The 121436-nt window shown below is 52.1% G+C and overlaps 2 protein-coding genes across 4 annotated transcripts; both read right to left on the reverse strand.

The window, feature by feature from the left end:
* Positions 1–778: 778 nt before the first annotated feature.
* On the reverse strand, positions 779–63075 carry CAMK2A (calcium/calmodulin dependent protein kinase II alpha). Of its 3 annotated transcripts, XM_006174638.3 has the most exons (19): positions 62854–63071; positions 47841–47935; positions 41047–41106; positions 35076–35130; positions 34272–34337; positions 34087–34159; positions 30946–31048; positions 29539–29622; positions 29306–29400; positions 28178–28300; positions 27713–27796; positions 26167–26209; positions 23622–23662; positions 18964–18996; positions 17917–17965; positions 10888–10963; positions 8191–8285; positions 4259–4487; positions 779–3966 (listed from the first exon to the last, which is right to left on the reverse strand). In XM_006174638.3, the coding sequence occupies exons 1-19, from the start codon at positions 62913–62915 to the stop codon at positions 3963–3965; spliced, it is 1470 nt and encodes a 489-aa protein (XP_006174700.2). In that variant the 5' UTR covers positions 62916–63071; the 3' UTR covers positions 779–3962. The 3 variants fall into 3 exon arrangements, with proteins under 3 accessions (XP_006174700.2, XP_006174701.1, XP_032332991.1); XM_006174639.3 differs by lacking the exon at positions 18964–18996 and having other exon boundaries at positions 62854–63075; XM_032477100.1 differs by lacking the exons at positions 34087–34159; positions 34272–34337; positions 35076–35130; ... (1 more) ...; positions 47841–47935; positions 62854–63071 and having other exon boundaries at positions 29539–29696.
* A 6407-nt stretch (positions 63076–69482) lies between these two features.
* On the reverse strand, positions 69483–76050 carry ARSI (arylsulfatase family member I). Its single transcript, XM_006174637.3, has 2 exons — positions 75148–76050; positions 69483–71731 (listed from the first exon to the last, which is right to left on the reverse strand). Exons 1-2 carry the CDS (start codon positions 75462–75464, stop codon positions 70330–70332), a joined length of 1719 nt encoding a protein of 572 aa, XP_006174699.2. The 5' UTR covers positions 75465–76050; the 3' UTR covers positions 69483–70329.
* Positions 76051–121436: the final 45386 nt, after the last annotated feature.

Here is a 121436-nt window from a genome sequence, read left to right on the forward strand (position 1 = left end):
CAGCCCCCAGCGCTGTGAAATCAGTCCTCTTTGGTGAAGGAATGGCTTACAATGAGCAACTCATCTGGTTAGCCTGGGACTGCTGGTTTCACACTGGAAATTACTTGTCAGCAAACAGGATGGGTGGCCAGTCACCCTGTCATGGCCTGAGGGGGCAGAAGCCTCTGCATTACCACCCTGGCTCAGCCTGAGCAGCTTGGGCTCAGGGAACCAAAGCAGCCTCTAATGCGGCAGTGGCCTCCCTTCCCCCCATGGAGCCTCTCACGCCATCCCTCTCTCCAGCCCCAAGGCCCCCACCCCAGGCACTCTGTCTGCAGACAGTCTGTGGGAAGAAGCCCTTCCCCCAACCCCTCTACCGGGGCTCTGAATCCTGGGGGCTTGTCTGTGAGACTGGGTGGAGGAAAGAGAACAGGTGGGGAGGGACTTTTGGAAAAACCGCCTCACTATACAAGGAAACCGAGGCCTGGAGGAGAAGAGCCTTGTCCCTGGCCACTGAGGGAGACTGCTGTTGGCTGTTGGCGGCAACCCACGTCCACCCCTTGCTCTAGTAAGGGCACCTCGTGCGCCTGAGAGGTAGCCAGCCCCATCCCTGGCTCTAAGGCTGGGGCACATGGTCCGAGCATAATCCCACAGTGATTGGCTCAGCCTTGAGCATGTGACCAAGTGGGTCCAATCAGAATGAAGACCTGGGCTTGTATTTCACAACCGGAGAGATCTAGAACAGGAAATACTCTCCCAGGGCCCTGCTTGACGGAGACAGGGAGACAGCGAGGGCACAGAAGTTTGTAGCTATTTATTGCACTGAAAACACCAAGAATAAAACAGACACCCCTTCTTCCCACCCCCAAGCCCAAAATAGCAGAAAGTTTGAGCAGTGGTCATTCAAGTTCACAGCCACGTATTTTTTAAAAAAAGAAAAGAGAGAATTGAAACAAACCCCCAAACAAATAGTAACAAAGAAACCAGCACGGGGAGTCTGGCAAATATATCCCCTAAGGGGTCTCCCCTTGAAGGGAGACAGGAGGCCAGGGGTCAGGATCAGCGCTCGCTGAGCGCACGTCCGGGAGAATGCTTTCCCGTTAACGTGTTTGCATGCTGGAGCCGAGGACTTGTCTTAGGGCTGGATTTTTTGCATCTACAGGATGTCTGACTGTCTGGTGAGGGGGTCGGCTCTGGGCTACTTTGTCTGCCAGTCTCCCCTGCCGGCTGCCTCAGGATCACGCTGGTGCCCTGGCGTCTACACCAGCTGACTGCCCACCCACAGGTGTGGCCTTTACAGTGGGGCCATCTTGGCCTGGGGTAGGGACTGGCCTCTACTTCTCTGGTACCCAGAGAGGGGCACAGTGGACAGGAAGTGTGTCAGCAGGTAAAAGGCAGGACTTTGGTGTCCTCTAGCTCAGCGTCCTCTGGTGGGGAACCGAGGGCCAGAGCAAGGAAAGGACCTGCCCAAGGTCACAGAGTGAGTCTGATCAGAGATGTGAATGGAATCCTAACAACCCCCAAACCATGGCTCTTTCCCCCACAGTCCACTGCGAATCAGCAGCAGACAGGCACCAAAGCGGGGGATGAGGGATGGGCGGGGGAGGGCAGGGGGACTGGCCAGGCCCAGAGAGGAATGGAAGACCAGCCAGTGACTCACCCTGTTGGTTCTCATGGGCGTACTGGGCTTCACCTCACCATCTTATTTGATCCCCACCCCAGCAGCCCTGCAACATAGGCTGGGTGGGAACATTTAACCCTTTGAACGGAGGGGAGGGGAAACTGAGGCTGAAGAAGGACCAGACTTTGCCTTGGTAATAGCAGCAACCCCTCACCTTTGGCTTGGGGATGGCTGTGGGAGCTGGCAGCTCACAAGGGAGGCAGGTGGTTTTGCTGCTGGGATGCTGGGATCACTGGGCCTTACTGGGAAGCCCTCTGGACCTGGGGCAGGTCAAGTGCCCACCCTGGGCCTCGGCAGTAGGGTCTCTGCCAAGGGTGGAGGTCCAGTGATCGACCAGTTTGGAGACCAGGAGGGCTGGGCAGCCTCTCTCCTGGCCTGCAGCCCCCCGCCCAGCCTGCCTCACCTGTCCCGGGGGCAGCAGCCCTTGCCGACAGAATGAGCCTAGCAGACAGCTTGTGATTGGGGAAAACTCAGAAAGTCCTGGGTCAAACACCCACATCAGTCCTGCTCCACTCAACACCCAGGATTCCCCAGGGGTTTGGGGGAACCAGAGCCTCCTACAAATCCCTGGGGATGTGGCTCTTCCTCCCCTAAAATCCTCCAAGAGGGGACAGTATCTCATGCTGGCAAAACACGGCCACACAGAGGCCAAAAGCACAGAGAGGCAGCAACATAATTCCGAGTCGGACACTGAGAATACAACCTCTTTTTTTTTTTTTGTCCAAAACATGTAGATTGATTTTGCTGAGTGTTTTTTCCTCTTTTCTTTTTTTTTTCAACATACTTACTGCATATAAAGTCATGCAAAGAAAACAGTGCAGACAGTAGATCCTAGTGGACGTGCCAAGGCATTCCACATCAGAGTCAATTCCCAAGGGAAGAGGGAAAGAGAAAGGAAAAGAAAGATATGAACCCATGACTGCAGGAGGAGGTGTGAAGAGTAGAAATTCCAGCGCTGCTTTTGGACCCACATGAAGACACATGCTCATGAACCCCTCAGAGGTGGGGGGGGGGCGCCAGGGGTGGTACACAGATGTGGTGGGAGGAAATCCTGGGAAGCACGGTAGTAAGGACCCCGGTTTGGGAGGCAAGCAAGGAAAAGCCTAGACACTGCCATCCTGACAACCTCCCCTACTCTCTCTGCCCTGATTTGCTGTTTCTTCGTCAGCACCACCATGTGATGCTTCTCCAGTCCTGAAGGGAAACTTGGGTCTGAAATGTCAGAGAGATCCTTTCCCCGGGGCTGAGTCCACCTCCGCCCCAGATAACCACAAGTGACAAAGTCCATCTCAGAGATGACCAAAAAAAAAAAAAAAAAAAGGAAAGAAAGAAAAAAACAAAAAGACCTTGAACAGAAAAAACTACCCTTCAACCTCTTCCCACTTTCCTTCCCTACCCAACTGTTCTCACAATAATCTGAGAGGTCTAGTTATTACATAAATATCCATTAACGTGAAATCCATTTACGAAACACACAGAAGTTTGGCTATAAAAAGGCATGCGGTCCAAGTAGAAGTGATACCTAAACGTTGTTTTCTTTTGCCCCCAAAAAGCAATCAGATTCTCTCCTCGGATGTGACGAAGCTGGAATTCCCCGGGCCTGATGGAAGGGTGGAAGGGGCGGTTAGTGCTGGAGGGGACATCAGCAGAAGGAGGAAAGAAATGGGGGCACCCTGAGAGGATCGCGCCCCCCCACACTGAGGGAGGAGGGTCAGCTGCAGACCAGGAGGGCAGGACAGGACGGGAGAAGATCTAGGAAGGCAGTTTGAGGCAGGAGGCTCCTGGCGTCTGCTCCTCTCTTGCCCTCTCCCGCAGGGGAGGTTGGCTCGGGGAGTTGGGGCTTCATCTGCCCTTCCCCGGGAGGCCCAGGAAGAGGAGAGATCAGGGAGAGGGCCAGGCAGATGCCACATTCCTCCTGACTGCGCCCCTCCTCCCCAGCCCCTGAGGGAACACACAGCTGGGCGCTCGGGCCTACAGCCAAGGCAAGACCAGGCCAACGGCAGCTGGGAGGGGGGTCCAGGGGCTGGCACCCTGGGCACCCAGGCCTGAGGAAGCCCCTCCCTGGCCGGGGACAGAGAACGAGAGTGACAGGTGGGGATGGGGTGATGTGGCCATTTGCTCTGAAGTCGTGATAGCTTTTGCAAACAGGCAGGTTTTCTTGACACAGGTATGAAGGTGATAGTGATGGCAGCGGGATGGTGTGATTGAGGGAATTCCAGCAAAATCCAAGTGGGAGAACCAGCAGCCACATTCCACGGACAAAGAGTGGATCTCTGCGGTACGGTGCCCCCAGCCTGATCCTTCAGCTGTAAGACATGGTATGTGCAGTGGTGATGTGGTGCTTCCTTGAGCAACCACCCTCCCGCACCTCCTTAGAGGGAGTACACGCTGCCTCCTGTGGGTCCCACCCACCTCATGCACCGCCCCCCGCCCCTGCTCCCAGACCTGCAGGCCTGATCTCCCCACTGTGGTCCTCCTACCCCCACCTCACAGCCATCCAGCAGCCAGGTTCCCCAAGGTGTACCACCTCCAGACTGACACCACCCCATTCCTTTAGATGGTCCTAAATGACAGGTGGCAGGAAGGAGAGGCTCTTACTGGGGCAGGACGGAGGGTGCCCCAGATCTGTGGAAGTGGACGATCTGCCATTTGCCATCTCGGCGGTGCCACACGCGGGTCTCCTCTGACTGCGCAGTGCGAGGGATGCCGCCTGCGTCCAGGTACTGCGTGATGCGGATGTAGGCGATGCAGGCTGACTCGTCGCCCATCAGGTGGATGTGGGGGTTCAGGATGGTGGTGTGCACAGGTTTGCTGTTCCGGGACCACACTGGAGGCGGGGATGGGAGGGGGCAGAGGAGTTGCACCCGGGGGGCCTCCTGACTCTCATTTCCTTCACTTCCCCAGCTTTCAGCAACCCCCTCAGCACAGGCACCTCTGCCTGCCTCATTTCCAGAGGAGGGGGGTCTCTGTGACAGGGCTCAGCTACCTGGGAGTCAAGGCAGAACCTGTAGTTGACTAGAGCATATCCCAGCTTAGCTACAGTGGACTGCAAGACAAGCTGAATTCTTCAAACACAGGGAAATGGAATTTTAGAATCACAGTATCTCACCACACACACAGATGAATGTAGAATCAGATGAACTTAGACGAGAGTCTCAACCCAGATCCCTACAGAGGCCAGGTGAGTACATAAGCAAGGGGGCTGAGCTGGGTCTAAGATGCTAAATGATAACTGACCTTTTGTCTCTGGGTCAGGGAGCAATAGGGAGTGGTGGAGACAGGGCACTACGTCCCTTCTACAGAGGTGCCCTGTACGCAGCTTCCCTGGTATTTGCTATGTGAATAAGTGGGACCCTATGTTGCCACACTTTCTGATTTTTCAAGAGAATCCAGAAATCCGGATTTTTACATGTAAGTGCCTCATTTTAAATTATTAGCATCTAATTCAAATTTAAAGCATCATGTAGACCACACGAAACATACATGTAGTCCCGATGTGGCTTGTGGGCCCCTCATTTGCCACCTCTGTTCTCAACATATAGCATTATGGAAATTTGGAGAATATTAAAATGATAGAATCTTAGAAGCTTGGAATTATAAGGATGGTGCTGGCGGTCATGGGGTGAGTTCATGGAGCTTTCCAGAGGGGAAATGCTTGGCTCTTATAATCACGAGAGAACCGACAAAAGGACTGGAAGCCAGCTCTCTCTACGTGAAACAGGAGCTGTTATTACTATTATCATCATCATCATCTTGGTTCTAGGAACTCTCAATTTCTTTAGCAAGATAAAAACCAAAAGCATAGAAAGACAACAGCCTAGGGAGGGGCTGGACAGGGGTCACCAGGGTCTTGGGCTTCAGAGGAACCCTCGTGCCTCCCTTTAGTGTAGCCCAAATGTAGGTCTGAACCCCATGGAGAGCTGACATTAAATATAGACTGCCCAGCCCCACCCTTGGTGATGCCAGTTCAAGAATCTATAATATTAAAAAGCTCCCTCCCCTTTCTCATCCTCTGGTTCTGATGCCCAGCCAAGTCTGTAAGCCAATGATTTCCTGAAAAACGTAAAATTGTTATTTTTTTTTCAAGGACTACAGAAAGCATCCAATAATATCCACTCCTAAATATTACAGTCAACTATACATAGACTTTGGATAAATGACTCAAAATCACTAAGCCTTAAATACGTTGACTAACAGACTTTTACAATTCTGGTCTCATGGACAGAGAGAGCGCAGAGCTTTTGCTTTATAGGCTTGGGAGTGACCTCAGAGGTCACCCAGGGGCCCTCCCACAAAGCGCAAGGAGGCCTCCATAAGCATCCTTGACAGCATCCAGGGCTGGAGGCACTCAACACCGTCTGGTTCACTGTATCCCTGAGCAGACCTGGAAACTGAGGTCCAGAGAAGCAATCAGACTTATCCAAAGCTGGGCCAGTTTCTGAAAGAAATACAGTAGAACCTAAAAGAAGTCAGTCTCCAGGTGGGACTGAATGAGGACTATCCAGAACAATCCCAAAAGGGACAAACAGAACTTAGCGCTGTTGAGGGCACTGGGCCTTGCTACTGTCGGCAAGAGCTGGGGTCCTGAGAGAGGGCCACCCTAATGTGGTAACTTTTGAACAGACTGTAGGCTTCCCACATCCACCTTCGTGGCTAGGGTAGGAGAAGGGGCCAGGTCCTCCAGCTGGTAAAAGCAGACAGGAGGGTGGGACTTGGCTGAGGGCATGCAGTTACCCTGGGTCTTGCTCTCGTGGGTCCTTTGATGTGACTAGACGTCCAAGCCCAGAGTGCAGGGGGCCGGTGCTATGATGGGCTCGCTGCCTGAATACAGGCCACGGGCTGGCACGGCCTCCCCTGGTTTTTCCCCTTTTGCCATCCCAGAGTCTTTAGAGCCAGCTCCGTTTGGTCTCTGCTCTGTGGGGATTGCGTTCACTCTGGGGAACCAGCGCCCCCTAGAGGACAGGCCAGTATAGAGATGGCCGCCATGATCAGCTAGGGAGCTCCAGGGTGATGGGGACAGTGGGGCCAGCCACCTCTTTTCACATTCAACCTGCATTGCTAGCCTTAGAAAATCAGAGTCTGATTTGTCAAAGGAAAAATGCAGCTTCCTTCTTCACAGCTATTTTGGGGGTGCTCTTGAGCCCTTATACTAACATGCAGTCAGACCGCGTGTAGGCAGGAGAGGGGTATCCAGTTAGGGGGCATTAATGCCCAGGTGAGAGGGGAGCACGGGAAAGAAGGGGGCGCTGGAGGGAGTCAGGATGGGGTTCTACCACCCGCTTTCTGGGTTCCTTTGGACAAGTCACTTCCCCTCTCTGGACCTCAGTTTCCCCTTCTGTATGATGAAGAGTTGGACTAGGTCCAAATTCAGTCGCTTAAGTACCACCTGTATTTTTACCATCTATGAGTGCCACCTGTGCTTACTTCCTGAACCTATTTCCTTAAATCAATTCACTTCATTAATTTATAAAAATTTATTTTAAAAGAAAAATTCCTACCACAACCATTAATGAACAACCAGTCCCACAGAATACAATTTTAATAGTAAGTCCAGTGAAAATGAAATCAAGTTATGTAATCCGAGCTCCATGCTTTTGCCTGCATGGGATCTGAGCCTGAGACTGCTCTCTTTTTGGTAACAAGGTGAATTATAAAGCACTGGATGTTTAAGACAGACTAGCACCAAACTGAGCCTTTCCTCTTGAAGGAGCCAGATGTATTGAGGAGAATTTAGAAAGGGACCAACTTTCTCGCTGTGTGAACCAGTGCTTTTTCCATTGGTGCCCCAAAGCACCAGAAATCACCTAATGTAGCCTCAGCGATACGTGCCTTCCCTCTGGAGGACCCTGGACCACCTCCAGGGCCTTCCTCTGGGTCCTGAGCTGCATGAGTCTAACCTGCACATGCTATGGTTTGTCCTTATCTGACCCCTGGCCAAGGTGAGATGCGGACACAGGCAGAAAGTGCCCTAGGTCAGGCCCAGCCTCAGCCCCCTGACAGCCCCTGGTTGCAAAGCTGCCAAGGTCTCTCCTGCAAAGGAGAAACCTGGGAAGGACAGACATGCGGACAGAGACCTAGACAAACAGGCAGGGCACAGCAGTGTGAGCTTGGTCCTCTCTTCCCCAGACTGCCCACCCACACGCCAGTTTGTAACCAGCTGGGCAGCTGGGGTGGCCACAGGCATTAAGGTGACTGTAACTTGGGGGTGCACCATGGTGGGAAGGCTCCCTGATGTGTGGAGTGTGAGTAAAGGCCTTCCCCAGGCCCTCCCAGGGTCATCGGCAGGAGAGGGCTGGGAGAGCTTGTCACACTTATCCGAGGTCCCCATCCTCAGCCACAGCAGGGACAGGCGGATGGGCCAGAGTTAGGAGAGGGAACCAAGATGGTACCAACCCCTGTCCACACGGGCTCTTCCTCTTCGCTGGTTCCTGAGATGCCCTGGGGGGCCCTGCCTGTCACCCTGCTGTGCCATCCGGCAGGACACGAACAAGAGCAGACAACAGGCAGCCCAGAGGGAAGGGATTGCTCACGGTTTTCAAAATAGAATCGATGGAAGTCCAGGCCCTCGACCAGGTTCCCCAGGGCCTCGGGTTCGAAGGCTGTCATCCCGGGGTCACACATCTTCCTGGAGGGAGGAAGTCAGAGGAGAGAGGGGCTGGGATGGCCTCTCGGAGCCCCCCTCCTCCAATTCCAGGGGCCTGGACCCCAGGAGGCTGAGCCTGTGAAATTAGAGTGACTGCACCCACCTCACAGGGTCACTGAGGTTGGCGGATGGGAAAGGGCTTGTACAGTGACCTTGAGGGGCACTGTGGACTGGCCAGTGCCATTCAGAACTGGGAAGCCTGGGGCCAGGTCGTGGCCCTGCCACTTATAGGTTATGAGACCCTCAACAAGTGGCTTAACCTCTCTAAGCGACAGCAACGTGAATGTCGTGCAGTTGTGCGCTGCACTAAGGCACCAACGGGGATAATTCAGCCTGTACACCACTCCCGAAATTGCATCCCCTGCTCAGGACAGCAGATCCATCCAGAGGGTGCGGTTCCTAATTTGTCTTCCTACGGCAGAGACACATTTTCCTTCACTTTAAAGTAACTTCTGTTCACCAAGCAGGTGTGTCCCTGGAAGGAACAGCATTTTGCTATGTTAAACAAAGGTGCCCTATTGTTGGCAGCAGCCTTCCCATAGTTCCTTCTTCCGTAAGTTGAGGAAAACATCACTCCAAGAAGTAGTGCCTGGGAGGAAGGAGCCCAGGGCCTGGCCGAGGAGGCCCTCTGCCGTGTATTTTCAGCTCAGTGCTCCCTCCCAGGTCTGTTTTCTGGGAGGCCCTGACAGCCAGACTGAGGCAGGAAAAAACTGTCTCCTCCACCCCCAGGGCTCTGGGATTGTTGTGGCCCAACATGGATCCCTGTGATGACGACAGTGAAGCCAGGGACAGGATGTCCCCCAGGACAAGCAAAGATCCGGACTTGGGGAGGGACTGAAGATACTGGAGGAGAGTGCCAGGCCCAGCATCATCTGAGCCGGACTCCGTGGTGAGTGCAGGGTGCTCCGTCCTTGCTCTGTGCTGACTGCCTGGTCTTTGTGACTCCAAACAACTTGCTTCTCTACTCAGGACCTCAGTTTCTCCAGATGGATTAGCTAGGGGCCAGGGGGTTGTGCTCAGACCACATGGGATGCTTGGGGCTCTTCCAGCTCCAGAATCATCCAAAGCTGGGGGTCTTAGTCCTGATCGTCTGGGAGACTGAGCACCCCCAACCACTTCCCCAGAGGAACCCCTCTCCAGGAAGTCTCTGGGCTTCCCAGCCTCTGAAGGGACTCAGAGACCGTCTGCTCCAACTCCATACCACATGCTGGGAAGCAGAGGCTTAGCAGGGCCAGACTCAGGGTACCACAGGCCCCAGAGGTCAGGGCAAGAGGTCAGAACCTAGAGTAGGCTGCAGGTGCCAGAGGAAGTGACATCACAGAGGCGGGAGGCTTGGGGTCCAGAGGAGCCACCTCTCACCCCTCCCGCCTTGGCTGTGTCCTCCAGACCCACTTTCCGGGTCTCCCATGGCTGACTTAACTCTTTCTAGGGCTGAATGCAAGACCCGTTCAACAACGCATTTCCATGTTTTTATGCAACCCCCAGGAGCACACGTGCACACACACCCACGCACACCCCTTGTGCACATAGTCACAAACGTGCACGTGTGGCCAAGTGCATCACACTTACATGTACATGCGGCCTCGGTCTCACACCTGCACCTTCCAAGGTCCTTGTTCCTCCAGAGATAATCAGTAGCTTGCTGGGGCTTTGCCACCCACTGCTGCTGAGACCCTCCCACAGTTAGAATGCACCTGGCCTGCCAAGCCTCTGGGAGACAAATTTTAGCTCCTGGGCATAATGGAAACCAGGAACAGGAAGCCCAAAGAGCAAAGCCTGGCCAGGTTAGTCCCACTTTACCTGATCCCAATAGGCCCTTAGTTGGCAGCTTTTGTCCGCCAGAAAGTACATGTTGGGTCTCCAGGCCCAGGCCTTGCCAGCTCTGGCCAAGACGTTGAGGCCTCAGCCCAGAATCCTAGCGAGATCACCCTGGGGCCAGCTGAGGGCCTGTTTGGGGCCAGACCAGCAAGGGTGATGGTGACCACCAGGGGGCGCTCCAGCCAAGCCTTTGCATACAGCTGCCCCTCCAAGGCTGGTCCAGGTGTGTAGGGATGTCTCATGCCACCTGTTTCATTTTATGTTATTTTTGTGCGCTCTGCCTTATCCTCCAGAGGATGTAAGGTTACTTTTAGGGGTTCTTTTGCTCACCCCTGCTCACTGGAGATCACACCCTATGGATTCCTGCCCACTCCTGCCCATGTGAGGTCAGAGAACTGAAGAGGTCCAGGGTGAGGACTCAGGCCCATGAAGCAGGACTGAGGAGGGGCCTGCCTCCCTCCTGCCCAGCTCATCTCCTGAGGAGGTTCATGCTTGGGGAAGCAAAAGAGTTTTGTCGGCATTCCTCCTGGGGAACAAGATAGGAGAAGGAGGAGGAGCAGGACTGAGATATAAACAAGTGGTGTGAGCTGAAAGCTTAATAAAAGCATAAAGTCTGAATGCAAACCGGAAATATGAGTTCAGCCTGATTCACAGCACATGCAGAGTGAGTGAATGAGGGTCAGAGATGAGGACCCCCAAATTAGCCATCAGTGACCCCTGATCAACAATCCAGGCAGGACATGCAGAATGGGCCCAGCCGACTCACGTGTAGGACTCAAAATCTCCATTGCTTATGGCTTCAATCAGCTGCTCTGTCACTTTTATAATTTCCTGTTTCCGCACTGTAAGGCAGGAGGGGACACAGAGAAATAACAGTGACAGTGATGGAGCACCAACCACCATTTCCTGAGTCCTCATCATGCACCAGTCCCTGTCCTGGGACCTGAGGGCTGCATACAGTTTGTCTCTATCCTCACACACACTGTTCCTGGGCATCATTACTCCCATTTCATGGAAGAAGAAATGAGGCATGAAACGGTGCGCAAGTGCCCTCAACCACAAAGGGCAGAGCCAGTGCCTCAGTTGGCAGCCTCTGCCTCCCAACAGCATGCATGCTGGACATTCTGACTCTAGGCTGATTTGAACTCAGGTCTTGACTCCAAAACATGCTTCCCCATCACCTTGCTTGGCCATCTGAATCCCAGCAAGGTCACCTGTGGTCATTGTCACCAACAGCCACAAACCAGGGACTCCCCCACTGCCCAAACTGGGGCCACTAAGGAAGGGCTTGGGACTTACTCATCCCTTAGGTCTGGGTGAGTTTTTGCGCTATTTGGGTGCCTGTAGGAATCAGGCACTGAGCTTTCCAGAACTTCCTAGGCATAATGAATCCCAGTTGCTAAGCCCTGGCCTCCCCCGTCTGCCACTGCCACACCACAAACAGCTGCTGTCTTTCTGGCACAGGATTAGACATATTTTCTTTTTCTTTGAACCCTTATAATTTAGGGGGGTGAGGGGAGGTAATCAGGTTTATTTATTTTAATGGAGGTACCGGGGATTGAACCCAGGACCTCATGCATGCCAAGCATGCACTGTACCCTCCCCTGTCAGCTTTCATATTAGATGAATGATGGTCTGAGCCCGTTTTCCCATCTGTATAATGGGGACACCATCACCTCTCATACATTCAATGCCAAACATGTTGGGAATAGAACCCAGACTTCAGTACCAGACAGAGTTTTATTTAAACCCCAGCCCAGGTCCTCATGAGCTGTGCAACTGTGGGCCACAAGGTTGTCTCCTAGTCCATCAGATGGAGGTAACAGTGCCCTTCTCCCAGGTTTGTCATTAGCGTGGGATGAGATGTGCCCGTGGGATGAGATGTGCCTAGCATGTAGTAGGTCCACATTGTAAGTGCCATTTCCTGCATCCTCCCACACGCGTTACTGCATCTGCTCCCCACAGACACCCTGGGAGTGGGGAGCAGGCAAGGCCAGTTTCCCCTGCTCTGACACATGAGGAGATTCAGCCTCAGCGATGAGGGAATTTGAAGCCAAGTGTCCCGACCCCAGCGGGACCGTCCTATCAGAAGCCTCACGTGGTTTCCCAGGGGCAGGCCCTCCTCCCCTGCTCCCCCAGGCTCAAGCTTATCCTCAAACCTGGTCAGCTAGCTGGTGTGCTGGAGCAGCCTCAGGTGAGGTAGGTGGACATAGGTGACACATTGTCCATCTCAGGCTGGGAGCGTGGGAGGGCGACCACCCCTGGTGGAGGCCCAGTCCCCACCCTTTCCTCACCAATGACCAGTGCCCCCCTCCCCGTCTCACCTCACACCAGGGAGCTCACCCCAGGCCCAGAGGACACAGAATCACAGGACACTCAGGCTGCAAGAACCCTTGGAGACCAGGGACTCAGACTCCTCATCAAAATACTGGAGAAACAGAAGCCTGGTAAGGGCTATGACTTGCCCAAGGACACAGAACATTTTGAGTGCAGTGTTTGGCTCCAGCCCAAGGCCTTTTCGACAGGACCCAGGAGATCCAACACGCTCCCTGTCATGTTGGGCCCCTGTCCTTGTCTTTTTCCCAGCTCAAATACGAGCTCCGTGGAGGCTCACTGATCCCTGGAGCCTGCAGCAGGCCTGGCCCCACAGGCATTTGTTATTGAGTGTGTGCGCTTGGTGCTGGGTGCTCAACCTGCAAATCTTATGGCCTCTCGGCACAATCTCATGTGATTTTCACCTCGGAGTCAGAGGTGAACTCCAGTCACACTGGAGGCAACAGGTTAAAGAGTCTGCTCCAGTGGACCACCCCTCCCCAGCAGACTATGCAGCTCCCAAGCCCATCCCCCTCTCCCCCACACCACCTGCCCCTCAGGGCAGGGCCCCGTGCCCTGCATAGCTCTTGGCACACAGCTCTTGGCACACGGTGGGTGCTCAGTAGACGTAACGTCATCGAAGTTACCATTTTCAAAGCCAGTCACTGCAGTGAGCCACCAATTCTTTATCTCCTGGCTCTGCTAAGAATCACCAGGGCTGGGAATGAGTCTGTCTTAGACCACGAGCTCTGCCGGGTCACTCTGGGGCCTTGACTGGGGCAGGGACAGAGGCGGCATGAATGAATGAACAAGAGATGGACCAGATCAGGGTCTGGCGCTGCTGCTTTGCCGGTTCCCTGGAACTGCCCAAGTTGCCCGGTGGCCTCTGTCCCTAGGAGCCCAATAGCCTGACCTCCTGGTCACCTCTGCCCTCCTTCATAGATGCTAGAGACTGAGGATGGGGAGAAACCCACCTCCACCAGGAGACACCTCATTTCAGCCTCTCCAACACAGAATCAGGGTGACGACCCAGTGCGAATCCCCGTGCTCCTGGCAGGCTATGGGGCCTGTGCCCCTCCCTTGCCTGCTCTGCACAATGTTAGGAGCCCTTCCAGCTTGACATTCCACGAGCCTGTGCTTAATGTCCTGTCTCCTATGGGCTGCTTCTCACTGCCACCTCAGAGGGGCTGGCAAAGTGGTGAAGGGCATGGATTCTAGAGCCAGATCCCAAGTTTGGATCCGGGTTCTGCTATTTAATAACTGCGTGCTCTGGGGCAAGGTACGGCCCAGGACCTCAGTTTCCCATATGTATAATGGAGCTACTAATAGTACTTACCTCATAGAGTGGTTCTGAGGATGGAGTTAAGAATAAATCAATAAAAATAACTAACACACATATGGTCCTTACTCAGAAAGAGCTACTGTTCCAAGCCCTTTATATCAACTCATTTCTGTAAATAATGATGCATTATGTAAAGCTTGAGAGCAGCGCCTGGTACCCCCGAAGTGAGAGCTCTGCTTGTTATCACTGGAAGGCTCTGAATTGGAAGTTTCCCCTGAGGACATCCTCTAGCCTCTAGCCCAGGCAGGGACATTTCCCAGCAGCCTGATACGTGACGGTTCAGTCTTGGTTGGAACCTTGGGGCTTGCAGCCTGCTGGACAGCTTACGCCATTTGCATTCACCTCCTTTTGAGTCGAAATCTCCCCCTAAAAGCCCTGGTGATAGTTCTGGTCCCCTTTCTGCCTTCTAGGGCCCTGCAGCATGCACCTGCTCCCCCAGACTCTATGCTGTCCCTGCTACCAGTCTTTTCTTCTCAGGGCTGAAGGCCTCCAGGATGTGGTTTGCAGGATCTGACTCAGGCTGGCCATCTACTCTTCAGGGGTACTTGAGCTGTTTAGCTGCTTCTGTGAGTGTGAGTACACAATCCCTGGTGAGACTTGAATATTGCAGAATATCAGATCTAGGGTAGCACTTTATGCCCTCCCCAGTTCTGGGCACAATACTACTATTAATGCAGCCTGAGACAGTGCCTAACTTGGCCTCCAGCCACTCAGGACACCAAGTTTGCCAATAGTCAAAGCCTAGTGGCCAGGAATCTCCCTAGCTTCATTCCCTGGGACCAAAGATCTGGGGTTGTGGTGCTCCTTAGAGCTGGAGAAATTCATTCTGGTTCTGATCCCCTCCCCTGCCCTCAGCAGTCCCATTGCTATATGAAAGATTCATTCAGCAGCTGCTCAGTAACAACTTCTGGCATTTCTTACGTACCAAGTGTTCACCCAACCAAGAGTGCTCCCCTATCGATGGGAAAGCTGGAGCCCCAGAGAGGTTAAGACACTCTCTCTAGGTCACACAGCATGCCAAAGCTGAAATGGGATCAGCATTCCTAACTAATATTTCTCAGAATGTCTCTGCCCAGCTTCTGAGACAGCACTTTGGGTAGGAGAGGCAATTAAACTTTCAAGGGGCTGACCAGGCGGAGGTAGGGCAGTGGGGAGGAGGCCTGGGAGAGCCCTGTGCCATTCAGAAGGTGAGAGGCCTGTGTATTAAGCCTAAGGTGTTCTGAAATATTAATGTCCCTTTCTTTGCTCAGGGGAAAATGTTCCCTGGAGGATGACATTTCTAATTAACTTTAATGTTAGGTCAGAATCCACCGGCCAGCTGCTATTCTCACTTAGTAAGAAGACTTAACGAATTAACACCAGAAAATAGTTCTCTGGAAACTCTCTCTGAGGCCTGGAGAAGCTGGGGGAGGCACAGGGCTCTCTCTCCTGCCAAAAAGGGGTAGAAGCTCCTGGCTGAGCCAGCATCTTTCATCAGACATGACATTTTACATGTGGGGAAACTGAGGCAGGAAACGGGGACCCAGTTCTGCCATTAATAACTTGGATCTGCCCTTTCTCTTTTCCGGGCCTCAGATTCACCTCTTTTAAAAGGGGCACATGTGAATTAAAATTCAGCACTTCACAAATGTTCCCATTCTGATGTCTCTAAAGCAGAGGGTAATGTCAGACCTCAGGGATGCAACCCAGAGCCATTACCCCAGGGGCAAAATGTCTTTAATGGGTCACATTCTACGTTAATAGTGCATACAAATTTTACATTCTATTACAAATATTTCTCTGTTTAACATATAAATATTTGTCTTAAAATCATTCTGAGTAAAACTGATGCTCCAAGAAAATGTCATATGGCTTCCTATCATTCAACCATAAGATCTAGTTTGGGGGAAAAAAAAAGAAATTAAGATTCATTCAGCAATGACCATGTGCCAAACACTGTGTAAGCACTTTATATGCAGCCTCTCATTCGATCTGCACAACAGTCCTCTGAGATTGATACTATTATCATCACGTCTTTACTGTCAATGAAACTGAGGCTCAGAGAAGTTGAGTGAGTTGTCTAAGGTCGCCCAGCAAATGGACTCCAGGGAAGAAGCACAGAGCCAGTTTGCCTCCACAGTCCCTGTCTGTTCTTTTTTTTTTTTTTTTTTAACAAACCCTTGTGTCGAGGGCTGACTTTCAATAGATCGCAGCAAGGGAGCTGCTCTGCTATTTACGAAACCCTGACTCAGAAGCAGGTCATCTACGAATGGTTTAGCACCAGGTTCCCCACAAACGTGCGTTGCGCGACGGGCGAGAGGGCGGCCGCCTTCCCGGCCGCGCCCCGTGTCCCAGGACGAAGGCCTCTCCGCACCGGACCCTGGTCCCCACACACGGCCGGGCATGCTGCGTGGCGCGGGCACGCGGGCGAGGGCCCTACGGCGGGGACGGCGGGGGACCGGCTCTCTGAGGCCAACCGAGGCTCTCGTGGCGCTGCCGTATCGTTCAGCCTGGGCGGGATTCTGACTTAGAGGCGTTCAGTCATAATCCCACAGATGGTAGCTAGTCCCTGTCTGTTCTGAGACTAGAATGATGGGGTCACAACGAGTCTCCTCAAAATTCCAGCACCTAACTCTTACCATTGGGACAGCATGCCTCAAATATGGGGAATGTTTCAACCCACTTGAAACCTGTGGAATCGGAATCCACAGGGGCAGGCCAAGAATGCAGTTAGAAAGTCATACTCAAAATGCTGACCTGATCCCATGGGAAGTCTTCACGATAATGAGTTTTTAAAGGTTGTCCCTAGTGCCAGTATAGAAGCTTGATTTGCTCTAGCATCAGGCTGTGGTGATGAAGTGACTGTCTCCAGCCACCCTCGTCCCCCTCCATCCGGGAGTGACCAGAGAGGGACACCCACAGGGTGGGGCTGGGCTTCCAAACATCCCGACAGAGTCAGGAGGCAGTCATGGCGTTTGGTGTGTTAAAACTGCCTTAAATAAGCCTAAATGGCAATTGTGCAAAAATATTACATAATAAAATGCTCTTTCCCACGTCATTGAAAGCCTTTAGAGGCAAATCATCTAAACACCTGGACATCTCTAAACTGGCACAGCTGTGATCTCTCCAGGTCAACGCTATTTTTCTACACTTCAGAGGCTCCCCAGGTGTCTCTGACACACACCCCAGTGTGAAACTCCCACCCTCGCCGGTCCCTGTCCCGGGGGAACAAGGAGAGCTGGGTATAGAAAGAGCAGCAGGACGTCACTAACACATCCAAGGACTTGGTGTCCCATGGGCAGAAGTCGACGCTCCCTCCTCCCTCCTCCAAGCTCCAAGCATACTTTCCACATACCCCAGCCACCCTAGTCAAGGTTGTGAGCCTGGCCCTGGAGCCATGCTGCCTGGGTTCATATCCTAACCCTACCCTACAGGAGCTCTGGGACGTTGGGCCAGTTTACCCAACCCTCAGTTTCTGGGCTATAGAATGGGGTTGATCACAGTCCCTACCTCCTAGGTTTGTTGTGAAGCTCAGGTGAATATAAAGCACTTGAAAACAGGTCTAGCACACAGCGAGGGCCCCACGAAAGGCAGCCATTACTCCTAGTACCGTCCTGGTATTTCCTCTCCTACTATCAGACCATGGTTATCTGGGGTTTTGCTCCCTTTCATCTGAGGGCTTGTGAAAACTGTTAGCCGCTGGCTACAGAAACCCCAGCATTTGGAGTTGGTCTTGGGCAGTATTTCCCATGTTCCAGTTGGCTGAACTTTCTGAATTTTTGCTTTCCCTTCCTTTACTATGATTCCTTCAAGTTTTTTAAATCAATTCATTTTTTAAAAATTCACAAACACTTCAAAAGGAAAATTTATACTGCTCTGATACATCTACGACTTGACTGTGTTACATTAACGTTTTCTGATACATGTTAAATTAAACACATAACCCCTACAAGAAAAAAAGTCCACCTGGGGACCGCTGGTGGGCCAGGTCCCTCGTGTGGGCAAAGGCCCCGCAGTGCACCCGGTCTATAAGGAGCCAAAGCGTGGCTCTTTGTAGAGAAACAGGACACAAGGTCAGCCTTGGGGCCCTTTCAAGCCAGGGGCTGTCCATGAAGGGGGCCTGCCAAGAGGCCCAGGGGCTGAAGGCCAGGCCCCTCCTACCTTTGGTGTCTTCATCCTCAATGGTGGTGTTGGTGCTCTCGGAAGATTCCTGCCAAAGAGAACATGGGAGGTGGTGAGGCCCGCTTGGCCAGCAGGAAGAGGTGTGGCCAGTTGGGGGCTGCCCCGGCGGCCTGATGCTGCGGCCCAGTGTCTGTAAACCTCATCGGCTCTGCCATCCAGATGCTGTACTGAAAACCCTATCAGACTTCAAGCCTAAAGAAGGGCCCCTGCTAAGCCAGTGGCTGGTGGGGGTGGGAGGAGTGGGGCGGGGGCAGGGGCGTGGCTGAAGGGATGGATGCATGGAGAGCCCTGGCCTTTCTGAAAGGGCTGGGAGAGGGTCCTGGGCCCTATCTGCTTGAGGGAGCAGAGAGGGGGCCTGGAGGAGCAGAGAGGCACATGGTGGCCGCAGAATGGGGAAGGAATGCACACACTGGCAGGAGAAGAAGAGAGGGGAGTGGTGAGGCCCAGCGTGAGAGAAGCTGGGCTTTTCAAGGGGAGAAAAATCACACAGTTGTGGAGACAGCAATGGAGTCAGAAGAAGAGGGATGTGGGCCACCATGCCACCGCAGGAACCCCTAGACAGAGGCAGGGGCTGGTGGCTCCTCTGCCACCGGCGGGCCCTGGGTAGCCTCGCAGAAGCTCAAGAAGGGCCTCTATGGCGCCCACTCCTTTGGCCAAATCAAGCCCCCTAGAGGCCACAACTGGCACAAACCAAGCCCCGAGATGAGTTCCAGAGCAGAGGGCGGGGAGAAGCGAGAAGCCAAGGACTGGATGTGGGATGGGCTTCAAATCAACCTTTGCATCCCAGGGAGTTTTCAGGTCTACCATCAGGCTGCTGGTCTGGGCCATGGAGTTGGAGGTGTCAACAGAAACACGCCAACAACACACACACACAACACACATATTGTCACACGAGGCACACGTACCAAGCACGCCCTGAGCACCCTCTCCCCGCCCCGGGTTCCCAGTGCAGCCTGCAGGAGGGAGGCAGGAGCGAGGGTTCGAGGCCCAGGATTTACCGGCGTTTGGGAGACGGCAGACACTCACCATTAACTGAACGCTGGAACTGGACTTTCTTTTCTGGAAAAACAAGGAGAAGAGATGGGACAGGAAAAGACACAGCATGAAAACGGCAGGGAGCAGAGGAACAAACGACAAAGAGGGGTTGGAAGGAGGATTGGCCTCGGGGTCATCCTCGGTGGTCCCTTGCCGGCAACGGCATTGGGACAAGGAGTCAGGGCCACTAGCAGCAGCTCACCTGGCAGGGCCAGTCCTCTCTCAGCCTGGAGTTCTAGGGCCTCACGCACAGCTGCCTGGGCCTCAACCATCCAACCTCCAAGCTCCAGGCCAAGCCTTTCTTGGACCAGGGCTGCCCCTACGCCGAGCTCTGATGCGGGAAGCAAATCTTGGGTCTGGGGTGCCAGATGCCTAAGGCCTCCAGAATCCAAAACTCTTGGACAAAAAGGCCCTCAGTGCTGGAGATGAGGCCCAATGTCTCCTCCTAGACTCCCCAAGCATCTCTGAGGAAAGGATGAATGTCCTGGTTTGGTTGAGTGTCATAGTCACTTAAGAAACTTGTCAAAAATATGCATAACCAGGCCTCTTGAGGAGTCTGATAACTAGGTCTGTGCTGGGGCCTGAGCATCTTTATTTTAAACAATATCCCCAGGTGATTCCAAGGCAGGGACAGGTGTGGGAACCAGTCCTCTAAGAGGCCTCAGAAATCCTGGCAGACACAGAGCTGAGCCCAGAATTCGAGTCTTTGGGCCCTGCCATCCACCTATTCTAGCTTCAGGGGGATTTGTAGCTTCCCCTGTATTATTGGCTATGGACCCAAGGGAAGAAGAGAAGGAGAGAGGAAAGTGTAGATTATCTTCTCCTTTCAGCTCTAAGCCAGGAGTCTTAAACACTTGCACTCATAGAAGGTTGCAGGTCAAGACTGACACTTGCATTGCACATGTGGAAAACTGGGGCCCAGAGATGGGCAGTGATCTGCCCAAGGCTGCTCAGCCAGCACTAGCAAAGCAGAGTCTGGAACCCCTGATGTAGGCCGCTCCTCTGTCCAGGTGTCCAGGTCCCTGCAGCCTGACGGCTCTTCAAAGGCTCACCCTCCCTGGAAGCACTCACATGTGAGAGGCCAGGAGGCTGCTCCTCTTGCTGCTCCATGTGGGAGCAGAGGAAGCACTTGAGATGACCTCACGGTAAGCCTTTGCTGGGGGAGGCACTGGATATACCCTGAGGGTCCTCAGGGTCTAATTCTAGGCTTTCTGACTCCAAGATCCAGGGGCCTCTGAGTGCCAGGAGCCTTAGAGCCTGTCCTCTCCATCCAGGGCCTCCACAGTCGTGGCTGTGGTGGCTCACTGGGCACTTCCAGCATCAATGCCCCTGCCTCTGCCCCAGCCAGCCTGGACAGTGTGACTTTCATAGCTGGAAGTCTGCAGCCATCCCCTCCTCCCCTCCCCTCTCCCCTCCTCTTCTTCCCTGTCCTCCCAGTGTCAGCCTCACTCCTGGCTGGAGCTGGGCCAGGCACAGCATGTGTCAGAGGGGACAGGCCCACACAGCCTGGCTGTCAGCAGAAACCTGAGGAGTGGCGCGGGGGCCAGGAGGTTCCAGGCGGGACACGAGGAGGGAACACAGAGCAGAGACTGCATCAGATTCGGACGTACAGTGACAGGATGGGACATGGGGGAGAGGAGTCATGACGGACGGATGGGACACCAACAGGGGGCAGTGAGTGGTGTTGAGGGTCAGTTGGCCCCTCTTGGTTGAAGTAGAGGCCTAGGAGTGGTGGTGGTGGGGACAGGGGCATTGCTTCTTGGTGCTAGAAAGACTCAATTTTCCTGAATCACAGAATGATGATGATACTAATAATATTCCCACACTAACCAGCACGTTAGTTTAATTTGCAAGTGGCCACCACAAGTATTCACATCTCTTAGAACCATGTGTAGAAACATGGTCCTAAGGTTGGCAAGAATGATAAAAATGAATTACGGTCAAAATTCGCCTTGAAAAGTCCTTAAAAGCCCATAAATACAGGATCATGTCATATCTCTAACTCCATCAGGACAGTTTTTCCTCCAGCACTGGGACCAGTCACTGCTTCTTCAGCTAAGCTCCAGATGGAAACAGTGGTTTGTTTCTGGAAACCAAGTTGTAGGAAGAATGTGTATTTCCCACTCTGGCTGAACGTGTGTGGGTGACAGGAGTGACCCCACCAGGCCCACCCTGGTGGGAGTCTCTCACCAGCCCCCACAAACAGCTCTTTCTACCTCTGCACAGATGACAGAACCAATGGCCCAGGCCACCAAGGGAGGGAGCAGTGGGGCCCGGGCTCAAACGCCTGGCTTCTTGACTTGAGGTCCCATTTTAATCATTGTGAAAATGTGATTGGACCCCCAGAATGACATCTTGCAGGCCAGGCTCCCCAAATCCTGGGCAAGGCCCCCAGGGTTACTCCCATCTTCCTGCTGGATGTCCCCGCTCCTCCATCTCAAGGAAGAGGAGGAGGCTGAACTGCAGAGAGAGGGTCAGATCAGGAATAGCCTTTGAGCATCTCTTTCTCCACAGCCCGGCCACTCTGAGAAGTCACTCTGGGTCTGTCCTGCACCACTGGAGGCTACGGCACTTTATTCAGCGGTGCAGTGACCAGCCAGAGCCCCGCCGCGCTGACATGTCCTTGCCCTCAGACTGCCTCTGCCTCCTGGCCTTGCCTGGAGAGGAGCCATACTGGAGCTTCGACCCAAGACCTGGCCTGAGGGAGGCCCTGACCTCACAGCCAGCAGCCCGGCCACAGCATACCAGAGTGCCAAACAGACGACAACCACCCCACCTCTGCCCCTCCTTCTCCACCAGCGTGGACCACAGCCCACCAGTGCCTATGGCTTCTGCCCCATATCCCTCCAAATATGACTTTCCCCAGGGAACCCAGTACCTCCAGTGTGTACACACTAGGGCCAGAAGAGACCCCCAACCTTGCACATCCCTCCATCACTCTTTCAAATTGGGAGGGGAGGGGGACTGACTCATGAGTAACCTAAAACAGCAGGTAAGCCAAAACTCAATGCTGGATTCTCTTACAGCATTTGGAAAGGATGCATTTTAACTTTATAAATTGGGCTGGCTTCAGATCTCTGGTTTCCAAACATTTTCTTTAGCAAACTTTGTTTTCAAGAGAAATCTTTACTCGCAAGTCCAGCACATAAAGCAGGAAAGGTACCACTACTGATGAGCATCCAATGAGCACGAGTTACACGCCAGTCCCATGCTAAGTCCCCAGTGTGCAGCATCTTGCTTCATCTTCACAAACAGCCCTGGGAGGTGGGAGATCCTCTCCCTCCATTGCTTGAATGAGGAAATAGGCTCGGGGGATTCAAATAACGACTGTACACCCACCCAGGCTCTCTCAGCCATGGCACTGGCTGGTCCACAGCTATTCTGGCTGAAGTGGGCGTGAGCAGCCTAAACCGCTCCCTGCTCAGCCTCTCCCTTTCCAATCCCTCGTCACCTGCTGCCAGAGGTGCCTCCCCAGAACTTCTGGACTCCAAGGAGTTCTGTTTGAAAACCACTGGCTTTGGCTGATAACCGAATAATGACATATTCCTCAAGCACCCAAGATAAGAAGGGTGCTTCTTTTGATTGCTTTTTTTTCTTCTTTGTTTTTAAAGCTGAAATCTTGGAAATCATCGAGTTCACACCCTTCCTGCCTCACCCAGTGCACCTATGGGGTAACTCAAGCCACCAGGGCACTGAAAGCAGAGGGGAGGCCCGTATCCTGGCCGCAAGCAGACACCCAGATCCTCTCCCATGCAACCCCTGACAGACTGAAGCCAGGGGCCTGAGACTCTAAATGCCACTACAAATCAAGCCAGAAGCCATCAGCCCACCTGGGTGGCTGTGTTTGGACAGCATCTCATATCTTCTAGTCTCCTGGGCACAGCCCAGCCCTGGGGCCCTGACCAGGCAGGACTCTGAGCCCAGAAAAAGGCAGGGTCTCAAAAGAGGAGAACCCACAAGGCGAGCCAGTGGCAGGGGAGGAAGGGGCTGCAGAGAGCAGGGGACCAGGCCCCAGAGAGCAGAGGGAGAAGAGAGAAGAGGGAGAGAGGGGTCAGCAGGGTGTAGAGGGAAGTAGCTCGGGCATCAGGGATGGGGACAGGGTAGGCCTGGGTCGGGGGAGGAGGGGATTTTTGGCACTGAACCAGCAGGCCTTGATGGGGGTGGGTACATCTGGATCCCAAAGCTGAGAGGAATGGCTGTCCATCCCCCACAGGCTTTGTAGGTTGGACTGGGGCATGCATTGGGTCAGGGGCCCACGTTCCAGCCAGCCCACGTTCAGGAAGGAGGTCACCCCTCATAACATCTCTTTCCCTTCTTTGCACCCTTTCGCTCACCAGTCCCCCAGTCCGGGAAAACCACAGAAATCTCCTTTGATCTGCCCTAACGCCCATCCTAACCCAGGCCACCTGCCTCTCCCACCCTCTTTTAAGCAACCCTCCCTTCCCCCACCTGCCCCCCCCCCCAATTGTGGCAGGTCAGTGGGCAACGAAGCCCAGATCTCTGGGCCTGGGGACGCCAGGCTGCCCGGGTGAGCACATCCGCCCAGAACACCGTTAGCAAGGCCTGGCTCTCACCCCAGCCCTGCAAGCCGGGCCGTGCTGGCTGGGACGCTGCCGGAGGCAGGCCGTGCCAGGCTCTCAGGGGCTTACCTTCACACCATCGTTCTTCTTGTTTCCTCCACTCTTCCCCCCTGCGGAGGAGAAAAAGTAGAGGGTTACCAACACCAGGCAGGGCACCAGGGCCCACAGGGCGAGGAAGAGCAGCATCCACAGGCAGCCGGCGGGCACAGAGCAGAGCAGCGATCTGGGGGAGACCTCCTCCCCGTGCTCCTCTTCCTTCCTGGGCAGCCCTGGGGCTGCCGGTGGCCCACTGGCTGGGCCTGGGCTCCCCCCAGTTCTCAGCAATCTCAACTGTGACCCTCTGGCCCCATGGGTTGAGAGAGGTGCCCAATGTGTCCCAGGACCGTGTGGTTGCTGTTTTAGTCCGGGGATTCCCTCTAGATCCCGGTCACCACCCGTGTTGGTGGTGGCCAACCCAGAGGCCTGGCTGCCCAGCCTGGGGCTGGACACTCCCTCCCCACCCCAGCCTGCTCTAATTTTAGCCCCATGCTGCTGCGGAGGTCATGTGTCAGCCCTGCCTACTCTGGACAGCTGCAAGCTGTGTTTTGCCTGTGACAAGAAGCAGATGCCCACTCCTCTGGGCCCATCCCTGCCAGAGCACCCATCCCTGGCAGAGGCCTCCCCACCCTCAAACCCCAGAGCACCATGCTGGGGCTGGCTGTGTCCTGGGTGTCTGGGAAAAGCAAAGCAATGACTCTCAGGGAGGCCCCAGCTGTCATTCCCCTTTCCCTCCCTTCTCACCTCCTGGCCAGAGCCCTTGGAGAGGGCACCACCCAGGAAATGGCATAAATGCCCAGCTCTGTGCAGTCTGACATCTGACTGCTTCAAACCTCAAGCAAACGGCCTTAAGTTAAAGGAGACAGTATCTAGAAGGTGCTCAGCACAGCACTTGACGTGTATGTAGTAGGTGTTCGGTAAATGGCAGCCACTCAAAGTCCTTCTCCTGGTGGCCCAGAGAGGGCGAGCTGGGAGGGAGGGGAGGAGAGGTACAGGACACCAACAACCCAGAGGCTTGGAGGGATGGGGCTCATGGGTGGTCCAGCTCCCCAGTCATCCTCACATTGGTACCTATGACCCTCTCAGGCTCTGATGGAAAATTTCCCTCTTGCAAAGTAAGGGGGGTGGGTTGAGTACCCCTGGATCCCAAAGCTGAAAGAAAGAAACAGATGCCCATCCTCCATGGGCTTTGTGGTCTCCCCTCAAGCCTCAAAGGGGGACCCTCTCAGCTCCGGCCCACTACTCCAGGACTCTGGGTCAAGTGAGGTCACATATCGTGATCTTTGAGAGAAGTCAGAAATCTGGGATTTTCTATGAAATCTCCTGGGTTTTAAGTGCTGGAAACTCTAAGAAAAAAAAATTTTTTTAAACATCATTGGCTCCCCCCACCAAGAACATCAAGAGAGGAGAACTAAGCCATGCCCTCCCCCATTTTGTGAGCTCTGGAATAGAGTTCCCTAAGGGCACTTCAGTTGTTAAAAAAAGACTCTGACTGCCTGGGTGGCTCATCTTTCAGTTTAAGGAACTACAGGATCCTTGTCTGGGCTGGAAGAGAGTTGGAAAGCAGTTCAGTGTGCTGGGGAAAGCCCACATCTGAAGTTCCAGGGTCTTACCCCATCCCACCGCCGGGTCTCAACCTCCTGGCTGGTTAAATGGGCAGGTGGACCCTCCTTCAGCAAAGCCAGGGGTGTAGCTTCCCAGAGCCAACCGCTTGTGGTGGGAGCAGCCATGTGTGCACAGCAGCCCTCTCTGGCTGGCCCCAGCCCCAGCGCTAGCCTGAGGGCCCCTCAGGTGAGCTTTGCTATATCTGCTCAGTTGCCCCGTCAGCCATCCTGGGCTCCCCAGAGAGAAGCCTCTGGCGGGTGCTGGCCGCAGCCCTCCCCAGCGTGCCAAGGGGAGCTTCTTGCTAAGCCCTGACACTAATCCCTTCCCCTTCTGTCTTCGGGTCCACATGCCGCCAGTCATTGGGCACTCCCCGCCTTAACCAGCCTGGCTTTGGCCAAGGCCAAAGGCTTCTACCCTGGACTCCTTGGTGACCCAGCCTGGTAAGGGCACTTGCTCTGGGGCAGGTCAGACCTGCACTGAAAGCCTGCCTCTAGCAGTGTGACCCGAGGCAAGTCTACCTCCCTAAGCCTCTGTTTCCCCACTCAGTAAACAGGGATGGCAACTGTCTTGTCACAAAGGCCACCTGAGTGAAAGCATGGGGATGGCTTAGTAACTGTGGGGAACAGGAATACTGGTACTTCCTGGGCCTGGCTCAGTCCCTCTTGGGCCTGTCCACCAGCATTCAGGAGGCCTTCTCCTCTGGCTGGCCCAGTCTGAGAAACCCAGCACTGCTGTGAGCTGGGGAAGCCACACTTAACCTCTAACCCTTCCTGGTGGGCCCTTGGCTTGCTGACCTTTGACCTTTACCCACTTCCACAGGTTTGCATCAGGTGAGTTAAGCCTCTAGTCACGGGGTCCTCTGTAGCTCCTACTCTCCTCAGGCCCTCTGGCCTGAGGGCACCCAGATAGCCCATTTGGCAACTTGTCCAACTCCTGCAGGATATATTTGGGACTCTGAGGTCCTACCACCTACCAGAGAAGTTCCTGGTGGCCAGCATAGTGGTGAGGATGGCTCCCTGAAACAGACAAGAGGAGGGGATGTGGGGGAGAGGAGGTGGGAGATCAGGAGGGAGAGGAGAGACAGAAATGGGAGGGGAGTGGGGAAGGGAAGGCAGGGGCTCCATTCAGACACAAGGCCAAAGCCTTCTGCCTCGGGCCTCCATTTCTCCCACCCACAGCCCAGAGACCATCCCTGCCTCCCTGGAGAAATCAGGATGATCTAGGTTTTAGCTGGCACAGTTCCGGGGGCAGGGTCATCCTAGAAGCAGATATTAATAGGTTCCATCAGCCTGGCCATACCTGGTGGATGAACTTGGGGATACCTGTCAGTGGTGGCTCCTAAGCACCAAGGAAATCTCCTGCCAGGGCAAAGACAGTAGACCCTGTACCCCTCGGCCCCTCCCTGCCTCCATCTTCTGCCTGGGACACCCAGCTCCTCACTCCAGTACTAGTTCATTCTTCTGTGGCTCCTGGGCTCAGAACCCTGGAGGGTTCATGAGGAATAAGCCTCCTCTGTCCATGGGGGCAAGGACCAACGCTGGTTCTGACGCTGTCTGATCTGGACACTATCAGGGCCCACCAGTCTGTGATTTTAAGAATCACTGGTTCTGACATTTTGAGACTTCTGGGAAAGCTCCCACTGGGGGTTAAGGGTTAGACTCAGTTCTGGCATCATGCTGGCTACCACCCCCTTGGCCCATGTCCTTATCCCGAGCCACCATGCCAGACCTGGGAGCAGTTGGTTCTGAAGGAGCCGGAGGCCTCAGCAGCTGTCACTTAGCATGCTGATGGCCTCTCTGTTTCAACCAGCTGGGGATCCCTCAGTTGCTCTTCCTACCTGCTTATGGGGTCCCCTGGCAAGGTCTAGGCCAGGAGCTGCTACGGCCCTGAGAATACACAGAGCTGCCAAGAGGCCAGAGGCTCAGGGTCCATCAGGGTCACTTCCTTGAGGCCACAAGTCCTGTCCAAGTCCCTCAGCCATTCCTCTCCAGAACTTGGCATCTGGGACCTCTCACCCTTACCATGGCCTCCTGTCCAGTCACACATCACCCTCTGCAACCTCTCCCAGCCATGTTGAAACACTTGCCGTCCCCCTAAGGGGTCAAGCTCCTGCTTCCAGACTTCTGCAGAGGCTTTTCTCTGTGTCTGGAACACCTGCCCGATCTGTCTCCATACTGCTAACACCTGCTTATCCTTTGGGATCTTAGCTCAAAGGCCACTTGCCCAGGAAGCCTTCTGGGATCCTCCCCTGGTGCTTCGAGACCTGCTTCGTGGCCCTGCTATACACTCTCACAGCCTCAGGGTGTGCGGTCACAGCACTCACCACTGCCCCGTAATGTCCCGGTCACTTGTCTGTCCTCGCCACCGCTCACTGCCCAGCCCAGACAGCTGGTGTTCAATAAATGCTTGTTGACTCAATGAAGGAAAGAGCTAGTAAGCAGACCTCTAGGCCACTGTGGAGACCCAGGCCAAGTTACTCCTGCGTCCGGGGCGCATGGAGGGTGAGGACCTGTTGTTACCTTCAGTTTTCTCCTGGCGTTGAACTTCTTCAGGCAGTCCACGGTCTCCTGTCTGTGCATGCAGGAGGCCACGGTGGACCGGTGCTGGAGGAAGTTGGGAGAGGGCTTGTCAGTACAAGGCGGGACCTACCCAAGGGCCCCCCTGCAGAGCATCCTATGAATGTGGCTGGCATCTTTGGGGAATGAGTCTTTGTTCTAGGGGATGTTATAAACATTACAGGGGCTTAGCATTCCCGGCACTGGACGTTGGGTGCCAGTAGCACCCCAAGTCATGGTGCCAACCCAGAATACCTCCCACTGACACTTTCCCTATGAGAATCACAGCAGGATCAGTGTCCATTGGATTAATCCCCCTTGGCCCCATGGTGGGCCTGAGGGGCCAGGGGCAGGGCCGGGACTCCTTGAGGGCCTTAATCCTGAAGTCTGGAGGGGCTCCTGCGAAGGGTCTTACTGAGGAAGGCTCACCGAGATCCAGGGGTGCTTGAGGGCCTCAGCGGCCGTGATACGTTTGGACGGGTTGATGGTCAGCATCTTGTTGATCAGATCTTTTGCTTCTGGGGTGACGGTGTCCCATTCTGGTGATGGAAACTGGAAGGGGCAGAGGGGCCAGGTTTGCCCAGCCTACCCCAGGCCACCCCTGCGATCCCCCAGCCCCTGACTGGCAGGGGAGCAGGCAGGGGTCCTGCTACCCGTCCACTCGGGCGTCCACAACCAGGAGGACCAGGGATAGGATTTCCTGACCCCAAGACAAATCAGAACAATGGTCGGGGGAAAGGAGGCCTCCCTCTGCTCTTCTGAGCTGTGCCTTATCTGGGGAGCAGCAGGCCAGTGGTTATAGCCCAGACTTCAGAATTGGAAGATTGGGTTCAAGTCCCAAATCCGCCTCCTGGGCTGTGAGACCTTGGGCAAGTCATGTGACCCCTGAGCTGTCCCTAGATGTTGTGAGAATTAAATATGATATAAAACATATGACATAGCTCCAGAGATATCTGCTGTGCAGAAAAGCAGTATAGCTTGGTAGTTAGAAGCAAAGACACTAGAGCCAGACTGCCTGGGTGCAAATCCTAGCTCTACCATTTCTTAGCTAAGTGGTCTCGGCAGTTATTTAACCTCTCTGTGCCTCAGCCTCCCTATCTGTACAATGGGGTTAATAACAGTACCTATGTCAGGATTGGTGTGAGGATTAACTGCAAAAATATGTGGTAGTTATTATTACTATTTGTACATACAATATATAATATGTGTGTATGTACATATCTATAGAGAGAGAACCTGGCTCCCGGGGCCTGCCCATCACCCAAACTCTTGCCCCATTTTAGTGCTGCTTCTACCATCTAGGACCCCATGGACCAAATCCCATCACTTAGAGGCCCCAGTCTTTAGGCATAGCCAGCTCACTGCCTGGCCCCGGTCAGCCCTCAAGCTTCACCTGATGTTTACCCCCACCCCATACCTAGAGAGTGGCAGGAGGCCTGAATGGGTGGGGAGGGCAGGAGGGAAATACCCTCGGGTCTCTGATGTCACTGGGCCTTGGCTTTCACTGGAGGGGGCCCCTAGGATGACAGGAAGGCTGGAGAGAGGAGCAACACTCACATCATAGGCGCCGGCTTTGATCTGCTGGTACAGGCGGTGCTGGTCCTCATCCCAAAATGGGGGATAGCCAACCAGTAGGATGTAGAGAATGACCCCTGGGAAGGGACCAGGAGAAACTTCAACCTTCTGTGAGGAGTGATGGGGGCACAGGGAGGAGAGTGATGGGCAAGGAGAGAAAGGGCACCAGAGATGCAGGCGGCCAGGGGGGCTAAGGGGCCTTCGGATGGACTCACCGCAGGCCCACAGGTCCACAGGCTTCCCGTATGGGTCCTTCCGCAGCACTTCTGGGGAGAGGTATCCAGGAGTCCCTGCAAACCCTGCTCCCCAGACACACAGACAGGCAGACACACACACAGAGGTTGGCACGTAAGTAACCCGGAACGAGATCCTGCTGGAAGAGGGATGAGGTTGCCCTGGTGATGGGGAAAACACCCCTTGCCCCCCAGAGCCGGCCAAGGGCCAGAAGCCCTGGCCTGACAAGCCAGCGACACCGCTAGACCTGGGTGAACAAGACAGAGTGTATCTGCCACCACCCCACTCCAGACCCTCATGGCAGAAGTCATGGGTCCACCCAAGGTCCTTCCCCCAGGGTCCTGACTCAGCCACAAACTTCTGGCACAGCCTTCCCAGCAGCCAATACCCATTAATTGCTCAGGGCCCTTGAGATGAACTGTCCTTGCCTGTCAGCTCCAGGCTGAGCTGAACCCTTGCCCACTCCCCACCCTTCCAGGAGCTGGTCCTGGTATGGCGGGAGGCCCGGCCCTAACTCTGGCTTTGCCCTAAGTCCCTTAGAGGTAGGTCTCTTTTCTTTCTGGGCCTCAGTTTCCTCCTCCATCAAATAAAGGGTTTGGGATTCCTACCCTAAACACCTCCCAGCACTATTGGGAGAATCAGTTGAAATAACAGACACCCAAAGTGTTTTAACAAGTAATCATGAGAACAGTTCCTGTGTATTGAGTGTGTGTGCTAAGCAGGGCCAAGAATTTTCTGTGCTCGATCTCATTTAATTCTCACACACCTCGAGGAACATAATATTATTATTACCCTTTTTTACAGATGATGAAATGAAGGCTCAGGGGTGAAACGACTCACCCAAAGTCACAGACCTCCTAAGTAGCAGAGTTGGGATTCGAACCCAGAACTCCGGCTCTCAACCACTGATCAGTATTGCTCTCTAAAGAGTATTCCCAGACAGCTGAAAGGACTCAGTTATGTCAGAATCTCAGAGCAGGCTGGGTCAGCTAAGCTTAAATCTTGGCTCTACCTCTTCTAACCTCGCCGGATCTTCTCTTAGTTGCTTAGCCTCTCTTCCTCATTTGTCAAATCAGGATAATAATCTCTAGCACCCAGATTGTTGGGGAACCCATGGAAGCTGCTAGCCGACAGTGCCGGGTGTGCACCTGTGAGGAAGCCACGTTCTGTTTTAATGACAACCATGTCCCTGCACCTGGCCCCCAGGGAGCTAGCATGGGTGACACCCACAGACCTAGAGGCTGGGGGGTAGGACCTCTGCTCCCTGATCCCTGGCTGGTGCAACAGCCACCTCCAACCGGCCCTTACTTGGGCAGAGGGTTCCTAGAGGCCAATGTGTCGATATGAGGCTGGCCCCCAACACCCCTGCCACCCCTGTCCCCACTCACCAAACCATGCCTGCTGTTCCCCCTCCACCTCTATGGCCAGGCCAAAGTCCGCCAGCTTCACCGCAGCGCCCTTGAGCTTGGAGGCCAGCAACAGATTCTCCGGCTTCACAGAACCAGAGGGAAGAGGGGAAGGGGGAGAGGAAAGGGCCAGAAGACAGTGAGCGGACTTAGAACGTCACCTCTGGGGGCCTGGGCTTACATTACAAGAGGAGCAGCTGAACAATCTAGAGGCATCCTGCCTGCCCTGCCACACCAGCCCCAACCATGGGGCTCTGAGCTGCCCAAAGAGAGGACTGCCTCATTGTAGTTCTCTGTCTCCTGCAAAAGGAAGACCCTTCCACCCGCTCCTCCCTCTTCCCTCGGGGTCTGGGACTGGGGCTGAGATGGTGGGAGAATAGCCACCACCACAGTGAGGAAAAGGAAACAACATTTATTGTGCTTCTATTATGTGCCAGCCATTTGCATACATCATCCTATTTATCATCTCAACAACCCTTTGGGGTAAGCATTATTATTCCCATTCTGCACAGTGGCCTTCTTACATGCCTTCAAACAGTCATGCCTGTTCCTACCTCAGGGCCTTTGCACTTCCTGCTCCCCCTGCCTGACTTGTTCTCCCTCTGAGCTTCACAGATCTGGCGCCTTCTCATCATCTGGCTCTCACTTTCATGTCACCCCCTCCAAGAAGCTCTCCATGACTACTCTAGCTAAACAAGGAGCCCCAAGGTATCTTCTGTCTTAGGTCCTTGTTGTTACTGTCATAGATCTCATCACAATTTATAGTGCATTTTTTCCACCTATCTATGTGCTTGTTCATCATCTGTCACCCCTGTAGAATGTTTCTTCTTCTTCTTTTTTTAAGAATGTGAGTTTCTTATGTGTCCTGTCCACCACTGTATCACCAGCTCCTAAGACAGTGGGCAACACATAGCAGGGACTTGAGTATTTGTCTTATGTATAAAGATGAAGAAAATGAAGCTCAGAGAGGTTAAGTGATTTGACCGAGACCACAGAGCTGGTAAGTGAGAGAGCCAGAATCGAGGCATATTTTGGCTCCAGAGCTATGCTCTGAACCACTCTGAGCTGAGAGATGGGGGACTTGCTATGTGCCACCTGCTCTGTGGGGCATCGAGGCTGCTGTCTTCTCCTGGGTCTAGAGGACAGGAAATCCCCCTCTTCAGGACAGAGAGTACCAAGAGTGGAAACTTTTCAGTTAGAAATCTTCAGCTTCTGAACACTGGAATTTCACACAACATTGTAAAATGATTATAAATCAATAAAAAATGTTAAAAAAAAAAAAAAAAAGAAATCTTCAGCTTCTGATTCTAGTGCTGCGACTTCTATGCTAGGGAACTTGGGCAAATTATCGCACCTCTCTGAGCTTTGGTTTCCTCTCCAAAAGATGAGATAATGCCTGCCTCATGGAGTGACATACGGATTAATTATGATAATCCACATAAAGTGCTTTGCAGTGGCCTAAAAGTGCTTGAAAAGCATCAGTACACATATTTTGTTTTTTGCTTGGGGAGGGAGAGTGTGGGCTCCAAGTCTCTGGGGACTGCTGGTTTCCTCTGACCCCCTTCCTTACTGGGACTTCCAAGGGCTCCTACATCTGACCTTTCCACTGCCCAAAGCTAGGCAGGATGCAAACAAATATAGCTCCAACTGCCCCTTGTTAAGGCCTCTTTTGGCCTCTGGGGACTGTGTTCCCAACATGTCCTGGGTCTTAGTAGCTGTCCTGCCCTGATTTGATGAATGTGCCACTAATTAATCTATCCAGAGTGGCCTAAATTTGTGCTGCCTCTTCCTGTTCCTCTCCCGAGCAGGGGATGTGGTTTTAATGGGGACGGTTCCTCAGGGAGAGCCGCCCTGATGTCTGGCCAGAGACCCTCTTTGAGTGCACACTTGTGTGAGGGTCTGGACTGAACCACAGGGAGCTCATCTGGGCTCAGGTGTGAAGCCACAAATGGCTCATGACAGTCAGAGGTGCGCAGGGGTTCTGGTCAGAGCACTGTACCCCCAAAAGGGACCTGGACTGACCAGAGGATGCACAGGGAGGGCACCCAGGATGAGGAGGGCTTGGAAATCCCTTCCCGGGGGTGGGGGTGGGGGATGGAGAACAGCCTGCAGATGTCTTAGGAGCTGCTGCAAAGCCACCCAAGTGACTCCAGGGTAGAACTGGGGTTCACAGACAAGCCCCAACAGTGGGAAAGACTGAAGGAGTATTTCCTAATAATTCAAGGAGTTACCCCATAAAAAGTGAGTTCATAGTCATTGAAGGCCAAAAAGAAGAGGTTTGACAAATACCCAGCAGGGTCACCTAGAAGGGGTGGCTAGAGAAGCAGGAAGCCGACTGGGTGGCTTTTGGCCCCAGCCCACCAAGGGCATGTGATCCGGGGTCAGAAGGCCAGGTCCCCAGTCCTAGTTCAGGCACAACTGAACTGCATTGCATGCTCTTGGGTAAATCCCTTGGACTCTTTAGGGCCCAGTTTCCTACTCTGCAAAATGGGGGTGATGTTCCACAGTTACCAGGCACCGACGTCTCAAGGCCCAGCAGAGGAGAACCATGACGTGTGTGCTGACCAGGCAAGGCTGTGCAGCTGGTGCCAAGCTCAGACTCCACGTCTGCTTAGTCTGGTCCGTCTCCTTCAGGTGAGGACTCTGAGGGCTTGGAGGCCTGCTTTCCTACCCCACCACTCTGCTCCAGAGACCCGGAAACAAGATTAGCAATGCATCTGTGTATCAGGCATTGTGCCGTCTCCTTTGACATCCTCACCGACCCTGTTCTGAGGTTGCTATGGCAACTACCACTGCAACGAAGCTGAGGCCGTGCAGATGGAAAGTGGCCTAGCTGGGATCTGGATTCCACCAGAGCCAGCCTTGGCAGTCTACCGGCGTCTCACCTGGCCTGGCACAAAGCACATGGGCCTGGGATTCGGCAAACCTGGGTCTTGAGCCCAGATGCTCAACTTCCTGAACCCAGTTTCCTCATCTGAACAGTAGGGGGAATATTCCCCATCCAGCCCCACTCAGAGAAGCTAATAATGCCTCTGATAATACTCTGGCTCTGCAGGTGGAGGGAAGGGCAGGGGGCAGAGGAACAGGCTTCCAGGGAGCAGTGCCCTCAGGTGGGCCACTCACCTTCAGGTCCCGGTGCACCACCCCCATCTGGTGGCAGTGCAGCACGGCCTCCAGGATCTGCTGGATACAGTGACTGGGGAGACAGAGGCAGGGGTCAGGGTGGGAGTGCGGGCCTCCCCTGGGAAGCCAGCAGGAGGGAGTGCCCTGCCCCCAGGCACCACTGCCAGGCTGCACCTGGCACTCACCTGGCATCAGCCTCACTGTAATACTCCCGGGCCACGATGTCTTCAAACAGCTCACCTCCTGTGACCCTACGAAGACAGGCACAGAGTCACCCTCCCACAAAGGCCCCAGGTGCCACCTCTTCTGGAACAGTCTCCAGGGAGCTAAGGATGGGGTCAGTGACCTCAGAATCTCAGCCCCAAAGCAAGGAGACACAGGGGGTGGTGCCTCCAGCTACAACTCCCTTCCTGACTTCCAGTCCACCCTCTCACTGACCTCCTCCCCTCCACCCTCAGCCCTTCTCCCCAGCCAGGGGCAGGCTGGAGTTAAGACCGGGGATGGGGTACTCAGAATACATCACTAAGATTCATTAGGCGCCTAGGAACCCAAGGGCTGGAGCTTGTCTTTTTAATAGACTATTTTTTAGAGTAGCTTTAGGTTCACATCAAAATTAAGCAGAAGGTACAGAGATTTCCTGTATCCCTGCTGCCCCCACCCCTCCTCATAGTCTCACTCATCATCTCAAATAACTGTTTTATTTACAAGTGAGACCAGGAACCACCAAGGTCTATCAGTTCATGATTGTTTTTCATTCCATCGACTTGGCTCTAAAAACTTTAAATTTATCCCAAAAGGCAACTTTATATCCCCACCAGAAATGGAAAACCAGCACCACTGGCCACAAATAGAAACAAAACTAAATATATGATGATGAAAGTTAAAAGTGTTTGTTGGTGTGTCAGGAAAACCAGCCTGCACTGCTCAGGTGGCAGGCCTACCATGTTGTGGGAAACTTTGTATACATCCCAGGGTGGGGCCAGACTCACAGGTCGAAGATCAGGTAGTGGTGTCCCTCCTCAGAGATGCTGTCATGGAGCCGGACTGCAGGAGGGGCCGAGGCAGTCGGTTACACAGGACACACCGCTCTGCACCCCTGGCCTCCCTCTTACCCCTTGAATAGCCAACATCCCAATTTCTCAGACAGTCACTGAGTACAAGACAGTTATCAGGTGCTTTGACAAACAGATGTACAGGGCTCACTGACCTCAGGCATTCCTGAAAGACTCCTCGGGTTCAAGACTAAGACCGCTGCTTTGGTCAAAGTTTGATCCCCTTCCCCATCCAACCCTCAGTTTCCCTGCTGGGCTGGTCAGCATCATGGAAAGAGACCATGGCTCAGATCTCTGCCACTTGCTAGCTGTGTGACTTTGGGCAAGTTGCTACACTTTTCTGAGCCTCTCTTTCCTTGCCTTGACAACCAGAATGAAACTCCTGGAATGGCAGGCTTGCTGGGAAAATTCCGCGAGGCACACATCGGTGCTTACTTGGTGCTGGCCCAGAGCTAATGCCCCTGCTCTGCGTCCACGTCTGAGGAAGTAATGGAGCTGGTGGATGAAGGAGTGACAGCAGTCCCTGAGTTTCTGGCGTGCTGAGAAACTGTCATCTCTTCATACTTCATTTACCAAGAACAGAGGCAAGCTCCTAGGAGCCCAGAGCTTCCAAAATTACCCCCTGAGCTTCTGGAAAAAAGGGCCCAAGGCCTGGGGCTGACTTTGGGGGGGACCCTCACCCTGCCAGCCAAGGGCAAATCTTCCCAGGACAAATTCATGTCCTTCCCTGCACCACAACCTAAAAATGTCCACGGAGGGGAGGGGGCAGGCATGTGGGCCCGAAGAATTATGGTGCATCGCACAATGGAAAATTACACAGCTGTTAAAATAACGCAGCAGTTACGTATCCACTGGTTTGGAATCATCTCTAAATTATGCTGTTTGGTGAAAAAGCAAAGTGCAAAACAGTATGCAGAGTCATTTTTTAAAAGGATGTATTTAAGCTTGTGTATGGCATAAATCTCTCTGCAAGGATACAGAGATGTGAGCATTGAGGGTGCCTTGGGGAGGGGAATTGGGACAGCTGGGGTCATGGGCTGGTGAGACTTTTCACTGTAAACCCTAGTGCCATCTGAATTCTTGCCATATGCATTATTTCTGACTCAATATCAAGTCCCCTAAATAGCTTATGGCTCTCGTATCTGCACAGAACATTTGGAGAAGCAGGCATCAAATATCCCAGTGGGTGCCTACAAGGCAGGGGAAATGGGGACCAGAGATGGAGGATGAAGGGGATGCAAATTTAAATAAAAATGTTTTTAAAATAGTAAATGATCTATATAAGTAGTAACTGAAATACATTTTTCAACTATTTCAAAGCAACACTAAAAAGCAGGTAGCCTAAGAGTAAGCACATATAACATAATCCTGCTTTGATTTTTTTATCAACGTTTTATTATAAAAAATTCAAACATACAGTCAAGTGAACACCCACACGTCCACCACCTCGAGTCTATCATTAATGTTTTCTTATACTTGCTCTGCTACGATTCTATCTACTCCTCTATCCTTTCATCTATTTCAATTTTTTAATTCATTTAAAAGCAAAGGTAGGCTTGCTTTTTTTAAAAAAATATCTATGTGTTTTTAAATAGGCAGCCTGTATTTTCTGTGTGCAGAATCTGGTGTCCTGCCCAGACCCCCGTTAGTAAGATGGTGCAGCCATCCTGCAGCTGTTAGGGGGCTGGCTATTTGCCCCCCTTCTTTGGAGAACTGTCCACGGCTGATGGAGCCACCTGGCCCGCAAGGTTACCGGCAGCTTCTCAGCGGATGACTGACTAACGTGGGGAGGCAGAGTCTGCGCAAAAGGCCCGTCTCGTTGCCTTAAGGGGGAGGCAAGATGGGATTTATGTTCCAGAGGCCTCGCCACTGCACCCTCCACCTGGGATCAGGTCAGAGTTAGATTTGACCTGAGGTCTCATCTCTGCTCCGTTCCTGCTCTTCCTCCATCCTGCTCCACCCCACCCCTGACAGGCCTCCCCTGAGAGCACACCTTCAGTAAATCACAAGCACCTGATTCCCTGCCTCGGGCTCTGCTTCTAGGAAACCTGACCTGAGATAACATACTTGAGAAGGCACAGACATCAAATATCACACAGAAGCATACAGCATCAGTGTCAGCTCTGGATGCTCAGGTCACAGGAGATACTTTTAAGAGTACCTGTCTTCTCATCTATCTACCATAAGCTTGCATTAATAGTGCACCAACGTCAAGTTTTGAAAAAGACCCTTTCCTCCAAGAGGATTCTCGGGGAGCAGACTCCGGCCCGTCTACCCTGCTCAGGTGTGTGTTTTCAACGTCTCTTTCCTGAGTGTGAGAAGCTGTGAGAAGCCAGGCTGCATCCAGAACCATCTCAGAGAGGGCTTTTAGAACTGAGTCAACAGCCTCTAGGGAGAAGCTCCAAGAAGACTGGGGACCCAGAGCCACCCTCTGTCCAGGAGCCTCAGCACCTTTTAGACAAGGTCCTCAGGGCTCAAAGAAATGGACAGAATTGGCGTGGGGCATGAGGACGGGGGGGCCATCTCCAAAGCTCACTCTAGCTCAGATGGTACCTTTGTGCTGATTGTAAAAGGCTGGCCCTCTAAGCAGCCAGTTGAGGGGGATATGGGCTGGATTCCAGCCCCCACCTGCTGACTGGAGTTGGCTTCAATCCCTGAGAGGTGGTCGAATCACAGCTCTGAGCCCCAGAGACAGGAGTCCTCCTTTGGGTGCACAAATCATCCCCTCCCATGGATGGAGGCTGCCCTGAAGAAACACTCAACCCTGAATCCAAGAGGTGCAAGGGCCACGGTCTATGTAACAGTCCCCTCTCATGGTGGGGAGATTGGTGTGCCTGTGCTCATTGACTCACACTGTCACTTTTTGACGTTTTAAAATATTGTCACAGAACAAACCAATCTGTAATCTACTTTTCATTTATGTAGTGGGATTCATGAATTTCTGACATTTCCAACAGTTACCATTTTTCTCTCGGCAACTGAAGGGTCATCCTTGTTCCCCTGGCTGCCGCCCTGCTGACAACACACTCCTGATGTCCACAGGATGGCTCAGAACACGGGCTCAACAGTCAGACTCGCTGGCTTTGCCTTCCAGAGCTTCCACCTCGTAAAAGCTATGTAACTTTGGGCAAATTATGTAACCTCTCTGAGCCTCGTCTCCTAGTGGCAGTGCTAATACCACTGGAGTGCTGTGGGGGATTAACGCAGTGATGCTCGTAAAGCCCCCAGCACGGGGCCTGGCACTAGGAGGAACTTAATACACGAAGACATCATCATCTTCATCAACCACCCTCACTTCTCCTGCCCAACCTAAATCACCTGCTAAACCAGCAGGTTGTCTCCTGCTCCCCAGGTTGGCCTTTGGGGAGTCTACCTCAGCAACAGGTGCTGAAGGTGCAGAGAGCAGGGTACTATCCTCCCCCAAGCAGGATCCAGGAGGTAAATGCTCGTGCATCGCACAGTTGGACCCACCTGCACTAAGCCAGGGACCTCCCTGACCTGGTCGCTTTGGGGCTGGGAAGTGACCACACAAAGGCAGCAGCCAGTACCCTTGGCTGGACTTGCCAAGCAGGCTGAACAGGACTCAGTCTGGTTTCTCTAGGCACAGTCTCAGCCCCTAGGTTCTGCATCCACATCTGTACCTCTCTGAACTTGGGGCAGATTGCAATCTACTTTGAAGTGAGATGCTTGGAGGCTCAGGAAGCAGTATCCTCTGAGGACCCTTTCAGCCCTGACAATAGCTTCAGGATCTTCTAAGCAACTTCCTGTTCTGTATCTCAGCTCTGCTCCCCAGTTCCCTGCGCATCAGCCACTCTGCCCCAAGCCCCTCCTCATTTCTTCTGCACATCCTCAGTGACTAGCAGAGGCCTTGGCACATGGTGGGGCCTCAGATGCCCTTGACCTAAAGTGGATGAATGAATGGAGCAAATGACTCAGTGATGATGAAGATGATGGCTGCTGCTTCTGAGGTTTGGCTACTTGCCAGGCTTGTGTCAAGTGCTTTACTTGCAATATCTCATTTAACCCTCCCAAAAGTTCTAGAAAATGGGTACCATGATATTCTTCATTGCAGAGAGGAGGATACTGAGTCTGAGAGCATCACAGCCTGTCAAAGCTCAAACACCTAATAAAAGGCAGAGCTGGTGTGTCTGACTGCAAACTCCATTCTCTTAACCGCCATAATATATATAATGCTCCAAACTGATGACCCAAAATCCAGATGGCTCAAAGGAAGGAGAATCATATGAAGATTCAGGAAAGAGGATAAGTCTTCAGGTAAGGTTGTTCTGTGGGAGGGTGTAGACTGAGAGAAAAGGGGGCAGCTTAATGATAATGAAGCCCTTACTTTGGGACGTCATGGTGCTATGCTTTATTTAATCATCACAATCCTACAAGGTATATATCATTTCCATTTTTCCAATGAGAAAATTGAGCTTCAGAGTGGTTAAGCAATATGTCCCAGGTCACACAGCAAGTAAGCAGCAAACCTAGGATTTGAGCTGAAGTCTCCCAGCCCCAGATCCCATAACTTACTGCTCCCCATTATAACTGGAGAAGGAGGCACAAATGGGAGGTGGCAGCATTGACCTGAGACAGTTGCAATTGTGGAGCAACACACACACACACACACACACACACACACACACACACACAGTCCCCACCTCCTTCCTCCAGGAATGATGGCATTTGTAAAAACCATGGGATTTTATAGTCAGAGACCACTCACAAACCCTCCATTTGTGCTGACCATTTGCACTGGTCAAGGGGAGGTGGAGGCCCAGGGAGGGTAGAAGCCACCCATGGCCATAAGCAGATCAGGGGCCAGGGTCCAACCAGGGTTGCTCCCCGTCAGCCACCTTGCTGCCCCTTCTCTGATTCTGGCTCTGGAGCCTCTGGCTGCTGTGTGTGCAGCTCTGCTCCCCTTCCCAGGCACAGGGAAGGGGAGGTGCCTTCTGGGTATAAATAGCAGATGAAGATGCTTTTCTTCAGCAGGAGAGTTAACCCTTGGGGCCCTGGACACGGAGAGATGCTTCTCTCCCAAAGGAAAAGACTTGGTGGCTGTCAGAGTAGGAATATTCCTTACAGAGCACCTAGACCTTGCTCCTCAAGTGTGGGTGGTGAGTCAGCAGCCTTGGCATCAGCTTGGAGCGTGTTAGGAATGTAAAACCTCAGGTCCCATCCAGACCAACCCACTCAACTAGAATCTACTGTTTAACAAGATGCCCAGCTGGTCCAGACAGCCCTCTCCTTATAAGGATAGGGCAAAGTGGCTCAGAGAGGGTAGTGCTCCTACGCAAGGTCACATAGCCATTCCCTGACATAACTATATCTGGAATCTGCACTCCTTCCCCCCCATGACTCAGAACCCCGACAGGCGGGGATGCAGCCCTCCAGTTGTGCAGGGATGGGGGAGGGGAGGTCAGGCAGTGAGGTGCTGTTTCAGTGCCATCCCCGCCGGCCCTGGGCTCAGCCTCTCCACGCAGCCTGGCCTAGTCCACCCGGGGGCAGGGGCCGCCCTGGGGCTTGCCTAGCACTAGGCAGGGGGCAGGGCGGCGGCGCCGTGCTGACTCAGCATGGGGGTGGGTTTGGGGAGTGGGCTGCGCTGGTCAAGGCCAAGCTGGGCCTATTTTCGTCTCTCGCAGAGCTTCGGGACTTTTCCTGAAACAGCTTTTCTGAAGGAGGCTGCCGGCAGTGTGGGCTGAGAGGAAGGGCCCCTTCTTCACCTTCCCCCCAACCAAGCTGCTCGCTGAGGAGAATGGAAACCATTAACGACACCCCCCTTTCCCACCACTATTGCCGCCGTCCCTGGAAAAGAGAGCAGCTGCCCCAACACCCACCCACCGGGGGGTTGGGCAGGAGAGGCGGCCGCCCCCCCCCCCCCGCAGCCCCGCCCCTCCCCCACACTCACCGATGTTGGGGTGCTTCAGGAGCCGGCAGATGCGCGCTTCACGCTCCAGCTTCTGGTGGTCTGAAACACAGGTGCCCAGTGAGCCCAGGTGAGGGAGGCACCTGCACCCACCCCACCTCTCCCCCCTCACGGCCTCGGATGACCTCCACCTCCCAGGGCAGCCCCGCCCCTGGAAAAGCTCGCCTTTGGGGCGGAGCCTCTGGGTCCTCCAGGAAGGCAGCGGGAAGCAGCCCAAGAGAGAGAGGCCCGGGGCTGCAGTGATTCACAGGTCCCTTCCCCTCTCTGGGCCTCAGTTTCCTGGGCTCTCAAGTAAGGGGCATCCCCTGCCTGTGTAAGAGCCAAGCGCCATGCAGCCTGGAACGCCCCCACAGCCGGTAAGGCTTCTGCTCCCCTCCTCCAGCCCTGCCCCTCAGACTACACTCCAGCGGGACTGAACTGCTGAATTTCACCTCTCCCGGCACCCCCTGCTCAGCCCTCTCACTCTGGGGCTTCTCACGTGTGGTTCTCTGGGCTTGCAATACTCCTTCTTAGCCAACCATCTGTCCTTCACCAGCCATCACTCTCTCCAACCCATCCTTCAATGGCGCCTTCTCCCGGCAGCCTGCCCTGACTGCCAGGCTAGCAGGGGCTCCTCCCTGCTCTCAGGGTCCCTGGACAGCACGTCCCACTGTGTCTCACGGATATTGCTATTCTTGAGGGCAAGGACTTGGTCTCCAATGTACCCCTGGCATCTACCCAAAGGCCTGGCCTATAGGAGGTGCTCAAGAGATAACTGAATGGTAGGGAGGGTGCAGCTCAGTGGTAGAGTGTGTGTTTAACATGCACAAGATCCTGGGTTCAATTCCAAATAACTCCATTTAAAAAAAGATATATACTTATCATTTCTTCTGTGTAATGTAGCACGAATATAACTAGGACATTTAAATGACCCGTTCAACCCATACTGATTCTTTAAACGTAAGAATAAAGTTAATAAAAAGCAAAGGAATGAATGAATGAACCTTTCTAAAGGAGTGGGTATTCTCTATGGGAGAAGGGCTGTATTGATTTGCTGAAGCCGCCTCCCTTGAGAGGACTCAGAACACCTACTTTCCAGGACTTCCCCTCCCATCTGGGAGAAAGGCCTAGTTCAGGATCTGCACCTGTGGTCTCTGACTCTGAGGCTGTTGACCGCAATCACCTCCACACCTCCCTGGGCTGTGGGCATCACTGTTTTTATGCATTTCTCAATTCCCTTTTTGGTGCTTTTCTCACAACTTGGTAGTTAATACCTTAATTTAAAACAACAAAATGGAAAAAAAATGGGGGGGGGAGGTCAGGAGCAAATGTAGAGTATTTACTATGTGCCAGGTGTTATGCAGAGCACTCTAAACACATCTCAAGTCCTCCCACCAGTCCTCTGAAAGCAGTACTATCACCATGCTGGCTTTACAGAGGAGGCAACAGAGGTTAAGTACCTGGCCCAAAGTCACACTGTGGTGAACAGTAGAGCCACACTGTGTACCCAGGCAGTCAGAAACCAAGGGTGAGCTTTAAAACCCCGTGCTATCCTGTTCTCCACACCTTGACTCATCACCACCACTTCCACCTATCCCCATGCCCCAATTCCCGACTGGGAAAATTGAGGCCCACAGGAGGCAGAGCCAGGACTAGAACCCCGGTCTCTGGCCCCTCCAGAGCAGGTGGGCCCCAGGGAGGGCGATGAGGATAGAGAAAGTTCCAGCCCTGTCCCCAGGCAGCTGGCTCCCCTCTCCCCTTCCCTCTCCATTACAGCAATCACTGGGCATCCTCCAAGGGCTGCAGAAGCTGAGATCAATACTGAAATGTGGCTTTTCCATCAGCAAAGCAATTAAGTCCAATCCTCTTTCTGTAGAGTGTAAGCTCCACTCCCCAGCTGAAGGCGGCTGCGGGGGGACAGGGGAGGGGGAGCTGGCGCAGGCTGGGGACATCCCTCTGATTCCCCTCTCTCTCTGCCTCCTTTCGTATCCTCCAGGGTGGTTCCCTGGGGAAAGGAGGGGGAATCCCCATCCAGGGCTGGCCAAGGGTCCTCAATGACCTGAAGAAGGCTGGATCTTCCCTGCCTCCACACCCTGTCCCCCACCCCACCCATCCCAAGCAGAACCAGAAACCAGGCAGGTCAAAGTGGGGCCTATCAGAGGGGGCTGGGCTCCTCCTTGCCCAGGCTACACATTCAGGGGACAAAGGACCTAAATCCAGAATTCTGATGTTTTCTCCAGGTGAGGTCACCCAGGAGCAGTTACAACTGACAGGATTGATGGAAGAAATGTTGGTCACACAGCTTCAAACATGGGCCTGGTTACCAGACCTCATAGCTGGAAATGCTGGGAACTAATTGTTTTTATAAATGTTGTAATCATCTGATGCATAGTACAATTACATTGCATTGCAACTTTCAGTGCTAAAAACATTAATTTGTTGAATGTAAACACACACTTTATACAATAATTTTTTAACTCTGTTTTGAAAGGTTTTCACTTTCTTGTATACGGGGAACCTCAAGAAATGTAGGGACAGTTTCTCTTGACCTCTGAGGCCTTGCTCCATTATGTAGATGGGGAAAATGAGGACCTAATGATACAGGAGCAGTCTCTTTATCAAAATCAAGGTGGTCGTCAAGGTGGTCAAGCTTTATTACAACTCAGAGCTCTGAGGAACTACTCCTGAACAGTTCCCACAACCCCTGGACAGCCAAGGACTTCTAGTTAAAATATAAATTAAATCTTGTAACTCCCTGACTTCCAACTTTCTAACAGCTTCCTAATGTACTTATAATACAATCCAAACTCATCACCACATCCAGCAAGATCCTGCTGGGTCCTGTCTCATTTTCACCTGAAGCTCCAGCCACACTAGGCTCCTTTGTGGCCTCAGGCACTGCAGTCCCCTTCCTACTACAAGGCCTTTGCACTGGCTGTGCCCTCTGCCTGGGAGAGTCTTCTCATGGCAGCCTTCTTCACCTCAGGCAGATCCCAGCACAATGTCACCTCCTCAGACAGCTTCCCCAGCTGCCTTTTCTGAGTATCCCTCCTGCCCTATAATTTCCCCATTTTCCTGGTTTATTTTCTTTATAACACTCATCACTACCTGAAATCACCCAGCTTATTTGTGTGTTTAATGTTCTTTTCAGTTCCCCTCCCTAGAAAACAGGTGCAATGAGATCAAGACCTCGTCTGTCAGTATCTGCCATGTTCCCAGGGCCTAAAGCCACTAAGCAGCTTGTTCAAGTTCCCAGAGCCAAGAAATGGCAGAGCTGGGATCTCAGCCCATGTTCATAATTACTGTACTGTATTGCATTCTCATAACTGATACATATATCCATCCGGCTCAGCAGAGTCCCGTGACAGTGAGATGTCTGAGAGAAGCTAGTCTTTACCCTCCTGCCCGAGCCCATGGAAGGGTTGCTCCCAATGCCCATTATGATGGGTGCTTCTCCCTCCCTCCCTGGGGGCAGGCCTCCAGGGTGTTGGGGTTAAGGAGGCTGGCCCTGCCCAGAGCTTAGCAGGTGGGGGATGGGTGGAAACTCTGGGGAGAGATTCCTGGGCCGGTGCCAGTAGGGCAGGGTCGGGCAGAGCACGGCCCAGGGAAGGGACGTCAGGCAGACAGGCAGTGGGATTCTGACTGGAAGTACAGGAACCAAAGGAGAAAACAGATCTCCAAGTCTTAGAACGGGAAATGCCCCCTCCTTCCACAGGGCCTCAACAGCCCTCCAGATCCTGGGAGGTGGGCGAAATAATCCCACGGACCAAGAACACCAGGCAGGGGTGGGGAGCGAATGAGGCAGACCGGAAAGACGTGTCTTACTGCTTCCTCACATGCTCCCTTGCTTGGCCCTGAAGCTCAGGGGCAGCCCGAATGAGCTCACACCATGCTTCCCACCTGGTGTCCTGGGACTGGTCACCAGGGAGCCAAGGAAGAGACCCGTCAGCACTCAGGTGGACAGCGGGGCCTGTAGAGGATGCTGTACCTGAGGGCCAGTCACATATGGCTGCACCAGCCACATTCGAGCACCCAGCCTGCCCTAAAATGTTGATGAATTCTTCCTGGTGAGACTGTGGCTAGGGAAGCATCCAGAGCCCCTGGCAGGGAGTTAGCTCTGAGCATGGACTGGCTATTGTCACGGCCAGCAGGATTTTTTAAATTCAGGGGCTTGGGTCTCACCTACTGAATCCCCCACCCTCAGGGGAGGAACTGGGGCAGCTGCATTTTTCAAAAGCCTCCCAAGGGGATTAGGCAGGGATTGGGACAGGAAATTTTTTTTTTTACCTCTCATTTCATGTCTTTATGGCTTCTTGGAATTTATACTATGATCATTTTATACAAAAGACTAGTTTAAAAATACACACAAAACCTGTCTCCTGGGTTTGGGAACCACTCGATAGAAAAGGCTGGCCCCGTGGGGAAGGAAGGGGGGTGGTCGGATGCCCCGGGTGGGCACGACCCCTGCTGGGAGCTGCCAAAGTCACCAGGGTGTGCTCTCAGGAGAAGCTTAGAGTGTGTTTCCAAATATTCAACATCAAACCGCTCCCACCCCGGGCCCCGTGAGTGGCAAACAAAGAAACCTGCTAAAAGAAGCTCTGCCCCTCCTCTCCTGCTGGGGAGAAAAGCGTTGGCAGTTTGCAGACTTCTTTGGGAAGGTTCCCCTGATAGCATCCCCACTCCCACCCTCACACTCACCAAGGCCTGGACATCTTCCTCCCAAGAGGTCAAAGGCTCCACAAATTGCCAGAGACTGGGCTGGGTGGTTACTGCACAGCCCAGAGTCTACACTGCCCCAGTAATGTTTAGTCACCAGCCGACAAATAGGCAATGCCCCTTCCATTCTGCCCATACACATCTGTCTCTTTCTGTCCTATGTGTGTGTGTGTGTGTGTGTGTGTGTGTGTGTGTGTGGATGTGGCTCTGAGAGTGCCAGCTTCCAAGGAGGACTTTGGTTCCTGATCCTCATTCATTTTGGGGCAACACAACATGTCACCCCAAGACATCCTGTGCCACCCCACAGGACTGTGGCTCTCGTCCTGCCCCTACTGTATCTCAGGGGTGGGGACATCTCTCCATTCCTCACTAGAAACAAAGCAGAGAGGGCATTAGATCGCCACTAGTCCCACAGCAATGGCAAGGCGAGCCCCAGCATCTGGCCATGAGGCAGCACTCCTGTTAGCCTGCCTGCCCTCCCTGACTCCCTGCCCCGGCTCCGGCTCCAGCCCTTCCACACCAGCGTTCATGCTGACTGTGTGCCACTGCGGGCCCTGCTCATCAGAGAACCACTCTTACCCCCACCCCAGCCTCCTCTCCCTGCAGGACGCTATCCTCCCTGCCAGGGAGTTCGGTAACTGGGAGAAAGTATTGGGCTCCCAGCAACTCTGAGCCAGAGAGATGAAAGGCAGCAACACACGGTCTGACACGGAGCCTGCTGGGAGGCCCGTGGGGGACAATGTGAACATCCTGTACCAGCCACCGTGAAACCCACACCTGCTGGGCGCCAGCACAGACACAGCTGCCACTATGCCAGGCAAACACCTGGACGCTGCGCAAGCTGCTCACACGATGTCTTCCACACTGCACAGTTCGCACCAGTACCTGCCTCACCCAACAGAATTCCCATCACCCCTAGGGGTCCCCAAGGCAGCTCAGACCCACCGTTGAGAGTGGGGAATAATAGATCTTTGAAGATAATCTTCTCTAACATGCTGACCATGGTCACCACCATTACCAGCCTAACCACATCACATGCTAAGGGCACGAAGAAAAGCTTCTGAGCATGCGTCCCAAGTTTTAATGTCCACACGAATCACTGGTGTCTTGTTAAAAATGCAGATTCTGATTCATTACATCTGGAATCATGAATTTGCATTTCTAACAACCTCCTGGTGATGCCGATGTTGCTGGTCTAGGACCACTTCCAAATTAGAATCACCTGGGAATCATTTCCAACACTCAAGTCACAGCCCAGACTAATTAAATCACAACACTTGGGGGTGGGATCCAGGCATCAGGGGTGTTTGAAGTGCTCCAGGGATTCCAGGCTTGGGAACTACTGTCCTAGGGAGTATTTAGGGACCAGAAGGTGGACTGGTGTGGCTGAAGCAGGGTACACATGGTGTTCACTGGACACTGGTTCAGCCCTGGATGTGTCAGGTGCTGTCCTAGGTGCTGGGCATTTATAGGGAGTGAGACCCATCCCTACCTTCTTGGTGCTTATTATGGTCAAGAGGGAATATGGATATTAAACAAGGACCCAAGCCAGTAAGTGGGTTAAATCCAGGTTGGGAGAAAGCCACAAAGAAAGTAAACAGTAATGAAAGAGAAAAAATGGGGAAGATCCCCTCAGATTTGGAGGTCAGGGAAACCTCTTAAAGGATGTGGCATTGAGCTGAGACTCAAAGGTTGAGAAAGAGCCAGCCTTGTAAGGAGCCAGGTAAGGGCATCCAGGCAGAAGGAACGCTAGGGGCAGAGGTCTGGCAGTGAGAGTGGAGGCAAGTGGCAGAAGAACAAGGAAAGGAGGGCCCACCTGGCACCTTAACCTTCATCTGGCTGGGTGGGTGGAGGGCAGGGAGCCTGGCCTGTCAGAGAGGCTGTGGCCTCCAGCCTAGACCCCTAAGGAAGGAATATGGAGGGGTCTGTTCTCATAACACCCGTAGGATGAAGAGCCCCACCTCTGACAGCAGCATACCCTGGGGGGCAGACCCACGTCCTGGTTCCAACCCAAACGTTAGAGGGAGGGGTGAAGGGAGGAGATCCCCGGAGGGCGGGTCAGGCATGGATCAGCCACCTACCTCTGGCAGAGAGCTTCTTAGTGTTGATAATCTTGGCAGCATATTCCTGGCCGGCCAGCACCTTCACACACCTGCGTACCACCGAGAAGGCTCCCCTAGGGCAGAGGAGGCAAAGACGGTGAGGGAGGGCGCAAGGGCTGCATCCCCAGGAGACACCAGAGTTTGTGCAGCAGCACTGTGCTGGGAGGGGTCCCTCCTCCAGGGCTGCTCGAGCTCACAGCGGCTGCCGTGATCCGACTCGGGGACAGAGTAGCCCGGAGACCCAGAAGAACCACTAGTAGTAAATCATTAGGAGCTTGGCCTCATGAGAGATGAGCCTTCTAGAGTCATAAGTTAGGTTCACCAAGTTCTAAAATATTAGCATCATACAGTGTTAGAATCACAGAATCTAGGTCCCTGGAAGCTTTCAGTTTTTTATTCTTTGAGTATGTAACACACGACATGGTTCAAAGTTCAAAAGACACAAAGATGGAGATAGTTAAAAGACTCCTTCCCATCCCTGTACCCCAGTCTCCAAAGTCCCTTCCCCAGAGATGGCCAGTGCGGCCAGAGCAGCTTTCCACAGATGCTCTCCCCCTCGCAAATGGTCCTGGCCTTTGCGTGCTGTTCTGTACCCTCCTTTTATTCAGAAATTTGTTTACAGATCCTCCTTCCATATTATAACACAGAGTTCCCCATTATTTAATTGTATGGCTGCCCTGTAATTTACCTAGCCCGTCCCCTATTGATGGGCAATTAGGTTAGTTCCAATTCATAACTATTACAAACAGTGCTGCAATGACTAACCTTATATGTGTGCATTAGAATTACATTTCCCCTGCGTGCAGGTGTCTGTGGATAAACTTCCAGAGTTGGTATTATTTGGTCAAAGGGTAGGTGTTATTTGATAATATTGACAGATAACGAGAGACTATCCATCCATCTTAGAGATGAACCTACCAGTATATGAGGGGACCATTTCCTCTGCCCTTAGCACAATGTGTTATCAAACGTTCATATTTTTGCTAGTGAGACAAGTGGAACATGCGACTCGGTGTGGATTTGATTTGGAATTCTCACATTCAGAGTGAAGTTGAGCATCTTTTCATATGTTTTAAGACACTCCTGAGATTTCACCGTCAAAGTATTTGTGGCTGAAGAACTTGGAGCAAGGGCTGTGAACTTCACTGCTCCCAGGAGACATTGTTGCTGTGTGGAATGTGGCCCATTACCCAGATTGCTTGATTTTTTTCAAGAAGAGCCAGAAGTCTGGATATTTATGTGACATTTCCCAATTTTTAAGTACTAGCACTTCATTCCAAAAAAAAATTAAGCATAATATCTTGCCAAACAAAACTAGTTTGAGGGCTAGATCTGGCATTTAGGTGCCATATTGTCCCAAAGCTCATCGGGTCCAACCCCTGAATATCACAGAGGAGGCCCCTAAAGGGCCCGACACTAACTGTGGTCGCCACCATTACCACCCTAAGCACAGGCGAATGGCAAGAAGCAAGTCTCCTGGACAGCCTTCTCCAATTTTAATGTGCATACGAATCACCCAGCATCTTGTTAAAATGTGATTCTGATTCCTTAAGTTTGAAGTGGAGCCCAAGACTTTGAGCTCAGCATAGCTCAGAGTAGACTGCTCAAGGTCACACAGCAGGTAACAGGCCGTGCTGCGTCTGGAACTCAGATATCCATACTCCCAGGTTTTTGGCTTCTTCCCCACCCAGTGTGCCTGCCACTTCCTGGCCTGCAGGCCCAGGTTCCTGGCACAGCCGCATCCCACCATATCCTCCAAACTTTGGTCCCCTCTCGTAAGCATGCAGGCAGCTCCAGCCACAAAGATGAGGCTGATGGGAGTAGGGGCAGACACTGGCGGGCGCTGAGGAGCCTGCAGGCTGGCGGAGATGCCCGCTGCGCACATAGCCCTGGGCATAATGTCACTGGCTTCATGTCTGGGCTTCATCAAGGGAGCGGGTGGGAAGTTGCGGAGCAGGATGCGGAACAAAGATCTGGAAGGGGGGCTAGAGACCAGGAAATATGCCTTCATAGGAAAGCCGGAGAAGGCCAGAATTCACGGGCATGGCAACAGACCGTCCTGGGGTGGGCAGCCCTGTCTGCTGTTCACCTGGAGGAGAGCAGCAGACCCGGGTCTCCTTCCCTGAGAAGTCTCGCCATGACAGGGCCCCTTGTTTGTGCTCCCAGAGCCCCTCACCCCTCCCCATCTAGCACGGGACTGTGGTTGCTCATCCAGCTTGTCTGTCCACCCAACAGAGAGTTCCTGAGGGCCAGGACTTGAACTTTCCTCTTCACACCCCATGCACAGGTACCCCATCTTTGCTACCAACAGGGCCTCCATAAATGTTACTGTAGGAACAGGAGGGAGATTTCACTGAGAGGGATGGAAATGAGACAGGGAAGAGGACTTCATTCAGGGGTGTTAGGAACAAGAATAGGTATCTGAGAAAGGTGGGCACACTGGTTTCTGAAAGGCAGGGAAGGAGGGAGGTGATAAGTTTCTGAGTGCAGGGGCAGGGCTCAGCTCGCTCCCTGGCATCCACCTCATGCTTGGGTCAGAGCTGGACTTTAATTAACATGATATTGATGACAGAGAGATGGAGGGAGAGAGGGAGGATGTGAGGGACGGAGGGAGAGAGAAAATTTCTCCTTGAGAGAAACAAAACTCCAACCTAGATAAAGACCTTAGACCAATGGTTGTTGAGCTGGCTGTTTCAGAATCTCTTGGGGATCTTTTAAAAGTACATATTCCAAGTCTACACCCCGACCCACCAAATCAGAGTCTCTGAGTGTGGGCCCAGGAATCTGTATTCTCAGTTAACAGGCTGCCCGGGTGATTGTTTCACAGCCAGCTTGGCACTGTCCTGCCGGCCTTCTGGGGAAGTCCTGTTAGGTGCCCGGCCCCCTGGAACTCAGCACCGATGGGCCATCACATGGGGCTCTATGAGAAGGGGCTTGACAGGCCCCACGAACCGGGGCTCTGCCCCAGGAGCTGAGGACCTAGGAGCCATGTCAGTAAGACAAGAAGACACAGTTGCTGAACTTCTTCCTCACAACACAGAGCCAAGCTTTTGTGTGAATCCCAGATTCTAACTAGGGGCCCAGGCCATGGGCAGAGAGGCTGCAGGAACCCTCCACCCCCTGAAGGAGATCCTGTGCCTCTGAGTGGAGGTATATGCTTTTTGTTTTTTTAATTTTTTTCTGGGGCAAGGATGCATAGCTTTTAGCAGATGCTCAGAGGGAGGAGTTGATCAAAACTAGTTCAGAGCTGCTGATCCAGAGGACATCAGCCTCTCACATACCCAGAATGTGTCCTCCCTTTAAATGCACTTTCACCGCTAAGCTCCCTGTTCCTTCCAGCAACCCTGCAAAGTGGGGATTATGATTCTCCCATTTAACAGATCAGGAACCTGAAGCCTCAAGTGAGCAGGCGTTCTCCTCATGAGGCTGTGAAGAGAACCAGGTCACCTGCCCTTGGTCTTCTGTCTCCACCAAAGGCAAGAGTGCGGCCCTCAAAGGCAGGGGCTCTGGGCTCACAAACGCCTGTGGTCTGATCATGACTCAACTTGGCTCTTCCCCTCTCTGTTTCCTCCTGTAAAATGGGGGCAATAATAGTATCTAGCTCCTGGGTTTGTTGGGGAAATTAAGTGAGGTAACACATGTAAAACATTGGGCATGTGCCAACGCACACAATCATCGAATGGGGCGAGGAGAGGGCCTGGGCCGAGGAGCCCCTCTCTCTACCTATGCTGCCTCAGGTCTCTGTCCACAAGTGGAAAGGCTCCTCCCTGCCTGCCACGGTGCTGGGGATCGGGGAGCTGAGGGGCAGAGGAGAATCTGTGGCAAAAATAAGAGTGCGGGCAGTAAGCTTGCAGCCTTAACTTCCTCTCTTTTTAATCTTTTGTTTAAAAAAGTCATGTTTCTGCATTCTTGTCCTGCGTGAGCGAGTGGCCACAGCCCAGCAGCCTTGGCAAGAGGAAGGGCCAGCCCACTCCTCCCACGGCCCCGAGCTGAGCAGGTGGCCAGCGGGTGGGTGGGCAGGAGTATGGAAACTGGACAGGGTGGAAGAGAGGAGGAGGCCCAGGTGTGGAGGGCAGGGTGGGCGAGAGTGACCGGAAGGAAGGGGTGAGACCTGCAGTGAGGGCCCTGAGTGAGTGGGGGGCGTCCGTGGGCAGGTCCTGGGAGCACCTGTGATAGTGTTCCTGGGTGCAAAGAGTTCAGGGGGTGTGTCTGCCCGCAGGTGTGTGTTGGCAGCCCATCTGCGCCCTTGTGGATGTGACGCCATGAGGCTCTGGGTGTGTCAAAGTACACGTGCATCACCCTGGGTATGAAGTGTGTACCCGTGTTAGCGAGAGGGTCACAGAATGTGGGCAAGGAGGGGTGTGTGCATGAGACAGACACTGGCGATCTCAGCCCTGCTGGGAGGTCTGCCCCAACGTGGGCCTCAGTTTCTTCATCTGCAACGTGGGGGTTGGGGTTAGCGTGAAGCTAAACAGTACGGAGGCCTTTCCACCTTCAATATTCTATATCAGGGCTGGCCAACAGAACTCTCTGCGATGGTGGAAATAGTCTATGTTGTCCAGTGTGGCAGCCAGTAGCCTCATATGGTTAGAGAGCACTTGAAATATGGCTAAAAGAACTGAGGAAACGAATTTTTAACTTTATTTCATTTAAATCATTAGAAGTGACTAGTGACCACCATATCGGCTAGCGAAGTTCTGTGTGAATCTGAACAGGCGCTCCTGAACGAGCCCAACCAGAGTTCAAATCGTGGTTCAGTCTCTTTCGAACAAGTTACTTCACCTCGGTAAGCCTGTCTCCTCCTCTGTAAAATGTAGGTAAGAAAAATACCCACTGTGAGCAGCTGTTTCAAGGATTCAATGAGAGAATATGGTATATGGTGGGCTTAGCCCAGTCTCTGGAATACAGTAAAGGCTCAAGAAACACCACCTTTTACTGAGATCATTATCTCCAAGATGACGAGAACAGCTGGCATTATGAGAAGCAAAATGGATCTTGTTTGCCAAGCTCAGGGAAGAAGCAAGCCAGGAGAGGTGCTGGGGGGGGGGCCCACGTGAGGGGGACGGGGTGCTCCCTGGGGCGAGCAGCCTGCCCCTGGGTGTGAGCCGGCAGGGAGGCCGCACCTGCCTCTGACAGACGGATGGGGAGGGCAGAGTGATAGTGGGTCCAGCGTGGCTGAGAATGTGGGAATGTGCTAATGGGCCATGAAAAGCAAGAGTCACGCTTGGAAATTGCTTTCCGGCTGCCTGGCAGGCACGGTGTCCTGGGAGTTGCTGACTGCCAGCCCATAGGGGGCTTATCACCCTCTCTGGTCTCAAACACCCCAAAATGCTGACTTGGCAGCACCAGGAGCATTAGGTCGGGACGCGAAAGACCAGGGTCCTCACTCAGCTTGGCCGCCAGTTTGCTTATCCTTCCATTTGAAAGACGGAGATGAGAAGCCCCAGCCCGGCTTCCTCCTGGGCCATCGGTGAGGAGTCTCCACTACGTAGGGATGGGAAGAGGTTCCTGGTACCCAAGGCTAGTTATTGTCAACTTCCTCTAAAGGGAACCTCCCCACCTTCCCCCCGGGCCATCCAGAGCCCAGAGTGTGCCTGTGGGTGTCAGCAGACAAGAGCACTGTGGATGGGGGCACAATCACCAGACCCCCCCTCCACTCTGCCCTCCTTGAGGGTCAGATTGTTGGTCCTGACAACCTTTCAGGCCTTCCCTTCAGTGGCTGCCTCTTCAAACACACCCTGGTCTCCCTCATTCTGGAAAATGAAACAACTATCATTCCCCTAAACTTAAAAATATTTTAAAGCCAAGAGCCTTTCTCTCGACCCAGCAGCCTGAGCCACTTCCCCTCTTCTTTGCTGCCAAACTTCCAGAACAAGTGTCCGACATCCGCCGCCTCCTCTTCCCACCTCCCACACGCCCTGAACCCACCACAATCTGGTTCCCACCCCCGGCTCCCTGGAAGAAAAGTTGTGCCAGGCCCGCCAACCCGATGCCCGTCCCCCCTAGCCCCTGCAGTCCCCACTGGACCTGGTCTGCCTCGCCTGCCCCACACCAGGTGGCATTTGGCTCCACTGGCCACCCAGCTTTGAGACCCACCTTCCCTCTTGTTTCTGGGTCGCCGCCCTCTCCCTGGTACCCGCCCCCCCAGCAACGACAGCGCTTTCATATCTTCATCCCCCCTCAACTGGGCTGCTCCCTGTTCTCCCTCCCCCTATTCTCACCACTCCCCACTCCATTTCTTCCCCCCAGGGCCGTTAGCCAGGGTCTCTGGGGAGGCTCTGGGGGTTCATGAACACACCTAAAATTTTAACAAAATTAGTCTGTGTCTCTGCATTGTTCTGGGCAGAGGATGCGTATTTTTCATTAGCTTCACAAAGGAATCTGTGACCCCGTCCCCAAAATGATGAAAGCCACTGACCATCACCTAAGATTGAAATCTGCTTCTAATGAGCCCCTCCTCTTTTCAGATTCTAGTCCCAAATTTCCAGCTACTCACCATCTTGCCTGGATGCTCGGTGATAGGCCCCTCCTAATCAGAGTCCAGACTCCTCCCCCAAATCTCCCCACACTCAGTTAGTACCCATAAGCCTGCTACCTCTCAGAGACAAGCTGGGTGGTTTCAGAAAGTTATCTGTGAGAGTATTAGCATCCAATACCTCTTGATGGTCAGTAATCACAGCCCAGGTTAGCTAATCTGGTCACTTGGCACGGAGCAAGGCCTGGGAGCATGGAACCCAGAGCAGACGGGGTTTGAATGTCTGTGGGGAGGGACAGAGTTGGAGTTGGCCACTGAAACCACTCCACCCGAGAGGCCAGAGTGTGGGCCATAAGTGGCTGCATCAGAGGCTGGTATGCCCAGTAATTTTGCCATTGAGGTCCACCCTCTCCCCATTTTACAGATAAAGAAACTGAGGCCAAGACCTTGAACCCAGGACTCCTGATTCATCATCTTTGGTTTTTCCAGTACCCCGTACTCTTGGATCAAAGGGCCCTACCGTGGAGTTGAGATGGGCTTTAGGGTCGGGGGGTCTGTGGGAAATAATACACAACATTCTGTGAGTTGGAGTGAGAGTGTTTCGTGAGGGAGAGTGATCGTGGCTCGTATGAAATTCTCTGAGGGCTCCTAGATTCCTCAAACACTTACCAACCTGAGATCAAATTTGTTCAGAAACAAAATGAATAACCTGTTTCCGTGATATCCACCTCTATATACTTTAAGCAAATCCCTTCACTTTTGGGGGCCTCAGTTTACCCATCTGTGAAGTAAACTGTTGCTCATTTTTAAGACCTCTCTCTCTTTTTACTTACTTCTTTTTAAGCAAAATGTCCTTTCGTAAGGGGGGAGGGTATAGCTCAAGTGGTAGAGGGCCTGCTTAGCATGCACGAGGTCCTGGGTTCAGTCCCCAGTGCCTCCACTGAAAAACCAAATAATACATAAATAAACCTAATTACCTCCCCCTGCAAAAAAAAAAAAAAAAATATATATATATATATATATATATATATATATATATATATATATATATATATATATATATATATATATATATAGTGTCCTTTCTTAATAACAAATAAAACACAGCAACGCAGGTCCTCAGGTGGCAAACAGGGCAGAGGAGATAGGGACTGGGAGCTCAGGATCCTCTTTGCTTGGTTTTCTCTCTCCTCCCCCCAGCTCAGCATAGCAGTGCTGCCCCAAACTCCTCAAACTGCAGCACTGTAGAGCCAGAAAATCCTAGGACCTTTTACTGAAACCACACATCTTCCCTCCTCCCCGCCTGGGCTGTACCGCCTACTCCCAGACTCCAGAAGATGCTGCGGGGACACTGTGTCTTCTAGCTGTCCCGCATCCCCCAGGCCTGCCCCACGCCAACCCAGCAGAAGTCTCATGGGGGACACAGAAGGCCTGAGAACCGGAAGATTCTGTTTGCTGCAGGGAACATTGAACCAACAGAAGTTCCAACATATTCCTTGTTTTGGCTGTGCCTGGGTTTTCTTGAATAGGTTACAAAAAGGAAAATTTAAAAATATATATATCCACAGAGCTCGGTGACAGGATCAGAGCAGGCAAAGCAGGGAAATGCTGAGGGGCTGTTTTCTCCCCTGGCTCAGCTGGCCTTCTGGCCTGGCTCTGTCCACACACACCCCAAAGACCTTCAGAGGTTGAGCGAGAGAGGCGCCAAGGGTTAAGAAGCCAAGCATTGGGCTGGAAAGTGGCCAGAGTGCCCAATTCGCATGTGTCACTAGCTTGTGTGACCTCAGACAAGGCTCCGTCCGCAAGACAAGAAAGTACTCTTCATCCTCAGTGTGGGACTGAGGATGTTCTGGCCCCTAAACCATCTCCTGCCTCATGCACTAAGCAAAGCATCTCACCGGATGAGAACAAGGATGCAGGGCAGGAGGGAAATTGAGGCACAGGGGCAAGAGGAGGGCTGTGGAGTGCATATCTATCTCTGCTAGCAGAGTGCTGTCTCCCGAGGCCGCGTCCATCAAGCGGGTAGAGGAGCGGTTCTGGCCATTAGAAAGCTCTCCCTTACGCCGAGCTGAAATCCACCTCCCTGTTCCTCTACACATGGGGCCCTGCTCTGCCCTCCAGGGCCGCACACAGCAGTCTTCTCTCATCATCTGGGACCCCAAGATGACCCTGCAGAGATGAGAGGAGAGGACACCTCCCCTGCCCGAGGGTCTCTTCTCCCTGCTGAAGTCCTCCAGCTTCTCAGCCCTGTCTCACTTGATTTGGCTTCCAGACCTTGGCCACCCTGCCTGGCCCCCTCTTCTAGACAATCTACAGCTTTTTAATGCCCTTCTAGCCCCCAGGCATCCAAAAGTTGGAGGCAGGCTGAGCAGGCCTAAGAAGAATGGAACCCCCCAACCCCCCCAGGGCTGATGTGCTCCATCAAAATGCACACCTCAGAGCCTTTGCCTATGCTGTTCCCACTCTGAAGAACACTGTTCCACCCTCTTCCCTCTGACTGACTCTTATTAGGCTTCCAGCTCCCCAATGCCACCTCCTCAGGGGAGACTTCCCTGATACGTCCCTCACCCTAACTAGTTGAAGTCTCTTTACAGCTCATAGCCCCATGTCTGTGCCCATAATCCTTATCCAGTTGCACTTAAATAATAATATCTGAAGTGATTTAATTAACCTCAGCTTCCCACTAGACCATGAGCCCCAGGGGGGCAAAGATGACATAAGTCTGGCATGTGGTACTGCTGGGCACAGCCCAGGGCTGGAAACAGAGTATGTGCTCAGGAAACACTCGTTGAGTGGATGCAAGAGTCACAGACATGTTCCTCCTTTGATGTGATCCCAGGACACCAAGGACCTCAGCCTTCCCCAGCACAGAAAGTCCCTCTGGCCTTATAGCCCCACCTGACGCCTTGGTTGGTAGCCAAGCCCTATGAGGACCTAGATCTAGTGCCTTGGCTGGGCCTCAGCAGACTGGGACATGCGCTGGGGCCTGTGCCAGGCTGGCCTGGGGTGGGAGGCTGCCTAACGCGCCACAGAGAGGCTCAGAAGGGACTGTGCCATGGACAGTATGCTTGCAGGAGGGGGGGTACTTTGGCCAAGGGACCTGCACAAGAGAGAGGGGAGCGGAGAGAGAGGAACAGAGACAGAGACCAGAGAGATACAGGCAAGGAAGAGAGAGAAGGGCCGAGACAGAGAGAGAGACAGAGAGACAGAGATGAGAGGAAAGGGAGGGGAGAGACAGAGACAGAGAGACAGCCCAGAAGCCCAGCCAGCATCATCTTGCTCTCCTTGCACTGGGAGGTAGACTCTTGCTCGATGCCCTGTTGGAGCCAGTGCGTGTATGCGTGTCCAGATGCACCCGTGTGTGTGTGTGTGTGTGTGTGTGTGTGCGTGTGTGTGCGCACGCGCGCAATAGCAGCAGGACACGGGCGCTGCATTCCAAGGCTCTGCCCTCACCCCACTGCGAGGGCCGGGGCCCAGACTGCAGGGGTGCTGGCAGCAGTCACCGTGTGCTTGAGCAGGGAGGCGGGCAGGCGGGAGGGAGGCTCGGCAGTGTCAGTGTGTCTCAGCCTGTGTGGGGGCGGCTGCGTGGGGGCGGAGGGCTGCGGCATGCACCAGAACATGTGCGTGCCTTCCGCTCTGGTAGCTTGGAGTGGGAGGGAGGAAAGGCTGTCCCCTTCCCTTGTCCTACCTGTCCCCCAACATCCCATCCTTGGCCTCTGGCCCCTGCACATCATCTGGTCCCCTACCCTGACTTTGCCACTGCCTCTCCCTGTGGCCTTGGGTAAAACATTTCTCCCTGGGTATTGGCTCCACCATCGAGGCTGTGAGGAGACAGTATCTATGGTGCTTCCCGTTCTGATGTTCTGGGAGCCTAAAATTTCCCACAGGTGCCTTCCCCAGAAGGAAGCTAAAGAAGGTAGCAACTGTAGTGGCGCATGTCAGCATCCGCAGAAGTATTCTGATCCCCATTTCACAGATGGTAAATTTGAGGTACACAAAGGCCAAGGGATCCACCCAGGGTGACGCAGTAAATTATAGAGGCAAAACCATAATTGGAAAATAAGTGACAGCTCAAAGTTCCATCATCCACAAGGCCAGTGCCCCAATTCCCTGGAAGTTTTCCCCAGACACCGCACCAGGAGTGGTACCTCTCATCAACCCTCCTCCCACATGCAGAGTTCTGGAGACCCACAGGCAAGCCGCACTGCCACCAGTCCTCTGAGCTGGTCATTTCACCTTCTCAAGCCTCAGTCTGCCTATCTGTAAGATGGGTAAGTCAGTCCCCTGCCTCCCTGAGAGATGAGCTAATGAGTGGAGAAGTGCCTCACTGGCCCCAAAGTGCTGCGAATGTGAGAGGTTATTAGAATCAAAATACAAGCACAACACCCATCTTTGGTGCATCAATGCCCAGGTGTTCTCTCCTCCAATATCACACCATCGATCCTTCTCACAGCAAGGGAAGGATGGGATTACTAAACACATTTTACAGACATTAGAGCTTGTGTCTCAAGAGGGAGACTAAGCACCCAAGACCTAGGATCCCCCCACCCAGGGCAAGGAGCTGTCTCTGGGCCCCACTGTCCCCTACTAATCAGCCCAGCCCAAGCCCCATTCCTGATACAAAAAGGTGGAGGGAAGAGGGGACAGGGGCTCCAGAACCAGCTCTCTCCCCTCCCTCTGGCAACCTTGCTGGCCCCTGCAGCCCCTCCCCCAGCCCCAGGACTGCCCATGAGTCAACTTCAGATCCGTTTCTAGAGAGAAAAGAGTGGGTTGCACGCTCTCTCCAGCCTCCCTCCCTTCCCCCCTCCCCCTCTCTCAAGTAAAATCTCCTTTGGAGGCTCTTTCTGCACAGCCCAGTGATTACACAGGCTGCAGGGTAATTCTGCTTTCCTAACCTCTCTTGGGAGTGGGATCCAAAGCCCAGAGAATGTCAAACGCTGGAGGAAGCGTCCTCCTTCTCCACCTCCTGGAACCTGACTCTTTCCTGATTCTGGTCTTCGAGAAGGTCGGGTCTGCCTGGAGCTCTGCCCACCAACCCAGGCCCACCCTGACCCTGGAGCTGGCATCACTGCAGCCTGCTTCTGAACTAGCTTCTGTGCTGCGAAGGTCTGGGCTTCTGTTCCTCTCACCCCTGGGAGGAAGGAGGATTGGGGTCAAGAGAGGAGGGAGTAAGCTTGTCTCTGGGTCCCAAGAGACAGCCCCACTTTAACCCTCTAGGGGACCAGGAATCAACTTCCCAGCTTATCCTGAATCATACGCTGCAGTGGGACCTGCATCCAGTAGTATTAAGAGGCCACCGGGCCCTGATTCCAGCCCACACCCGCTTGGCTGGCTGTCCACCGGGTGGGGGAGGAACAGCTCCTCTGACATCCATCGCCAGCCCCACCCGAGCTCCTCGAAGGCCTGCAGTCATGAGCCAGTCCTCACTGGGCAGGGCGCCAGGAAGCCTTCGAGAGGCACGTGCCCTCCTCTCCAGCTGGGCAGCCAGGGCCCTGCAGAAGGAGGTCCAAAGACCCCCATGTCCCCTTGTAGAGCCAGCCCAGCTGCCTCCGCCGGCCACCATGCCAGTGATCTGAAGTGGGCTCCCGGAGCGGGGGCTCAGCTTCTGGGAGATAACTGCAGGGTCCCAGCTGGCAGAGACCTTGGGTCACCAAGTGAAGTATGGGCTCTGCAGGCATCTTCAGTGCCTCTCTCAACAGGAGTTGTTGAATCGCTGCCATCCCGGAGGCAGGGGGTGGATGGGCAGAGATGTGGGGGTTAGTCAGCCCCCTCATCTAAGCTGGGCAAACTCTAGACAAAAGGTAAACACATGGCAGGTCCTAGCCCTCGGCTTCACCCTGCCCAGCCTCTGAGGGCAACGATGATCCCAGTGTGCCGGGCTTGTCCCTATGTCTTCTAGAGAACCATCTCATTTCATCCTCACAGCCCTTTTATTTTTTTCATCTCCAGGTTACATGTTGGGGAAAAGAGGTGCCCAAACCTCCCCGGTATTACAGTGCTGTGGGTGGGGAGGTGCGGGGCCTGTGGCCTGTGCCGGGCACTGCTGCTGCGTCCCTCACTGGGCGCTTGGACTGAAGCTGCACGCAGAGCAGGAGAGCCCTGCTTCCTCGGTGATGCACCCCAGGCTTTCAAGCCCGGGCATCAGAGGTATATGGCCTCATCTCCTTTTTTCCAATACAAGCACCCTGAACCGCAGGCCCATCCTCAGCCCCCATGATGTCCTGCAAGCTCCTGACATTGCCTGCAACATTTCATAGGTTTGCACATTTTTCTAGGGAAGGTAGACTTAGACTTTAATCAGATATCTGGAAGAATATGTGACCTAAAAAAGGTTAAGAGCAGTGACAGCTGTGGAAGGAAGAGGTCTGAAAGTGATGAGATTAGACCTGGCCATGCCTGCCACCCTTGGTTTTCCTGCCATGGCCACAAAAGAGCTCCGCGTCCCCTGAAATTCTGCCTGCACCCAGTCCCTCCAAGCGCCCCGGCAGACAGTGGGGCTGAGAAGGCTCATGAAGGCGCTCTCCGCCAAGTCCCGCCCACAGCACCCAGTCTGCATGATATCCATCTCCTCTTGGGGCAAAACATCACTTTTATTTTCACTTTGAGTGCCTGAGTCACATCTCAACTCCATTTCACTGCACTCTGTGACGCAGTCCTTCCAGAACCAAGCCTTAGTCGCACCCTGAGAGGCAGCTCCCTGCTGATTAGGGAATCCTTGCCTCCAGCGGGCACCGGAACCCAGAGAAGAAGCAGCACACAGCACACACCCAGAGCGGCCCTAAACATTTTGTTCCTGCTGTCCCCCAACCCAACCCCCAGCATAAAAATATACTCAGAAAGACAGGAAGTCTGCAGACAAGAGTGAGCACACGTCTGCACATGGGAGTGTGTCTATACAAGGGAGCCAGTGTGTGCCTGTAGGTGTCAGGATAGCCCAGTGCGCAAGTGTGTGAGTGTGTGTGTGTGCGCGCGGGCAGCCTGCTTGTACACAGGCCCACCTCCCACACATATGTAGACACCAGCCCGAGCTCACACATGCCTTCAGCACCCACACTCCCACTCGAGCCCGTGGGGCCAATCTTCACACGCACACACATAAACCTTTCCATGGGCATGCCCCCTATCCTCACAAATGTGCATGTCCAGACCTCCCAGGAACACCAATGAGCCGAAGTCCCACCTGTACATCCTTACGCAGACATATATTTACACACAGCTGACGTGCACACAGCTCTGACCTGCCATAATGTGTATGCATAGTGACGCACGTGCACACCTTCACTCCCGTGCAAGCCAGCCAGCGTACCCCTTTGTGCCACTTGCATCCACCCACCCCTGCAGGGCACACTTGCATTTTCAGGCCTCACATGAAGCACTCCTCAGCACCTTCCCCTATGCACACACTCGTGAACACTTGCACACCTTTTCAGTGCACACAAGTGTCCTCCAGAGTCAGTCCTCACACAACTCATGTCAAAATGCACTCCTGTGTGTGCCCATCCAGACCTCACACCAGCACATACATGCTTACAGGGCCCCTGTCCCCTGCATTCCTGCTGCTCCAGCAGGGACCACTCAGGGCATTGGAGCCGATTTGCCCACAGGGCAAACTCTGCCTCCAAACTGTACCCCTGCCCTGAATCCATCCCCAGATCCACCAGGGGACATCCTAGCCCAGGGTATCCAGGAATGCTTCCCTGACAATCCTCAACCTATGAAGCTACCCCAAGGTGCTCTCCTCTCCCCCCATCCTCCCATCCTCCCATCCTTATCTCTACACCAGTCATCAGAAACAGGAAATGAGCTCTGGGGCTGGACAACTTTGCCAGGGGACCAGAGCTGGTGCACCCTCACTCACATCACTAGCCCCTGCAACAGCAGTGTCCCCCCTCACAGCTCACCTGCTTGCCCTTCCCCTCCTCCTAAAACCCAGGATGCCTCACCAATGGCTCAGTTATTAACCTCTGCTCTACCAATGCGCTCACCCCTAGCAGGAGCTGGCAGGGGGAGGGTGGCGAGAGGATGTGCTTACAGGGAGGGAGCAGTTGGCCACGCTACACAGCCTCTGGAGGTGTCTAAAGTCAGGAGGGACTACCTGGGAGATGGTGAGCTCTCTGTCACCAAAAGTAACCAAGTTGAGGCCAGATGGCCATCTCAAGAGAAACTCTACAGGGGATTCCAGCCTTGGACTCAGCTGACTGGGAAGATCCCTTTTTAATCCTGAGTTTCTAAGAATCTCTGTGTGCCCAGGTCATGTGCACTTGTGTGTGCGTGTGCACACACATGCTGCCGTCCACTGTCAACCCTTCACCTCTACACACACACTCCCCCAGCTGACCTCAGCACATCTTGGCAAACATGCCCGTGCCCGGCTCTGGGCACTCTGCACATACAAGTGCCCCCAAACACATGCAGCCTTCCTCCCTGTGTTTGCACTGAAATTACTGCAGGTGCACACCCCCAACCCATGACACTGACCCCCCTGAGCCCTCCAGGACTCTCTGAGGTGCAACTCACTTTCCCAGTTCCTCGAAGAGCTGGTACTCTTCCGTGAAGCGGGTGCAGGTGATGGTGGCCATCCTGGCACTCGGAGGGCAGGCGAGGCTTAGGGCTGGAGGACCAGGACTGAGGCACTGCTGCTCTGCTCCTGGAATCAGGAGCCACTCGCCTGCCCGTGCTGCCAAGTGCGAACTGAGAACCGGCTTGACTGACGAGCCCGGGGCTTCTGAGCAGAGCACTGTGGCTGCTCACAGCCTCGCGAGCCTTCGTCAGCATCCAGGTCCCCATGGCAACCACCTCCGAAACGCCCTGTTCCCGTTGCCCCGGTAACTGCCTCCCCAACACCTGCCTGCCTTCCACTGCAAAACCTGCTCCTGGACGCCCTAGCCCTACTGCACACAATACTGTAGGCTTGTGTGGGACCTGGGGGCGGGTGGACCCAGCACCCCCAAGGTGATGGACCAAGGGAGGGGCTGGAGGAGGAGGAGAAGAACAAACTTAGTCCGCAAGTGATCTTCAATATTCCCACCTCCCCCACTTCCAACTATGGGGCCCTTATAGCAGATAGGATGGGATTAAGTGGGGCAAAAAGGCAGTTGCCATGGTAACGGCCAGTGGGTGCCACTTTCCGGGATGGTCCCCAGGAAAGACAGGACGCAGTTACCCTGGCAACTTCATCTCCTATGGAGAGACAGGTATTGCCCCGTTGCCCTGGCAACATCCAGGTTCTAAGCTTTACAGGGAAACGATGGCTAATTCATTGGGATCTCTCTCTCTCAGTGGGTGACTATAGTCTCTGTAACTATCTCTCTGCTCCTGTTTTGGGGTTTTTTTTTTTTTGAGTTTTGTTTTTTTTTTTTTTTTTGCCTCTGTATCTCTCTTTCTTATTCTGCTCTCCCTCTCTCTGTTCCCTGCCACCCTGTCCATCATACTGGCACTCTAGCTTGGGGGAGAAGTGCAGAGGACTACCAGAATTCTGGAAGGAACACCCTTAGCTGCCTGCTCAGCCCCACCCCCTCAACTATGACAACTGGTCCCCTCCTGAGGTCTCTTCCATAACCGCTTCCCCACCCCAGGCCCCCAGAGGGGCCATGGAGATCTGGTCTCCTGGGGCTCATGTCCCAGTTTCTGCTTATGTTTCAAGTCAAGGTGAAAGACGAGGAGGCGGCAGCGGGGAGGGGAGCATGGCCTGGCTTGGAGGGGAGTGGCCAGAGACTGCCTTGAAATCCTCATTCCCAAATTTTTGCAGGCACTTTCCCTGCCAGCTTCAACTCTTCAGGGCTGTAATCACATCTATAGCCCAAAGGTGAGCCCCTAGGCCTAGGGAGTTAAGAAGAAAAGGGACTGGCATATAAAGATCTGAGTTCAATTCCAATCCCAACATATATTATCTGTGTCTCCCTGGAAGTCACAGCCCCTCTCTGAGCCTTCAGCCCCTTTTCTACAAAACAGAACTAAGGTGCCACTGCAGAGGAAGGCTGCGAAGATGGAGCAGGCTGAGGGCTGTGGAGGCCTTTGGGAAGTATGTAAACATGAGGCTTCTTTTTAGTTTCTAGAAGAGGAAAAGGAAGGTCTAAAGTATGACCATGACCACCCCCATCACTCTAGCTTGAACTTAGAATCTCAGACCCTCACACCCCACCCTTCCTCCATTCAGGCTCACTTCACAGCCCACCAGGCTGTCTCACACCAGCACTGGCCGGCAAAGAGCACAGGATAAATGCATCCAGGATCCAAACCCTCTGGGTTTCCAGCCCACCCCTTTGAAACTTTCAGACTGCCTTAGTGGTCATCTCACTTGCTGGACATGTTGTCTGTTGTCAGCAGATCCCTGACTCACTATTTTAGGTCCAGGGACCCCTGGAGACATCTGGGTACCCCCCACCAATTCTGCCCCTCTTCCTGGGAGCTGGAAGTGGGAGAAGATGATGGGGTTTGGCTCTCTGATGCAGCCATTTCTTCCCAGGAGAGAAACAGGAGGGAGGCAGAGGGGAAGGAGAGGAGGAGAGCCAGGGAGGAGGGGGTAATGGCTTAGCCACTAATTGCACCATTACCACCTTCAGAAAAAGGAAAAACCACTCAGTTTTGTTTCTGCGCACAATATGCTTCCCGCTTCTGCCGCCAACGTTGCAATTCAGAGGCAGAGAAGAGAGGCCCTTGCTTGGGGGCTGCACAGCCGGTGGGCAGCAGGCAGGGCACGAAACGCTGCTAGAGGCTAGAGGTAGATTCAGGCAAGCGGGAGAAGGCTGCACTGCCACCTTCCTGCCCCAGACCCTCTAGCCTGCCCCCGGGAGGGGATGGCTTCCATGCATGAAAGCACGGGAACAGCCCTTAGTGACCACTGAGGCCACCTCGGTCATTGCCCAGGGGAGAGGAGAGGCAGTGTCATGCAGTGGTTAGTGAGACTCCATGACCCATAGGCTGTGTGATTTGGGATGAATATCCTAACTTTTCTGTGCCTCAATTTCTTAGTCTGCAAAACAGGGTTAAACATTGCCTAGCTCCAGGGCTGTTGTAAGGATTAAATGAGGTGAGCACAGTGGCTGATACACTGTAAATGCTCAGCAGGTGGAAAAATTATTCTTATTAAGGGACTCAAGCCCCTCCCTCATCACACCGCTGTCTCTGAATCCTGGAAGTATCATCAGTATCATCAAGTGCCAGCACTTTGGGTGCTGTTCTCTGAGTCCCCACTGGAGTTGAGCTCATGGTTTGAACATCACCTTGCCCAGGCCAGGTTTGCAGCATTCCTGTAGAACAAAGGACTGGGGCTAGAGGGCAGGGGTCACAAGGCCTCCAGCACATCAGGTGCCAACAAGCAAACGAACAAATTTGAAATTAACAAAGAAAACAAAAGGCAAAGGTGCCCTGAGGCTGTATTAATGGAAGTCTAATGTTCTGAATAAAGGAGGTGATAATCCTGCTTGGTTTAGAGCTGGCCTGATCTGCTCCCCCTCCCCACCTCTTTCTTCCCTCCCTTGAATCCTTCCTTCTCAGGTGTCCCCATCCTTCCTATTCCTTTCACCCCCTTTCTTGTTTCTATTGCCTTCCTCCCTTTCTCTCAGTCTCAGTCACTCTCCTCTCCCTCCCCATGCTGGCCCGGACCCTGTGTACATGGTAATGGAGGATGGGCAGGCTGCAGGATGCTGGTGGTGCAGAGATGGCTGGAGACCACAGAGCGGGAGGTAGATGTGGAAAAGGAAAAGATCTCCTTGGCAACTCTCATTTACACACACACACACATACATACTCTCCGAACCCTCGAGAGCCTAGCACAGGGGTGTAGGCACTGCCTCAGAGGGGCACTTCCATCCTGACTGTAACTGCCACCCTGCCAAGGAGGCACAACCGCTAATTCACTGCCTCCCCTGTGCCCAAGAGGCTGGCAGCTGTGCCCGGTGGTGGCAGGCAGCGAGGAGCCAGCCCTGCCTCCATGGCGCTGAGAGAATGAGCTGATGATTGCATCAGGGGACCGTTCTCGCCAGACTCCCTGCTCCCCAGGGCCGCAGCACGCAGGAGAGCCAGCACACGTGCCCCCATCTGCAACTTGCAGTGCGGTACTCAAGAGCAGGCCTTCCTGCCACAGGCTGGCGGCCAGGGGTGGGCGCCCTGGAGGGCGCTGAGCACAGCTCTGACACACTCAGAGAGGGAACGGGAACGTGAACACAGGCTGTACCCCATATAGCTCCGGAGGGGCGAGCGGGGGCCAGGACCAAGTTCCTGGGCCATAGCGGGGGGGCTGACAGCCGACTCAAATCCCACCTTCTTCCACAGCCTCCGCACGTGCTCACATGCACATGCCTGAGTGCCTTGGGGTCCTGCAGGGCCTGGGCAGGCACCATGGAAAACGTGCCATCCGCACGTTTCCCACGAGGCCTGTCCCATTAAGGGCAGTGAGCATGGGGGCAGAATCCGTGGAAAGTGGGCCAAGAGAGAAATGATCCTGCAGAGGGTCTAGGTGGAGGGTGATTTGGTTCATTAACAGCAGTAAGTAATGCCAGACTGGAATTCAGAAGGGAGAGAAATCAAAGGTCAGAGAGCAGCTCTGTCCCCTGAGATGTCCCACATAGGAGGCATTCCTTGCAGAGAAGAGGGAAGCAGGGAGTCAAGGGACTACTGAGGACTCCAGCTGCCGGGCCCACGTCCGCACAGCATGACCTGCAGCTAGAGGGAGGACCCAAGTTCAAGTCCTGCCATTGGCTGTGAGTGCTTATGGCAGGTCTCTTTCCCACTGGGGCCTCCATTTCTTCCTGAGAATGTAAAGACAAGATGTTCCTTCACTGACTCCAAGGACGTGAAAAATAGTTCTTTCCACTTCTGAGCCAAGCCCTGTGCTAAGCACTTTGCATACTGCACTATTTATACCTCACAACAAACGTCCGTGAGATGGGTGCAATCACCGCCTGTTTGCAGAGACACGGTGGGACGTACCCACCTAGGGTCTGTGTGACTCCAGCACTCCTGCCCTGGGCTCTTCAGCCTCCACTAGGTCTGGAAGGGCCCTGAGGGGGCCCACGCCCTTTACAGACATGGGACTCAGGCCCAAAGAGAGGAAGCTGCCCTCCCGCAGTCACACAATTCAGGGGTGGAGTCTGGATGACAATCCAGAACTCCTGGCTCCCACAACATGCTCCTTCCCTAACCCTCCTCCGCTCCCCTTTCCTATGCTCAGGGCTACTTGCCAGTAGGCATCAAGCAAGAAAAGGAAATGGTGCCAAGGCCCAGGGCAGAGATCAGAGCCCTGCCTCTCCAGCCAGGTCTGGGATTCTCTCCTGGCTCCTAGGGAACATGTCATCCCTGCCACGGACTCCATAGGCAGGGCCCAGTTTGGACAGGGCTGCCCCTGGCTCTGACCCATCTGGCTGGCAGTTCTGCTGACATCTGGCCCAGCCAAGGGGGAAAGAGGGGTCCTGTCTAGCATCTCTGGGCTCCATTCCCCCTTGCAGGCCCAGCTGGCACAGTACCCAAGGGGCCAGAGCTGCTTCTGGTCTGCTCTCCCTTCCATCCCTCCCCACATAGGTGGTACAAGCATCTGCCTGGTGATGCCACTCAGGGGCCTGACAGAGTCCAGCCCCAGGTGCCCTGGCTGGGGGGAATGCAGGAGCCACAGGAGGCAGGAGAGGTGGATGGGAGCCACGTGGATTGCTAGGCAGAGCAGAAGCCACAGCAAGCAGGCCGAGCTGCTCAGCACAATGTCCTGAGCCCTGAGTTGCTCCTCACCCTGAGAACCTCCACCAATGCCAGGCACTGGCCAGCTGATGGTGCCCGGATTTGGTAGGCCTGGGGACAGCCAGGTGATGGACAGGTTTGCAGGCTAAAGCTTGAGTGGGGCTCCTGGGCTGTTTGCTGGGTTCTGGGTTAGGCAGGACTCTGAAGCAGATGAGCTCTAGGCTGGGTTTAAGATTAGATGAAGCCTCCTTCTCAGGGCACCAGGAGCAGGCACCAGCCCCCAACCCTCAACTCCAGCTGCACTCTCCATGCTTGGGGCCAGGGTGGCCACAGGGGGTAGTTCTTGGTGCCCAGGGAAGAGCAGAAATAGGCCTTTATGGTCCTGCACTTGTGGCCTCAAAGGGTAGGGACCCAGGAAGAGAAGCAGGGCTGGAACCGGAGGCTGGGCCACCTTGGGCAGGGTCAACTCAACAAGCACAGGAGAGACCTCCACTCAGCTGGGCAAACCTGGGGTGTCAGGGGCGCCCTGGCTCCACACCACTCTCTCTGGAAGGGCCCAGCCCACGCAGCTAGGTCAAGCATCCAGCAGAGCTGGAATAGCCTGAACAATGGGCAGACCATGGATAACCCATCCCTGGGGTACTCCAGGCCTAGAACTTCTGCAGTTTCCCTCCAGAGCAGGCAGAAGTGCTGGGGGTGGCTGGATCTCGGAGGCCTCAGCTAGTCCTGGCCCCCGCCCCACCACGACCAAGGCATCGCCGTCTTGGAGACAGAGAAGGGTTCCAGTCGGGGGAGGCCATAAGAGGTCAAGAGATCAGGGCTGGGAGGAAGGGGCCCAGGACACAGATGGTCACCTCCACTGAGCAGCCCCAGGCCAGACCCTCACTCCTGCACTCAGCACCTCTGCGATGGGGATGCAGCTCTGTATCCGACTCTTGAGCCCCCCTCACTGCACGGCACCCGCCCCGCCCGTCCTGCTCATCCACAAGCTGACGAGTCCTAACAGGCCTCCTTTGCCAGTGACAAAAATAACTATTTTCAAAATTCACAGCAGGGCTTTCGCCTACACACGCCGCACCGACTGGAAGCTGAAGGGAGCCATGCAGAACGCAGCGTGCGGAAGAAGGCCCTCGGTGCAGCCAGCGAGCCCGGAAACCCCCGCACCCCTCCCCACCACGGCCCAGCCCGTGTCCCCCAACACACACACACCGAGGGCACCCGGAACACCTGGGAGAGCGCTCTGAGCTCATCCACTCTACACAGGAGGGCAGTGAGGCCCACAGAGGGCCGGAGACTTGCCGGAGGCCGCACTGGATCTGCAGCAGGACTGCACCAGAACCCGTATCTTCTGCCTCCTGGCCAGGCCGCCCACCTCCTCTTCCATTCCCTGGGCCAGCGGTGCACTCACACCTGCCCCCAGGACGCACGTGCACACACCCACGTGCTCACAGACAGCACTGCAGCCCTGGCTTCCGTGTTACTGCATTTTAATCAAGTCCAGGGCCTCCTCCACAACCATTACCTCGGCCTCTACAGCCCTGTGAGGTAGGCAGAACCAGGGCTAGCATCCCCATTTGCAGGTGGGGAAATCAAGGCCCAGAGAAAAAGGACTGGGCCCAAGGTCAGAGCAGAGCCCAGATGTACTGATTGGTGTAGTGCTCTTTTCACACCTGTTTCCACTACCCTCGATCCTGCAGCAGCTTTAACAGCCAGGCCCAGTCCTCTGGGGACTGGGGGCAGGAAGGAGAGCTTGCCACCACTACCCCCACCACCGCTCGGGCCCCAGGACTGGCCTAGGCCACGTGAGGATGCAGGAAGGTCGCCCCCAGGTCCCTGCACCTCCAACTTCATCACTCAGGGGATCCTTTCAGAGAGCGGCCAGATCACCACTCCTTGGCTGGGGTCCAGGCCTAGAGTTGCCTCCTTGTGGCTCCTCACCCGAGAGGTACCACAGAGGTCCAGGGAAGGCCTTAAATGAGCTAGGGGGTGAACAAGGATGGTGGGAACTCCACCACGGCCCCAGGCACCAGGTCCACACCACAGAGCCATAAAGTTATTAGAGCTTATTTTCCAGATGAGGAAATTGAGGCCTAGGGAGCTTGTGCAGGTCACCCGAGGTCACAGAACAAGTCAATAGAGGCAGGACTGGGACCCCGCCATCCTGTCTGGTTTATTCTCCCCTACCCCCAAGCCAAACTCCCCACCCTTCAACTGAGGTGCTCTACGCCCTCCATTTCCTTGCAGATGGGGAAATGACCTAGGGCCCCCCAAGAAAAGGGGCAGGGCCAGGCTTGAGTGGGGAAGTATCTCACCTCCCCCACCCCATCAGATCCGGTGGGACATCAGTCTGGTGTTGAGTTTACGGAAAAAGGACCGCAGCTTGCAAATCTTGCATTTTTTCTTGCGGCGCCCCCGGGAGAAGCTTCGAGCCCTGCCTTCCTCCTCCTCTTCCTCTTCTTCCTCACTGGCCCAGGGCCCCCAAGCACCCCCATTAAAGTCAGGATGGGCCCGGGGATTCTCAGCCGGGTAGCGCACGGGGATGGCTGTGCGGTTATAGTCCACCAGGCGGGCCAGCAGGGCTCGGACCACATCCGGCCGCTGGCCAGCGAGGTCCTCCCGTTCGTAGGGGTCAGCACTGATGTTGAAGAGCCACACAGCCTGGCGAGCACTGGCCATCCGCTCCAGGTTCCACCAGCTGCCAGGGAAGGCAGCTAGCGTCTGCGGTGGGATCCAATCACCATAGCCGGGGTCTCCTGTCAACAGCTTCCACTCACCCACACGGATGGCAGCCTGCACAGCGGTGTTCCAGATGCCAAAGCCACCCTCCAGGGAGCCATGCCGGGCGTGGTTGTAGAGCGGGTCAATGTTGTGCAGGATCTCTGTGCGTGGCGAGGCCCGGCCCTCGCTGATGGCTGGCCACACGTCATAGCCATCCAGCCCATCGGCCGCCGAGGCGGTGCCACCTGCCAGACCCACCAGGGTTGGGTACCAGTCAGTGATGTGCACCAGCGCCCGGCTTGTCCGTCGCTTTCTCTTGAGAAGGGGGCTGTGGACGAAGCCCAAGCCCCGCACACCCCCTTCCCAGTAGGTGCCCTTGCGTCCTCGCAGTGGCCAGTTGCTGCCCCCCGAGAAGGTCTGGCCACCATTGTCACTGGAGAAGATGATGACACTGTTGTTATAGAAACCGTAGCGCTTGAGGGCCCAGGTGATATTGCGCACGGCCTCATCCATGCAGGTCACCATGGCCGCGTACTTGCGCCGGGCCACATTGCCCATGGTGCGGTAGCGGTACAGGTACTCACGAGGGGACTGCAGGGGTGTGTGTACCGCCTGGAAGGCCACATAGAGGAAGAGGGGCTGCCGGGGACTTTGGCTGGCTAGGATGTGGCTGACGCGCTGGGCATAGAGCAGAGTGGAATACTGGCCGCTGAGCCCCCAGGCCACACTCTCGCCCTCGTGCAGGTCAAAGCCACACACCCCTGGGCCGTCGCAGTTGTCATAGGTGTAGTAGTCCACGTTGCCCGTGAGCGAGCCCAGGAAGGTGTCAAAGCCCCGGCGGGTGGGCAGGCACTCCTTCCGGTAGAAGCCCAGGTGCCACTTGCCCACCATGTGGGTCGAGTAACCCAGCTCCTGCAGCTTCTGGGGCAGTGTCACCTGGTCCAGGGGCAGGCAGTTGGGCTGCCGAGGGCGGATGATGGAGTGCTGAAGTCCTGTGTGGATCTGGTATCTGGTGGGAAGAGGGAAGGACACAGAAGGCACCAGTGAGCTACAAACCACTGCTCTGGCCACCCAGCCCCCAACACTCACCCTGAGGTGGGCTCTCGCCCCAGCGCGCCCAGCAAGCAAAGCGACGGTATGTATTACCAAATGTGTTAAGCACTTCGAATACATTATCTCACTGAATGCTCAAAATCTACTGAAGTAGGTATTATCCTCATCTTACAGATGTGGAGGCTGAAGCTCAGAATGGTTAAGTCACTCATACAAGATCACACCGCTAAGAAGTTGAGGAGATAAGAGCTGAACCCAGGCTAATGATGACAACAAGAATAATAATAGCTGACACCACGCACACACTGTTTGCTCACCTGAGCCCCTTAAATGAATCATCTCACTAAATCCTCACCACAGCCTAAAAGGTGCATTTCATTATTATTATTCTCATCTCTCAAATAAGGAAACTAAGGCTCAATAAACTAAATCATTTGCCCAGTGATTCACACAATTAGTAAGTGGAGTTGAGATTTGTATCCCCAGGAATCTGGCTCCAGATTTCAGAGTCCCTACACTCTAAGCCACTAACTTGCCATGGGGCCGAGAGCCAGTCCCACTCTCTCAGGAAAACTCCTATTCACTCTTCAAAGCCCAGCCCAAATGTTATCCTCACTATAAACTTTCTCATAACTCTCTCAAAGAATGAGTCACTTTTGCTTCTGGGTTCCCACAGCATTTAGTGCAAACCTTCATTGTCCAACTTGGCCATAAGATTCTACCCAGTTGTATGTACATGCTCTTGGGCCCAGTGATATGTAATGAGACTGTCCCTTATTCATCCTTGTATTCCCAGCACTCAGGTGATATTTCAAGGACACTCAATTACTTATGAAATGGAAGAATGAAGAATGACACTCAAAGGATTTTAGAGCCAGAAGGGGCCCAAGTCATTTTCAAGTTTATTTACCTTGACTTAAAAAGAAACTAAGGTCCAGAGGAGGGGAAAGACCTTGCCCAAGCTCACTCAGTGGTCAGGAGCAGAGCCCAGACTCGAACATAAATCCAATCAAAGTCCAAGCACAGATCCTTTGCTGGCAAACTAGGCAGCCACTTCTCTTTCCCCACAGAGGCCTCAGTTTGCTCATCTGTAGGAGTGAGTTGGTTGGAATGAGACACCTCTAAAAACCTTCCAGTTCTCAAATTTTATGAGACCAGTTCCCATGTGCCTGCCCACAAAGTTTATGGGGCCCCCGGATCCCGGTCACTCACACAGGCTAACACCCTGAGGCAGGAGCAAGTGGTTAGCAGAACCCTGCATTCCTCATTTATTCATTCACATCCCATTCCTTCTTCTGTGGTCAAGGCACTCATGTGATCTGCTTATGGTGTCCTGCCTTTACTCAAGTCTTACAAGTCCCAGACTAAATAAGAAGCCTGGAACCTCACACATGTCTTAGAATCCTACTCCTTTTTCTCACGCCCAGGCATCCAAGTTAAGCGGAGACGTAAATTCTTGACACCTCTAAGCCAGGACCTGGGGTGGGTTTTTCTGTTTTGCTTTTCTTATCTTAAAGCTGTTTGTTGTTAGTTATCACTAGCTACTACTGCCATTTTTAAATACTATATGTCACATATAGTATTTCATTTAATCTGCATTAAAAACCTACAGAGCCTATTAAACCCATTCTACAGATGATGAAACTGAGGCTCCCAAAAGTGCAGCAACGGGCCCAAGTTCAGACAGCTGGCAAGCAGTGGAGCTGATTTTTGAACCCAGGTCTGTGCAACTCATGCTCAGAATGTCTCAGTCACGCGGCCTCTGCAGACCACAGTCAAGCTAATGAACAATTAGATTTGATATAAGATGTACCCTAGGGCCCCGAGTTGTAATGAGCCTCTCTTCACAGGGGCTGGGCACCTTGGAATGCTGGTTTGTAAAGTGGGTGAGCCAGGTAAGAGTCACCGAAGCCTGTCTGCAAGTGAGTAACATGGGAAACTGGCTCTCTCCAGCTTCACCAAACATGACTGGATGCACTAACAAACACTAATGAGAGTAGTCAGCATCAGTCAGATGGAGCCAGCTGTAGGGGGCGGAGGGCAGATGCTGCCCAGCCACACTCAGCTAACTTTGCAGATTGGGGCGGGAGCTGGAATGCTGCCCTGTATGCTGCTCATTCCCCTGCCCAAACCAAAAGTCATCTCTGGGGAGAGAAATGCTAACTTGTGCATCGCTCTGGGGAATGCAGATTCCTCTTCCCTCTTCTGGAGATAGGTCAACGTTTGGTCTTTACCATCTGCCCCCACCCCTAACACATACATTGATTCCCCTTCCTCTTTCCTGTTCTCTCTCTCTGTTCCTAGATCTAAATGCTGAGAGCCAGATTGAAGGAAGAAAAGGCACCTACTTGACTCCCAGCTACAGGGCTCCTCTAAGCACTGGCCTCTCAGCCTTCTCTCGTTCAGACCTGAAGTTGGGCACAGGCCCAGAATTTGGCCCTCCCTGACTCCGTGCCTCAGTTTCTCCCATCCAGGAAACGGAAACTACACAGCCCTGGTTCCTGAAATCACACCAGTGGCTTTTGAGTGGAACTTGGGAGAAAGCATGCCTTGGACTCCATCCAAGGAGGATTAGCTTCAGCCTTGCCAAAGGATTTTCTCCTAAGTGGCCAGAGTTTGCCTTCCACACCCCCACCTCCTGTTTCCCTGCTCTTTTAATCCTGTAATCCTACCACCTTGCCTGGGACAACTCCTTACCAAGAAAGTAGCACGTCTCCTTGGGGCTCCCAGCCAACTTGGGAGGGTTTCACAGATGAAAAAACAGGCTTGGAGAAATGATGTAACTAGTCTAAGGCTACACATGTCAAGACATCCTGTGTGTGTTTTTCTCGGCCACCTATCAATTCCATGGTTTCTTCCCAATGTTGTCATCAAACAGTTGGGGGACCCTAATTCCTCCAGCGACATAGAAGCTTCCATTATTGACAGTCAAGTAGGTTATATGCAACTCGTTCAACCCTCATCACTCCTTTTCAAGATTAAAAACTGTTCTTCAATCCATTTTGTGGATAAGAAAACTGAGGCTTAGAGAAGTTAAATGATTTGCTCAGGGCCTCAGGGTATGTTAATAAAAGCAGCATTCAAGCTTCAGCGTCTCTTTCACATGGTGTGGAGTGTGAATGTCCTAGAACATCAGAGGGAGAAGACCTCAAGGATGATCCAACCCATTCAGTGTACAGGTAGAGAAATCAAGGCCCAGAAAGGGCAAAGGACTTACTAATGATCACACAGCCAACTGGAGACATAAGACAGAATTAGCCTTGAGCTCTGGTTTCCCAGGTCCCAACGGGGGACTGTCAGTACAGGGGAAACCTACAGCTGGGTTCATTTGGGGCTTGGACCACCAGCATCAGCAGCCCGGCCTGTGCCTACCTGCCGGTGAGAAGTTGGCTCCGCGAAGGCGTGCAGATGGGCTGGATATAATAGTTTTCCAATTTGACACCCTCGGCCGCCAGCCGGTCCAGCGTAGGGGTTTCGATATCTGAGCCATGGTAGCCCACGTCGTGGTAGCCCTGGTCGTCGGTGAGGATGAAAATGATGTGGGGAGGCTGGGATGGGGCGGCCGAGGGCTGCTCGCTGGCCTCCGCGGGTGCGTCGGCCACCAGGCTCGGCTTGGCCCAGTTCCAGGACAGGTAACCGAAGCTGAGCAGGCTGACCAGAGAGAAGCCGGTGAGGGCGTGCATCGCCATGCCGGCCCGTGCGTCCCGGCGCGCAGGGCTCCCAGGGCCTCCCCGCCTCGCGCGCCCTGGGCGCACGGCCCGCACGCCCGCCAGCCGGCCGGTCCCGACGCTTCGAGAGCGCTCAGCGTTCCCCGGGGGCGGCCCAGCGGCGGGTCCGGGGCTGGCTGGACGGCGAGGTCGGACCTGCGTGGCCGCAGAGGGGCGCTCTGGGGAGGTCAGGCCCGCGCCGAGCTGCCTCCCGCCGCCTGAGCGCCCGCCCGGAGCCGCCCTCGCTCCCTCTCCCCCAGTTCAGCCGGGCCAGCCTGAGACTCGGTGTGGAGGCTTCCAAAAAGTGCTCTCCACCATCCTCTGACTCCCCTCTTCCTTCTAGCCCTCGATTTCTCCCGCCTCCTAATTTCTCTCGCCTCTGCTTTCCCTTTCTCCTCCTCCCGACCCTCCAGACCCCGGGCCGGCCTCTCGCCCCGCCCGGAGTCCCGAGAACAGTCGGCTCCCCGTAGGGAGGTGGGCAGGACCCCAGCGGGGAAGGGGAGGGAGGCAAGGATTGGGCGGGTCTGTGGGGGACACCGCTGGAGAGAATGTGAAAAAGTTGTAACATCTGCCGGACCGAGCCCCAGGTGGAGGGGAGGGGCGTCCAGCGGCGGCTCCGCCCCCGGGCGGGAAGCCCAGGCCGGCTGGGCCCTCTGGCTCCAGCCTCCGCCCTGGCCAGACTCAGGAAAGGAGGGAGGGGGGCTCCTTGGAATTCGATGGAATAGCTCTGGAATGGCCCGGTCAGACATTCCTCGATCATGGAGTCTCAGCTTCTCTGAGTGCCAGTTCTGGAAGGAACATGCAAAAATTTCTATTCCAACCGGGTCATTCTACAGCTGGAGAAACTGAGTCCCTGAGATGGCAGGGAACACGTCTATATCACAGAGCAAGTTAGTTCTTCCCTGGGCTGCACAATGGTTGTTTGAGTGGCAGCAGAGACAGCAATGGAGAATAGAGACGACTTTGGCAAGCACCAGGGGCTGGAAATCAGGAAACTAGGTTCTGGTCTTGCCAGCTTCCCTCTCTCCCCAAATCCTCCCCCTCCTCATTCTGCAATTCACAGCTAGACTCTTAGAATGCCAGTGCTAGAATCCAGAGGGCAGGAGCTGTTGTATACATCTTGTTATGCACAGGGTCCAGAAGCTCAATCAGTGTATACTGCAGGTATGAATGGATGAATGGGCCTTGAGTGTCACCCAGGCCAACACCCACCCAAGGAAATCTCTGCAACAGGGAAGGCAAGCTTGGGGCACTCCTGGGCCAGGCAAGTATCATAAATGAGTAAAGAAGGGGACTGCTGTATTGCCAGAGGAAGGCACGGGCTGCATGGAGCAAAAGGCTGCAGCCTTGTGTCCAGCTAACCATTGTCATGCAAGAATCTGGACTGGTGTTTTCAGATCTTCCGATTTTCCAAGAACGCCCAAATCCAGATTATAATGAGAAACATTCCAATTGTTAAGAGCTAATAACTAATTTAAAGCAAATGTAAGCACTATACAGGCCAAATCAAATCTATCTGAGGACTATTTTAGGCCATTAGGTACCTGTTTGCAACTTCCACCCTGCATCATTGTTTTCCAGATTTTAACTAGGCTGTATTTTTTAATGGGAAAACTGAATTAAACAAAACCAATTAGGCTTTTTTTTTAACTACTGGGAGTTCAGTCTTTAATATACTGATCTCCAAAAGCAGGCATTGCTAAAACTGTATTTCCCAATTTTATGTGACCAAGGACCCTCTTTTTCACAGAGCTTCTCCAAGAGCCAGTGTTTGGGGAACTTTGAAAAACAAAAACTGCCCAGGTGGGTCTTCTCTCTCAGCATCTTTCCCCTGCCAATATTCTGCCGTGATCCTTTCCCTTTTCTTTAAAACCACTGAGTGTGGGGAAAGAAACCAGACTTCCAAAATAGCAGCCCAAGTGAATCTGCATTTTGAAATGAGGGCTGCGTGGGGCTGACCACTCCTGTTTGCTCAGAGCCCCATATTTAGGATGACCAGATTTATCAGAAGGGAAAACTGAGCCTGTTGTTCTGGCAGAAGAAATGTTGAGGACAGACAGGAAAAATACAGCTTCCTGAGGGAATGCTGCTAAAATGGTGCTTCCGGAGGCTTCAGCCTGAGGCTGTCCAGGGGGTCAAAGTGGGACAGGTCACAGGAGGTCAGGTGGATTTGGGCTTTGTATTCTTTGCATTGTCCCAGACTTGAGTCAGGAGGAACTGGAGATATAGAATGAGGAGGAAACGGCAAGGGGGAAAGGGTGGGGATTCAGCCTAGAAGAACTATGTCCAAGGAGGCCAGCTCACAGGCTGCCAGCTGCCACAGGGACAAGGCCAGCAGAATTTCTGAACGCTCAAGACTGTGGGTTCTGACATCAGACTACTTGAGTTTAAATCCTGCCACTTATTTGGGGTCAAGCCTTGGGCAAAGTATTTTGCCTCTCTCAGCCTCAATTTCTTCATCTGAAAAGTGGGATGATAATATAAATGAGATATAATACAGTGCTCAGTAAATGCCCAGCCCATAGTAAGCACTCAGTGAATGTGAATGGTTACGATGATTGTTCTCTGGGCTTCTGAGAGAAAAGGCTTAGTCCTGTAGGTGAAAGTTACTGGGAAACAGATTTCAGGCCAATTTAAGGGATTGCTTTTGTAGGAGATCTGGCAGCTTGCTTAATAAAAGGATGGCAGTGATGGGTGAATCACCATGTGGAGAGGAGTGGGTGGACTCTTGTTCCCCAATATTCACATTTCTTTTAAGAGTCTTCAGTAATCACTGAAACCCACAGTGGCTTCAGAGGGCTCCATCTCCCCTCTAATGCTCTAGGGAAATAAACACTGTCCCTCGACTCTTCCTTTAATGCCATTACACAACTGGGCCAGGCTGCAACACTGAAGCCAGACATTTCCAAAGGCTCAGGGATGACAAGGGGGGAAGTAAAACACAAAGAGTACTGTGAATCCAGGTCATGTCACTTTCAAGATGTGGCTCACTCATCTTCCCTTTGTGTTCTCTACTGTATGCCAACTGCCCTCTTCCCTGGGACAATGTCCATCAGCTCTACCCCCATCCAGGTAGACACTCAAGAACTCCAAGACGTCTCAAGTTCAGGCTCAAGAAGTAAGGCTCAGAGAAACAGAAGTTCCCTCTCCAGCTAAACCAGCCTTTGCAGTTTGCATGTCAGGACCCATCTGTTTACAAGATGATTGACAACCGGGAAGCCCCGTGCCCCTCATTCACATAGGTGCACACTTACCTCGTAACCCCCAAAGGACAGCTGCATCGAAACCCTACAAGAAGCCTAACACCTGCACGCGAAATGCAGATCACATGTGGCAGATCTCCATTGATGAAATCAGACTTCAAAAAGCACTGAGCTCCTCATTACTGGAACTACGCAAGGAGGGGATAAAGTGCCCATCTGTCCAGGAGGTAATAGGAGAGGTTCTTGAACTAGAGATTCTTTTAGCAAAACTCAAAGACTTTTTGAAAGTTCTTTCCAGCCTGAAAATATTATGAACCTAATTATTTAGCCCCAGAAAATTTTTTAGTACACGGAGCTATAAAAGTGAAAAATGGGTGAGTCTTTTTCTGTCACTTTGTCTTTCATTGCTATGCGTGGTATGTGTGTGTGTAGGTGTGTGTGTATTTGTGTAGAGGTGTGTGTGTGTGTAGGTGTGTATGTATGTTTAGCCATCTTTGAACTAAAATTATCTTCGTACAGATATTATTTCCTTCTGACTTAATTGACCTTGGCAAAGATCTTATGCACAGATTATGCATGCTGCTGTCCTCTGGAAGTCAGTTTGCCTAGGCTGGACCAAATCAAGGACTTGAAAGAAAACACAGACGGTCTCTGGGCAGACAAAAATGTTGCGGAGTTCAATCTTCTAACTTAGAGGAGAGCTCCTCAGGCCTTCCTCACTCCAAGTCTATTGACTCTTAACTCCATACACAATTCTTACAAGGCTAATGACTTGACTTCCCAGCCCAAGAATGCTGGAAGCAGCTCAGAGGGAATACATAAGAAGGTGGCTTGAGGGACTTGCCTGTTTATAATACTACAGTTTCATAATGAAAACATTTCATAGGAAGAAACAAAAGAATAAGCATAAAAATCAGGCTGGTAAATTCCAAAACCCAGGAGTTTGGAGCCATTTGGTGAAGGAGCAAAGAGCCATATCCACCGGAATAGAACCAAGGACATCACCGTATCACAGTCCAGCACAGAACTGACTGATGGAATGCCCTCCAGAGTTTAAATCCTGTTCAGTATCCTCTTTTTAAGAAAGCTGGGGAAGACATCAATGATTTTTCCCATCCAAAATGATTACTATGACAAAGTCATGGTCTAAGCTCAGCTTCAGTTGTAGAACAGCCTAAAGTTGCAGACTCAGGAGGTGGTACCGTCTGCAGTGGTGCCGTGGTGATGAGGATGCTGCACTGCTGTGATGCTGGAGCTCAGGCTCAGCACCCGTGGGGCACGCTCCCCGGTGGAAGGCCCGGCTCATCCACCTTCTGCCTCCTCTTTGCAGCCCAGCATTATGTTCCCTGCACTTCAAGCCCCATAGTTCTCTGTAGCTTGAAAGGGCGAGTGGTGCTCAGGAAAGCAGCACCCTGAGTGGGAGCACGGGAGTAAAGACCTCAGCAGGAGAGAATTCCACAGGTGCCTTTGTTCACCTCGTCTAGCGATCACTGGTTCTCACTTTAAACCCCACGCTCTCAACCAAATTAAGACTAATTAAGTGCATCATTAATTATACCTAATTAATGATCTATGGTAAGGCCAGGGGTGTTTAATAAAGCCACGGAGAATGTATAGCCTTATGGAGAATGTATCGCCAGGGCCCTAGCTAATGGTACATGAAAGAAGTCCAGGGAGAGACCAGCCTGCCCAGATGAGCTGGTCTCCCCAGTGGGCAGGCTGAGGGGCATCTGAGGCCTGGTTCCTGCTGGATTGTGTTGTATTTGAGCAAAATTGTTCTGGGAGGAAAAGTGCTTTCCTCCTTGATGCCGGGGCACCCCCTTTAGCATTTCCGGGGGAGACACACATCCCCCTGACCCTTGCTTCCGGGCCCTCTTGGTGGTCTCGCTGAGTGCCCCTTGTCTGTCAGGATCCCATTATCACACATCTGAGCCTGGAGTGGCAAGAGCCCGGGCACCCGAAGCCCCTTGCCTTTAACCCTTCCCGGGGCCCTGGCCCTGGGCATTTCAATGGCTCCTTTCTCTGGCACTCAATGAAACATTCTTTCGAGCAGATTATTGAAAGCAGAGCTCTGGGTACACAATGGGCGCTCTGTGCTCACAGCCGCTGCCCAATCTGTTTGCCCAGCCCGACTGCGGCCTCGCCTCTCCGCACACTCCCCACCCTCCACCTACCCGACCCCGGCCCCACCTCGAGGCCAGCTCAAAGGGAGGCCGTATGAAAGGACTTGTTCTCCGCCTTCTCAGAAGTTCCCGCCGTGGCCTCTGCCAGCCATGGGAGGCGTTAGCTGTCCCAGGCATGCCTCCGGCTCATCCATCCATCCATCCGGGGCTCTGCCCACTTTGTGACCTGAGGCTTCTGTCCTCACCGGGCAGCTGAAATTTCTCTCTTTCTTACACACACACATGTAGATACGGGTGCACACACACATACGCACACATATACACACACAGATGGGACTTTCAAAGCAAGAGGTGAAGTCTCAGAGAATCAGATGGAGAGTGGGGGCCACTGAGTCCCAGATAAATGGAAGGGCTCCTAAAAGTAAGGATGGCAGGCTGCCCACCAGCGCCACTGCCCCCTGCCCCCTGCCCCCAACCCCGAGGCTCCAAGTTCCTTGCAGGTTTCAGGGAAGGCAGGAGTGTCCCAGTTAAATGTGAGGCCCCCGGGCCAGATTCCCTGTGTTCCAGCCCCGCTCTGCCATTTGCTAGCTGCGTGACTTAGTTATCTGTGCTAACCTCACAGTTCCCTAGTTTTCTTATCTGTAAAATGCAAATAATAACAGCACCCACCTCATAGGATTGTTGTCAGGATTACAACAGACAAGGCAAGTGAAACTCAGCACAGAGCCTGGTGCATAATAAGCTCTTGTGAACGGACAGCTTTTGTTATTACTGTTACTATACTTAGAGTCTATTCCTACAAGTGTGTGGCCTCAGGGGCAAATATCTACATTCCCCTAATCAAGTCATTCCTCTCCTCCAAAATTTTCAATGGCTACCACCTGCTTACAGTAAAAAAGAAATCCAGTTCCTTGGCCTGGCACTTAGGGGTAGAACTTTGAATTCTTCCTTCATCATAGTCACTGGATACATGGAAGATAAATGGCTCCCACCACTGTATTACAGTTGTCATTGTCATAATTTACTGTACTACTTGGAAAACTGGCTTTTCGCATAAATATATAAGAAGACCCTACCTGGGGGGAAAAAGACTCTGAATCAATACCAAATTGAAATTTGAAAATAATAATAAAATAGCTTACATGCATTGGACATCTACTATGCGCCTGGTACCATGCATGACTCTAGATCTATTACCTCAAAATTCTCAGGTAGGCCTACGATGTAGGTCAAATTACTACCATCATCCGCATCTTACAGATGGAGAAACTGAGAACCACAAAGAGTAAGTAATTGCCCAGGGTCACACATTGGGAAATGCTAGGATTTGAACCTAGGTCTAAAATCTAATGACTGCTGTGTTAAATACCACACCATTCTCCCTTCCATTAGAGACATCTGGCCTGCCAAGAGTATCTTTACTTCCACTTTCCCTTCTGCACTTGAGTGGTTAAATGTCAAGTCTCTCACTGTCCTGAAATGCCCTGGCAGACCCAGGGGCCCTGGGAGGTCTGAATGGGCTGGAAATGTCACAGATACAGACTCTGGGAGGCTCCCTTGCACCAGCACCCTGGGTGGGGCTGCCTTTCGCACTGCTTTGCCCCTCAGGCCCCGAGTGAGAATGTAGCACCTTGAAAGCCTGCTCTCGGGCCTGTTCTCTGCCCTCAAATCCCCCTCTCTGAGGCCCCACTGCCAACTCTAGTAGCTTTGAGATGTCCCAAAGCCCTTCGAGGCAGAGGCTTCCCCTGGCTGTCTATCTTCTCCGACCCAGATGTCACCTGTCAGCTCTGCTTCCCTGTGAAACAAGAGTCAGCCTCTCAGGGAAGCAATCATGCTGGGCTTTTTCTTCTCAGGGACAGCCCAGCCCAGCCCCCGCTGCCTCCTGGCCTTGGCTAGACAGTTCCAAGGGAGGGATGCACACTAATGACAGGGATGAGGCTCGCCTCTGTTCCCATGGCAACTGCTGCACTCTACTTAGTCAATCACTTTTTGAAGCTCCTGCTGGTGTGAAAGTTATTTTGCAAAGAAATGCTTAACTCTTATCCAGGAACTCTGCTCCGGGTCTTCAGATCCTTCCAGGTCCCTTACAAAGTTGATTTTCTCTTTCCTCCCTTTACTGAAGTTCTTTCATCTTTAAAGCTCTGCTCAAATCCCACCTCTTCGAAGAGACCTTTCCAGATCCTCTCACCCCTCCCCTCCCCATGTGGAGTTGCTCTCTTGCTCCCCACACTCCCCTGGGGCGTGTTTATGGCTTTATTAGATCACAGTCTGCCTGTTTCACAGTTATTATGTGTCTCCTTCTGAGCCCCTGGTGAGTGATCAGCCCATAGTAGGTGCTAAACAAACATTTGTTTGAATTTATTTGAATTTCCCTTTCAGGGTTTTTAAAAATTACTATTATTAACAGTACAGACCATTACTAATAATCCCTTATGCTTGTAAAATTATTTACAGTTTATATATAGCTTCATGCTTGAGGGCACAGCTTTAAACCTCAGCTCCACCCTTGCTAGCTGTGTGACAGCATGCAAGCCTTATAACTGCTCTCAACCTGCTTCTCATCAGTAAAATGGATTGTTGTAAATACTAAAATAAATGTGTAAATAGTTTACTTAGCACAGGGCCAGATATCTAGTGATGCCTCAATAAATGTTAGCTATTATTAGAACTCGTGGTCTCATTTGGACCCCACAAAAGCTCTGGGATGTGGAGAGGGGCAGAGCTTTCGTTAGTGTCACCGTCAATGACACATGAAGAGACAGAGGCTCAGAGAGGGGAAGAGTTGCCCAGATGTTCAGACATCAGTCGAGTGCTGTGGGGCACATGCTGTCTGCCTTGGAGCCATTTCCCCGTTCCTGGGGACAGAACCCAGATTTTCCTTTGCAGAACTCCTCCTCCCCACTGGTGGGTCAACTCCAGGGACAGGCTTGGACAGTCAGAGCATCAGATATCTCCCGGCCACAGTGATTAGTTCAGGGAAGGACAAATGACCCAAGTCTGTCTAGTGAGACTCGATTCTGAGATTTTTGTTTGCATTTTTAAGAACAAGATTGTCTCTTTTCTGCTGGACTATCAGCCTGGGCCTGCCTGGGGCTAACCCTAACAGACAGGAAAGCAGAAAGCAGAGGCAGAGGCAGTTAGATCGTGAAAACATCATCTGAGCATGTGAATCCTGAACCTAGAACCCCCTGGACATCAGGGATGTAACCAATACAGTCTTTCTTGTGCCAGTTTGCATTGGTGTCTATCACTTGCAACTGAACAAGTACCACACAGAAGCCAAGTATCTATCCGGCTCATTCACTCGACAAATACTTACTGAGCACCGACTGTGTGCTGTTCACTCCCCTGGACTGAGACCACAGGGGTGGACCAGACAAAGCATCAGGCCCCCTTGGAACTGGTGAGTCAATTGTCATCCCACTTCACATGTGAAGACACTGAGGCTCAGAGAGGGGAACGCCCCAAAGTATACTAGTCCTTCAGATAATACAGAATGCCAAGGTCCTGAGCAAGGCAGGAGCTGAGGCAGGCAGCTGGGATGGGTCAGCCACTGGTAGGAAGCGCTGAGTTAGGGATTCGTGAGTTTTTGCTCAGCCCAGGTCAAAGCAGGAAGGTTCTGGCCCAAGGGCTAAAGTTGGATGCAGAGGCTGAGGCTCTAATCCCCTGGGTTCAGAGCTCCAGGGAGGGGACAGTTTCCTGGGAGTAGCATGGCTCTGAGGTCTGATTTGGGGGATTTGACTCCCATGCTCTTGGCTTAATGGACAACCTCTCCTTTTGAGCTGGAACTCTGATTTTTAAAAGCTGTCCAGCATCAAGATAATCCTGGGGGGATAAATCTAGGAGGAGGCTGCTTCTCCCAGGGGCTTTCGCTATACTTCTCAAAGGGAAAGGCCCCATTTTCTAGCCTAAACTGAGGCTAGTTTTTCTGTTTCATCTGATGACTCACCCTTGGGAAAGCCCAGTCTCTCCAGGGCCGGGCCCCTCTGGGAGGCTGTGATGTCTAGAAGTTGGATTTGCACTCAGCTTGCTTTATCTGTCTGAGACTCATCCGTGTCTAGCACAGGGTCTGGCATATAGTAGATGAAAAAATTTTTCTTAAATGAATGTTTGTGGGGTTTTTTAAGATGGAGAGAGGCACCCGTCCTGAGGCAGACTGATGCTGAAATGAGTACATCTTAAGCCTCAGGATCCCTTGCTGGCACAGGCCCCTCCCTAACCCCTGGGAGGGGCCCTAGCAATGTGTTCGCATGGTCATGTGCTTCTGTGAAATTTGCACAAGTCATTTTAACTGCAGTAGGTTGAGATCACTGACTCTTCTCTGACCTCTTTCCTCGCTGTCATATTTTCCTCATGTCGGATGGCTTTAGAATGTGGCATTTTGGGGTCTGGCTAAGGGGAAGGTGAACTGGGGAAACATTTAGTTTGCGTATGGTGACTGTGTAAGTTCCATGTCTAGTTAAGTCAGCTGTCTTGTATAGAAATGTCTTACAGGACCCTCTTTCTGTCCACTGAGCCCACTCACCTGTACAACGGTCCGGGCTCTGAGCTTTCACACTGATGTGAGTGTGTCCCCCAGTATCTTGCAACAGAACTCCGTGTCTTGGAGAGGACAGACAGTTTGAAATCTGGGAAGCCAGAAACTAGGCTGTGGAAAATTTTTCCAGTTATCAAGCCTGTCCAATTGTAAGCAGAGGACTTGGTGCTCAGAGGTACTTAGACACAATGGAAGTTATTTCCTGCCAGGAATATTCCCTGTAACACAACTGATACAATTATATGCACACCACAACTTTTTTTTCCCCTTTTGGTAAGTATCATTTTGGCAATGGATTGAACTGTGTCCCTCAGAAAAGATATGCTGAAGCCCTAAACTCCACTACCTCAGACTGCGATCTTTCTTTTTTTTCTTTTTATTTTTGAGGGGGGAGGTAGTTAAGTTTATTTATTTTTTTTTTTTTTTTTTTAGAGGAGGGACTGGGGATTGAACCCAGGACCTCGTGCATGCTAAGCATGTGTTCTACCACTTCAGCTATAGCCTCCCCCTCCTCAGAATGTGATCCTATTTGGGGAAAGTGTCTTTACAGAAGTTCTCAAGTTAAAATTACATCAATAGGGTAGGCCCAACCCCTGTGTGACAGATGTCCTTATGAAAAAGGGAAGTTGGACACAGAGACACAAACACAGGGAAGACCCCATGTAAAGATGAAGGCAGCAATCAGGGTGATGCATCTACAAGCCAAGGGAAGCTGAAGATTACCAGCAAAGGACCAGAAGGCAGGAGAGAGGCTGGGACAGAGTCCCCCTCACAGACCTCAGAAGGAACAGCCCTGCCAACACCTTGACCTTAGACTTCTAGCCTCCCGAAACAGGAGATGGGTAATACATTTCTGGTGTTTAAGCCACCCAGTTTGTGTCCTTTGTTATGGCAGCTCTGGTGAACAAATACACCTGTGAAATAGAATTTGCTAGAAGACCGGGGTCTGTAGGCCACAGACCTGGAACAGTACCATGGACAGTGAGCACACCCTTGTGTGAAGTCCCATGTGCTGTGCATTCCAACTATCAGAATTTTTGTAAAAAGGCAACTAACCATGTATGAGGAAAGAATGGATTACCTTTCTGTTTTCTCTGTAGGAAATGATTACAAAATCAGTTTCCTACCAAGAGTAAAGCTAAGATGGCACGGGTGACCTCCCCTCATCCTCCAAATACTACACTGCTCCAGCCATCCAGAACTTTCTCCCATTGTCCACAACTAGGACTCTTCTATTTCCACTCCTGGGACCTTCATCCTGGGCCTGGTGTGTGCTCCCCAGGTCTGGCTGAGAAAAACCACCAGCTGGGCTCTGTTCCCATGGGCCCAGACAGCAGATTTGAGATTCTGGAGAATAAAGGGGTCAGAGCAGCCTGGACTCTATCTCCAAAGCCACCCTTCCTGTCCCTCTCCCCACCCAGAAAACAAAATCAGAGCTATTTCCTCTTAGAACCTGAAGGAACGGTGCCCTCATGTTTGGCCACAGACGTGCTGTCTCAGTTACCCTGTGAAAGGCCATCTAAACATTGGCGATTCTGCCAGGTTTTTCTTTCCACCTTTTCCTCCTCCTCCCCCTGCCCCCCGCCTGGCCTCCAGCCTCCCTTCCATTTTCTCTGCTCCACGGTGTCCTCAGGGGAACCCCTGCCGTCTTCTCCCCTGTAACCCACCTCCCGCCCGTACTTACCACCAGACTTCTTGGAGGACTCTGTCATCAGAGGACCAGCCAGGGTCAAGATTTCCTTAGGGTCTGTCTGAGCTCTTGTCTAAGGACCCAGAGAGCAGTAGAGGGAACTTTTGGTTGAGTGGTTTGGCTTCAGGGTCCAGGTGGGACACAGTGGTTCCCCAGGTGGAGGGTCGTGTCCGGAGCACCCTCAAACACAACTTGAGCCGTCAAGATTCTGAAGCCATCTCTGAGAAGAGGGTATCCATCAGGATGCTTGGGGGCACAGAAACCCAACCTGCCAGCTTAGGCAAGGAGGGGGAAGTTTTCCAACTTGTGTAACTGTGCGGAAGGAGGTGGGATGGAGGGAAGCTTTGGGAATGACTTGCATTCTCTCCACCTTTTGCCTTTTCCCTTCCAAGAGTGTCATTTTCATTCTTCCAGACAAGTAGCCCCCAGGCTCACCAGGAAGAAACTCAGGAGTGCTCTTTGTTGGTCCAAGTTAAAAGGTCCTGGAGAACTTATACACTGAGGATGGAAGTGTAAAATGGGACAATCACTGTGAAAAACAAAAAGTTAAACCTAGAATTACCGTATGACCCAGCAATTCCACTCCTAGCCATGTACCAAAAAAGATGGAAAACAGGGACCCAAACATATATACTTGTACGTGAACGTTCAGAGCAGCACTACTCACAACAGCCTAAAGGTGGAAGCAGCCCAAATGTCTTTCAAGGGATGAATGAATAAACAAATTGTAGAAAATGCATACAATGAAATAGTACTCAGCCATGGAAAGGATGGAAAGTACTGACAGATGCTACAATGTGGATGAACCTCGGAACTAATATACTAAGCGAAAGAAGCTGAACACAAAAGTTCACATATTATATAACTCCATCGAAGTGAAATAAATAGAATAGGTAAATCCACAGAGACAATGTAGACTGGTAGATTGTCAGGGGAATTGGAAAGGGGTAACTGGAAGCAACTGCTTAACTGATATGAGGTTTCCTTTGGAGGTGATGAAAAGGTTTTGGAACTCAAGAGAAGTGATGGTTGTGACATTGAATTGAATTGTTCACTCCCTTTTAAAAGGTTAATTGTAGGTTAGGTGAATTTCACCACAATAAAATGTCAAAGTCCCAAAGAAGAGCTCTGACTGGCCTAGCTTGGGTCAGGTGCCAACCCTAGGCAATCAACAGGGACTCAGGGGCAGATCTGCAAAGAGATGGCTGCTCCCACTGGAGACACATAGTTACAGTCGGGGGAAGTTACATATCCTGAAGAGGTGGGAGACAGGGTGCTCATCTGAGGAGATGAAACTATAGTTTAATAAATAAGAGAACCATTAAACATCAGAGCTCAAAGAGAACTGGAAAGAAGTTCTAATGTCCTGTTTATAAAAGCAACATGCTTATTGCATACAACTTAGAAAACCTTGAAAATACTTAGAAAAATAATATCAGCATAACTTTCGTGACTCACATTATCATGAGACCTTTCTTCTGCACATTTCCAATTACAGACACACGTATGGATAAAAATGCCTTTAATACATTTTATTCTGTCTCTTGCTTTTTTCACTTAATCTATTTTGGACTTTTTTAATGTCATCAAATGTAGATTCATGCCATCATTTTAATATCTGTGAGAGAAGCAATTTTGAGTGGAAGGCTCTGAAAGACTCCTTTGATGAAGTGGCATTTGAACAGGCCCTTAAAGGATCAAGAGGCAGAGACGGCAGCCAGGGCTTTCTTAGCAGAGGAAACACTGTGGACGAAAGTCAAGTCAGTGACCATTCACTCTGCCCACTAGAAGCCAGCCTTTGATGGATGAAGGAGCCAGAGGGGGAGGTAATTTGACCAAGGTCATACAATGAGTTAGTGTTAAGTGGGGCAACTTGAACCCGAGATTCCCAATTCCCAGTTTGGGACTTTGGCTTCTTCACACAGCACTCAAGGCCCTGCATCACCTGGTTCTCATCCTGTTTCCTTATCTTAATCAAAGATGACAGCCGGTCATGGGTCACACTCTGCCCATGCCCAGACAGGGAAATCGAGGCCCATTGAGGGAAGGGCTGTCTGAGGCCCCTGAGCAGGAGGGTAACAGTGGCTCACGTAGAGACAGCCCTCATGGCATGTTAGGTCCCGAGCTGGGGCTTAGCCTGCATTCCACTTAGAGCCCCCTCCCCCTCTCCCCAGGGCTGTGCCTGTGCCACGCCTGAGTCACAGCGGGCCAGCCAGCCTGCTGTGAGTCAGCAGCATTCTTCAGGGCTGAGAGCACCGCAGTACAGCCACAAGGCCCTCCCCTGCACCTCTGTGAGCCTGGCGCATCCTTCAGCTAGGCTGGACGTCCGAGAGTCAGCCAGATGAGTGGCCTCAGGTCATGGCCTAACAGCCTGGGAGCTGAACTGTGGGGGCCTTGGGGATTCGGATGACTCAGAGAAACCTCAGCTACCTCTGGGCTGCCCGGAACCTGGATGCTGACCCCATGTGCTCTCTGTGAAGGAGCCTGGGGTAGCAGGCCCTGGCGACTGTCTAGGATAGGAGAGGAGGTGGGAGGCAGTGAGAAGATTCTCCGACAACCCCTCCACCCTTCTTTGGGCAAGTCATGCCCCACCTCTGGGTGCAGGGTGGGAATATTAAGAGCACAGACTTAACCATGAGACAAACCTGGTTTGCAGTTGGGGTCTGCTGCTTATGCACGTGGGAACTTGGCAAGTTACTTAACTTTTCTCTGAAAATGGGAAAACAGTACCCACCTCAGAGGGCTACGGCAGGACTAAATGAGATAATGTATATACTGCACTCAGCACAGTGAGTGCAGGGCAGAGAGAAAGCACTTAACAACTGAGTGCTTCTTATTAAGAGAACAGTAAATATTGTCCAGTCTCTCTCCTGGCATTCTTCTTTTATTCATTCACCCATTCACTCATTCATTTGCTCATCCAATATTTACCGAGTACTTACCAGGTGGGGACAGAGCTGAGAACAGGCTTTCTAGAGACTAGAGTTCATCTAGTTGCTGATGTTCATTGGCTGAGCAGAGAAAGCACAGATATTGATAGCTGCAACCTCCACGATCGTGGAACTTACATCCTGGTGGGGGAAAGTGACATCGTAAATAGGTAAACGAATAATAAGCAAGAAAATGACAGATATGGTTGAGGGTGTTCAGGGGAGGCCACTTAGATGGTGTGGCCAGAGGCGGCCTCTCTAATGGGGTGATGCTTACAATGAGATGCAAGCGTTGAACCATCAGAGGCCAACCGGGAGGAGCGCTTCAGTCAGGGCAAGGGCAAGCTCCAGCGCCCAGGGAAGGTCTGCTGCAGAAGGAAGAACAAGGAGGCTCCCAGAGTGGCAGGACTCTTCAGGCTGTGTTAAAACGTGTTCATGTCTTTCTAAGTGCAATTCCATGCCTCTGTGGGCTGGGGTTCCAGGGCAAGACCCCTGAACATCTGAATCAGAACTCAGCTGGGAAGAGCTTGACCATTTTCCCAAGGGGGCAGCCTGTGTCCTGTCCAGGCTGCTGTGACCCTCAGCCCTCCCAGCATTAGCAGGGCCCTTGGAGGCGAGCCGCTCCCTGGAGCAGGGAGACCACAGCAAAGCCACCCAGCGCCGGCTGCTTCTGGCGGGGGGGGGGGGCCTGGGCCTTCCAGCTGCATTCCTGGAGCAAATCTGCCCAACTAGCCAGACCTGAGGAATGCAGGATCACCCCCTACCCCAGACACAAGGAGCCTTTTCTCACCCAGGCCCCTGGAGTGAGGCTTTCTGGGGGCTGAATTTCACTGATATCTGCTGTTTATGGTTAAGGCCTTTGCTGAGCAGAGAAAACACAGCTGTCAGCCAGAGACCCAGTACAACACCTGCAGGGAGGGACCGGGACCGGGGATGGTCGGGGGACTGCCAGGCTCACTGGGGTCCTCTCCCTGCCTACAGAGTTCATTCACACTGGCATTCAAGGACCTGCATCTACAGTGACTCTCCTAAACAAATATGACAGCCTGCTGTAGTAACCTGAACCCACTTCAGAGACAGGGAAACTGAGGCCACCAGCTAGATCATAATAATTGCTGATGTGGACTTATTCTGGGTCAGCACTGTGGTCAGAGATTGACCAACATTTCACAACAATCCTGTAATGTGGTTGCTCATGTTACTGCCATTTTACAGATGGGGAAACTGAGGCTTAGAGAGATTTAATTACATGCCCAATGTCCAGGAACTATTAAATGGAAGAATCTGGATCTGAACCTAGGCCTTCTGAGTCTAAAGCTCACTCTGGCTTTTTCTTTTTTTTTTTTTCTGGTCTTGTTTTATTTACTTAAATTAATTTTGTTCTCAAAGGAAACTTCTCATTACAACTATTAATGAAAAACCCATATTGGGCAAAGGTAAAAATAAATGCAATGAAAACCAATTAACGTTAGTAAATTCTAACTAAATTCTAACTAAATACTGTTGCTGTTCAAAGGCCTGAACTTGAGAGGGGCTCTCAACTGATGAAAAAGAGAGATTAACACACGTTGAAAAACTGTCTATGACACACGAGTGCCGAACGGAGGCTTTCTCCTTGAAGGAATCTGAAATGAAAATGAGAGTGAAAAGGAAATCAGGTTTTCACCATGTGCTTCCCAGTCATTAAAAATGCAGCGCGACTGTGTGGTCCTCATTAGTGCCGTTCACCAAACATCTCTGGTTCTCTGCACCCCGCCCCCCAACCCCAGGCACAAGGAAGGATGGCACCTCCTGGGCCTTTCGTGGTTGGGTGGGGTCACGTGACCAGCTCTGGTCCTGAATTGTACATTATTTTAGGCTGGAGCATTTAATTGCTTGTTTGAGGACCTCCAAAATTCTCTTTTCTAGAAAGTGGATGCCTCATAGTCTGGCTCCCAGAGTGAGGCCAGTGCCATGGAGGATGAACCCCTCATGGGGCCACAGTGAATATATAACATGGGCAAGAAATAAGCCCTGATGTCATAAGCCATTAAAGCTTTCAGGTTGTTTATTTAACACGGCACAACCTGACTATTCTGACTAATGCAGCATGTCATCCAGAATTGCACTGAAGTTGAAGCCCTCTCTGCAGAGCCCATGGTCTTAAACGCGGTGTCACACTGAGGCCAAGTCTTTGTCTTTCTCACCGAATGCTCTTACCTTTATCAGATCCACTTCCCTGAGTTCACTGCCTTGGAGAACAAACTATTTCCCCTAAGTGCCCTTGACTCTCCCCTTCCTGGAGCTTTGCTTGTGCACTTGGCTCTAGCAGGCGTGAGACACACCCCCATCTCTGCACCAACCCGGTGTGGTGGTCAAGAGGCAGAGCGCCTGTGTCTGGATGCAGACGCTGCCTGTTGCTAGCTGTGTGATCCTAGACGTGTCACTTCACCTCCCTGGGAGACAGTGTCCTCATCTATAACGTGGAGATGGCAGTATGACTCTGCTACTCACAGAGCTGTTGTGAGGAGTCAGTGTGTTAATACGGGTACAGCCCATGGAACCCTGTCTGCTGCTTAGTAAGACATTTGTAAGCATTAAACTAAACTGCGATCCCTGCTCATTGGAATCCTGTCTTGGCCTTGCTTCTGGCTGGGGCGTGGGAGGCCTGGGACCCTCCCCTCTTACTCCTTAGGATCCCTTGGGATACTAGGTGGAAAGATTGGATACCAAATCTATTAGTTTGCCAGAGGTGCCGAAATAAAGTGCCACAAGCTGAGGTAGCTTAAAACAACAGAAATTTGTCCTCTCACAGTTCTGGAGGCTACGTGTCCAAAATCAAGGTGTCAGTAGAGCCATGTTCCCTTTGAGATTCTGGGTAGAATCCTTGCTCGCCTCTCCCAACTTCTGGTGGCGGCCATCAATCCTGGGTCATCCTTCACTTGCAGAAACATCTCTCCAGTCTCTGGCCCTGTCATGTCACGTGGCATTCTCTTCCTGTTTGTCTCTTCTCTTTTTATAAGGTCACCAGTCCTATTGGATTGGCCCTCCCTCCCAGTCCAGTATGACCTCATTTTAACTTGATTTCATCTGCAAGGTTCTATTTCCAAATCAGGTCACAATCAGGTACTGGGGTTAGGACATCAACATATCTTTTGGAGGGACAAAATTTAACCCAAAACACCAGGAGTCGGGAGACATGGCCCCTTGACCTCTGGCTTCCCCATGGAGGCCATAGAAACTGGGACAGAGGAGGTGAGTGGGGAGCTCTGGCCTGGGCACCAGGCCACCTGGACACGGCCTTCAGCTCTCAGGGTGACCCTGGGTGCTCCCCTTACTGGCCTCATTCTTCTTCATGGTAAGAAGAGGAAAAGCATCCCCCACTGCCATCCCCAACCAGGTCCCTGTGAGACCCAAACAAGGTGGGGCTTTGCCACCTGAAACCCCGAGCACAGATCCAAAGACTTGCTCTGAGCCCCTGACCTCTCTCTCATCCTCTCACTTGAGCTGGGAAGTTACTGCAATGACAGTTTCTCTGCTGATCCCGCTGATCAGACATGCCCGAGGCTGAACGCTCAGCCCACTAGCCTCTCCATCCCCGCGGTTCCCTTGTGAACTCATCCTTTCTCCTGGCTTCCTTAGTTCAGTTCCTTGGCTCTCCAAGTCTTCATTTCCTTCTCTGTAAAGTAGGAAGATTGGCTGCCACCCCATATGCTTGTTGGGAGGATTAAATTTAGAGGTAGTGCAGTTAAGTCAGCACAGTGCCTGACACATGGTACATTTGAATAAATATTCATTAATATTGATTCGATCATCACCACAGGGAAATAGCACGTACAACATACGGACAGACAGTGCGTTGGAGCCATTGCATCTCCCCTTAGCTCTGGGCCTTCATTCATGCCTTCATCCAGCAGCCTTTGATTCAGCCCCCTACTCAGTGCCTTGCCAGGCTTCAAAGAGGATGGATCTGGTTGGTTTATAAATCGCACTGGCTAGGCTTGCTGTGTGGCTTGGGGAACGGTGTCCTTTCTCTGATCCTTCGTCTTCTTGTCTGCACAATGAGACCATGAGGCTGGGCAATCTCTGCGAGTTCCACCAGCTTTCCTGTTGTGTGATTCTAGCCTGGGGTGATCCTTTAGGGCACTTCTGGCCCCGACCAGGAGGGGCTGAGGGCACAGTGGCAGGAGCTCAAAGGCCAGGGCTCCTGGCTCCGCTTCCTGCTCTGCCACTGACATGCTTGGGCAATTCCTTCCCCTCTTTGGGATCTTTCCTCCTTTATCACAGAAGAGGCTGGCGGGGATGAAAGGCCAGTCTCCTGTCCTCCAGTTCAACAACCAGCCACCCCTTGAAACATGTCAAGTTTACCCTCACCACCCGCCCTTAACCCCAGCTGTGCCCTCCGCCAGGAGCACCGTTCCTCCGTGTGCGCGGTACACTTTTCACTTCATTCAGGTCTTCGAGATTCAGGAAAGCCTTCCCTTCCCACCCTACCTGAAACCACATGTGTATACACAGCCCTGATACTGTTTTTCCTTAAAACATTTCTCATTGCCTGATATCACACTGTACACTTAATTTGTAGCTTATTGCATCCCAGGCTCCCCCACTAGCACATAAGCCCTGTAATGATGGGGACCTTCTCCATCCTATTCAACACAGCATCTCAGTGCTTAACATAGGACCAGGCACATAGTAGGTGCTTGATATATTGTGGAAGGAAGCAAAGGAGGGAGAGAGGAAGGAAGGAAGGAAGGAAGGAAGGAAGGAAGGAAGGAAGGAAGGAAAGAAGGAAGGGAATGTTCCCTACATCCATGAATTTAGCCAAGATCACCTACGAAGCCTGTTCTTTCTCACCATAGCGGTTGCTAAGCAATGTCTTTTTAGCTTGTATTTATTATTCAACCAATATTTACTGCCCACTGGCTCTAACCCAGGCATGGAGCTGAGCTTAGGGGATATGGAAGTAAACTTGGCGCTCCAGGCTGTCTCCTCTCAGATCTTACAGCCTCTGAGGAAGAGCCAAATAATAAACCAGTCTTGTGGTCAGTGCAATCACGGAGAACAGGGCATCATGTGACAAATAGGACTAAGAGCAGGCTGGGAGGCAGGGAGGAGTTAGAGGAAAGCTTCTCAGCGTAAGTGACAGGGGACCTGAGTGGTCACTCACGGGAAGGGGATGGAGGTTGGGTGACCAGGTGCCTGGTGGGGACCATGGCAGTCAGTCCAGGGGCAGTGCTGAGCCATCCTGGCCTGGGCCTCCTCTACCTGTTTCCCTGGGAACCCTTTCTCCCTAGCTGCCTGGTTAGACCTTCCCACCCTCAACCAAGCAAGGCCCTCTGTCTACTCTGCACATGAGGTGGCAGGTCCTTTCTCTCTGAGGTGTCCTTGTCTAGTGGTGGACTGGCAGCTGCCTAACCCCCCACCATGGAGCATGCCCTCCCTCCCACTGTGGCACACACACTGGGATAGGGCTCTGGACACCCCTCACCCCCAATCTCTACTGCGCTGCAGCTTCCAGACTGGGCTCCTTTCTCTCCAGCCTCACTTCCAGCGCATCGCCACTCTGATTCCTTCTACTTTTTCTCCCTACCCATCTTTTCCCTTCCCCTGAAGCTTGGGTGCAACCCTGTGTTTCCTCCTAGAGTCAGGCCCTGGTCAGCCCCGGGTGTTGTTGGAAGATGGGCAGGGAGGCCCTTTGCAGGCAGACTCTACTGAGGAGGGAGAAGACGATGACAAAGATGAAGAAGGAGAAGGAGACAGAGAGGAATGAGGAGGAGGAAGAGAAGGAGCAGGGCTCCCCTGCACCACACCCTTTACAAGCCTCATCTCATTGCATCCCCACAAGGACTCTCTTGTTAGTCCCATTTTACAGATGAAGGCCTACAACACTTGCCTTGCCTTAGTAGGTGTTCGAGCAGGGGCTCCAAGCCAGGGCGCCAGCACCAAAGCCCTCTGCGCCATCTCCCCCTCCACCCTTTTTGGAAAAGCAGAGCATGCAGAGCCCACCAGTTCTGCACTCCTATGGCGGTGCTTGCCTGGGCCACCGAGTGAGCCAACGGTCTGCTCCTGCTCCAGGGAATTCAGCAGTTTCCCCTGATGAGGGAGTGGGATAGGGTTGGGAAGAGATCAGAATTATAGATCTTTTCAAGTTTGGGCAAAACCTTGGGGAAAAGAATTAGGTAGCCATCCTGCCCTCTAGACAACTTCATAAATAATAATTATTACAACAAATTATCACTTATCTGGTGCTTACTGTGTGCCAGGTACTGCTCTAGGCCATTACGCATGCGTTCAACTGGCTTGAGCTTCACAAAAACGATTGCCCCTACTTTACAGATGAGGAGACTGAGGCAAGGAAAAGTTATATCCACACAGCTGCTAAGTGACTGCGCTGTAATTGAAGCCAGTGGGCTGCAAAGTCAAGCTCTTAAGCTCAACTGATAAAGCATTTCGAAGGCACCAACATAGCTCTTGTACAGAGACCCCAGGCTTACCCCGCCCCATGTTGGAGCACACAAGGGCAAAGGGAACGGTCATCACAGCCCACATACACCCCCCAGCCCTTGTCCTCAACCTTCTGAACTTTTGTCCTCCAGACCAGAGGCCGTTTTCTCAGTGATGGGACTGGATGCCTCTTGGAAAGAAAATACAATTTTCTTTTCCATTCAACAAGCCCATGTTTCTCTCCCCTACCTCCAACCCCAAGTATTTACTTCGGCAAGGAAGTGGCCTTTGAAGTCTTCACTTCTTGAAAGCTGAGAGAGAGAGGGAGGCACTACAAACATTTACAAGCATGTCCACATTTTGGTTGGAACATGGAATTTTTTAAAGGATTAATAACAGTTTTTGGAATCCACAGACCCTGCTGCACTTTCAAGGTGAAAAAAATAACCTCTTGGCTATCACAGCTTTCAGGGTCTGGGGGAATAGCCTGCTGGTCCAGAGAGCAGTGCCAAGGGGCTCCTTAAGGCAGAACTAGGCAGAGTCTGATGAGGAACAGCTCCAAATCTGGTCCAAACGGAAGACTTCATAGCTCTGTAGCAAAGTGAAAGTGCGAACATTGCAGTTTTTCCTAAAGCTTCATTTGCTCAGTTTAAAAAATGGTCTTTTGTTCAGGAGTTATACCCTTCCTGCTTTATTTGATAACCAAATTTCTTTCTTTAAGGTAATCATCACTATATTAAACAATAGTCTTTAAAAAAAATGTATTTAGCAAAAGAAAGTAGTTGGCAATCCAATCTCAGTCTCCCAGTTTTTGATTTAAAAAAAAGCTTTGAAATGTGTGTGGTCTATGAAATCCCAGATCTGAGTGTACAGTTGAGGAGGAAGAAGCATCTGGACACAAGATATCACAGTAGAAACAGTGGTAAGACGTCGGCCAAAGTGCCAAAGAGTTTCAGGGGAGGTCTCTCCACGTAGATCCTGGGGAAGGCCTCTCAGGGAAGGGGGCACTGGTCCAGGCCAGGAAGGGCAGGGACCACTGCACACCCAGGGCCAAGGGACTGCTCCAGGGTGGGGTGTGGGAGGGAGCAAAGCGGAGGAGGAATACGCAGCACATCCCTGAGTGGGTACCTGCCTGCCCACAGGCTCCCCCCAGTAGCTGGTCTCATGTGCTTCCCAAGACAACCCTGCAAAAAAAGTCTTCTTCAATTATCCCCATCTGACCTCCCAGGAAACGGAAGCCCAACAAAGTTAAAGCCATGTGCAAAGTGGCCCAAGGGTCTAAGCTCTTTCCTTTCTACGTCGCCAGCTTTCCATTCAGTGGTGAAGTTAATTTCAACAGAGAAAGCAGATCTACAACATACCAAACTGTTCATCCGTAGCTATTTGGGAAGATGAGACCAGAGGTGAATTTTTTTCTACTTTTCTGTGTAACTCATTGCGGGCGGGGGGCAGCTAATTAAGTTCTTATTTATTTATTTAATGGAGATACTGGGGATTGAACCCAGAACCTTGTGCATGCTAAGCACTCACTCTACCACTGAGCTACACCCTTCCCCCCACCATATAACATTTTAAATTTAAGTGTGAATTTCTTTAAAATAGAAAAGAGGCGGGTGCATGGATTCATTGTTTTAGTGGTTTTTACCTGTAGGACAAGAAGATTTATGGAGTTTCCTGGCCATTCTCCAAGCTTCCCTTCTAGGGCCACTTGCTTTCTCTTTGTCATTCCCTCTGGCTCTAGACTCTAGCCCACCCCCTTTCAGGGCCCCAGCCTGGCCCTAACCTATGGCTAACCGTCAGGACCAGACTGTGCTGTGATAAACCAGAGCATGTGGACCAGTGGCGAGACCATGGGCCTGGGAGAGAAAGTATGTCAACTCCCTGCTCTGCCATGAACGTGCTGTGTGGCCTTGGGCAAGCCCCTTTCCCTCTCTGGGCCTAATGGTACAGTAGGGCCCTTTCATACAGCATGGTCTACAGTTGAATTACTGTAATAGCCAACGAGGCAACCCCACCCATCAGATCCCTTCTTGGGTTTCCTCCTTTTCCACAAAGAGCAGAGAGGGAGTGATGCAGGGCAGCCTGGGGAGAGAGGCCTGTGGTACAGCGGGAAGAACGCTGGGCTTGCCTTCTGGCATTCTAAGTTGAGTCTCTAGATGGGCAATATGTGCCCCTCTTGGGACCTCTGTCCCTTCTACTCCAAATTCTGTGGCTTCCAGCTGCCCTGAGAATAAATCCTAAATTCCTTGCCGTGATCCTACACGATCCATCTCACTGGTCTCCTGTCCTCACATCCCTGCCTCTTGCTCATGCCCTTCTTGCCACACTAGCCCCCTGCCTTCCCTCCAAGCTCCTGTACCCTCAGGGCCTTTGCACTGGCTGTTCCCTCTGCCTGGAACTCTCTTCATTAGATCTTTACATGGCTGCCTCCTTCTTGAATCTGGAGCCCCAACTGAAATAGCACTTCTCAGAGAGGTTTCCCCAGCTGCCCACGAGCTTGTGTCAGCATCTCACAGCCTCGTCACCATTTGAACATATCCTGTTTGTTTGTTCTCTTTATTGTCTGTGTGCACGCCCGCCCCGCCTCGCCTTTGCCTCCCTGAGACGATCAGCATCATGCCAGCTGGGACCTTCTGTCTGCTCCCCATTGTGACCTCAGTGCTTAGACAGTCAATAAATATTTGATGAACAGGTGGATGAATGACTAGAATGGGTCTCAATTTGCCTATCAATACAACGAGAGGGGAGGTATAACTCGGGAGCTCAGGGCACAGATACCTTTCCAAATGAAATACAGCTTAGGGAACCTCTCACCAAGGGCACAGACACACATTTTGCATACAGTTTGGAGGGGGGGGGGGTCCAGCCCCTTTGTAACCTACCCCAGGCTCCCTGGTCATGCTGAGGTTTTCTGATTTGGGAACAGAAAACACGAAGATCAAATGTATGTTCCTTTGGTTGCAAAAGGTGCTCAGGATTTGGCGCTCCCCTTTTGTGGAGTTTACATTTCCTCCTTTGGAGGCAAAAGTGCCCCTTGATGCCACCTCTCACTCCTGCCTCTACCTCCCGGTGATATGGGCTCATTACTGTTGCTCGTTGGTTGGCCTCTCCCTTTCTCTTCCTGCCGCTAGAATCTTAAGACAGCAGACTTAGTGCCCCCCTCCACCCGGAGAAATGGTCTCCCTAACACCAACATGGTCTCCCATCTATAAAACCTTTCAACTTCATAAACTCGTAACTGCAGAAATCTGTCCAAACATTCTGGGGCGGTTGTAACTATTGGTGTTGGCTTGCAGACCTGAGCTGAGCTGCCAGGCCTTTAATGAGGAAATACTTAACAGTCCCAGCCCAGGGTAACGGCCGGGGAGGGCGGGGATCCCGCTGATGGGTGCCAAGGAGCCTGAGCTGGCCTCCATGGCACAGTGGACAAGACAGACTGCGGAGCGTTTTCTCAGCAGAGTGAAATTGACTTAATCCTGTTACCTTTTACGGGTGTGGCTGGAAGAGGCCGAGATGGGTCAGAGACAGCGAGACAGCTGTCAAGAGCGAGAGCTTGGCCGGAGCTGAACTTTTGTGTTGAGACCCATCTAGCCAGACAGATGAAAAAGGCGCTTTCTCCCTCCCAGGCTGGGGCATGCTGTCTTTTCCATGATTAATGTAGGGAGAATGGCTTAGAAGCTTCCGAGGGCCGGCGGCGAGCAGAAATGGTCCTTTTTTTCCTCCTCCTTAGGCGCCTGTCTGGAGGACGGTGGGCCGGGAAGGGTCAGTCGTGTTGGTGGGGGCTGCTGCTGGGCCACCTGGAACTTGCACAGGAATCCACATCACTGAACACCCAGGGCCCCTGGCACCGGGGAGGTGGGCTGCGGGCCACCTCAGGAAAAGGGGGTTGCTGCGGCCCCAGCCAGGCAGCTACAGAGAAGCAACTACCCTTGGCATTTCCCCTCCCAAGAGCCACATGAAACAGTTCTTGGGGGAGAGGGAGAGAGAACACACTTCAGAAGTGGGTGTGAAAATTTGGGCCTGGCAGAAGAGGTGCCCCCATGAGAAGGGGGCAACTCTGTGGCCCTGGATCTCCAGGATAATTAATCTGAAGGAGTTCCCTTAGGACTGGTCATCAGGAGAAAGGGCTCATTGGCTGTGTGGTTGGAGGAAACTGCTACTCCCGTGACCCCTGGCAGAGGCGTCCTCTCCCTGCAGTGTAAAGAAGGCCTGGGACCTGGATGGGGCCACACTTTGTGCCTGTGGGCTGGTGGGCAGTTCTAAAAGCTGAGTACCCAGAGGCATTAAGTTGGAACAGCACACCTACCTCCCTGCACGGTGCAGTCTGTCACCGGATCTTAGAGCCCCAACTCTCAGGGCAGTTGGCCCCAGGCCAAGGAGAGCCCAGGAATTTCAGGTACATGGAGCAAGGAAGGTCGGTCACTCTTGCAGAAGCTGGGGATAGGGGTCTCTCCCAGCACAGTGATGGATGTCTTTCCCTTCATCCCATCAATAGGTCTCAGGACTTCGCCTTGCCTACTGTCCTGGTCTCCAGTGAGACCTTCCAAGATGCCTTTGGGATGGACCCCTGCTCTCTTTACAGATGAGACTCTGGGAATTATGCCCACAGCTCTGGGGGTTAGCAAAAGTGTTGGTTGGTTTCCTGACTATCAGACAGAAGAAGAAATTGAGCCCCCAGAAAAAAGCTGAGTTAGAATCATAAAATAGGTTTTCCCTCAGAGGCCATCTGGCAGCACACTGGTCTTGCAGGTGGGAACTCAGCTCAGAGAAGGGAGAGGACTAAATGTGCCCCCTCACCCCCCACTGCACTGCATGAGTCCCTACACCCAGGACCCCTGAACACGGCCTCCCCTTCTTCTTCTCCCAGCTCTGGAGGAGGCTGAGCAGGTGTCCCCCCAGCTCCCAGCAGAGACGGAGCAACCTCAAGAAATTCATCACAAGCTGAGGGGGACGAGAAGGTGCCACATGCAGGGGCAGGAGTCAAGAAAGCTGATTTCAGTCTGGGTTCTGTGCAGAAAGCCCTGTGACTTTGGGGGATCCTTTTATAAATCTCCCTAATGTTTGAAGAACACATGTTTTACAAAGCTCTTTTACATGTGTTATTTCATTCTATCCTTAATCTCTTGGGGCCTCAGTTTCCCCACATCAACATCAGGAAACTGAACCAACAGATGGCTTCAAGACTTTTCTCCCCCGCATGCTAAGATTTTGTGACAGACTGTGTTTTGTAGGTATCTCATATATTACATTGTTCGTCTTAGGATTTATGGTGCTAAGATTCTGTGTTCTGGGATTCTAGAATCCCGGGCTTCTAAAATTCAACGGTCTTTGATTCTGAGAATACATGACATTTTTGTTCCACGATTGCATATGTCAGTATTTCCCAAATTTCGGTGGGAACCTGTACCACCTTTACCGAGTAGGTTATGTCTGCATACCACCTGTATTATTATTCATTTAGTATTTTTCTTTAAATAGACTCTTTTTAACTTAAACAAATACCTTTAAAATGGAAACTTTATATCACTACTGCAAATGGAAAACCAGTCTCACCTGCCATAAATAGGAGCTAAAAGTAAAAATAAATACCATAAAAACAATGTTATTAAATTCTAACTAGATACTGTTGCTTGCCAAAGGCTCCGAGCCCAAGGCCTGCTTTAAAAACATTTTTTTTTCAGTGTATATACACACACACACACACACACCGCACACACACTAGCAAGGCTTAGAGAGGTATTAAAGACATGTTAGCATCAAATTAAAATGGTATAATGAGAAGGCCTGAAAATATAACTGAACTTTTCAGTTCTTTCTCATTAAGGGATTCCATGGACAGCACCATCTCTAGACACCATCTACATTCATCACAAGAGTGTGTCCCTTCGCTGTGTAAATCACCCTGCTCTGCTATGTGAGTGCAGGCACCTGGAGCTCTCACCTCCCAGACCACACACATGTTGTCCAGAGATAATTGCCTACACTTTTCCAGTTGATTTCTTCTCTTCCGAGCTTTGTGCCAGGTCCTTTTTGCGTTATTGCAAAACCAGGCCCTCAACTTTAGGCCTGGGGTTTCCTCTGCTCATCTCCCTCTGGCTAAGAAGAGGGAAACTGGAAACCCTCGAAGCCAACAACCTGGTGACTGCCAGAGACATCAGCGGCCCCAGAGCCGCTGCCACAACTTGGCCAGGCAGAAGCGGACTTGCTTCAGGGCAGGTCTGATGACAGCGGGACCTGTGGGTGATGTCTTTGCCTGCGAGGCAGAGAGGGCAGCCACAGACCCCATGGGGCTGCATCCCCAGAGTCAGGGAGGGTGGGGGGCTCCGGGAACTGCAAGGCATGGCCCAGCCCATACCTCGAGGTTGAAGGCTGTGCTCCCTCTCTTTGGGGCTGGCTGTAGAGCAAGGAGCATCAGGCCAGGCCCTGACCTCTGGGCAGGAGGACCCAAGTCCTAACCCCACCCACCACTGGCCCACTGTGGGACCATGAGCAAGTCTCCTTCTCTGTGGAGCCACTTCCTTGATGTAAAATTGGATGGATACAGTGGCTCTGACTATCACATCTGACTGCTTGCTAGCTCATGACTCTCACGTTTGCATCTCAAATAAATGGATGCTGCTACTGTTGTTGTAACAATAATAATTATTATTTGATCCTCACGGTTCTTTGGGGAATGGTGGGATGGGCAGCAAGTTTCTCCTTGACAGGGTCAATATATATAAATGTTTTGGTACAAAGAGGTACTTCATAAACTTGATAACAATTCTGTTTCCCTCCTGCCAGGTCCCCTGGTGCCTGAGGCCAGCGTTGGACTCAGCTTCTGCAGCTGGCCGCATGACAACTTCTCTGTGATAGTGACCTTGCCCTCACATCCAAGGCAGCCTCTCTTTGTCTGACTCCAGAGCAACATATGAAAAGCCAGGGCTGCCTTCTTCCCTGTTCCCTTCATCCCATGTGTGTTCCCACCTCTTGGCCTCTGCCCTTGCTCCCACCTTCCCCCGGAATGCCCTCCTCTCTGCCCCTGGTTTATCCAGCCCTGAGGACTACCCTCCAAGACCCAGGTGTTGATCCTGGCTGGACCCCTGGTTCTGATTACTTTAGGTAAGTCTCATGGGTGCTCTGGGCCTCAGTTTCCCCATATGAAACAAAACATTGAACTGCATGCCCTCCAAGTTCCTTCCAGTCCTGGCGTTGGGAACGGCAAGAGCAGTAGTGCCCACCCCAAGGAGGAAGTGATCCTGGCTGCTTGGACTCCCTTGGCTCAACAAAGATCTATCAGACTTGCAGTCAGGAGAGTGGAGACAATCGGTTCTTTGGTTTCTAAAGGTTTATAGCCATCACATCTGCAGGCAACCAAAGGACAGGGGCCATGCCTGTATCTCCTGATCCTCACATCCTCAGCCCAGCACAGGGCTCAACACATAAAAGTGGCTCAATAAATAATAATCAAATGAATGCATGCATGCTTGAAAAGTGGTAATGATAAGTGTTATTATTAGAGGAGGGTGGGTCTAGCTCAGTGGTAGAGCATGGGCTTAGCATGCACGAGGTCCTAGGTTCAATCTCCAGTACCTCCATTTGAAAAAAATAATAAAATAAAATAAAAAAAGAAACCTAATTACCTCCCCAACTAAAAAATGCAAAAATAAATTAAAAAAAAAAAAGGATTATTGTTAGAAACTGAGGTTGGGATTCAAATGAAATCAAGTTAGGGCTCCTTAACCTTAAGCTCCAAAGAGAGAAGCCCCCTTGTCCTTTCGGTCTTTTCCTCCAGGCTCAAACTGCTCCATCAGCCCCGTCTAGGGGTATATGTGTGAGAGAGAGAGACAGAGGGAGAGAACCAGACTCTGTCAACTTATTTTAGCTAACTAGAGAAAACTTCAGATCTACAGGCATCCTTCCCCTGCCCAATATTCATTCATTTATTTCACAAACATTTCTTGAGAACATCTACACAGGCCTCACTGGGGGATAGGCATAGAATTCAGGGAATCAGAACACTTGTTTCCTAGCCCCAGCTCTGACAGACACTCTGTATGACCTTGGGCAAGTCACTTCTCTTCTTAGTAGCCTTAGTGTCCTCATCTGTGAAATGGGGGAATTGAACTCGATAATATCTAAGAATCATTCCTTTCTTATTATCTATGACCAAAGTCTCAACCTGTGAGCTACAGATTCCTGGGGGGCGAGGAGGCAGAGGTTTTTTTAAGTGGTCCGGGAGGTTGTTGTTACATCAAGGACTGTCTGAAAACAATGAAATTGCAACTCCTTTCATGTGTGTTGGTATGAGGAGGTTAATGCACTTCAGAGAAGGGCCTCATACTTTAAAAGGAAGAACCTCTGATGTGAGTGGCACTGGTTCTAGTCCTGACTCATGTGGAGCTTACAGTTTCTCAAATAAGGTAGAATCCAAGTCACTCGAATACAAAATGAAAGACAGATGTGGGTCCTGAAAGTTTAGAGGCAAGAAAGACCAGTGATCTTTTAGAGGTCACAGATTCCACTAAGAATCTGAGAAAATTACTGACTCTTCCCCATAAAAATGCTCACAGGCACCAAATTTCACATACAATGTCTTGGTGATCATAGGTTTCCTAGTTCATTTCACAGAACTCAGGTTAAGAATTCTTAACTTCGATAAACCCATATGCAGAAGTTAGGTGAGTCTGGAGAAAATCCCTACGTTGACTTGTCAAACATGAGCAGCACAAAAGGAATTAGGGGAGACAAAAGACCCAAGGGGGTCAGTGCCCTAGGGACCTGGGAGGCCTCGTCCAGAGAGAAGTGGGGGAGTGGGAAACTTGGGTGAAATAAACCATGAGCCATCTTCTCTGTTCCTTTGGTTAGACGAAACAATTCTTTAAGCTGTTTCGAAAGCCCAAACTCATCATCTTCAAAACGTAAACAGGCAGAGTTTCTTAAATCATTGGGGAATTGCTCATGAATATAATTATTGGATTAAATTGTCTGTTCATAATAAACAGAAGCCGGGCTGAGAATCCATCACCTCTGCGATCAGATGCAGAGGAGCAGGGGATCAAGAGCCGCTGTTCAGATGAGACCCCCTCCAACGGTCCTGTTCAGAGGCAAGACCACGAGCTAGAAAACTCTGCCCCCATTTTCATGGACATGAACCTCAAGGTGCTAGAGACTTTGTACAAGATTTAAAAGGTGAAAATATGCTTTTGATCCTTCAGTGGTAATAATTTTAAAAGTCACGGCCAAAGCTGCCAGCACTACAATTACACCCAGCAGTCTCGTGGCAAAGGACAAAGGACCCAATGGCCAAGTGCAGTCTGATTGAGGCTGCTTGGCAGCCAAAAGTGTAGACCCCCTGAGTGGCCGTGGGAGTGGGCGGATTGGCTGGGGAGGAGGGAAGAAGTGTGTGCCACTGAAAACGGGCTCGTCATGCTTGTTACAATGCGGCTTCTGAATCAATAGATCTGGGGTGCAGCTGAGAGCCTGCATTTCCAGTCAGCTCCCAGATGATGCCCATGATGCTGGTTCTCAGGCCACGTTTTGCTAGTGAGTTCTGGGATAACAGGGGTGACGGCAGAGCAAGGCTAAGCCCGTGAACTTTGGAGTCAGACAGCCCTGTGTACAAATCCTGACTTCCCCATCCCACTAGCTGAATAACCTTAGTTATGCAGTCTGTTAGAGATTCGGCTCCTCATCTGTAAAATACAGGTTATAGGCAGGATTATTTGTTCATTCAACAAATACATATATAGCATCAGCTCTGTGTCAGGCTTGCGCTTGGCCCTGGGACGCAGTGGTGAGCCCAAACAGGCCCAGTTCCTGCTCTTGTGGACTTGACAGAGTTGGAGATGATGGATGTGGAGTAGTTCAGCACCGTGCCTGGTACATGGTAAGAGCTCGACAAATTAGATCTATTTTTATGAAGAGGAGGAGTATTGTCAATTTCACACGCCCAGAGGAGAGAACTCTTCTGTTAAATGCTGACTGAATGAAAAGATTTGAGATTCATTCTGCAATCCAGGGAACACAGAAGTCAAGAGTACATGGTCTGTCTCCTTGAGGACCTCCTGGTTTAGTGGGAAGATGAGTATCTAGCCTGAGTGGCCCCTCTAAGCTTCCCTGATGGCTCAAGTAGTGGTGGGTTCATCTGCTCACACACTTGTCCTGAACCACCAGCCTCCGTTCCCTCCTCCAAGCAGGCCCTGGTTCTCTCTTGAGTGTCCCACCCCCAGCTTTAGTTTTCTTACTCTGCCTCCATTTATCTGCTCTTTCCTCACCCCTTTGACTTAAAAATGCTACTCCCCCCTCAGTAAGAATCCTGAGCTCCCTCCTGCTACACTGGCCAAATGGCCTTAGACCTCCCACTCAGTGCTGGGCACCCCTCCATGGGCCTCCCTATCAACTTAGACACCAATGTTGTGGGGTTCTGGGGAAAACAATTACAAAAATTCAGAATGCTCTGGAAATCTGCATACCATCCTCAGGTGAAGGCCCAGCGGACCCGGATAGGCCTAATCAAGAGGTTGGGTTCATGGTATTGATGAAGGAATGACAGCCTGCATCCAGGTGGGCTTGGCTTCCAGGAAGCCTGGGTCTGGGTGCCACCTCTTCCCCTCCGCACCGCCCCGCACTTCTCTCTTGGCACAGGCTTTGCTGCACTGGGATTCTGGGTCAAAGCCAGTGAGAAGGAAGTGGGGGACAACTTCAAGGAACAGCCAATGACAAGAGACCCCGAGGAAGCCTAACCTTTAAACAAACTACAAATAAATGGCAGAGGCTTATTAAGAAACTATCATGTGTAGCACTGGGCCCTGGGGACATGGCTGAGTCCCTGTCCTCACAGAGCTTACAGCCTAGCAAAGAAAGCCACTGAGTTGGCAGGGCATTTCAGCACAATGCAGAGGGCGCCGTCATGAGGGACAGATGGAACTGGTGAGTGACCAGCAGAGGCTCCCTGGGAAGCAGTACTCTGGAGGGGACCTCAATGAGAAGGAAGGTGAGGCAGGGAAAGGTGAAGGCAAGATCTTCCCACGATGAGTAAACAGCATTCCTGAAGGCTGATCTCACAGGCTGGTCCTCAGGGTCCAAGTGAGGAAGAATGAGGAAGGGGTGTGGTGAGGAATGGGGCCAAGCACAGGCCATTCTAAGGAACCTGGTCCCTCTCCTGAGGGCAGTGGGGGTCACCGGATGGTTCTAGGCGATTCAGCAGTACAGGCATCGGCCGCCTTCTATGGGTGGGGGAACCAAGGCACTGAGGGGTGGAGCCAGCAACTGGCCTGAGGTCACAATACCAGAAAGTAAGGGGGGCAGGATTCAATCCCAGCCATCCAAGGCCAGAACCTACACAGTCAAACATGTTGTTAAGTACATACACAGATACAAATTCACACACATTAAAATTAAAAAAAAAAAAAAATATATATATATATATATATACTGCACCCAGAGCGCAGGGCTCAGCCAGAGGCCGTGCAGGCAAACCCTATTTAAACCCATTTAACAAGGCGCCTCTTAATGATCTCATTAGCCTGGACAGGGCCCTGAGGAAACTTGAGGCGAGGCCCTGCTTTAAATGAGGCTTCTTTGAAGTGGCCACCACCTGAAGCAGCCACCTGAGAGGGCGGGAACAAAGCCAGCCTGTGAGCCCCGCGCCCACTCCCCAGCTCCTGCAGGCGCCACGGGGCCGCTCGGGCGGCAAGACTGGGCCTCGCTGTGGCCCAGGGCGCCCGGCGGGTTTCCATTAGCTCGATCCCAGCTGGCCTTTCCACAGGCCGGTTCAGAGGGGCGATCTGGCCAGCCACAGATGAGGTCGTGCATCATGATGGCGGCAGCCAGAAGGAGCCTGTGGCCTTCCCCAGGCCTCACCCTCTCAGGTCTGGACTTCCAGGCTCCTCTGAGCCTTGGTCTGGCTCATGACCTGAGATGCCCGGTGCACAGGCCCTCCCCCTATTAACCCACCCCAGGCTTAACCTCCGCCTCCTCTATCCTCCATTTTCTTTTGTCAGTTCCCTTGTTTCTTGACTGACCCGACCCCCACCCCCAACTGCCGTCAGTCACCCAACTCTGAGTCTCTCCATGACCCCCTCCAAGGTGGGTGCCTGATCCTCCCTAAGAGCAGCTGTGGAGACCCCAACCAGACATTTCCTCTGCACCAGCCACCCACATGGATGTCTGCTTCTCTGGCCAGCTCTGGGTCCTCGGGCTCCCTCTCCCTCAGGCTGGGTCTGGCAGGAAGCGGGAGGGTCAGCATCCCAGCGGGGCCTGCCACACACATTCCAATCAGCCCCAGCCAAGCCTTAGGGTGACTGACCTTCTGAGAAATAAGCACCTGGCCAATTGTCCCAACACGGGGTGCAAAATCCAGACAGGCAGAAGGAGCCGATTCACCTTTCGAGAATTGCATGCCCAGGCCCTCCCAGCAGGATGCGGCTGAGGCCCCTGCCTATTAATAGTCAAGCAGCTGTTTGCCTCCCTGAATGAGGCTCTTTATTGCAAGCTGCGTTGACAAAACAGATCTCGATCCTTCCTGCTCGGAATATTTAGGGGTGGAGGGGCCGCAGGGAGATGTTCCTTCCTTCCAGGGAAGTTGAGAAGGTCAGCGCTGGAAGCAACCTTAGCAGTGACCCACCTCAACATTGGAGAGGCCAGAGCCAAGCTCATTACCACCGCCACCCTGTCCCCTCCCTCTGCCCCCTCCCGTGTTCCCAGCTCCTGCCAAGAGCCCTCTGTTGCCTCAGTGATTGCTCAAATTCTCTCCCCCCCTTTGTCCCAGTCCCAATCTAGAAGCCTCAAAGTCAAGGCATTGGGTGATACTACCCTCTGCTGACGTCCAGGCCTCTCATCTCCCATGCCCCCACCCTTCCGTCCACTGTGTATGTGAGTTTGCATGCTCTGCCTTAGCTCCCGGACTTTGCACGTGCTATTCTTTCTGCCTGGGGCTCCCTTTTCCTGCCCTCTTCCCATGTTTAGTGGTCCCTTAAGTCTTGCCTTTAAAGAGACCACTTCAGGAAGCCTTGTCTCTCCATACCCACCTCAGCGTCCTGTTGTGCGCTGCTGAATCTTCCTCCTCACCGAATGTTCAGGGGTTGAGGGTAGAGTGGGGTGATTCCCCCCCACCGTGTATTTCTCTACCAGCCAGCGGGACACTATATGACACTGAGGTGAGTCAAGCAAAGCGCATATTGATTCTTCCTTCCCCTTCCCCAGGCGCCCCAACCACCCCAGTGCTGAACAGATGAGGAATATGAGATCAGAAGGAACAGAGGAAAGAGCCATGAACCTAAGAGTTGGGCTCTGTTGTGTGGCTGCATCTCTGTGTCTTAGCCTGAGCAGCTAAGCCCGTGGCCACCTGCTGGCCCAGCTGCCTCCCCTGCAGGCCTCCCAGGAAAGGACTCGGCCCCAGGGGGCCTGCCATCTTTCTATTAGAGCAGCCTGGGCACGAGTTTGGGTTCCCAAAACCTCTCAGAGTGCCTAAGGCATGTTTGTGCCGTAAGTTAAAGGAATTTGTTCCTTCTTTGCCGAATGGGGGTAGAAAATGCTTGAGGGAGGGCAGGAAGGAAGGAAGGAGACAGTCATTCAGGCTGGAGCTGATGCTCTCTGCTTCCAGGAGGCTTGCTGGCTGCTCCTGCTCCCCTGGGCTTCAAAGCCTCCTTAAATTGTCTTCAAAGATGGGAGACATATCCCTGCCTGGTGCAGGATTTTTCAGTCCCCAAAGCACATTTACTTCCATGATCTCATTTGATCTCTTAGCTGCCCAACCTGTGAGCAGAATAAGGCTCTCCCCAACTTGACTGACACTCAAGTTGAGTCTCAGAAAAGGCAAATGCCTTGCCTACAACCACCGAGTAGGGGTGTGACTATGCTGAGGCTGGAACCCAGGTCTCCGGGCTTCCTGCCCCGTGCTCTTACGTGACTGTTGATGACCTGACTGTTTATTATGGCAGGTAGCAGAAAGTTCTCTGCAGTATCAGACGCCCAGGTCCTTTATGCAAATGGCTCTAGGCCCATAAACATATGAAAAAATGTTTAACCTCATTAGGATTCAGAGACATACAAACTAAGACCTTTACATCATTTTACATGACTAGATTGGCAAAAAACAAGGAACGTGACAATAGCAAGTGTTGCCAAGGATGTGGATCAACCGGATGCTTACTACTGGAGGAAATATCTGTGCAGGTAAGTGATTTGGAAAACGATCTGGTATTATGTTTTATAAAGTTGATCGTTTACTTTGCCTACAAATAAGCAGTTCCACTCCTGGCCATATGTACTCCCAGGCACATATATGCCAGTGCTTACCGATTTGACCAATTTGTTAAAATTTTGAAATAATTCCATGTTGGTGTCAGTAACCAACTAATACCAGTTGGTCAATAGTTACTACTCGCAGTCTCCCCCTAACCCCTTCACCATGAGATGCCCTGTGCTCTAGCCACCCCAGCTCCTCCTCTGGGGACCTCCCCAAACTCTGCATGATCAAGCAGCTATAAGGTTAACACCTGGCCTCTCAGAACACCTCTAGGACCAGTTTCCAGCTCCAGAGCATTCATCCTGATTGCTCAGCACCCCTATTTTTCCAGTTGTTTATTATTATGTACACCCTAGAGAAACTCTTTTCCACATTCACCAAGAGAAATGCACAGTTTATTCATAGCATCAATGTTCTTAGTAGAAATAACAACCACAAGAGCCACAATAGCAAATCAACTATAAATAACCTGACATGCATGGACAGGAGATGCCCATCCAAGCTGCTTCCTCCTGCCGGGGTCAGTGAAGCTACTCGGGGCTGAGGGCAAATGGAGGAGGTGGGCCCATATTTAGGAGGGCCCAGGCCCCATCAGATGGTCAGGCTGGACAGCAGATACTAAGCACCCACTCTGGGCCTTCGGGTTGTATCTTATTTACCAGCCAAGAAGTCAGTTACTAGTCTTCATTTCATTTTACAGGGAAGGAAACTGACCTGTAGAGGAGTGAAAAGGCTTGCCCAGGGTCACACATGGTGGAGCTGAGGTTTGCACTCTCATCTGTCTGATTCCAAAGCCCAGACTCTTCTTCACCACTATGGGCTCATCACCACAGACTGGAGGTTCCTGGGGTGGAGGACTTTTTCCACTCAGGATCTCCAGCATCCAGCCCAGAGCCTGACATAAGGAAGATGCATGGCACAGAGACCTGATACAACCAATCATCAATCAATCAGTCCATCAACCTGCTGTGTCCAACCTCAGCCTCTGGACTGGGCCTCACTCCCTGCTTCCCTCCTGCCTGGTCCCTGAAATCCAGGCAAGAAGCCATTTCTCTGCTGAGCTGTCTTACTTTCCGATCTCCTAATTTTGAGTGAGGATTTGTGAGGGAGACTGCATCTCCCCTGAGAGGCCCCTCCAAGTCTTTAAACACAAAGAACGTGACGCCACTCATTCCTTCAGTCTCAAAACATTGATTGAGCAACTACTGTATGCCAGGCCTTGAGCTTGGGAGAAGCAGCACTGACCAGACACGGTCCCTGCTTTCTGGAGCTCACCTTGGGTGACCCAGACCCTGAAACCGCACCCCCAGAGCAGCAGGTGCTGAACTGAAGCCCATGCGCCTGGCCCAGTGGCCCTCCTCCCTGGCAAAGTAGAAAATCAAAGTGTTGGCAGTGTTGCAGTGCTTGGGTGGTGTTCTGTCTCTACTGGTCTCCTGTTGGACCTTTTGCCTGAGGAAGAATTTGGTTTTGCTCCAGGAAGAGAGCTATAGCTGTGGGGAATTCAACGTGCTCATTTATTTGTCTGGTTTCCTTAATTCAATCTCTTTAACAAATAAAAATAAAGATAGTAGGTTTGCCCAAATAGTGGCAGGCCCCACCTGAGAAGTTATTATGACACTTTCCAGAATTAGAATCACACCATTACTGCTAATGGCCTAGGTGCCCGGGCAGTGGGGAAGGTGCCAGGCGGGTTTGGGAGCCTGAGTTCCCAGCTCAGCTCAGCAGATAACTGCTGTTAGAAAAGTCATTTCACCTCCTCTGGCCTCGTCTCCCTCCTTTGTAAAATAAGAGGGCTGAACATGCTTGTAAAGACTGAACTTTCACATTCACTGTCTCATTTTGCCTTCATAATACCCTGCGAGGAAGGCATTCTGATCCCTATTTTATTGATGGGCAAATTAAAGCAGAAGAGACAGAAGAGTCCAGGTGACCCAGCCAATCAGAGGCAGAGACAGGGCCTGCATCCAGGCTCCTGACCCTTGCCTGGCATCCTCTTATCTCACCAGGGTTTTTGGTACCAGAGTAATGTACAGATGACTTTGAAAAATTCTCTCACACACACAAAAAAAATCTCACCAATCCTAAGAATATATCTAGGGATCTTAACTGCAGGGGTCCGCAGACACAAAACAGAAGAACCTGCTGGGTTTGATCTACGTGACAATCTTGGTTTATTCAGAAGCTGTGGAATCATTGATTATCCCAGTCCCTATGTGATCATAAATACAAACACCAACAAGGGTATAGTCATGTGGCCACACAATGTTATCAGGCAGACAACCTGATGAGCCAAAAATATAATTAATTGTTTTAGATATCATTGAACATGAAAAAATTAAAGTCTTAAAGAACTTGTGGGCCTCCCCCCAAACCCATCTGACATTCTGTCGGGCTGCCTCCACATCGCTGAAAAGCCCCTCCCAGTTCTAACATTCTTTGAGTTTCCCTGGTAACCATCTGCTGGTGGAAATGACAATTAAGCTGTTCAGCTGCCTGGTTCACTTTGTTCCCCCATTATGGCTCTGTGCCAGGGTCAAGAAGGCCTGCGTTCACCCACCTGCAGCGACATGCAAAGGAAGAGTGACCCTCCCAAGGTCAGGGATGGGTCTCGAAATGCAGAGCACAGAAGGCCTAAACCTGGACAAACAGCATTCTTTCATCCACCACCCCATTCACTAATCCATCATTCTTCAAACGTATACTCCTGCCTGTTAAAGTCCAGGCCCTAAACGTGGCAGAGAGAAGATTGGGAAGGAAAAAAAAATAAGGTTTACCACAGTGTATAGAATGTGCCACTATCAACGTCATGTACAGACATATATGTATATACTCTCTGGGAACATTGCTGCCTCCTGGGACGCTGGGGGAGGGGTGGGGAGCTGGGAGACTTACCTTTCTCTGCATCCTTTCTGTACCTTTACAGTTTTGCACCATGGGTTTGTATCGCCTACTCCAGAAATGAGTTTTGATGTAAACAGTGCTGCTGACTGCCATCCCAGTGCGCTGGGGATTTGAGCAAGCTGACCCCTCCGTGGTGGTGATGGTGTCAGTGGCGGTGACTTGGGGTCAGGAAGTGGAGTGAATAAAGAGGCATCTTCTGGCCCTGTTGACCATGGCTCTTGGCCTCATCCGAGAGGCTGCTGACCCGAGAGTGCTCTGCTCGCCCACCTCCCAACAGGGTGCTGTGCCCGGGATGAATTACTTGGAGGTAACAGGAGTGCCCTCCCTGCTGTGACCTCAAGAGACCTGTTTGTGTGGGCTGTCATGTGGTCACATATGAGTGAAAGTGACTGGGCACATGTGCCCCTTTCTTTCCCCAGACAAATATTTCCCTTGGAGCCATCAGATGCTCTCCCAAGCTGGTTGCCATGGGTGAATGGGCGGCTTTCAGCAGCTGTGGTGTGTGTCCTCCCGCCACTCGTGCGAGAACAGGATGCCACTCCACACACATCCCTGCCTCCAGAGTCATCAAACACGGCCTTAGGACCCAGGGATGGTAGACCTGGGTTCCCCCTGTCCCAGTTCCTCCAGAGACCCAGCTCCACTCTGAGAGATAGTAAGATGTGAAGAGGTTTGTGGATCCCTTTGGCCAGACAAGGTTGGGGCAGCCACACCGAGTGGGTCTCAGGGGACAGCTTCCCCAGAGACTTTTCTCAGTGAGTCCTCCCTCGCCTTGGGGCCTCAGGACTTTCTGCCACTGCCCCCCACCTCCCAGCCCCCCCCAGAGAACGCGAGACTGTCCTTATCCCTATTTCACAAGTGAGGATCCCAGAAGTAAACTAACTCCCTCCCAAGATCACCTCGCCTGTAAATCTGTCAGTCTGAATGCAGCCCAGGCTGGCCCAGCTGGAGGACCCACTCTCCTCTCCCTCCACTGCAAGGCCCCCCAAGGAGGGCGCTACTCCCACAAAATGGTCTCAGCTTCTGCAGCCCTCGGAAGCCCAGGCCGCAGAGGAAGAGATCAGCACCGTTGGTTATATTAAAATGTCAAACCCAGGGTGAGGGGTATAGCACAGTGGTAGAGCGAGCACTTCGCATGCATGAGGTCCTGGGTTCAATCCCCAGTGCCTCCATTAAGGAGCATAGAGGGGAAGTGAAACCCCTGTGCATCAAAAGACTCCATGAATAAAGTGAAAAGATAAGCCACCGACTGGCATAAGATTGTAGCCTCAGACCCAGGATTAGAGCTGCCACAAATCATTAAGAACGTCACAAACAACCCAGGGAAACATGGGCCAGGATGCAAAGGCAGTTCACAGGAGAGGAAATCCAAAAGGCCCATTAAATGATAAAAAAAAGTTTCAGCTCCACTAATCAGAGGCATACAAATTAAAAATACGAATGAGAGGCATTTGGCCCCTCTCAGAGTGGCATAAATTCCGAAGTCTGACAATTGTCAGCCTGAGTCTGGCTGTGAAGCAACAGAAACTGGCCAGGCCTTCAGATGCAAGGATGTCCATGGCAGTGTGGTCTGTATGGTGGGAACCTGGAAATAACTCAAGTGCCCATCAACAAGAGAATGGATTAATAATTGTGATCCATATAATGAAATGGATTGGAAGAGTGACAGTGTATTCTGCAGAGCTCTGCATGTCAACGTGGATAAATTTCAGATAAAAATGTTGAACGGAAACAAGTTGCAGAAGGCGAAGTACAATATTGTATCGTTTATGAAAACTTTAAAAATCTGCAAAGCAACACTTTATACGTTCTATGAATATACACATACATAGCATAAATATGAAAATCTGTGCAGGAAGGATTCACACCAACCTCAGGGAATGGGGTGGTGACTCTCTAGGTAGGAGGGAGTGAAATGGGCTGAGAAGCTCCTATTTATTTGTGATGTCTTGTTTCATAATCTAGGTCCTGGGAACAAGGGAGCTGTATGTATTTGTCCCTATATTTTTCATGTTAAATATTTTATAATAAAGCAGAGAGCTGGATAGTGGCTCCAGGGTCAATTGTCTCCCAGGTCAGTGATCACTGTTCAAAAATTTGATCTGAAATTTCCTCCTAGTCATTGCTCCTAGTTCTGTTCTTTTAGGAGCCCATGTGAAAACCCAACAATTGGTGGCATACATCCGAATTGGCTCCTGCCCTCAGCAGGTTAATTGTGCAGGCTGCCAGCTGCAGAGAGGAGCCCACATCTCTCAGCCACCAGCTCCGTTGCCATCCCTCCCCACCCTTCATCACCCTTCCCAGCCCTCTCAGCAGATGGCTGCACACACAGCATGTTCTTTTCTGTGGAAAGTCCTTGAGAAGCCTGGAGGCAAAGAAGTCTCAAAGAAACCGCACCACGTTTGTCAGTGGATTTCTCTTTGCTAACTGTGGACTAGACTCAACAAGGGATGCTCAGTGGAAAGAACTGAGCTGGGAATGAGGACATATGTTGTTGATTTGCTGGGTGACTCTGGGTAAGTGACACAACCTCTCTGAGAATCAATGTCTCTCCAGGTGCACGGAGGGATATGGGTGGTTAAACGTGGTAGTTCCAAACCTAGAAGCATAAGCGTTGACTAGGGAGCTTTGAAAGACACAGATGTAGGGGCCTGTAATTGGAACTGCCTGAGGTGGGGCCCTGGAATTGTCTTTCTAGTGAATCACCAGGTCATTCCAATGCCTGGGCTAGTCTGGCAATCATTCGACGGCCATTCCAGGTTGGACATTCATGTCTGTGAGAAAACTGTCCACACTGCCTTATTTTCTGTCTCCGCCCCCAGCGCCTTTCTGCATCCTTGTTAATCATCACCCTGAATAGTTTATGCCAAGCCGGGTGCTGGGTGAGAATGAGGGAGCAGATGAGCTTCCAGAATGCAGCCCCTCTCAGCCTCCCACTCCTTGGTAACTGCAGGGAAGCTGAGAAAGAAGGCGGGGAGAGGGGCAAACACTCATACCCTCCACGGGTAGAGGTAGGGGGCACGGCCCATCTGCTGAATTCCTGTCCCTCCACCCCAAGAACCATCAGCCCAGCTCCTAGAGGCAGCTCTTCCCTTTCCTTCCTGCCTGACCCCCAGTGAGGGCAGGAGTCACTGCAAATCACAGAATCCTAGAATGTCAGAGGCAGACCAGTGTTTTCCCAATTGCAGCCATTCACCGCCGTCTTATCACCTATACTATTATTTAATTGATACTTTCTTTTACATTGACTCACTGTTTTTTTTACTTGAATGCCTATTTTAGCCCCACTCTAAGCAATCATATCTGTGAAATAACAGGTTTGATGTGCTAGTTATTTTTTGTCCAATACACTTCAAAATAAATACATAATGCTTTCCATTTTTAAATGTCCATCTCTTTATCTCCTGAAGTCACTTTGTACATTACCGTACTTTTCAGAAACACTGAACTGGTCCATCCCTCTTGTTTTACAGGGATACAGACTGAGGTGCGGGGAGGGGTGGGGTTTGCCAAAGGTCACACCACTGGGGGTGGTCCTATTATTCTCACAGGCATCCACACTGTAGAGAAAGGGGTGCACACCACAGGGCCCATCGTGGGTTCCTGGCGCCCTGGTGACCTTGACCTTTAGGGATACCTTCCTTTGGTTGTGCACTGCCCCCTCCTGGCCAGTCCTTCTGCAATGTAGGGAAAAAAGGGACCTCCTTGCAGATGACGAGGTGAAGATGAGAAGCTGGGGTAGTCAGGGAAGGCATCATTGAGGAGGCGGCATTTGCACTTGGCTTTGAAGGGTGAATAGACTGGAATGGTCTTGAATGCCTATTAGGAAGCTGTGATTTGATCCCGTGGTCAGTGGTTCATCTGGGGGAGGTTTGGAAAGCAGAGGAGTGGTGCAATGCCAAACGCAGTGTGAAGAACAGACAGGGGAGAGGAGAGTGGAGGCAGAGGCCGCCTGGAGGGAAGAGCAGATGTGGCAGTGATCCAGGCGAAGAGGGACAGGGCCCACTTTGCTTCTACCCAACTGGGGACCTCGCGAAGTCAGTTCCTACGTCTGGGCCTGTTTCCTTATGGGCAAGAGGAGAGAACTGGGCTCCATGCCCTGCAAGGACCCTTTCAGCTCTGAAAAATGAAACCAGATAAAGAAGAAATGATGCTGATGAGACTGTGGATTGCTTCAACCCTTTTGGCATTTAGTCTGGCTTTAGCTATTAACATAAACCCATGCCTCTCATCCGGCCCACTTTTGATTTCAAATTCCAAATTAAAATTCAGAATTCAAAAATTAAAGCTCTGGTCTGTATGGCTGTACTTACTAGGTTCAGAGTGGCGCTGTTGTAGTAGTGAAGCAACTAGAAGGAACAAGCCTATCTCACATCTGCCACCTCTGTCTGTCAGTCATCCCACCGGGAACTGTTTGAGAGCATCCAGCTGCTGGAGCCTGTCTGAATCCTGCCGCCCACTGGGTGTGCGGCCTCTCTGGACCTCAGTTTCCTCATCTATAAACAGGGCTGATAACCAGCTACATGTTTCCTAGGATGCATAGTGCTGGCTCATGGTACCCACTGCACAAATGTGAGCTGTCACTATTACTCGAAAAGGCCGTGGCAGATCCACCTGTCTGGAGAAATGGCTCTGCTGTGTTATTAAATGAAAAAAGCAAATTACAGATTTGTGTCTTTAGTACGATCCCCTTTTGTAAAAAAAAAAAAAAGGAAGAAGAAGGGAGAGAGAATGGAAAAGAGCACTGAAACCCTATGAAGCATGTCTGTGTCAGCACAAAGGAAGGACGGGCAGGGATCTGACGTCAGGCCACTAAGATTGTTTGGGGAAGGGAGGGGCTGAGTGTGGGGAAGTGTGCTGGGAATGGAAGAGAGAGGGAAAGAGTAACTTGGTCTTTATATATCTATGAATTGTTTGACTTGTTACTTAAGTAACTTTTAAATCTTGTATAACCTTTAAAATCTCCAGTGAGGTTGAAAAATAGGAAAGAAAGAAATTGTCATCCCAGGAGAGGGAAGGAGGCCATAGGAAATCTGCTGGCGCATGTGACTTGGCACAGAGAGAACCCTTTGTCACAGTGGATGAAGGGGCTGTCTTTGGGTTCTGATGGCAAAAGCAGCCTTCCCAGGTGGGCTTTTCTCTTGAGAGTGTCTGTCTTGGAAGGGTCTTGTCCAACCTCTCCAACTGAAAGAAATGTTGAAGATCAGAGAGGGCAAGAGACTGGCCCAAGGTTACACAGCAGAGTCAGGCCAAAAATGTAGTTTCCTGACTCCTGGCCCAATAACCTCTCCCTGTATGGTGCTGCTTCCCACCTCTGTGCAGAAGCCACTCCTGCTGGGAAGAGAAGGGTATACAGCCCTACCTGCTTAGTTTCCTTCCCTTCTACTGACAGACTTTCCTTCACTCATTTCCTGAGAGCCCTGCTGGAGAATTCAGGACAATTAAGGCATACTGCTTACCCAAGAGGCACTCACAGTTGAGTGGTCTGGAAGCTTCTGGCTTCTACCACTAACAAAGACATCTTTTTTCTAACTGGTGGAAAAATGCTCTGAGGCCAATTTTTTTTTTAATGCACTGTTTTGTTTGTTGCTGTCTTAATTGTTGCCATGTTATATTTGATCAGTTTAATGTTTTGATTTTGTGCTTGGGGCCCAAGGCAATTCAGTGAAGGGGATGATTTGGAAAATCAAGGAAATAAAGAAATTGTCCACAGAAGAGGCAGCCTCCCAGGAGCCAAGGATAAAACATAAGTGCCTAAAATGAGTTTTATTAGGAACAAAACAAAAACAAACAACCTGTTGCCAGACAAAAGGTATTAAACCATCCTGGTTTGTCTTTGTTTTTCTTTTTTAAATTTAATACCAGGTATCAGTTCTCTATTTCTTCCAAGGTTAGAGAGAGATGGAAGACCCAGTTCCTTCTCTACTGCCTCCTAGAAGTCTTCTACATTTCCGTGTCCAGGCCTGGATTCACGGTGTACGCCCTGCCTGTTCTGCCCTCCCCTCTTCTTCAGGAGACAGGCTATATGCTCCTGTCATTGGCCAGTACTTATTGGCTAGGACTGGGGATAACACAGCCAACAGGAGGACCCCTAGTCTGCCTTCAGGGAATTTACTAAGGCAGGCATTCTCAGCTGGGGCTAAGGGGATGAAAATTGGTTCTTGGAGGGATGAAAAAATCTTCCATCTTCCCAATGATTTGCACGCTCATCACCCTGTTCACTACCTCAGTGAGTGGCCCATCCAGCCACCCAGTCAGTAACCAGGGCATAACCATCAATTCGAGTTGCTAGTTCTCTCTGAGCTCAGGTTCATGGTTATTGACCTTGTGGCTGCCCAGTCCACAAAGGCTTTCACTCTCCCTGAAAATTGACCCCATCTGTCTTCAATTCCTTCTCTGCCCAGCCTAGATCCAGGGCCCCAAAATTGGGCATCTCTTTTCCCAAAACTTTAGATCCCTGTGCCCTTTCCCCCTAGCCATCTGGCAAAGCCCTGGGCCTGGGTAAACCCCACTAAGTACTTTCCCCTGCTTGCACGTGGGCAGGTGAGCCATGGTGGGGGAAATCACCCAGCTGACAGGACACACGGCATTTAGTGACCACAACCAGCTGGGTTGTCAACACTGTCAGGCAGTTGGGGATTTCGTAGGCAAGTTTGCTCCTCAAGTCTCTGAATGCAAACTCTCCTCCTTCCCTCAAACTCCTCACCACCTCTTCCTCGCTCTCAGCAGAAGACCTCGCCTCCCACTTTGCAGAAAAAAATAGCAGCTCAAGATGAAATCTCCCTTAACATCCCACTACAAACCTACATCTACATCTGCACCCGTCCTCTCTTTGTTCCTTCTTTTGGTTCGAGAGAAGTCATCCCTCCTCCTTTCCCAGACCAACCCCTCCACCTACACGCCTGATCCCAACACCTTGCACACGCTCGTGATCATCGCCCGCTGATTATCTCCCCTATTTCCCACACCCTTCATTAATCTCTCCCTTTAACCTGCCATCAGCCTGAAAACAAACTCAGGTCTCTTCCACCTTTTAACAGTGCCTCCCCCCAACACACACACTGACCCCATCACAGCATCTCTCTCCTCCCCTTCACACAAATTCTCAAAAGACCCACTGCCTCCTTCATCCCTTGCCTTCAGTCCACCGCTATCTGACCCTCTCCATCACTCTGCAGAAAACAGCACCCCTTTTTTTAAAATGAGATTTCTTTCCTTTTTTAGTTTTATTAGGTAGAATTATTACAGTTTGACTACACATATACATTATATTGCATTTAAATACATATATACAATATACTGCACATATTTTTTTTTAGTTTACATATATGTACTGATCATTGCAGAACAACGCTCCCTAAAGCCACCAACAGTCCCCATGCCTGTCATGAACCAAAGCTGGTGGTTCCATCCTCATCCTTCCCAACTCTCAGAGCATTCCCCGTTGACTCCTCTTACCCTCCTGATACTCTTGGCTTCCTTCCTTTCATTTCCTTCCCTATGCCCACTCTCCTGGGTTTTCTCCCACCTCTTGGTCCCTCCTTCTCAGCCTCTGCAGGTATATCTTCATTTTCACAGCCCTAACCTGTGGGTGTGCCTCCGAGCTCCATCCTGGGGTGCCTTCTCTTCTCTTTCCAAGTTCATCTCTCTGAGCAATCCAGCCCTCATTCTCGTGATTATCTCTCTACTGACAACTTCCCATCCTCATGTGAGCTCCAAACCCAGGCCTCCACGTGCCTACTCAACATCTACACGCAGTGTCCCGAAGGTCTTTCGAGCTCACCATGTCTAAAGTGGAACTTGCACTTTTCACTCCTCCCTCCTCCTCTTTGCACTCACCCGCCCCCCACCCCATCCCAGTTGTCTCCAGTTTCCCCTGTCTCAGTGAAAACCACTGCCTGCCTGTTTGCCCAG

The sequence above is a fragment of the Camelus ferus genome, chromosome 3, assembly GCF_009834535.1.
Source record: "Camelus ferus isolate YT-003-E chromosome 3, BCGSAC_Cfer_1.0, whole genome shotgun sequence".
Taxonomy (NCBI): domain Eukaryota; kingdom Metazoa; phylum Chordata; class Mammalia; order Artiodactyla; family Camelidae; genus Camelus; species Camelus ferus.

Bases quoted from the DNA above. Each gene is read 5' to 3' on its own strand.
- CAMK2A (XM_006174638.3), bottom strand. From the start codon at position 62,915: ATGGCCACCATCACCTGCACCCGCTTCACGGAAGAGTACCAGCTCTTC. The intron at 28,301-29,305 runs GTGAGTGTTGCT...TGCCCCTTCCAG, and splicing joins TCAAAGCCGGCGCCTATGAT to TTTCCATCACCAGAATGGGA. The intron at 10,964-17,916 runs GTAGGAGGGGCC...CCTGCCTTACAG, and splicing joins TGAGGATGAAGACACCAAAG to TGCGGAAACAGGAAATTATA.
- ARSI (XM_006174637.3), bottom strand. From the start codon at position 75,464: ATGGCGATGCACGCCCTCACCGGCTTCTCTCTGGTCAGCCTGCTCAGC. The intron at 71,732-75,147 runs GTAGGCACAGGC...TCTTCCCACCAG, and splicing joins AGCCAACTTCTCACCGGCAG to ATACCAGATCCACACAGGAC.